At 45.7% G+C, this 137,246-nt stretch overlaps 3 protein-coding genes across 3 annotated transcripts; 2 read left to right on the top strand and 1 right to left on the bottom strand.

Annotated features, from left to right (window-relative positions):
- The first annotated feature begins 4,116 nt into the window (after positions 1 to 4,116).
- Positions 4,117 to 16,871, top strand: adamtsl7 (ADAMTS-like 7). The gene is made up of 12 exons (XM_056280557.1): positions 4,117 to 4,260; positions 4,888 to 5,017; positions 5,251 to 5,426; positions 5,574 to 5,685; positions 6,306 to 6,467; positions 6,880 to 7,009; positions 7,889 to 8,111; positions 13,814 to 13,987; positions 14,164 to 14,337; positions 14,514 to 14,693; positions 15,759 to 15,903; positions 16,026 to 16,871. The coding sequence occupies exons 1-12, from the start codon at positions 4,117 to 4,119 to the stop codon at positions 16,178 to 16,180; spliced, it is 1,905 nt and encodes a 634-aa protein (XP_056136532.1). The 3' UTR covers positions 16,181 to 16,871.
- A 7,972-nt stretch (positions 16,872 to 24,843) lies between these two features.
- ptpn9b (protein tyrosine phosphatase non-receptor type 9b) lies at positions 24,844 to 42,096 on the bottom strand. Its single transcript, XM_056280075.1, has 13 exons — positions 42,052 to 42,096; positions 40,141 to 40,284; positions 39,517 to 39,606; positions 38,759 to 38,883; positions 38,320 to 38,425; positions 38,060 to 38,170; positions 34,537 to 35,423; positions 34,042 to 34,138; positions 33,342 to 33,411; positions 32,947 to 33,025; positions 31,466 to 31,616; positions 28,277 to 28,484; positions 24,844 to 28,081 (listed from the first exon to the last, which is right to left on the bottom strand). Exons 1-13 carry the CDS (start codon positions 42,082 to 42,084, stop codon positions 27,858 to 27,860), a joined length of 2,325 nt encoding a protein of 774 aa, XP_056136050.1. The 5' UTR covers positions 42,085 to 42,096; the 3' UTR covers positions 24,844 to 27,857.
- Positions 42,097 to 44,263: 2,167 nt separating this feature from the next.
- polq (polymerase (DNA directed), theta) lies at positions 44,264 to 97,888 on the top strand. Its single transcript, XM_056280556.1, has 33 exons — positions 44,264 to 44,519; positions 44,680 to 44,879; positions 44,992 to 45,168; positions 45,269 to 45,399; positions 49,437 to 49,593; positions 50,089 to 50,200; positions 50,341 to 50,542; positions 50,660 to 50,801; positions 61,062 to 61,208; positions 61,329 to 61,541; positions 61,837 to 61,979; positions 62,234 to 62,444; positions 69,030 to 69,172; positions 69,470 to 69,663; positions 70,142 to 70,266; positions 71,156 to 71,399; positions 71,998 to 73,714; positions 74,703 to 76,503; positions 77,129 to 77,269; positions 77,960 to 78,162; positions 90,865 to 91,081; positions 91,222 to 91,415; positions 92,215 to 92,343; positions 92,601 to 92,775; positions 93,136 to 93,259; positions 94,082 to 94,185; positions 94,283 to 94,365; positions 94,515 to 94,616; positions 94,734 to 94,845; positions 96,396 to 96,520; positions 96,704 to 96,839; positions 96,979 to 97,085; positions 97,625 to 97,888. The coding sequence occupies exons 1-33, from the start codon at positions 44,290 to 44,292 to the stop codon at positions 97,736 to 97,738; spliced, it is 8,355 nt and encodes a 2,784-aa protein (XP_056136531.1). The 5' UTR covers positions 44,264 to 44,289; the 3' UTR covers positions 97,739 to 97,888.
- The last annotated feature ends 39,358 nt before the right edge of the window (positions 97,889 to 137,246 follow it).

The raw sequence follows: 137,246 nt of genomic DNA, 5'->3' as shown, positions 1-137,246 counted from the left end.
ACAGCTGGAGGAAAGCAGGGAGGAAGGACGAGAAGGAGAAGCAGAGGAGAGGCAGGTCAGAGGAAAATGGAAAGGACAGCGGGGGGAGGGGGGGAGGGGAAGGGAGAAGGAGCGGGCTGTTGAATAAAGTCCTGTCTTTACACTTTCTTTCTCTATTTTGTGTGTTTCATTCTTATTTCCACCTCTTTGTCTTCTGCTCCGTTTGGTCGGAGGAGAACCGCGCGCGCGCGTGTGTGCGCGCGTGCGTGCGCAGACCAAATAAGGGACAGCAGGGAGGATAGCGGGACAAAGCCATTTTGAGCAGCCACACATGTTGATCATCAAGAAAAGTGATGGAAATAATTTAGGGACAGCGAAGCTTCCCGGTTCTTACTGAATTCGATTGCGTCTTCCGGGGCACTTCACTTGTTAAATCTGTGTGGCGTCACAAAGTCGAAAACCCGGCACACCGAGACCAAACTCGTTTTGGGCCGATTTTAAAAAAAATAAATTAGTACTGATTGTGGTGCTTTAAAGGTTGTGTTACGTTCCCCCCAGTGCTTTCCACTGTCCACACACACACCTTGGCCAGCCATGGTTTGTGTGATGGATTGCCAGCTGGTTTCAATAATAGTCCTGCATTCTGTGCTAAATAGCAGAAGTTTGTTTGAATCACAAGGTTTTGTAATAGGTATTTACGAGGAATGATGCACTATAAATAGTTTTGCTGTGTGTATCAGTGAGCGTGCGCACATGTGCATGTCACTCCGTGTATTTGTTTGCAAGTGTGTGCGCGCGTGCGCGCGCGTGCCTGTACGTGTTTATTTGGAACCGCTGGGCCCATTCCATCCTGTCTCCATGATTCATGGTATGCATGCATAATCAGACATGGCAGCTATTAAGCTGTAACACTGGAAAACAGACGTTCCAGTTCTACAACTCCTGTCTTGAGCAGAATTCCCAATATTCCCAAACAGATTTCAGGAGCCGTCAAGAATGCCTGTGTCACGTCTCTGTGACTCGCAGAGATTCGCGGCGGGAGGCAGGCGTCCTGAATTTGGCGGGGTGCCAGATTGGGGGGGGGGAGACATAGAGACGGAGAGAGAGAGAGCGTGAATAGTGTACGTGTGTGTGTGTGTGTGTGTGTGTGTGTGTGTGTGTGTGTGTGTGTGTGAGATTCTGCGCGTGCTGGCGGGTGGCTTGCGGTTGTGTAGTTCCCTGCTCACATGGGTTGTGTGGGTCGTCAGCATTGTGTCTGGCACCAGAGGGCAGGGTGCCAAACATTCAGACAGACACACACACACAGGAAGACGGACAGTCACACACACACACAGAAAGCATATTTTGGTGTCGCCACCTTTCACGCTGCCCGCATTAAGCGTATGGATTTTCACGGCGTTCACAGGATCAAAAAGCTGTCTCTCGCACACATCTTGCATTAACGGTCAGCCAATCGATTCACCACCCACATCCAATCCCTCATACCTCTTTGTCGCCACACAGAGCCGCCACACTTGAGGTGCATGTTTATATATACAGTATATATTCCAATGAACACACAAACTTGCCACAAATTTCAAAATACCCCCAGACGGCACCCGGATGTGGGCCACTTCAGGCAACGATGCGGCACCGGCGGCCTTCTTCTGGCCCTGACAAAATGGATGTGAGCGCCTGAAGCGGCCCACACGTATAATAGCAAATACGGCTCAAACTCAAATGTGGGCCACCTTTGGGAAATATGTGGCACATGCGGCGTTGCTATGGCTTGGTTCTGGACCAGATGAAGTGAAATTTGCTATCTGGGACACCTACTCACACACACACGCGCGCATGCGCGTACACACACCTTATTAAAAAAAAAAAAAAAAAAGGTCAGATTTCCTGTTCCATTACGTGCACACGATACGCGGGGATGAGCGGTATTATTCCTGCTTTATATTCCAAATAAATCACCTGCGTACAACCATGGAAAAACCCTGATGTGCACTGACAACAGTCTCTCATATTTCTATCTCTCATTTTTCAGACTCCCCCGATGAGAAAATTCGCAATGCTATGGAGCCAGCTGTGCTGAACTGTGCGTTTGGAGGGCTCTTACAGTACATAGATCTTTTCTGAGAACAGAAAAAAAAACACCCAGGCAAGAGAAAATACCGCGTCCATGTGTACTCAAATATCTATAAAGATAATTTATGTCCGTAGAAATAACACTATTAGCTCTCTATACGTGAAACCGGGCCAAGCGAGCCGAAGTGCGGTTTGATTCACAGCCAGCGGAGTTCCCGTAAGGTCTGAACTGATCCGATTGTTCCCCGGGATGACGGCTCTGAACAAGTGAGCTGGATCACTAGCATAACGCCGCTTGGACGGTCAGCGGCTGGGAATCAACCGGTGCACCCTGGCTCCACTGGACGCATCATGTTGCCTTGGCGTGCTGCAAGAAAGACGGAGAGAGGGAGATCCAGATAGCACCCGGATGTGGGCCACTTCGGGCAGCGATGCGGCACTGGCGGCCTTCTTCTGGCCCTGGCAAAACGGATGTGAGCGCCTGAAGCCGCCCACACGTATAACAGCAAATATGGCCCAAATGTGCCACATCAAATGTGGGCCTTTTTTTGACAAAGACGCGGTGCCCTTGGCAACACGTCATCTGGATGTGACCCTGAAGTGGCCCCGTGTGGTAAACGGGTGAATGTGGCCCAGATATCACAAAACAAATATGGGCCACATTTGGCAAATATGTGGCACACGTGACACTGCTGTGGCTGGGTTCTGACCCAGATCTGGCAAACGGGAGCGGACCGCCCGAGTGCCATCATTCCAGGCGGTATGTGGGCCGGATGAAAGTGTCAGCGTGAGGTCCGCGGTGGCGTAGCGGTCTAAGCGTCGGCTTGGTGTCGATGCAGTTGCCCACTGGGGACTGGGGTTCGCGCCCCGGTCTCGTCAGATCCGACTATGGCCGGACTCGATGAAGCAGCAATCATTGGCAACGCTGTCTTCGGGAGGGGGGCGGAGTCGGCTTGTGTTCGTCATGTGAATGCGTCTCTGTGTGTGTCGGAAAAACAGTGGTTCGGCTTGGATTCGCCTTGTCACGAAAGTGGGGAGGCGCTTTCCTTCGAGACTGCCGGCCGGAGAGATGCAGTTGGCGAACGCATGCAATACGAGGGTGGGTGTTTGAATTAAAATAGGGATCAATTGGCCACTAAATTGGGAGAAAAAAAAGGGGAAAATCAGAAATAAATAAAAAAAAAAAAAAAGAAAGTGTCAGCGTGGGACGAGTCCGGGCCTCGGCAATGTTGCTATCCGGGGAGGGTCTTCAAAGCCACCGGCGAGCGAACGAGAGTCGGAACCCCCTTCGTGGGACGACACGCGGTGTAGACACACTAGTCGCACGATCATCAACTGTCAAGGTTGTCATTACGCTGCTCCACCTCCCCCCCCCCCCCATACGCGCTGATGCGACAGCTATCTTGAGCCCGTTCCTGTTGTCCCCGTCCCGTGGTCACGCCGGGGCGCCGCTGGCTGCGGCCCCTCCGCTCACACCTTCATGTCGAACAACATGCGGACAAGGATGGACGAGAGGCCGCCGGCGAAGAGGAGCCGCCACCCGGGGAAGGCAGTCAGTCGCCTGCTTCGAGAGAAAGGGTTGCAAAAATGTGGAAGGAATAAAGGGAACGGCTGCCTAACGTGACTTAACATCCCAGTTCGGATGGGGGGGTGGGGGGTGGGGGTGGGGGGCTTGAATTGGGGGCTAGCGTTCGGATGTTACGAGAGCTTCCTGTTACACACGAGAGCGGGGCCTGGCGGACGGACAGGACGCTCTCTCTCGCTCGTAGCCCACAGCTGTCAGAGCGGTTAGGATGAGGTGTTTAACAGGTGCTCCCGCGGGACCATTTTTTAAAAACGCGCTTCCAACAACTGTCAGATACTTTCTCTTGGCACAAATCGTCCTCCCACCCCCCCCACCCCACCCCACCCCCACCCCCAGACCGTTCCCTCGTCTTTTTTCCCACCTCGCAAGCCTCTAACCCCATTTCACAACACACATTCCCCCACAAACACACACGCGCACACACACGTCTCCCCCCCCCCCCCGTCTGTGTGTCAAGAGCTTTCTCCTCCTTCAGTCTCTCCATGGCTGTGTTGTGGCAGCAGCTCCGCTCCCTGTGGCAAGGTCGAGCTCTTGGTCTCCTCCGGCTCACCCTGCCTATCTGTCTCCTTTGGCCGCCGTCTGGCTCCCTTGGCAGGGATACGGATGTCAGCGCCCCCCCTCTGCAGGTAAGATCATCAGATATATAAGTGGCACATGCCAGTTTTTTTTTAGTTTTTTTTTTAGATTATCGTGACACAGCCACGTGGGGGGGGGGAAGGTTTGTTTTGTAATGCAACAGATTATAGTCAGGGCATCGTGTGGCTAAGGGGATTCACATTTGAATGACACTTTGAAATACACGAGTGATGTGTAAATCAACAAAAAAAATGCATTGCTGCTCCTGTGAAATTCAAATTTAACATTGTATTCTTTTCTTCTTTCTTTTTTTTTTTTAATGAAATGAACTATTTGAGACATTGCTGAACAATACAGCGGCAACTTTGACTCACTGTGTATTGCTCAGATTGGCTACAAACTAACCGCAAAGGATCAGAGTGTAACAATAAAACGAATGACCGTGCATCAGTGTTATTTCAAAATGCACATCTGCATATAGGAGGGAGGCAATCGAGGTAAAATCGTTAGCCTGGTTTAATTAGCCGAAGGACGTCTGCACAGAGAAGGAGAGACATGGGAGGAAAAAAAATAGAAAAGGCGGCGAGGGTTATGATCTGGATATTGCGGTACGCTGTGTGTCCGCGTGTGTGTGCATGTGTGCACATAAATCTGTACATGCATCTGTTTGTTGGCAGGGCTTCGAGGTGGTGAAGGGGAATTTCTCCCATCCCTTCCTGAGCGTGGGCTACCATAAGATAGTCGAGATTCCTGCAGGAGCGCACAACATCACAGTGCAGGAGACTGTCAAGAGCAGGAACTACCTAGGTGCACACACACACACACACACATACACACACACACACACCTGCACAACTAATGGCAACAATTCCAGGGTCTCAGGCGTACACGGACACACACAAACAAGAAGAAACACGTCCATTTGGCGACGCATTGTGGATCATTTTGTGCACGAGAGAAATTTGACCCTTGTGGTAGATTTGGGGTTTTTTTCTTTTTTTTTTTTTTTAATAACGGTTGATTACGGGGCTTTTCTGCAGCTCTCCGGACCCCGAGCGGCGCCTCCATCGTCAATGGCAACTGGGCGATCGACAGGCCCGGCACCTTCGCCGCCTTGGGGACCCTGTTCACGTACCGCCGGCCCAACGAGATCCGCTCTCGTAGCGGCGAGTCGATCGCCGCGCCCGGGCCGACGACAGAGGGCCTGCATGTCTATGTGAGTCCCAGAGGTGACGGAAGGCCAGGACCCTCGCCTGGGCCGTTTCTCGTGTGTCGACACTCTCGCGGACGGGCCTCATAATCACCCCCTCTTCTCTCGGGGTCCCCCCCCCCGCCTCATGATCTCTCTCTTTCTGCCCCGCAGCTGATCTACCAGCAGCCAGGTGCCGGGGTGAACTATGAGTACAACATGCCGTTACAAAACGCACACCCCAGTCCTACGCCAGATACACCCACCCCTGATGTACTGTCTCTAGGTGAGTGCACACACACACACACACACACAAACGCACACATAATCGTATGGGAGAGTGACCCAGCCAACCACAGTGTCACTTTCTCATACGAAGGCTCCTGCCCTGCCCCTGGGGAAAATAACACATAGCAGATGCCTGTGTGTGTGTGTGTGTGTGTGTGTGTGTGTGTGTGTGTGTGTGTGTGTGTGTGTGTGTGTGTGTGTGTGTGTCCCAGAACTCCGCGCAGGGCCGCAGAAACTCAATAGCTATCCTCTCAAGAAAAGAGTCCCTTTTGAAAATTTGATTATAATTGAAATAATATTAAATGTCGACCGGTCAGCCAAGCATTGTCCCGGATGCTCGCCGCACATGTGTAGTCAATGATGTGTCGCTTGTCACGGATTCAGTTTCGTTACCTAATATTTGACCTCCCCAATGACAAAAAAATCGCTCGATTTGTGTTACTTTGGGCCGACCAGCCGCGAGATAACGCTGAGACGTCTCGTTAAGTACACCGAGAAGTCGACAACAAAGCAGGCTCCCAGACGACACGTTCTCACTCTGTGACCACGCTTCCCGGGGCCTCCTGCGCCGACAAAACTGACTCCCCTTAATTGAGACCGCTGACTCTGCCCTCCCAGACGAAGACCTGAGCCGCGGCGAAATCACGAGCAACGACATCGCCGGAGAGAGACTCCACCCCAACCAGGTCCCGTCGGATCCGGAGGTGAACTCTGATCCCTTATCTACCTACGCCTGGGCTCGGATGGGAAATACGGCATGCAGCACCACCTGCGGCACCGGTGGGGGAAACACCTACTTAGGAAAGAAGGCATACATACATACGCACGATATCATATTACAACAGCCCGAAATCAAGACCCCACCAAACAACACCCCTTTCATGTAGCACAGATATGACCAAAATATTTACCTAGAAACAGCGGGCTCATTTTGAATTCTGACACGGGGCATGCTACAGAGCCACAGGACTGGGCTTACCGCAAAACAACAGCAAAGTCTAAACAGATGAGCACATGGAAACATGATTGGTACCATCGCTCAAGTTGAAAACATGTTGGATAAAGTGTGACAAACTGGAAATTCTCATGGCGCCCAGTCACAGACGGAAATACACCCTAGCATGCTTGTTTAATTTCACTTGATGTGTGTGTCTGTTGTGTGTGTGTGTGTGTGTGTGCGTGTGCTTGCCAGGTAGACACCAGGTGCTATGGGGGTGTGTAGAGAGGGAGCACCAGACCACTGTACCTGCCGACCTCTGTGACCCGGCCCTCCGACCCCCAAACCAGGAGAAGGACTGCTCTAACCAGTCTTGTCCTGCAAAGTTAGCGACACACACACACACACACAGAACCAAGCTTTTGGTCACACATGTATCAAAATACATACAAAACAGGCTTGAATTGTTTTAGTTTCACGTCTAACTGTGACCCTTTCCATTTTCATCACCCACATTTTTTTCCAGCCGTTGTTCAGTCAACAGTCACAGTCGGTTAGAGTGACGTGCTTTGGTGTGGAATTGGTTTTCACGTCTTGTAGTAAATGCCTAAGCACGTAGTGAAGCATTGCCAACTCGGTACCCAGTGTGACTGATCCGGCGAGTGCTGTCTGGACCGTCTCCGCGTCCCCGCGGAGCGTCTTTACGCGGAATAGATCAACAACAGTTATAGCTGAAAGCCGTAACTCCGGTTATGATGTGAAGGGCTGAAATGTCTGTAGCCTAAATACCAAAAAGTGAGTAGCAGTCAGTACCGGTCAGGAAGCTGTGATGTTGGGCTGTGGTAGTACTTGGGGCATCAAAGATGTTGTCTTGGGTGCGTCGGTACAGAAAATAAACTGAACGGGTCAGCGGTAGCTCGCGTTGGTTCCAGTTTGCCTCCCCAATTGAATTTAACAAGATGTTCATTAGGGAGGGATGTAAAATGACAGCGCCGTACCTCTTCCATGTTCATTTCAAACTCAGATGTTAGAACAGCATTAAGCCCCTGGCCTACGGCCTCCCTTTGGGATTTTTCCCTTGCTTGTAATTTCTGTCGTCGAGAAACCCAAGCTTATCATTACACTGCTGATATAAATGGAAAAGAGCTTCTGCCAAACGCACCAAACTAAACGTAAAAGCCCTCGCGGCTGTTTCTGCGCTCTGAGTTTCTTTTGATTTTGAAAGCCTAAAACTTTCCCTCCTTCCTCCGTGGCTGGCTGAAAGCTGGGACCTGGGGGAGTGGTCGGAGTGCAGCAGGAGGTGTGGTCCCGGGACTCAGCATCGCCAGGTAATCTGCCGCCAGGTCACCCATGTACATGACAACGGAACAGAGACGCTGGCAACGGTGGCAGCGGAGCTCTGTGGGACGTCTGATAGGCCGGTGACCAAGTCTGTCTGTCAGCTGAAGATCTGTAGCCAGTGGCAGATACGCTCTGAATGGAGCCCGGTGAGAAAACACACACACACACACACACACACATACACCATCATCATCATCATCATCATCATCATCATCATCATCAGTGGTCACTCGGGGTCGAGTATGACTTCTAGGTCCTTATGGGTCTTCAAGTGGGTGTAGAGGCTGATACTGGAGTCGCATATTTTGGGGCAATGTGGGCAAAGGTGTGAAGAAGGGGTTGAGGATGTGGTTTGGGCCTTTCTGGTAACTCGCTCCTTTCTGTTTTCAACATCACAATGGAGGTCATGGTTGTGGCGCCCAGCAGCCTCACGGACAGCCAGTCCCCGGGCCTCCCTGTGTTTTGCTGCCCAGGTGTGAAGGTCAAAGCCAAACCTTTTGATGTAGGCCTTAATATCTTCCCATCGCTTCTTTTGTCCTCCTGAGGCACTGCGTCCTGTCACGAGCCGACAGTAAAGGACTTGTTTCAGGAGGCAAGAGTCAGACATGCGGAGGACACGGCCAGTCCATCTCAGCTGATGTTGTGTGACGGTGGCAGTTATAGTAGGCGTCTTGGCCTCCTCGAGGACGCTGAAGTTGGTGCGCTTATCCTCCCAGCTGATCTTAAGGCTCTTCCTGAGGCATCGCTGTTGGTATGCCTCGAGTGCCTTCAAGGTGCCTGCTGTCTGTGGTCCAGGCTTTCTAACCCATACAGCAGCGTGGGCGGCACGACCGCTTTGTACACCCGAATTTCTGCTCTGGTCTGAAGGTCACGGTTTTCAAAAACCCTTTCACTCAATCTTGAGAGGGCCCGGCTGGCACAACTGAGACGATGGTGTATTTCAATGTCAGTGTTGGCTTTGGAGGAGAGAAGCCTGCCAAGAAATGGGGATTGTTCCACGTTTTCGAGTCTGGTGTTGTCTACAGAGATGGATGGGGTCAGTGCAGGCATATTTCTGTTGGGTGGGTAGAGGATATGGGCCTTTTTTATGTTAATGGCCAGGCCAAGCTGCTTGAATGTCTCTGCCTAGGCGTCCAGTATGCTCTGTAGTTCCTCTTCTACGAGGGACACTAAGGCGCTGTCATCGGTGTACTGCAGCTCTATGATGGATGTTGTGGTTGGTTTTACATTTAGCCTTAAATCTTTTAATGTTTAGAAGGTTCCCATCAGTTCTGCACATGATTTTGACTCCCTGAGGCAGATTGGGACCTGTGAGGTGGAGCATGGTGGCAATGAAGAGAGAGAACCAGCTTGGGGCAATGACACAGCCTTGTTTAACTCCTGTGTGGACCTTGAAGGACTCTGTCTCATCGCCATAACTGCTGAGTACTCTAGCTGACATATTATCATGTAGTAGTCATAGTACTCTGATATATTTGTCAGGGCAACCTATCCCCCCCTCCCCCCTTTTTTCTCTCCAATTGTATGCGGCCAATTACCCTACTCTTCTGAGCTGTGCCGGTCGCTGCTCCACCCTCTCTGCCGATCTGGGGAGGGCTGCAGACTACCTCATGTCTCCTATGATACATGTGGAGTCGTCAGCCGCTTCTTTTCACCTGACAGTGAGGAGTTTCGCCAGGGGGACATAACACATGGGAGGCTCACGCTATTCCCCCAATTCCCCTCCCCCCTGAACAGGCACCCCGCCCGACCAGAGGAGGCGCAAGCGCAGCGACCAGGACACACACCCACATCCGGCATTCCCACCAGCAGACACCAATCCGACCAAGCCGGAGGTAACATGGGGATTCGATCCGGCGATTCCCGTGTTGGTAGGCAATGGAATGGACCGCTACGCTGCCCAGACACCCCAGGGCAACCTATTTTTGACAGATCTAGCCAGAGGGCCTGGCGGTTTACAGAATCAAAAGCTTTGGTTAAGTCTATAAAGGCCATGTACAATAGTTGATTCTGTTCCTGGCCTTTTTCCTGGAGTTGGCGAACAGTAAAAATCCTGTCCTTGGTGCCTCTGTTAGGACAAAAACTGCTATGGGATTCTGGCAGAATTTCCTCTGATATTGGGAGGAGTCTGTTGGCCAAAACCCTATCCAGGGCTTTCCCTGTGGTGGAAAGTAAAGAAATGCCCGGTAGTTTCTGAACTCGGCTTTGTCCCCTTTCTTAAAGATAGAGACAATGGGTGCATCCCTAAGTTACACAAGGGACTCCCTCTTTTTCCCATATTTTAAGTAGCAGGGCATGGATATGTCTGAGGAGTGTAGGTCCACCTGCCCTCAGTACTTCTGCTGGTATTTCATCAGGACCAGCAGCCTTGTTGATTTTCATTATCCTGATGGCATCCTGGACTTCTCTTAGACTAGATGGTGCTGCCATGTCCTCCTCTATGAGTTGAACTGTTGACAAGAGGAGGTATCAGTAAGTCTTTCAAGGTTAAACTTTGGGCGGCTCATCTTTTTCTGCACCCTTCTTTTCTGGTGAAGTTGGATGGGCAGGGTAAAGCAGATAAGGTGGTGGTCAGTCCAGCAGTCATCCACACTGATCATCACTCTGGCTGGTGTTAAATACCTCGCATTGGTCTCTTTGATGGACGATAATGTAGTCAATGAGGTGTCAAATGTTAGACCGCGGGTGCCCCCAGGTTGTTTTAATTTTGTTCTTCTGGCGGAAGAGTGTGTTGGCGATGATTACGCTGTGTTCTGAGCATGATGTTAACAACAGGACACCATCAGAGTTTGTGTTTCCAACTCCTTCCTTGCCAGTTATGCCTCTTCACAAGTTGTAATTCCGTCCCACTCTGGCATTGAAATCTCCAAGCAGGATTAGCTTATCCTCCTTGGGGACTTTGGTGAGGACATTGTCCAGGTCGACATAGAAAGTCTCATTTACTTCATCTTGTGAGTCAAGTGTGCACTGATGACGGTGATGCTTTGGTTGTTTACAAGCGTCAGTCGTATTGTCATCAGGAGTTCATTGATGCCCAGAGGAAGCTCAGCAAGGTGGCAAATGAGGCTGTTTTTGATGGTGAACACCACACCATGGATCCTCGGCACATCAGCTGCTTGTCCTTTCCAGAAAGAAGCGGAACCACCCTTCTCCTCTTTCAACTGTCCTTGGTCAGCTAATCAGGTTTCAGAGAGTGCGACAATATCAATCCGAGATCTTCTCAGCTCTTGGGCAATGATGGCGGTACGCTGTCCACGTCGGCTGCTGGATCAATTGACCATGAGGGTTCGTATGTTCCAGGCTCCAAAATATACGAGTTTCTATTTCTGACCGCATGGTAGTGATCCCTCTGGATGCGGTGGTCCAGACGGGAGTTATGAGGCAGACTATGTTTAGGGCACCTTTTCTTGCCCCGTCCCCAGCTGAGGTGAGCAGAGCGGATCCTAAATAGGGCTGCTCAGTTGTGGGCACAGCAGCCAAGAAGCCCCTCTGCCTCAGTCCTGGGGCTTAGCGACTGATCATACACCCACCACCTGTGTGCTAGGTTGTGTCTAGGGGCTGCCAGACTTCACTGTCCTGCCCCCGCCACCTAATCCTTATTGCCACAGGGCTTTGACCCAGGATGTTTATGGGTTGATCCTTGCGGGAGGATGCCTGCGTGTGACAGCTTTTTACATCGAGAGGCTGATGCGCCTGCAGCCACCACACGGTCTTTGGAAGGGAGTGGTCAGAGTCCAATGGCATGGAGAGTCAAGACGATTGCAGACCAAGTCACGTCAAGCCAATTTTATCTGTATAGCCCAATATCACAAATTACAAATTCGCCTCAAGGGGCTTTATAGCAGCACAACTTCCAGTCCTTAGACCCTTGCATCGGATAAGGAACAACTCCTTTAAAAAACCAAAAAAATCCCTTTAACAGGGAGAAAAAATAGAAAGAAACCTCACGGAGAGCAACAGAGGAGGGATCTCTCTCCCAAGAAGGACAACGTGCAATGGATGTTTACAGAATACAACGTTGAAAGAGTGTAACAGAACTATAATGGAATTATAACATATTTGAAGAATATGATGAGGAGGATGCCAAGCAGACGCCAACGGAACAGCTCAGGACCCGAGCCACGCGACCAGCATCACCATGTAAAAAAAAACCCTCTGACCACCCTCTGTTGCAGCCTTCATCCATCTTCACTGTCATTGTGACCTGAAGACATCTTCTGCCGGTTCCGCCGTTGAGGTCTTGGGTCGTGGATTGAAGATCGTGCTTCGTCTGGAACCTCCCCCTTGGCCTTTCCGCTTTGAGTGACCCTACCAGTAGCCAGACGGCATAGCTCTCGGGCTCATTAGTACACACAAGCTTCTTCACCATGACAGCGCGCGCACACACACACACACACACACACACACACACACACACACACACACACACACACACAGACAGAGTTATACATTTATAAATGCCTATTTATAGGATGTACCATTATATCAGTATCAATTGACTTCAATATCGATGCACACGCTATTGCATATGAGCCAAACCATTATGACCACCTGCCTAATATACTGTTGGTCTTCTGTGTGCCACCAAAAAAGTGCTGACCCGCCGAGGAATGGACTCTACAAGAGCCCTAAAAGAGTCCTGTGGTATCTGACACCAAAACATTAGCCGCAGATCCTTTAAGTCCTGTAATTTGTGAGGTGGAGCCGCCATGGATTAGATTTGACGGTCCCGGCACATCCCACAGATGCTCAATTGGATTGAGATCTGGAGGATTTGGAGGCCAGGGCAACACATTGAACACTTCATCATGTTCCTCAAACCATTCCTGAACAACGTGTGCTGTGTGGCAGGGCGCATTTGCCTGCTGAAAGAGGCCACTGCCATCGGGGAATACCACTGACGTGAAGGGGTGTACCTGGTCTGCGACGATGTTTAGGCAGGTGTCACGTGTCACATTTATGTCCACATGAATGGCCGACCCAGGATTTCCCAGCAGGATATTGCCCAGAGCATCACATTGCCTCCACCGGCTTGTCGTCGCCCCACAGTGCATCCTGTTGTCATCTCTTCCCCAGGTACTAAATGGCGTACATGTACACGGCCATCCACGTGATCTAGAAGAAAGCAGGGCTCATCAGACCAGAGGACCTTCTTCCATTTCTCCAAGGTCCAGTTCTGACGCTCGTGTGCTCATTGTAGGCGCTTTTCGATGGTGGGCACATTCCTTCCATACGCATCATTAAATGTCCTGTGACTTGTGCCACAGCAGACCTTCCGGGCGGTTTTGACCAGACGGGATAGCCTTCGTTACCCTCGCGCATCGATGAGCCTCGTCGTGTACTGAAGAAGTTCCAAAACATAACAAGTCTCGGGCGCCCAACACCCTGTCGCCGGTTTACGGTTTGCCCCTCCTCCGTCTGGCCATAACAACATGGCCCTTGTCAGAGTCGCTCAGGTCTTCACTCCTGCCCATTTCTCCTGCATCCGACGCCTTGACTACGAGAACTGATTGTTCGCTAACCAGCTGACCTACCCAGACCCTGACGCGTGCCATTGTTCGGAGATGGTCACCGTTATTCGGTTCACCTGTGAGTGGTCATAATATTTTGGCTCGTCGGTGTATCGTCATAACCCATTGTTATATGCTGTTCAAAGTGTTCTGCCTTTTACCAGTGTGATTTTGAAAAACCTATAGTAGCAATATGGAAGTAGCTGTCTTTGACTTTTATTTCGTACCTGAGAAGTTTAGCTACCGGTCAGTAAATGCTAGAACCCAACCACTCCATAAGGAAAACCATGATCTTTGTCTTTCTTTCTTTCTCCTCTCCCTCGCTACCTCTCCTCTAGTGCTCAGTGCCATGTGGAGTGGGTCAGCGCAGCAGGGAGGTGGTGTGCGTGAGCGACCAGGGGGACGTTGAGGAGGACGAGGAGTGTAACGTGGGCCTGAAGCCAGACACGCTGCAAAACTGTGACATGGGCGCCTGTGCCCGCAGCTGGTTCACCTCCCTCTGGAGCCAGCGGGTAAGACAGAAACGGGACTTGCGAAAACCGTACGCGTTTCGAATGTGATACGATCACGCACATTTGAGCGTGACATAAGTGAGAGGAAAAGGGTTGTGTTGAATCTGACAGCCGTGCAATGGAAAACGTTATGTGTGTGTGTCTGTGTGCGTGTGCGCACGCGTGATGTTACACAGTGTTCTGCAGAGTGTGGTACAGGAAGTCGAACACGGATGGCAGTATGCCTGATGGATCATACGACCAGTCTCCCGTTGGATAGCTGTGAAGGGGAACGCCCATCAGAGGTGACATCCTGTGACTCGGGGCCGTGCCAAAACCGCATAGAGTGGTACACGGGTCCTTGGAGTCAGGTAACCAACACACACACACCGCACACACATACCTCGCAGGGATGGACAGTCATGCCTCCCTCCATGTACACAGCCAACACTACATGAACACGCTTCATGTTTCCACTTGAAACAGCACCTGACATTTGCCTTTGTGTGTTTGTGTGTTTGTGTGTGTGTGTCTCTCCGTAACAAAGTGTTCTGCTGAGTGCGGGAATGGCACACAGACCCGTAATGTGGCCTGTCTTCTCAATGACAACGATGGCGTCAAGGTTGTGGACCAATCAAACTGCTCCCACCTGTCTCAGCCAATCACCTCGCAGCCCTGCCAACTAAAGCTGTGCGGCGTGCAGTGGTACGTCACAGAATGGAGTGCGGTAAGTACCCGAGCCTGTGACGCTCTCCTGCATGGTGTAACGGTGAACCCTCGTCCATGCTGCTAAGTAACCCGTGCTTTTGTACTTTAACTCCTGCTGAGGAAAGTTGAACACTAGTATGGCATGATATTCTGTAGACCAGTGGTTCTCAACCTTTTTGGGGTCCTGGACCCCCTGCGTATTTTTGATCTACCCTGAGGACCCCTCCACCTGATCTTGGGGGAGGGGGGGTTGCAATTTGATAGAAACAGTAGAAACTGCATTTTAAATTGCATTATAGCATTTATTCACTCTTTGGGGCAAAAATAAGAGCTTTCAGTTGTAACTTAGATAGAGTTAACAAAACAGAATTCTTATGCAGTAACTTTCAGATATATGTAACAAAACAGAATATGTATTCAGTAACTTTCAGATATATGTAACAAAACAGAATATGTATTCAGTAACTTTCAGATATATGTAACAACAGAATTTTTATGTAGTAACTTTTAACAATGCAAACGGGAGCGAGATCTCTTATTAAAATACAATAAATTACACTAGTGAAACAGATGTAATTAGAGAAAAAAGTCCTGCTACCCTTTATAGTTTAGGTAGATAAAGGTCTCAGTCACATTTGAGTAAAATAATCCTATTTCTATAAATGTCATAGGATCTTTTTTTTTAAAAGATATTTTATTTTCACGGACCCCTTGCAATTACACCACGGACCACTAGGGGTCCGCGGACCCCCGGTTGAGAAACACTGCTGTAGACGACAGCCCACGTGTGCGTATATTCCTTGCAATAACGCGGCAGGAGAAGAAGACAGCTTCCTGCTTGACGTCATTTGTGCAACAGTGTAAATTACCCCTCCGTTGAAGTATTAGAGGAAGTTTGAAAGCGTGTGCTCCGCCGTGAGACGAGTCGAGGGTAATGTTGGTAAGCGGCTGGTCACCTGTGTGGAGTCGCTTCTCTTTGCCTGTCATTGTGAAACAAATTGACGTGTCACTCAATCAAACCCCCCTCACGACACCCTCTCCTTTTCGATCCCTGCTCCTGCCGACTCTCTCCGCCCCGCCGCAGTGTTCACGCTCCTGCAGCGGCGGCTACCGTGTGCGAGAGGTGCGCTGCCTTTCCGACAACGTCGCCCCGAGCGAGCGGTGCGAGCCCGGCGTGGCTCCGGAGAGCCGAGGCGAATGCAACACCCAGCCCTGCCTGGCGGAGCTTGGTAAGAGAACCGAGACATGCTCCACTATTAGACCCCCCCATGCTCCACTATTAGACCCCCCCCCATGTTTGTTCGTCACTAAAGCACTTCTCCATCGTTCTCGCTGTTCTCCCTCCCACCAGACCCGTCATGCAGGGACCAGTACCACAACTGCGTTGTGGTGGTACAAGCCCGGCTGTGTGTGTACCCCTACTACAGAACCGCCTGCTGCGCCTCCTGCTCCCGCGCCCCGAAAACGTACCCCAGCACCTTCCTCAAGAACAAAATCCGCAGGTGACGCCGAGGCGGCGACGGCTGATCAGCTCCGCCTCTCGATCGCTTCGACTGCGCATGCGCCCGGGGGTTCAAGTTTACGAAGCGCCCCGCCCCCCTAAGAGGTGGAAATGTTGGTGTGCGGACGCTGATCAAGCTGGTCTTGTCGACTCAAAGTCACGCCGTCGGTTAACCATCGTGTGTCGCCTCTCTCCTCAAGCTGTTTTGCGGACACGGCCGGCAGACTCGACACGGCCTTATCTGACTGGGCTGCTGGTTTCTTGTGACAAACACGTGGACAGGAAATGAGCCAAGAGGCTGTTCTCTGTCTGACGCTGACATGCTTTTGAGTTTACGTTACCTATTGTATATGGGTGCTGGGAGGTCTTCGTGTCTGGACAGCTTGTAGTTGTATTTTTTTTTTCCCTGTGAAGCAAATGACTATCCCCCTCCCCCCCCCCTCCCCAAATTAAAGCATACATATGGTGTGATCTCGTTTGCTTGAACTGGTCTGTAATCTAGGCGATTCTGTGTGAGTGAAAGCCATCAGAACTTGTTCACGTGACAAATGTAATTCTCATAGGAACGTTTACCAAATGGGTTTATGTGTAATGAGCCTCCGAACCAGCTGCCTCTATAATCTCTGTCGTCAGCACGTATTCATCGTTGAAAACCAACAAATGACTGTGTGACATTTGACAAAAAAAAAAAAAAGATCAAAAATCAGCTGTGTGAGAGCTCGTTCTTTTCTCTTCCAGGGTTAGAGGCCAGATTCTTAAAAAAACAAAACAAAAATCCTTTCAGTGAGGAAACCACCCAATTCAAAAGGATCGGTTTTAAAGGTATACCCGGTGACTGAACCACTTGGCTTGCTGTTTAAGCTCAGGCCTAATGACAATGTCCTAGGTTTGAGTCTGGCTCAACGCCTTCATTTGAGGCCATCCTGTGTAATCATCCTATCCTACTAGCCAATGTTCACCAACCTATGTATAAAAAAATGCCAAAACAGTCAAATAGCCCCAATTAACGCTCTAGATTGGATGCAATCCATCCATCCATCCATCCATCCATTATCCAAACCGCTTATCCTATGCAGTGTCGCTGGGATGCTGGAGCCTATTCCAATAGTCATTGGGCGGCAGGTGGGGAGACACCCTGGACAGGCCGCCACATCATCATAGGGCCCGCCCACACACACACACACACAAACTCACTGGCCACTTTATTAGGTACACCTTGCTAGTACCGGGTTGGACCCCCTTTTGCCTTCAGAACTGCCTTAATCCTTCGTGGCATAGATTCAACAAGGTACTGGAAACATTCCTCAGAGTGTTTGGTCCATATTGACATGATAGCATCACGCAGTTGCTGCAGATTTGTGGGCTGCACATCCATGATGCGAATCTCCCGGTCCACCACATCCCAAAGGTGCTCTATTGGATTGAGATCTGGTGACTGTGGAGGCCATTTGAGTACAGTGAACTCATTGTCATGTTCAAGAAACCAGTCTGAGATGATTCGAGCTTTATGACATGGCGCGTTATCCTGCTGGAAGTAGCCATCAGAAGATGGGAACACTGTGGTCATAAAGGGATGGACATGGTCAGCAACAATACTCAGGTAGGCTGTGGCGTTGACACGATGCTCAATTGGTACTAAGGGGCCCAAAGTGTGCCAAGAAAATATCCCCCACACCATTACACCACCACCACCAGCCTGAACCATTGATACAAGGCAGGATGGATCCATGCTTTCATGTTGTTGACGCCAAATTCTGACCCTACCATCCGAATGTCGCAGCAGAAATCGAGACTCATCAGACCAGGCAACGTTTTTCCAATCTTCTATTGTCCAATTTTGGTTAGCCTGTGCGAATTGTAGCCTCAGTTTCCTGTTCTTAGCTGACAGGAGTGGCACCCGGTGTGGTCTTCTGCTGCTGTAGCCCATCTGCCTCAGGTTCGACGTGTTGTGCGTTCAGAGATGCTCTTCTGCATACCTCGGTTGTAATGAGTGGTTATTTGAGTTACTGTTGCCTTTCTATCAGCTCGAACCAGTCTGGCCATTCTCCTCTGACCTCTGGCATCAACAAGGCATTTTCGCCCACAGAACTGCTGCTCACCGGATATTTTCTCTTTTTCGGACCATTCTCTGTAAACCCCAGATATGGTTGTGCGTGAAAATCCCAGTAGATCAGCAGTTTCTGAAATACTCAGACCAGCCCGTCTGGCACCAACAACCATGCCACGTTCAAAGTCACTTAAATAACCTTTCTTCCCCATTCTGATGCTCGGTTTGAACTGCAGCAGGTCGTCTTGACCATGTCTACATGCCTAAATGCATTGAGTTGCTGCCATGTGATTGGCTGATTAGAAATTTGCGTTAACGAGCAGTTGGACAGGTGTGCCTAATAAAGTGGCCGGTGAGTGTATATATATATCACATATATATATATAGAGAGAGAGATGTAGAAAAAAACGTTTAATACATAGCAGTGCAAGCTTGTTTCGTGCATTGCGATCAGCTGCTGATGAGTGCGCGACGCACGAAACAAGCTTGTACTGCTATGTATTAAACTTTATATATATATATATATATATATATATATATATATATATATATATATATATATATATATATATATATATATAATATGGAGTTGGTCCCCCTTTTGCAGTTATAACGGCTTCCACTCTTCTGGGAAGGCTTTCTACAAGATTTTGGAGTGTGTCTGTGGGAATTTTTACCCATTCATCCAGACGAACATTTGTGAGGTCAGGCACTGATGCTGGACGAGAAGACCCGGCTCACAATCTCCATTCTAGTTCATCTCAAAGGTGTTCGATGGGGTTGAAGTCGGGGCTCTGTGCGGGCCAGTCAAGTTCTTTCACACCAAACTCACCCAACCATGTCTTAATGGACCTTGCTTTGTGCACTGGGCCACAGTCATGCTGGAACAGAGAAAGGGCCCTCCCCAAACTGTTCCCACAAAGTTGGAAGCATAGAATTGTCCAAAATGTCTTGGTATGCTGAAGCATTAAGATTTCCCTTCACTGGAACTAAGGGGCCTAGCCCAACGCCCGAAAAAAGCCCCATACCATTATCCCTCCTCCACCAAACTTTACAATTGGCACAATGCAGTCAGGCAGGTAACATTCTCCTGGCATCTGCCAAACCCAGACTCATCCATCAGACTGCCAGACAGAGAAGCGTGATTCGTCACTCCACAGTACACGTATGCACTGCTCCAGAGTCCAGTGGCAGCGTGCTTTACACAACTCCATCCGACGTTTGGCATTGTGCTTGGTGACGTAAGGCTTGCATGCAGCTGCTCGGCCATGGAAGCCCATTCCATGGAGCTCCTGGCACACAGTTTTTGTGCTGATGTTAATGCCAGAGGGAGTTTGGACCTCTGCAGTTATTGAGTCAACAGAGTGTTGGCGACTTTTACGCACTATGCGCCTCAGCCAGGCGCGGCGCTAAGGATGGGCTTGCCGGTACTTCAGCTTCCCCTAGTGGTGGCATAGCACCCCCATAGCACCCCCATGAAATCAAATAAAAAGTTACCAAACTAAATGTATTTCTAAGGCTGTTTATCTTTTTCACTTTTTATCCGAAAATCACCTACATTTATTTAATGACATTACGAAATATAGGAAATGCACTTGGGTCTGACGTCACCTGTGTTTTCCCCCTCGAAATTGTCAACTTCCCGCTCGCGCTCAGTGCTGTTTGCTAGTAGTCTTTTTGCCCTTGCCAGCTAAATGGAACGTTTCGTGATCCCAATTAAGCGTGCTCGTAGTTCGAAAGAACCAGTACCAGTAAGCAGTGTGGAGGATACCGACATTCCACCGCTGTGCTGAGGATGTGGCAACAGACAACACCGCGGGGTCAGATGAAGAGTGGTCAGCAGCAAGTGCTGGTCCCACTGGGGAGCGAGCTATTGCCAGTGACAGCATTTCTAATGCTAATACTAACTCTTCTGCTGTTAACCTTGGCAGCAGCTCAGCCTCAAGCAAGGTTTGTGGACCAGAGGATCTTAGCGAATATCCAGTGGAAGGACCACGACACCCTGTGCGCAAGTACCCAGCAACAACCTTTGGTACTCAGAAAAGGAGCTTTAATTGCATATGGTATGAGCAATATAGCTGGCTGGAATATTCAGTGATTAAGGACGCAGCCTTCTCTTTCTCATGCAGACATGTTGCCCCTGCGGGTAGTTATGGATTTCGTTGAGAGGAAGCTTTTACTGTGTTTGGGTTCCAGAATTGGCGTAAAGCACAAGCATCTTTCAAAGCCCACACCATTAAGTGCTGCACATAAGTTTTCCATGGAAGCACGGTGTGAGTTTGAGCAGAGAAAGCAGGATGGAAAATTGAGAAAATGCTCGATAAGGGACATTCAAAGCTGGTTCAAGAAAACCAGGAGTATATGAAGGCGGTGGTGGAGCGCCTGCGATTTCCAGGAGATAGCTCAACGAGGCCACAGAGAGGACGGTCAGGGTGCCAACAGAGGAAACTTTCTCCAGCTCCTAGATGTTATCGCCGTGTTCAACAAAACGACTGCTGAAAAGGTCTCAGACAACCCATCAAACGCAAAATACACCCAGCATGAGATACAAAATGAATTTTTTAGTATTATGGCTGACATGGTGAGGAAATAAATAAGTGATGAGATAAAGGAAGCCGGGCATTTTGCCATAATGGTCGATGAGAGCAAGGACATTAGTAAGAAAGAGCCAATCCCAGTGGTGGTCCGCTATCTGCACAACGAAACTGTGCTTGAGGGGCTTTTACACTTCATGCCAGCTGATGGATTGGATGCAGACGCTCTGCTGTAAAGTATTAAAATGACACTTAGCCAATGCAACACTGACGTAAGTAACTGCATCGGCCAATGCTACGACGGAGCCGCAGTGATGTCGGGATGTAATAACGGGGTACAAGAGAAGTTCAGGAAAGAGGCGCCACGAGCTCTATGTCCACTGCCGCGCCCACCGGTTAAATTTGGCTCTGGCTGATTGTGTGAGTAACGTGCAACCTGCAGCCGAGTTTTTTGAGACAGTGCAACCATTGTACAATTTCTTGTCTGGCTCGGTGGTCCGTGAAATGTTTTTGAAAAAGCAGAAAGAAGTGCAACCACCAGAACAGCGTGTCGAGTTGAAAAAGCTACCCGACACACGCTGGGCCTGTCAATACACCGCGTTGTGCGCGATTAAAAAAAATCGCTCCCAGCCATCCAGGCTACTCTCCAGGACATCATAGGCCAGGCAAATGCTGTTCCTCGCACAGCAAGGCCTTGCACAGCCCTAGCCTCTGTCTAGAGGCTAGGCCTTGCACAGCCCTAGCCTCTGTCTAGAGGCTAGGGCTGTGCAAGGCCTTGCTGTGCAAGGAACAGTTCGTTTTAAACCTCACTTTACTTGAGGGTGTATTCAGGGTGGGCAAGTTTGCCTTGGACCAGTTACAGTCACCCAACCTGGATATCTCGTCTGCAAATGGTCTGGTTCAGTCAGTCATCGCAACGTTTTTGGAAAAACGGCCAGAAGAGTCACGGAACAACATACAAGAGCGTGCTAAAGAGCTGTGTGTTGAGGCTGGCCTAGCACAGCAGAGACCACCGCCACCACCACCAAGGAGAGAGGATCGGCAGCAATCCAGCCATTTACGGGGCTGTGTGGTTGAGGCCCCGAATCCGATACACTGCGCACATTCATCAGATGACCTGCTCACACAGCTTTTCTATCCGGTAATTGACAGGCTGGTCAATGAATTGAGGAGACGCTTCTCCACAGGTGCGGGTCATGTGCTGACAGGGGTCTCAGCCCTCAACCCAAAACCCAAATCTTAGATAAGCAGTGCATCTTGCCAATGGCACAGAACTATGGCATCACAGAAGATCATTGAAATGCTGAGTTACACCAAGTCCGGCGTCTGCTCGAAAGGAAACCCCAGCAAGGACACACCGTTAACACCACTTTGGAACGTCTGTCACTGATGGCACCATACAAGGACGCGTTTATGGACCTGTACAAACTCACATGTATATCTTTGACCCTTACATCTGCATCCAGTGAGCGAACGTTCTCTTGTCTCTGACGCTTGAAGACACTCGTACCAGTAACCTTGGACTTTGGGCTGTGAATATTAGGAGAGCAAGAGTCTTGGATGTCCACCAGATCATCGATACATTTGCCCTCAACCGCAACAACTGACGCATTGTCCTTCTGTGAAACGTCGACTGGTAATTGACTGGTGTTTCCCCGACCCCCCCCCCCCCCACGGCGATGGGTTGAATATTGTGTTGTATATTGTGAATGATTGTGACTGTGTGTTAACTATTTATCATATGGATAGACAGTTGTTTTGGTATCATATGGCATTGATGGTTTTAACCATTTGCTTAATAATTACGTGGATACTGTGTTTGAGTTCCCTGCAGTTTTGTGTTTTGACACAGAGGCCTCTGGCGTTGGGTCTGCGCGTCGCATCGTGCGTGTCGTGTCGTGATTCTGCTATAAATCTAGCCGTGTATCTAAATCTGTGTGGAACGCCACATTTGGCGTTTGTATTGAGTGAATGTCAGCCATTGGCATTATAGCAATTAAAGTTCTGTGATACTGGCAAACTAATATTAAATTAGCGTGCCCACATCTGTTTTTGCGTTTTGTACCTATGTACTAGGGGTTCCCAAACCTTTCCATGCCAAGGCCCCCCAAATAGCATTAGCTTCTAGCCGGGGCCCCCCCTTTTGCAAGATGTCTTTAAAAACCCATTGACAATACTATGGCAAATGTTAAAAAGAAGAAAAAAAAACCTCCTGAGTATATTTCCTTACTTTTGTTAATGCAATAATAATATTTATACTTCAAATTTTAATCCTTCCATCATATTGAATATTTCTGTTTTCCATTATAAGCATTTTTTTGTTATAAAATATATTTGATCATAATATACATAATAATTCAATTTATTTTTCTAAAAATTTTTTTTTTTTAGCATTTTCCCTCATCTTCCCTCCAATTTGCTGAGGCCCCCTTGGCTGCCCCTGGCGGCCCACTGCGGGGCCGCGGCCCCCACCTTGAAAACCACTGTACTAGGCTAGCCTATATTCAATTCAATTCTATTGTCATTAAAAACAATGTGCAGGCACATGTTAAAAATGAAATGAGGGCTGTGGCTTCACCAATCAGTGCAAGACAGACACAGACAAACACAACAAACACAATATAAGATATACACATATATCTCAGAGCTCCCCCAGTCAATGATCAGTTCTCTCGCGCCGCCACTGGCTCAGCACTCGTGACTTTACATGGTCAACAGCAACTCAGCCGCTTCCACTTTTCAATAACACCACTTACAGTTGACCGGGGAATATCTAGCAGGGAAGAAATGTCACAAACTGACTTATTGCAAAGGTGGCGTCCTATGACCGTACCACGCTTGAATTCACTGAGCTCTTCAGAACCACCCATTCTTTCGCACATGTTGGTAAATGCAGACTGCATGGCTAGCTGCTTGATTTTATACACCCGTGGCAATGGGTCTGAATGAAACACCTGAATTCAGTGATTAAGAGGTGTGTCCCAATACTTTTGTCCATACCTATAGTGTATATATACCGATATTATATACAGATATTATATGCCCAATATTGTGTAGGTCCTCCTCGTGCTGCCAAAACAGCTCTGACCCGTCGAGGCATGGACTCCACAAGACCTCTGAAGGTGTCCTCTGGTATCTGGCAACAAGACGTCGCAGCAGATCCGTTAAGTCCTATAAACCGCGAGGTGGGCCTCCACGGTTCGGACTTGTTTTTCCAGCACATCCCGCAGACGCTCGATTCTATTGAGATCTGGGGAACCGGAGATCCAGGCAACACCTTGAGCACTTCATCATGTTCCTCAAACCATTTCTGAACAATGTTTGCAGTGTGGCGGGGTGCATTATCCTGCTGAAAGAGGCCGCTGCCATCAGGGAATACCATTGCCATGAAGGGGTGTACCTGCCCCGCAACAATGTTTAGGTAGGTGGTACGTGTCAAAGTAAGATCCACATGAGTGCCAGGACTCAAGGTTTCCCATCATTTTGAACATTGCCCAGAGCATCACACTGCCTCCGCTAGCTAGCCTTCTTCCCCTAGTGCATCCTGGTGCCATCTCTCCCCCAGGTAAGTGGCGCCCATGCACCTGTCCGTCCACATGACCTACAAGAAAACGTGATTCATCAGACCAGGCCACCTTCTCCCACTGCTCCACGGTCCACTTCTGATGCTCACATGCCCATTGTAGGTGTTTTCGACGGTGAACAGGGGTCATCGTGGATACTCTGACCGGTCTGCGGCTGCACAGCCCCATACGCAGCATGCTGCGATGCACTGTGTCCTGACTGACACCTGTCCATCATAGCCAGTATTGCTAACTTGTTCCACAGTAGCTCGTCTGTGGGATCAGGCCAGATGGGGGGAGACCCACACAATACTGGCCTGTTTTGGCTGATCGGTGTTATATATTTCCCACATTTGTGTGTGTGTGTGTGTGTGTGTGTAAAATTGTCGAATACATCTCAAGTGGTTTTCTGGATGGACGCAGCTGAGCCGGGAACAAGCGCAGCGTGCCAGGAAACCTGAGCGAACGACAAAGTGAAATGTCCAAGTTCACACATCTTATCTACAGAGACCACAGCAGTCGTACATTCGTTCAAGATAGTAATACCAATGCTTTAATGGGACAGCCAAGCTGACAGCATGTAAAAGGCCATTATTCAATCACGAGAACTTAACGGCACGAAAAAGAAACACCAGAGACGAAACACACGGAGCATTCTCAGCTGTTCGTGAAACAACTTAAAACAAAAAAAAGGTAGCACGGTGGGGGGGGGGGGGGGGACCGAGAGTCTTTCACATACATACGCCATTTGTCTCCAGTACTAAAGCTATACACAATCTTTTGACAACATTCCCCCTGGTGCCGGAGAAGTCCGTCCGTCGCTGTGATGGCAAAGGCTGCATCGGTAGGTCCATGCTAGTAGGCTGTTGAGGATGTGTGTGGTGACACAGAGCGGTCGTTAGAGGTGAGCCGGGGCCTTTGGCATAGAGGGTTTCGCAGGGTCCACAGCTGCCATCATCCACGTCTGTCTCGACCAGCTCGCCCGGACACATTCACCCTGTAAACATTCAAGGCTCTCTCTCTCTCTGTCTCGCCATTCGAACGCCATCACTTTCAGGACGGCTCACTCCCCAAACCCCAACCCCCTTCTTCCCCTCCTGGACACCGAGCTGGGGTTTTTGTGACCACAGACGGCAGCAACAAGTCTCTTTTTGTCCTTTTTTTTTTTTTCTCCTTCTTTCGAGTTTTTGCTTTGTCCTTGGCATTGGATTCAAGACAGCAAGACAAGTTATTGTTACGCAAGGTTTTTGTAACAGGCTCTCAAAAACATAATACCTTTTTTTTTTTTTTTGTGTTGTCCTGGATCCAACAGTCACTTTTTTTGTCTTTTCTTTTTTTTTGTACAAGTCAGTTCTGAAAATACTATGGCAAGCAACATTTTTTTCCAACAAATTTCATCGTAAACAGAAAATATATTTTCGCTCCCCCGTCTGATTTGTTTAGCTTATCAAATTAAAGAACGGTTATGTTTTCTTCTGAGCGTCGTACCAACATTCATTGATTCTTAATACTTTAACTTTTACAAAGACATAAATATAATAGGATATACAATAAAGTATACTGTATAAAATACAAAATAACAATGATATAGTTTTTTTTCTAAATGATAAATCACCAGAGGCAAACCCAGAAAACGGATCTTTGACACTAGGCAAAAAACACTAGTAGAATTACCCCCTGAGGTCAAATGATAAAAAGAATTGCCATTTTTCAAACCACACCTTTTTGTCTCCGGATAGCTCACTACTTTTAAGTGCGCTCAAAAGTAGTGCACCCCCATACGCGCCTCTAGGCGATATATGCGTCTTCCCGAGAAGGACGCAGGTCTTCGTATGCAAGTGCACTACTTTGGGTCAAATTTGCCGTGTTATCCAGACTGCGAGACATCATGCTGAGGGAAACCTGAAGGCACAAACATCTGAGGCAGCGTATGTCTCAAGAATAGAGGAAACAAAAAAAAAACAAAAAAAACACACAAACAGTGGTGGTGTTAAGGGAGCAAAACTGAAAAAGTAAAAAAAAAAGAAAAAAAAAAAGCAAGAGTGGAAACACGTTTTAGGTGAGGGTTTACGTCTAAGAACGACAAGGCAGTGAGTCAAGTGAAAAGGGGCTATGTGTAATATTTGGGCATTCCTGAAGCTTAACATTGACTAAGAAACATCAACAGTGGTTGCTGAGTGATCGTGACTCATTGGAACAGAGTACACGAGAGAGACAGACAGACAGACAGACAGACAGACAGACAGACAGACAGACACACACACACCGGGAGCTGACTGATCTTGCGGTTTAACGGCCCCGCTCCCCGTGGATTTGCCCGGCGCCCCGTCCACAGCAAACTGCCGTTCCCCCAAGATGTGTGAAGATGGCAGATACCGGCGGACATACTGGATATCTGCTAAGTTACTCTATTTGCATTTATTGGGTCTTACGCGTTTTCGATTTGTTGTTATTCGTATCTCTTAACAAGCAGAAGTTACACATAGCCCCTTGGAAGATAAGGCCAATTTAAACTGTCCAATCAGAACACTCGAACGGTTAGGATAAATGTTAGACCTGAACAGCAACACGTTTACTTCTTCTTCTTCTTCTTAATTGTTACAAACTCTTGTCTATTTTTTTCATGATCTGGCCCACCATAGAGATACCTCCTCTGAATATTAAGTCAAATATTGAACAAGGCTTTTTTGTTTTTTTTCGAGGCTGTTATGCACAATATATAGATGTATGTTACAAGAATATACACAGGCTTTCGTCTATAATATCTTAGTAAGGAGTACATCCAAGCATTCGGGGTGAGGACTTTGGCTTTAAAAAGGTTAGTCTACATATGCACAAATATGAAAAACACATTGAAAATCTCACCATAGGAAAAAAAAAAAAAAGCACAAGTACACAGAAAATAAGAGAAGATGGAGTAAATGGCTCATGTGCCGAACTAATGTCAGCCACGACTACTTGTTCAGGTATGACCATTTCCTCCCAAATTAAACAAAAATTCAAGTTTTACCTTTTCACACCCCTAAAATCTCATCTGTGTTTACTTGACCGATCACAGCATTTTGTTCAGGGTAGTGATGAGGAACAAAAGGTAGAAAAAGGGAGGAACATAGATTGGGGTTACAGGGGTTCTGTGTAGGCAAAGTTCAAGTTTGTCATTCCTCGTGTGCAAGTCAATATAAAAATGCTACAACTTGTACAATGCTCTTGGCAACAAGACAGGTTCAGGGCGGCTTGGCAGGACATGTCACTGGTTCTGTCAGTGATGCAATGCATAATTTCTCTCCCTGTGATTATTTTTTCCAGCTTGACACCTCTCTCTCTCTCTGTAAGCCCACCAACTGGTGCAAAGGAAGAGCCACTAAGGGAGTCCACTTTATTATATCAAGAGCCAAAACCAAATCCTTATATTAATTCATTCTTCAGGAGACTTGAGTCTCTCTCCTCAGCTGTGCACATCGGTATCCAAGTTTCTGCTCTCACAGCTCCTATTTCGGTCAGCTATTCCAGCAATTTCTCCGTCCCCTCCACCCCTCTGTCACTCGCTGTCGGTTTCCAGGTCTGAGTCAGACCACTGCACTGGACTGAGTTTGCCGTGGCGCTGGGCATACTCAATAACTGCTGTGTAGCAGAAGTAGTACTGATCCCAGGTCTGGATGCTGAAAGCTCGCTGGGTACGCATCCGCCGCACTGTCTGACGTACGTCCACTGTGCCGATGTCCTCCAGCCGGGACAGGCAAATGTCCAGTGTACAGAACGTACCTGTGGGGCAGAGTAGGAGGTGATGAATGCAGAAAACCAGGATGGGAAACCAGGTGGGGACACACACACACACACACACACACACACACACACACTACAACTGGACCAATCTAGATGCAAATTTGCGGTATCATCATGCCCGACAGTATCATGGTAGAAGTGCGTGTGTGTGTGCTTTCATGTGAATACATCTACCTGTGCGGCCAATGCCAGCACTGCAATGTACCACCACCGGAGGTCCTCCGGGAGGTCCTGTCCAACTGGAACCCAGGCTCTGGACCGCCGCCTCTTGCCTCTGCAAGACATGTTCGCGGAAATCCAACATGGCTGATGCACATTTGGGTACACCAAAGTCCGGCCAGCTGACATACAGGTAGTGTGACACCTCCCGCCTCTCCCCGGTCTAAGGGAGGGGTTGTAGAGAAAAAGAGAAGTAGGTCATAAATAACTCCTGTGAACATTAACATGTGCATTAGCTTGTGTTGGCTAGTTTGTAGTTTAAGAGTGAAAATGTCACATGAGCGCTCCTTAGAATACTATAACATTTGGACGTCCAGAAATTTCAGAACCCCGCCTCTGGAGACACTTAATGCTCCAGCCGGCAGAGGACAAAATACTGAGAATCAAGGGATTCCTGTCACAGTGGCAGTTCTACTTATTTTAACCTTTATTTAACTAGGAAAAGACTCACTGTGATTAAAAATCCCTTTTACAAGAGTGTCCTGGCCAAGACCAGCGCAATTGACAGGGTTGCAGATATAGGTAACAATTTGCAAGAAAAATGGAAAATTACAGTATCATAAAATATAAAAAATATTCGTACAATTCGTCAACATCAGGGATCATACAGGGGCAATGTAAATCAGTCAAAACATCTGCAGCCAGATGTGCCTGGGTGCTAGCAGCTCTATTAGGAGAACCAACACGTTTCAGCACATGGCATTTGTCAGGATTAAAAGGAAGCACATACAAAATTTCATATAAACAAAAGTAATATAAAATCCACCATTAAATAAAAGACAATGGAAATCGGCAGCCAATAGACTGCCCGTACAGAAAACATTAGTACATATTCATGTGATATACAGCAAACGGGACAATTCAACTCTGAGTAATGTGCATATGTTTAACATCTGCGCCAATCTTGTGGTTCTTAATCTGGTCCTCATATACCACCAGTACTGCTGGTTTTCTAATTTACCAGGTAGTTCATTACATTCACCTGTTATCCAGTTAGTCCAGCCTCCAACCAGGGAGGTTGCAGACCTGAAACAACTAGTGAACGTAATGAACAATTTGACAGAACAGAACACCAACAGTACTGGTGGTACCCGAGGACAGTACTGAGAATCACTGAAGACATCTTTTAACTTGTCTCTAAGCTCCTCCATCATGTCAGGAAGCCATATCAACAATTCCAGAAGGAAGGTAAAGACAGGGAATACTGTGGTTCCTATAGACTGATGTCACTTTTGATTGTAGACTTAAAACTATACACTTCAACTATCTCTAGATGAGCTGAACATTTTTTACCTGATCTAATCCAAGATTACTGTCTTTTCATTCACTGCCAGTAATGATTACCCAACATCTATTTAAAGCCCGGGGCAAGATTATATCAGTTTACTGGGTGTGGAAAGAAAACTAGCATAAGATATGCAACTCTCCAGCAGCCAAAAGATAAAGGGGATTTGCCCTACCAAATTCACAGCTATATTTTTCATGCAGTGCAAATAATATTTTGTGTAGCTCAGAAACAACACCGAGGTGAAAGGACACAGGGATCAGCAAACATGGACCCCACATACAGAGCCCTGTCGGACAAATGCAGCCATCAGGTAAGAGAGGTGAACTGAACACAATCACAGCCTTTACACTAGAAATATGGTTTATCATAGTGAAAACATATAAACTAGAACTACAGAGAAGGTTCTGAGCTGGTTTGCATTTGATAAAAACTTTAAACCAGGAAAGTTTAGTAAAAGATTCAGGCACTGGACAGATAAAGGTGTAACTGCACTGTGTAAAATGGTTTTGCAGATTTGAGGGGAAAAGATAGTCTTGAAAACTAAGCGTTTTTTTTTATACCTATAATTACAGGACTACCATAAAAGGCTGGTTGAAGCTGTGATGAATGTATATATACAGAATAAAAGCTAGAATAATTCCTTAACTATGCTCTGATAGAAAGTAAACAGGACACAACATTATACGCAACAGAAATGGGAAGCAGAACCAAATAAAAGCAATAAGAGAGGATGAATAATTTAACATATGTAAGACAACACAAAACCACCTCATGAGGGTGGTTAGTTTGGTTGGGGGAAAAACAAAAACAAAAAAAACTTGTTTCTTTATCACACCTAAAATGAAGAGGAAACAAATCTAAATGATAAATGGGCTGCATTTATATATATATATATATATACTAGGCCTAGCACTTTTCTACGCTGCAGAGCACTTGAAAGCGCTTTATGGTTAATGCCTCATATTAACACATATCTAGATGCACCTGCCATGTTGGAGGTCAAGCGAACTTGTTGATGCTGGCCATTCACATGTACTTCTGAGCCACCAAAGATGAATGCTTTCTGTGAAATTACTCACTCAGAGATAAAAAAAAAAAATAGGTCTAGGGATTTTACATCCCCAAAGACTGTAAGATCCTGTACCTTGGTAACTTGTCAAAGGATTTGGTTTTGGGAAGTGACACTGCTTGTAGCAGGTAAAAAAGCTATTACCACAAACTAGTACGAGTATGAACCCATGTCTGAACAATGGGTTAAATCTGTTAACGGAAATATATAATATAGCAGAATTTACCTCTAACTTCAGACTTGAAAATGGCTTACTTCAAACTTAATGGGAAAACTATTCTAAATATTTGATAATACTGTATATACTGTATTGATTTAATGAGCAGATAATACCAACTGTTCCTGATTTACTTTCATTTCTACTTTTCTATTTCATCTTCATTTGAACTTTGTGGCCCGTTTCTTTTTAAACCTGAAAAATACCAATAAATAACCCCCCCACCAATAAGTGACAACCCCCCCCAACAAACACCAAATATGAGTAGACTGCCCAGCCCTACCCAAATACAAGAAATGATGTCCTAAGAGAGCTTATAGACCTCCCCTTCCTCCATTGAATAACCTTTAAAAGCAATTTCCCACAATCTGAAGCTCAATGGAGTCGATCAATCAATCAATCAATCAATCAATGTCAAGTTGCATTTTATATAGCGCTGTGCAAGTCAGTGTAAAATTACAGCAAACAAACACTCTCAAAACCAACAATCAATTTTTGCAAATTTAAGGCCATTTGAACATTTTTTAAAAAGGATTTTCCACACCTTTGCACCCGATGACAATATCTCACCTGTGTGTTGTATAGCTCAAGGTGGGAGAGTCTGAAGTCCTGAAACACCTTTATGTGCACGTTCCTGACCAGGAAGGATCCATGCTGTTCGGTCCTTCCATCATCCGGTGGCCAGTACTGACCACATTTCACACGGCCACGCTCTACCACTCTGGGACACAGAAAAGGAATAGAGCCCTCAGCTGATCCATCACCCTGCCACTCAGTTAACACTCGCTCTATAACTTTCATAAACACAAGCCCCCGCCTGCTACACATGAAGGGTTCTGTGAAATACAGACACTTAGCACGTTTTCACAACTATAGTCAACAGACTATATTGTTCCGAATCAGGGACTAATTTGTTTGTCTTTTTTGGGGGATTTTCCCCCCCTTTTCCTCCCCAGTTGTACTTGGCCAATTACCCTATTTTCCGAGCCGTCCCGGTCGCTGCTCCACCCCCTCTGCCGATCCAGGGAGGTTCTGCAGACTACCACATGCCTCCTCCAATACATGTGGAGTCGCCAGCCGCTTCTTATCACCTCACAGTGAGAAGTTTCACCAGGGGGACGTAGCACTTGGGAGAATCACGCTATTCCCCCCAGTTCCCCCTCCCCCCTGAACAAGCGCCCTGACCGACCAGAGGAGGTGCTAGTGCAGCGACCAGGACACATACCCACATCCGGCTTCCCACCCGCAGACATGGCCAATTGTGTCTGTAGGGACGCCCGACCAAGCCGGAGGTAACATGGGGATTTGAACCGCCGATCCCCGTGTTGGTAGGCAACGTAATAGACCGCTATACTACCCAGACGCCCACTAATTTGTTACAATGTTGCACTCGCACCCTGGTTCGGTTTGTTTTCACACGGCACTACTTAAAAACAGACAAAAATTGTTAAACTAACGCCTTATGCCAGCAAGCTGTTCCTTCATTGGTCAGAATCTTCATGCGGGAATTTCATCACTATCTTCTGAAAAGAAAAACACTGGAACGACACATCCAAAATGGGGCAAACTCACAAGCTCATCATGGCAGTCGTCGCAATTCTCTGGTTCTACCAGTGTTACCAGTACAATTATCACATTCACTTTGAACGTGAATCTAGACTTGGTTTTGAAAATAATGTGTTGATGCATTTCGTGCGAAGATGTGCAGCTTTGAGACACTTCAGTAAGAGAAGGCTCACTTTAAATAATGCATACAGTGACATATTCACCCAAAAATTTCTATTCTGAAAACGCACCAGGTAAGCTTGTTTTGGTCCATTAGGTTGGATTGCATTCTCACTGCAAACAAACCGCTCCAGCGTTCAATAGGAAGCGAGCCGAGACCTCCCTTTCTTGGCAATCTCGGCCCGATTGCTTTGTCCTGCCATCTCAGTGCGATTGCAGTATTCACATATGCCCAAACAAACCGATCTTTGGGGGGGAAACACTCCCAGTTTCGAAACAACTGCTCCAAACGAGCTGGGTTTGAAAGCACCCTTAAAGAGTCTCACCTGGTGGTCATGACGATGATGAGTACCATCTGCTCCCATACCATGCGCCAGAAATCGCCAAAGGTTTTTGGTAAAGGACCTGGGGAAAACATGGACTCTGTTACACCCAAGTCACAAAACACTGTACACTGGAGGAATTAAATCAATTCAAAAGTGGAGTCCGATTAAAGAAAAAAATATTTAACTGAACTGACCCTACAGGATATCCTGATTCAAATCTATAATAACTACAGGATATTCTGATTCTGTACTTTGATACCAGTTGCCTCCAGAAAGGATGGGGGATGGGGTTAATATTTTAGAAAGTAATGAAATTTTAAACATTTTGATTCTATGTACACAAAAAGAATGAGGGGGCATTAAAGAACGCAACAAAACAATGTCTGCCCACTCACCCTGAGTAGCAATGTAGGCATTACTCCGCTTGTACCCGTCCATGAAACTGGCGTTAATATAGTCTGATGTCTACAGAATGGACAGCAAAAGAGAGACGTGACAAACTGCTTGGTGTCATGTACTGCCCCCTAAAGGGATATCAGATTCATTACAACCAGAGGCTGACAACAACATTGATTGTCCATATGAATATTAGCAGTATCCTTCCAAAATAATGTCAGTTTCAGGCAAGAATCCAACTCAATTTAAATGCCAATGCTGACTTGCTACCAATCGTTCTAATAAAAAGGGGGTTATAAAATCTTATTCTGGATCCATATAACAACATGCTATAATCTGCAGATTCACCCAGTACAAATTCTAACTAAATATATTTGTGTAAGGACTGTTTTTTTCTCATTAAATTCGCTAAATTGTCCAAACTTCTTTCTCTATCTGCTCATCTCACTGGCAAATCCAAACCATCTTTATTATGTTCACCTTTCTTTCCAATAACAAAGGCAAAAACATGTGAATGCAGCAGAAGACATTAAAATAAGCTTTTTAAAATCTCTCTATTCTATCTAGGGTGATTTTGGCAGTGCTGTAATTTTCAACTGCAACTGTCAAATTACATTAGCTGGAAAAGAATAGTAAGACACTTGTGTGTAGTGGATACAGAGCTCAGTCAGCATGAGAAGGAAGTAAGTGAATTACTACCTCGTCCTCGTCATCGCAGAGCTGGCAAAGTCGTACTCGTGACTGGTCCAGGCAGAGAACATCACTGTACCTGTTCTTTATTTGATTGGACAGCTTCCTGTAAACACAAGAGGTAAATACAGCTTGACGCAACATAACTGATTCAAATTGCAGGCTGATGTTTTTACTTGCTGAATTATTCATAAACTGCAGGAAATGGAAACACACACACACACAAGTTTGGTTTTTCTATGCTTGGGAGGACCCTCATAGACAGCAATTATTCCTTCCTCCTAACCCTCATTTTAACCAACAAAACTGCATGGCAAACCTTTAACCCAAATCCTAATCCTAAAACAGACCCTTGACATGAAAACCAGCCTGAATGTTACTCAGTTAAAAACTCAAATTGCCTCATAAATACAGACCAAGAACACCCAGGCACACACACCAACACGCATGCGTGCGCACGCACACAAAACAGTACTGCTAGGGCTAAATTGCTCCTGCTCTTACTTGGAGTAGTCAAAGGTGCCTGCTGGTGGCTCCTTGCGGATCTCTTCATACTCCTGGTAAATACCCTTTTTCTTCTTCCTCTTCACATGCTCCACAAGCTCCAGCACTGTCATTCCTCCTTGTTCAGGCATGTGAACAGACACCTCCACACAGGGGTCCTCTTCCTCGGGACCCCATGATGATGACAGGGGCTGGCACTGAGAGGATGGCTGATGAGCGGTCCGTGGCAATGACTTTTGGGGCAATGGGGGTACCCCTTCCTCTTCTTCACCCTCTTCATTTTCCTCCTCTGCATCCTTATTTTGAGATATGTGGGCAGAGTCTGTTGCCTTGTCAACTAGTTTCTCCCCATCCTGATGCCGGGGGGTGTCAGGAGGTGTGTCTGACTGGGGAGGAGGCTGGTGGCTGCGACCATTCAAATTAGCATTGGAGCAACTGCCACTAAAGGTCGTGTTAGCCCCGCTCACTGCTGAGCCATTCCAGTGTTGGTGGTTCCCCTGTAGCTTGTTAGAAGCAGAATGTGGCTTCTGCTGGTATAGACCATGGTCTTGAGTCCTGCCCTCCACTCCACTGCAGTGGTTGTGTGGGTTAGCATTGCTATCATCATAGCAGTTTGAGTTAGCCATGGCTAGCTCAGAAGCTAATGGTGTATTTATATGGGTGTGGGATAAGGTAGCGCCTGCGCTAGTGTTGCTGCACTCCAAGCTATAGGAGCGAAGTAGGCTTCCCACACAGTCATTTGTTTCACCGGGAGTGGGGTTTGTGTCTATGTTCACACAGGACTGAATCCAGGCAACATGGCTATACTGGGATGTCCCACCCAGGTGCTCAGGGAGGGAAGAAACTGGGATGTGATTGGCCAACTCCAGGGCTTTTACTGTGCACACCTGGGAAATGAGGACCAGGGGTGGAGAGTGGAGGACATCAATATCAAGACAAGAATAACACACCACTATAGGAAACACATCCTGGATACATCAGAGATGAAAACAAACAGTATAAAACAAAGACAACATATCACACATTGACCAGAAATATAGAAACCCTGCCCCTGCAGAAGTGCTCCCTTTACATTTGCATGTGTCACTATATAAACAGGTGCATGCAACAGCAACTCCATTTCCACACTTGCTTTGGGTGTTAACAGGTTACCGAGAATGGTCTTAAAGGGTGCTCTATCCAACTCTTAAAAGGGCCCGATCGTTGGTGCCAGGATGGCGGGTGTGAGCACTGTCAAGACCACAGAGTGTCTGGGCTGTTTGAAGGTGGTAATCTCAAAGGTGTAGGGGAAGTGACCCAATTAAGCACACCAAAATCCAAGATTCTAATGTCTTCTGGCTGGTATTTGAATTATTTCCTAATAAACTGGGTTGCAAACAGAATAAATCTAAATTAATCTCTCATCTAAACCTCTCATCTAAACCTTCCAGGAAGATTTCCTTATGAAATCAGAAATTACCCTTTAACCACAAATGTTAAAAGTCTGGACTGGACTTATAAGGCACCTGTGTACCCTTTAAGCCCGAGTGTCCCACATAGGCCCAAACAATTTACAATGGAATTTATACGTCTTACACATCAAGTACTTCATATATAATAGACAGTACTCAACCTCTCTCATTGCTGAATCATCAAAGAACTTTTTTTCCCTGGATGTGCATCAACTTTATCTTTTTGTTTTAGTCTGTCTCAGGGCCTTTCTATTGGCCCCACATTTCTTTGGTAACGCAGCAAGTTTCTGACTCTTTCCAACATAAAAATCACAACAAGCTTTTATCATGTTCATGCAACCTCTATAATACAGTCTCCGACAGGCCATTTTGACCCTGGAATAAAAACAATGTTATTAGTTCACCGCTTTGCTAAACTAAAGGGAAACGCTATAGGATGTTTAATTATGACAAGGGATACAATGAGTTTTTGGCTTGATGGGCTTATCAGGAACAACAGCGGTAAATAGCATATTTTCCTTGATAATTTGTGGTAAAAACATTTAATTTGTTTGAATTAAAAAACATTATTTCTTACATTTATTTTTTGATTGAACTTGTTAAATAGTTTTATGTATAAGTCATATGTCAAAAGACATTACTTGTAATATTACTGTTCATTATAAGCAGACATCCATTATCTGATTATTTATTTTGTGAATTTTAACATCAGAAACAACATCTAAATATAATTTATCTTTAAAAGCATGTAAACCATTTTGGTTTTATGTGGTCTTTAACCTTTTTTCCCTTTTCTTTGAAGCACTGCCTCTAACACCACTGTTCAGGCAGTATTTTAAGCTAGCTAAAGACTGATGAAATTTTTTTTCAACTGATTTTTGCCTCTTAACAGCAAACAAAAAAATAATGTAAGGTGTGAATTGATTCATCAATCCCTTAATTCTATTAGTTTTATCCATACGTACCATATTTGGTCACCAAATGTCTGAAAGAAAGCCTTCTTTTATGGGCTCGGTTAATGGGGTGTTTTGGGACAAGTTCAAAAATTACTGCTGTGCAGTGGCTGATCATAATCATGCATAAATCAAGAATATAACATTTGATTAGCACTAAACAAAGGCAACTTTGCTATAACACATTTATGCTGTTGCTGTGAAAAAGGAATCTGCAACACTTTGTGAGATTTTGTAGAATTTGGAAAAAATAAAAAAAGGAAAAAAAGAGAAAGTCAGCTTACATAGTATAGTACCTGTAATACTTGGGCTTATTTGGGTAATTTCCCCAAACAATGAAAGGAACAGAACACCTCATCAAAAAACGTTTGCTATGTGGGAGGTGGTTCTTGGCAGATGAACGTGGGAGAGACATGGGGTGGCTTGGGCCATAGCAAGTACTCTCTAGTTCACAGTATGGCAATCTTATTGCAAAACAACTGTGGGGTACAACGACCATTTTCAGAACACAATGCATTGCACTTTTGCCAGTATGCAGTGTAACAGCAAAGGACCATGCAGGGGACCGCTCCTGTCCATGGTAAACCACCAAAGGTGGTTTCAGTGGGCTAAGAAACAACAGCAAAGGACTGTTGGTGACTGGAAAAGGTTGCATGGTCTGAAGAATCCCAGTTCCAACAGCACCACCACGATGGTAGGCTCAGTGTTGTGCAAACAACAACTGTACAGGTGGGGGGGAAGTGTAATGGTTTGGGGGGGCATTCAGCTGGCATACACTGGGTCTATTAATACTTGTAGAAATATGTCTCGATGCCACAACATACCATATCATTGTAGCAGACAGGTTCATCCATTTGTGGCCATCATATACCCCCAAATGGATGGGTACTTTCGACAAGATAATGCTCCCTGTCACAGTGCAAGAATCATCCAGGAAAGGAACAAGGAACACCGAGGTGAAATTACATTAATGACCCAGCCACCTTAATCACCTGATATCCATTCCACTGACCACCTTTGGTGGTTAGGGTCCATTGCGGTGCTGAACAGAGGTTTCTATTTTTCTGGTCACTGAGCGAATATTGTAATATTCAGACATGAGCAAAGACACCTGCATACCCTCTCTCTCAGCTTCTCATGCACAAAAAGGCGAAGGACGGCGAAAGGAGCTCGGAACCAAAGAGGCGATGAGACAATGAAAACACATTTTAGGCGAGCCGGGAACGCCCCCTGGGAAAACAAATACACATCCATCACTGGGCCTGTAAAATGACAAGCTACGCGTAGTTTCTCTTAAAAAAGTGAAAGACAAGTCCTCTGACATCAAACAGAATGGTGGACTCAAGGGAAGAAAATAAAAACAGTTTTTTCAACCTTACCTTGAGCAAGTTGAGAATCTTGACACACAGCTCATAGTCAAAGTTTCCGTAGCTGGAGTTGGTCATGTCATAAATGAATATAAGTCCGTCTCTTTGAGTTTGAAGACTAGTGGAGTGAAAGAGAGAAAGCAACACGAGTTAATCAAAAGAATAGCAGCATAAGGGGAGTAGTAGGGTAATTCTGTTGCCACTGTTTTTTCCCAAAAAAATACTATGCCACAGGCTTCAAAGCAGTAGGCCTCAAATCTATCAAAACCCCAAACCTGGTTTTAATACTATTAAAAAAAAAAAAAAAAAGAACACGAAAACAAAAAACATACAGGTGGAAGAGTCAAAAATCAAATTGGAAGGAGGAAGAGAGGATGAGAGATCAAAACAATTAAGGAAAGAATGCTGGCAATAAAAAAAAAAAGGAATGCACAGAAATCCAATGTGTCACCTCTCTATGGCTTTATCCAGCTGATAAATGATAGCCTGCAGCACTGCTTTGTGAGTAGTGATGTCTGGCCGATGGAGACGTGCAGTAAACAGAGCTAGAGCCGCACCTTTTGCATCACGGCCAGGCTGGGAAGGCAGACAATGTTAGGGCATCACATACAACATTAGTTCTAAACTCCGGTCCTTGGAGCCAACATTACTGCTGGTTTTTTATTCTTCCAGATACTCCCTCTATCTAATCAAGGGGTTTTAGACCTGGCTCTACAGATGAACATAATTAACTAATTGGCAGAATAGCAACGCTGTGGGCCCCAAAGACCTGAGACAAGAACCACTGATATACACCATCATGCAAAATGTATGAAAAGAACTATTTTCTTATATCCATTTTATTCCTATTATTCTCCATTTCCAGTCCACTTTATTCCCATCTAACCTGTTTACTCATATTTGTTATATGTTAATTAAAATTTTTGCTATCTTGTGTGGCATACTATAAATTTTTACTGTCAATGCCATTAAGTAAAATACCCCAAATATGCAAACTTTTTTGCCAGATAAATATAACGTTATACTTAGGCAATCTCCATAATTATGCTATGTAGTTTGTTGATAACAGCAGCTGCATTGAGAAAACAGATACTGATACTGATGAAACACACACTGCTACTGTTTGAGTAACAATGTGGGTGTATTCTGCAGAACATAATTTGGGAAAGAGCTTTCAATTACCTTGCCTGTAACAGATAAAAAACTCACCAAGACTGTGAATTTGCCACACAACAGCTCAGAGCGTAGGGGCTCCTCATCAGGATTGATGTTAAAGATGCCCTCTTTGATTCTTGTGTTCTGAATGGATAAATGAAGAGTTGAGAAAGATGAGGGAAGTAATTAACCCATGTCTGTGAACCCATGGTATAACTAGTAAAGCTGTATTGAATAAATGAATAAATACATACATAAAAACTAAGAAATACAAACAAATAGCATGTTGAAGTCTTTTGTTCCAAAATTTGCCGATAATTTTCTTATTATAAAGCAATTACTTAATGCAGTTCAGTCTGATCAAAGTTTGGCAGGCTAAGACTGAAAATAATTTATAGAAAATACACATTTGTGTAATTGTACAGCAGTCAAACTGAATAAAATAACACTGATGTTGATGAGAAACAAATTATCGGCATTTATCTGGTGGTACATTCAGCATATTTTATGCAAACTAACAGAAGGATATTATACATTTGAAGGGGGATGGGTCATTAGTCCAAATGGATCATTTGGATCCAAACATTTTCTGGACAATGGAGGTAAAAAACGCTCATGATTGGCTTGAAGTGGAAGTGGAGTCATTAATCATCAGCATAGTCATCCATGATGCCATACCTTGTATGCCTGGAAAAGGTCGATGGCTCTGGAGACGTCAAACTTACGGGCCATGAGGAACTTAACAGCTGTGGGCTCAGAGACCAGGCCAGCACTGTGGGGCTGCTCCCTACTACGTACTTTATTCAGGAACTCCTCCACGGCCTGGAGAGACAGAATTGGTGAGGTAAATGAACACAAGTAAGGCAGCACAGAGAGAAAGAAGTGGTATTTGGGCAAAGGAGAGGGGTTGTGGAAAAAGATTTATCAAAAGAAGAAAGACAATAAATTGACAAAAGTAACAGGCAAGAGCAGAGAAATAAAAGAAAACTGAAATAGATGAAACACAGCAACGATGGAAGAGAATCTGACAACTATTGCTCACTCTCTGCCAAGTAATATTCATTGTCTGTTTACAGGTTGTCCTCCTAGAAGCAGGCAGCAGTAGACAGGAGCGCACATTTGCCACAAAGCAAAATTCATCGACTTGTGCAACAGTTTTTACTAATAAACCAGCATATTAAAAGGTTAATGATTCAGACACTACACCAGACTGAGTACCCATAAGCATTAACTGAGTTTGACTTAATAAAAGAGTAGCAAGTGTTATGAAAAAAAGATGACAAACTCCCAACAACTGTCTAAACAAACTAATAGGTTCATATCATTCTGGGGATTTTATCGGTGGTTAGGTATAACTTCAGTCACAAAGTATTTTGACTCAAAAGTTCAATTAACAAAAACACCCGACGATCACTCAGCACTTGTTAGCCTGCCTGCAGCAGGGCCATGTGCATTCTATTTATGGGGGGGGGGGGGTCATTGCAATTGTTAATTTTTGTTGTCAATTTTTGTCAACAGTATTTTTACCAGTAATTAAACTGCAGCTCGAACATGGTTGATGGCCCCGATTACAATTATCTTGAGATAGCGTTCTTCCGACTTCAGTTTGGAAAAAATTGATAGCGAGTCAGATAAGATGGTGAAAGTCAGTTGCTTGATTTTTTTTATGCCCTACAGTTATATGGATCTAGGATCGAGACAGAATAACTGGCTCTGTAGTTCAAGTCAATATTTTTGTCAACAAGCCAGTTGGCCTTATTAATCTTGCCAAAGGCTATGCCAATGATAAAATGAAGCCGTTATCAGAAGCTCTGTGACATGTGTCGCTTGCCATCAATGTCAGCCCCTTCCTCTTTACTCTAGAGTTGATGGCACAACAATGCTAGGAACTACGGAACCAGTTCTGTGAATTGTCGGCCGTACATTTGATAACCAGGGCATTACTACCTTGTTGACGAGAGCACTAGCTGTGCATGAATCATGCCCGCACCATTCCATCTCAAAATGTCATAGACTCTAATCGCACACAGTTACATTACCCAACAGAGCAATTATGCATTTCACCATAATTTGGGACGGTGTAGCGGGCAGCTAATCTAGATGCTTAAAGTAACAATAACGGGCTAGCATTGGCTAGTAGCTGGGTAGAGTGCATGTGGTGGCTAGCTACCAAACGCCAATGTTATAAGGCAATAGCCACTCCTATACAAACCACTAAATAACGCTTCGTCAACAATTATCTGCACTGATGTGGCGAGCCGCTGCGGTTGTCTATGCGGTCTAACGTGGCTGTAAATATCCTGGGTAATCAGCGGCTAGAGCGCCCGAAGAAACTATCAATCACTGTAGCAAACGCCATCATGCTAAAACCTAGCTAACGTGCAGGCTAACCGCTGTCAGCTAGCGACACACGGGATTCGGTCAGGACGTGAGGGCGCTGAATGATGGCTGTTTACCACACCGCCGCTCCCAAGAACGACGTCTGTTCCAAACATATGAACACAAATCGACAAGAGGGGGCTCTGCGACTCAGCGTACACGTTAACGTATGACAAGGAGGTGAGACAAAGTCCGTTAACCGATCTTTACCAGCTCCTCCTGGGCAGTCAGGGCTTCCGCCATCTTGAAGCCTCCGCAACGTCGCGACGGGCGCGCCCACTACCCGTTCGCTCGTGCTCACGGGGTGTCGAAGCCCCGCCCCCCACCGCGCTTCCATACTCGACGTTCTCTTGAAATGACGCCTAACGTTAGCGTAAAACGCCCGATTACCCCCCAGCCTGTGTTTACAAACCGGCTGGTTAATTCACCATGTGATCCCTGTTATAGTAAATATGCATTGTAAGAACTTTGCCCTTAATAAACATGTCTTCATTCATACTTTTGCAAATACGCCGTTTAACTTGGAAACGCTTTGCAACGTTTTTTTTTTTTTACTGTCAACTAATTACCGATTCTTCTGTCTCGTTAGCTGGGGGGAACATCGAGGTGAAATCGTTGTTTTGGTGTGACTTGTCTGTTATTCCGCGTTAATAGTAGTAGTGATGGTAGGAAAACTAGTATTAGAAGTAACTGGGCAAAAAAACTTAACATTGAATTCCTCATGAATACGCCTAGGACGACAGCTGTGATTCAAAAGCGCTAGTTATTTGGCGTTCATCCGGGCGACATTTTCTTTTTCACTTGAACATAATTCATTTAAAGCTCGCCGCCATCGGACCAGCGTATGGTTTCAAGGCCAACACTTGTTAGCGAGCTACTAGCACTACTACTTCCGGCCGCTTCCGTTAGGGGTCGCCACAGCGCTAATAGCCCTGGTTTAAAATGATCAGGTAGGAACCTTGGGATTTACTCTTTTGCGACACCGGACTGTTTTTGTGAAACACCGTGGCGGTCCGAGCAGAGCGGGTTCTTTTGCAATTCGCGCTGTTGATGCCAGCCAGAAGTTACGTCGGAATTTTATTTAGCAGACGCTGCTTATGTTAACATGTAGACACCACAGCATTTTTGACACTTAGTTCTGTTTTTTTTTTTTGCTTGCTTTTAATCATCACTTGTTGCCCATGAATTATTACCTCGTAAACTGCTACGACGCTACTTACTATCATCTAGAGACACTGTTGTCAAAACCACTTTACACCAGGTTGTAAGCATGAGCACCAAGGGTCCTCCACCCAGAAAGAAAAGCCACATGGGACAGCACCGAATCGTCAAGAAAAAGAGGCAAGTTAATTAAAGAATCTTAATCATAAACTTTTAGAACTCTATTATGGATGTTGAACTTGCTAGTTGCTTGTAAAATATGGAATAATTTCAGTTTAAGCACCATTTCAGAAGCCTCTATACATTGTTAATAACTGTCACGCATTATCAGTGCTACCTTTTAATAAACTTGTATTTTCTTTTTGTTGCCGAGTACAGCTTTCAGTCCACCAATGAGCCATTAACAACAAGACCCTCTCAACAACATCAGGCTGGGAAAGCAATTAGTATTTCAGACTCAGAAAGCAATACTAGAGATAACCAGAGAGTCACCAATATGGTAAGTTGACTGCTTGATGAACACTGGCTGTGTCCCGAAATCTCTCCCTATTTGCTAAATAGTGTGCTATGTTCATCTTCCTCCATTTGTTTGAATGTCTTAATTCTAAATGTAAAATGTATTCACTATTTAGTGCCCACAATGCAAGTCAAAATATACAACGCATTTACACTACGCTAACAATACCACAATGCAATCCTTTGCCTCTTCTGCTTGTGCACTCTTCACTATCAAATATCATGTGATGGGTAGAGAAGACGCTGCAAAATGATGATTCAGTGGTATCTGAAATCTGTTTATAATTTCCTTTCGAAGACCCTGTTGAGTGTTTATGGAATAGTGAATGAGGGAGTGATACTGGACAAAACTTGCATCTCTTTCTTGTTCTCTAATTTAAAGAATATCTTGAAATCTCTGTCTGTGTTACCTCTGTCTTCTTGAAACACACAAACCATGAATGACCTTGTCCTTTTGTTTTCTTGATTTAGGGTAGAAAACCAGTATTTTATCCAAGAGAATACTCCTTTGCTCATAATAAGGAAATGCTTCAAATGTTAGCGTTTCGGGATTCTGCAAAGTCTGCAGTTGACAAAGGTTCTTCAACAAAATTAAAAGGAGATGCACAGGAAGTTCCAACTTCACCAGCTGCTTTTGCCTCACTACTTTCTGCTGTGCCAGACAGAACGAGGAAAAAGAATGAGTTAACACAGATTGATGACAGAGCAACGCTCAGGCTCGCAAGCCAAGGACCTCACAGAGCATGCAAAACTTGTAGCCCACCTGCACAGATGACAGATGGAAAGATATTATGTCGACTGGCTGTCGATTGTGAGAGACCAGGGGGGAGAGCTGACTGTACAGACCTCGCCCAACAGCTTCTTTTCAGTGAGGATACAGAGGGAGCAGAACATAACCAGAAAGGCCAAGAGAACTGCCGTTCAACACCAGTCTCTATCTGCCCCAATGGCCACTCTCCTCGTGAAATAAATCCCTGTTGGGAAGCAGACACCTCCAGCAGGTGAGTTTTAACTTGCCTGAAAGAACTTCAAGTATCATTCATGAACTCATTTATTCAGACTAACACTTCCAGTCTTTTAATAGTCCAAACACATCTTTTTGAATCTACATTTCCACAGACAGATGCACAGGTTTAACAAAAAGATCTTCCCTCTTACCAGAGACAAATGTGGGCCTGATACGAACACCACTTCACCTTTAGATGTCTCTGGGAACTATATTTTGTTTAGTCCCACTCAACTGGCAGAAGCGAGGAAGAGGGCAGAGCTCCAGCGGTCATCACAGAATCATTCAGTTTCTGTGCTCACTGTCCCTGCTGGCTTAGATCTTAGTACACACACTGACTCTTTCACTCAGAAAGGTGAGTCTTTGTCAAGAGGAAATATATTGGACAATAATTTTTTTAGGCTTAAGAGACTGTCTACCTCTGTTCTTGTATGTGTTAGCATGTATCTTTTTGTGTGCCCTATCAGGCATTGCCATGTGTGCCCCTGTTGAGCAAGCTGAAAAGCTGTTGCTATCCAGCTGGAATTTACCTAAACCAGTCCTGAATCGGTACCAGAAATATGGAGTGACACATATGTTTGAATGGCAGGCTCAGTGCCTCACTGTCGGACAGGTGCTGCTGGGACGTAACCTGGTCTATTCAGGTAAACTTTACAGACTGGGATTCAAGAACTCGATAACAGCTCACAACTCTGAAAATGTATGTTTTGGCTAAGACAATCATTTCCCCCCTTTCATTCTCAGCCCCCACCAGTGCTGGAAAGACTCTGGTGTCAGAGCTACTGATACTGAAACGTGTGTTAGAGACCAAGAGGAAGGCTCTTTTCATCCTGCCATTTGTCTCTGTTGCCAAGGAAAAGATGCACTACCTGCAAGTGAGTAAAAGGTTAAAGAACGTGTGTGTGTGTGTGTATATATATATATATATATATATAAGGTTTTTTTTTCAGAAACCGTCAATGGTGTTGATAAGTGCTCAACAAATGCGGAGCGGAATATCAATATAAATGTAGGAAAAAAAACTTTTAATATATAGCAGTACAAGCTTGTTTTGTGTGTCGCGCACTCATCGGCTGCTAATGTGATTCAACAAAGAAAACACACAGTATGACACAGGTATGACAACCTTCTACATAGCAACGTCACCAAATCGTACAAGAAGGCCACGAAGTCCGCCGAAAGAGACGTCACTATAAAGGACAAAAAAATTGCATCGGACCTGAAATTGGATGGCCGCATTGATGTCACCGCCCGCAAGCAAGCCTTTATACCCATTGGTTGCTGTGCACCGTAACTAGGGGCGTGATGCAAGGCAATGTATTTATTGGCTCTATGTTTTTTCTTTGTTGTTTAACCACATTGACAGCTGATGAGTGTGTGACGCATGAAACAAGCTTGTACTGCTGATGAGTGCGTGACGCACGAAAAAAGCTTGTTCTGCTATGTATTAGTTTTTTTTTTCCTACATCTATCTTAATATTCCACTCATTTGTTGAGCACTTTTATCAACACCATTGACGGTTTCTGGGGTAAAAAATGCTATATATATACAGCTGATGATTGCTTGTGGCATGAAGCAGGCTTGTGCTGTCATAAAGTATTTACTTGACTAACTGGATTATTTTGCTCCTTATTTGCTAAGCACTTTCCCTACCGTTGAGTGTTTCTTTTAACAAAGTTATATATATATATATATATATATATATATTTAACCTGGAAACCATCCAACCACGAATAGTGCTGATAAAAGTGCTCAACAAATGAGGAGCGGAATATTAAGATAGATGTAGGAAAAAAGGCTTAATCACATTGGCAGCTGATGAGTGGCTGATGCATGAAACAAGCTTGTACTGAAATGCATTAAAGTTTTTTTTTTCTTACGTCTATCTTTATATATATATATACACATATAGCGTTTTTTTTTCCAAAACAGTCAATGGTGTTGAGTGCTCGACTAATGAGGAGCGGCATATCAACAAGGATACAGGAAAAAAGATTTTAAAAGATTTTAATGTGTATGCATATATATAAATATAGATAGATGTAGGAAGAAACTTTCATTCATAGCAGAACAAGCCTGTTTGGTGCACCTTTAAACAGGCTTTTTCTGCTATGAATTAAAGTTTTCTACATCTATCTTAATATTCCATTCCTCATTTGTTGAGCACTCTTACTAACACCATTGATGGTTTCCGGAAAAAAAAAACACACACACACGCTTGCTTGCTGGTTGTCCATCGTGCCCGATGATGACCATCTTCTTCTATTTGTGGGTCCTTTGAGGACTCGGATAGCAGAAGATACCTGCGCAGAGATGGTTTTTAAAGTGGCATGGGGGGTGCGCTTCTCCCAACGCCACATGACTTGATTGTATAGGAGATGGTTCCGATGGCAAGGGGGATCCCTAGACGACCGGCACCTCCACACAACTGCAGGGGGCTGCCGGAAATCCAGTTTTTCGGAAACCGCCTCGAAGCGTACCGCCACAGCTTGCTTTTCTGTTGGGGTAAGCTCCCTTAGCCTTATGTCTTCCCGGACTCACCTACAAGGCAGCGGGGCAGTGGTTGATAGGTGCCAGGGCATGTCCACCAGGGTGGGCCTGCACACCATATCTCTGGGGCCCACTGCTGCTCCAAGATCCCCTGCCAAGTTAGCCTGGGGCCGCAAGACCCCAGTTACCACGTGTGGCCACGGGGAGGCCTGGCAGGAGTCTTGGTGAAGGAGAGGCTATGTACTGGCAAGGGAAGGCTTACACGCTAGGATGCGTCCCTATTCGCCACAAAGGCTAGCCAGCGGCAGCAAGCTAAGGGCAGGAAGGACACAAGCGGGTTGGAAGAACACATGCACCTTCCCTCCAACTACACACTGCTGCACTAGACGCATCACAACACCGTGTGTGTATGTACACACACACACACACTGATCAGCCAAAACATTAGAACTACCTCCTTAATATTGTGTAGATCCTCCTCGTGCCGCCGAAACAGCTCTGACTCATCAAGGCATGGCCTCCACAAGACCTCTGAATGTGTTCATTGGTATCTGGCACCAAGACATTAGCAGCAGATCCTGTAAGTTGTGATGTAGGGCCTCCATGGATCTGACTTGTTTTTCCAGCACATCCCACAGATGCTCGATTGGATTGAGATCTTCGGAATTTGAAGGCCAAGGCAACAATTTGAACTCTTTGTGATATTCCTCAGACTATTACTGAACAATTTTTGCAGTTTTTTTTTTTTTTAATTCTCCCCAATTTGTATCTGGCCAATTACCCTGCTCTTTTTTGAGCTGTCCAATTCGCTGCTCCACCTCCTCTCTGCCGATCCGGGGGCGCCCCGACTGACCAGAGGGAGGCGCTAGTGCAACGACCAGGACACATACCCACATCCGACTTCCCACTCGCAGACACGGCCAATTGTGTCTGTAGGGACGCCCGACCAAGCCGAAGGTAACATGGGGATTCGATCCGGCGATGCCGTGTTGGTGCAATGTCCTGCTGAAAGAGGCCACTGCCATCAGGGAATATCGTTTCCATGAAGGGATGTATCTGGTCTGCAACAATGTTTAGGTAGGTGGCACATGTCAAAGTAACATCCACATAAATGCCAGGACCCAAGGTTTCTCAGCAGAACATCACCCAGAGCATCACACGCTCTCCGCCGGCTTGCCTTCTTCCCATAGTGCATGCTGGTGCACACCAAGGTATATACATCTTGGGTGCCATCCCAAGGTGTATATACCGATCAACCAAAACATTAAAACCACTGACAGGTAAGTGAATAACATTGATTATCTCGTTACAATGGCACCTGACATTGGGTGGGATATATTAGGCAGCAAATCAAGTCAGTTATTGTTCTGTTGGAAGCAGGAAAAATGGGCAAGTGTAAGGATCTGAGCGACTTTGACAAGGGCCAAATTGTGATGGCTAGATGACTGCGTCAGAGCATCTCCAAAAATGGCAGGTCTTATGGGGTGTTCCAGGTATGCAGTGGTCAGTACCTACCAACTGGCAACAGGATCATGGGAGCCCAAGGCTCATTGATGCGCATGGGGAGCGAAGGCTAGCCCGTTTGGTCTAATCCCACAGAAGAGCTACTGTAGCTCAAATTGTTGAAAAAGTTAATGCTGGATCGCAACTTGCTGCGTATGGGGCTGTGTAGCCACAGACTGGTCAGAGTGCCAATGATGACTCATGTCCATCATCAAAATTGTCTACAATGGGCATGTGAGCATCAGAACGACCATGGACCAGTGGAAGAAGGTGGCCTGGTCTGATGAATCACGTTTTCACGAGGATACACTGGCACCAGGATACACTATGGGAAGAAGGCCAGCTGGTGGAGGCGGTGTGATGCTCTGGGCAATGTTCTGCTGGGAAAATTTAGGCCCTGGCATTCATATGGATGTTACTTTGACACTTGCCACCTACCTAAACATCGTTGTAAACCAGGAAAATCTGGTTTGCATGGCAATAGTATTCCCTGATGGCAGTGGCCTCTTTCAGCAGGATGATGCGCCCTGCCACAATGAAAAAATTGTTCAGGAATAGTTTGAGGAACATGGCAAAGAGTTCAAAGTGTTGCCCTGGCCTCCAAATTCCACAGATCTCAATCCGATCGAGCAGCTTAGGGATTTGCTGGAAAAACAAGTCCGATCCATGGAAGCTCCACCTTGCAACTTACAGGACATAAAGGATTTGCTGCTAACGTCTTGGTGCCAGAAACCAGAGGACACCTTCAGAGATCTTGTGCAGTCCGTGCTTCAACGGGTCAGAGCTGTTTTGGTGGGACGAGCAGGACCTACACAATATTAAGCAGGTGGTTTTAATGTTTTGGGTGATCTGTGTGTGTGTATGTATGGCAGTTGCATGCATCTGTGTGTGGATAATTTTGCATTGTTGTTCCTGTAGAGTGTGTTTGAAGAGGCAGGAGTTCGAGTAGAAGGATATATGGGCAGCATCATGGCTCCAGGAGGGTTCACTTCTCTGGATGTGGCTGTGTGCACAATAGAGAAGGCTAACTCTCTCATCAATAGGCTCATAGAAGAGGAGACTATAGACCTACTAGGTAATGAGCTAGTGTATTTTGGGTGCAAATGCTTTTGTGATGCATCACTACAGAAATGCTTTTATTACATTTTGTATTCATACATGTCATGTAGCAGATGCTTTTATCCACACAAGACTCAAAAATTGGTAGATATATTTGTATGTCAACTTAGAGCACTAAATGGTAATCATGTCATAGTCCAGTTAGTGAGCAACAGTTTGCAAAAGGTAGACCACTGATGGTAACATAAGTAATAGGAGTTTCAAATGACAAATTAGCTGAACAATACCACTAGTCAGTATCATATCACAGCCAAGGTTGCATGTTATGTCGAGCAGAAACAGTGCAAGTGCATAAGTAAATCAACAACAGAGATATAAGTAATAGTTGTAGCCAATTTAAATTACAACAGTACAACAATTGTCATGTTAATGCCATATCAATTACTGATAATACACATCAGATGTGTGTAGCATACCATATTGCAGTGTATTATGCTTCTTATGGAAACAGGTATTGTGGTGGTGGATGAGCTGCATATGGTTAGAGATTCTGGAAGAGGATATCTTCTGGAGCTGCTTCTTACCAAAATCCGCTATATCGCCCAGAAGCAGAGCAACACAAGGTTGGTGTTATTGGCTGACTGTTTGCCATTCTATTTAGGCTGTCTTTCAGTGTTTGTTTTTCACAGGTATTGGTAAATGGTGGAGTAAGGTAATATATTAATCCTGTTCTGCATGTTGACATATCTTTGTGTTTCCACAGACCACTTTCTGAGGGTGCACAAATAATAGGTATGAGTGCCACTTTGCCTAACCTTTCCCTCCTTGCTGACTGGCTGGATGCAGAGCTCTACCAAACAGACTACAGACCTGTACCCCTGCAGGAATATCTCAAGGTGGGCTGTAACGTCTATGACAACTGCCTTTCTCTGGTTCGGAAGTTCACACCTGCACTTAATATTAAGGTAAAAGTTATGATTGTTGTCAAGAGATCTTTTAACATAACCGTTGAAGTGGTTCCCCATCACGTGATTATTTAATCAGATGTTGTGCTGTGTGTGTGTGTGCTTGTTAATGTAAAGGGAGATGATGACCACATAGTGAGTTTGTGCTATGAGACGGTGAGAGAGGGCCACTCTGTGCTGCTGTTCTGCCCGTCAAAGAACTGGTGCGAGAAACTAGCAGACGGCATCGCTAGAGCATTCTACAACCTCGGACACACTGGTACTTGAAAGAAAATATTTTAAAACCAATTACTGCCCTAATACAAATCCCAGGATTAATGGATGCCATGTATGCTCTTGTCATTCTCATTTTGCCATGTGGTATTTGGTGTAAGAGTCATCTAAGAACCCAGAGAAATTGAAATGTTATGTTAAGTTCTCAGATCACAGCACAAACATCAGCAGAATTTAGCCACCATGAGCAAAATGAATAGGGGTGTGTAATTCAAGATCCAGTTACCATAAGAAATCAAAACACAAGCCAAGCTGTACATAAGCCACTACAAGCTGTGTGGTTTTCCCTATAAAACTAATTGGTTCAGTATATTATTCTTTTATCAATTATGAAATTTCACCTACATTCATATGTTTATTATGTAAGGCTTGGCGATAGTGACAGAAACAAATGATCTTGTGTGAATACCTTGATAATGTGAGGATAACTCTTGGTGCTTTCATAAGAAATTTACGCATACCAACATTTTGACAAATGATCACTAGTAATGTGGATAAGGGGTGTCCAGGTAACATAGCGGTCTATTCCATTGCCTACCAACACAGAGATCACTGGTTCAAATCCCAGCGTTACCTTCGACTTGGTCGGGCGTCCCTACAGTCACAATTGACCTTTCGCAAAGTCCCGCCCCCCTCCCCCCTTAGTTACTGTCCGTCAAGCATTTCAGAACTATCCAGGAAGTAGCCGGAAAACACCAAAACATGAAGGGGGTGGGTAAAAGTAACAGTAATAATACGTTAGCTGTATTAGCTATCAATAATAGCTAGTAGCAAGCTTAGCTTGGAGCAGACAGGTATTTTTGTTGATTTTGGATGGATTAAGCTGGCCATGGGGTCTGCTATACTGCGAAATCTATTGCCGACATTGCGCTTCTTGCGTTCTGGGTTTCGGGAAGGGAAAGAAAATTATACCCCCTCCAAACTTTTCAGATATCTAGTATCTGATTTGCAGATCCCATAGGCACACCGTTTCAGCATTTTGTTGTGTGTTTGAAAGCTTGACGGACCGTTGCTAAGGTAGGATTGGACAAGCACCGTTCTGGGGCGGTACTTTGCGAAAGGTCAATTGGCCGTGTCTGCAGGTGGGAAGCCGGATGTGGGTGTGTCCTGGGCGCTGCACAGGCACCTCTGGTCGATCAGGGTGCCTGTTCGGGGGGGGGGGGGGATAGTGTGATCCTCCTACGCACTACGTCCCCCTGGCGAAACTGCTCACATTCAGGTAAAAAGAAGCGGCTGGCAACTCCACATGTATCAGAGGAGGCATGTGGTAGTCTGCAGCCCTCCCCTGATTGGCAGAGGTGGTGGAGCAGCGACCTGGATGGCTCGGGGTAGGGCTGTATTGTGGATATAATGACTAAGCGAATAGATTTATTGTTCATTTAACTCGGCAAACAGTCCAATAAGTTCAGAGCATTGCACCCCTTTACTGTAATGCAGCCTTTAAAACTAGGGAACAAGAACATTTGAGTTCTACGAGGATATTACCAAAATCCCCGATGACGGGATCACATGATGCGCCGATCTGAGCAGATGTAGAAATTTCGCCTCCCCAAATTTCCTACCAGTGAAAAGCCGCCTAGGGTACACATTACACCTATAATGTCACTAGACAACTTTCTCGCGCATCCCGGATCAAATAAGAAAGATGGACAGAAAAAAGGAGGTAAAGGCAATGCTAATGCTACCTATGCTAGCCAAAACAACGAGCTTGGGCTGGAGGGTGACGCAACGCACACGGACAACAAACAGCTAAGTGCATACCGAGACAAATTGGGGAGAGTGTTACTTTTAATATAGGGAATATGTTGGACAGTAAATTAGCTAACATAAACCAGTTAGCGAACTCTGAGAAATTAGACAACTTGAGAGAATGGGGCCAGTAGAGCAGCGGGTCTCAGACCTGGAGGGTGTGTTGGCTACTACTGCACCCTGGGTGAGGGCTCTGGACGTCTAGTTAAAGAAGGCACTAGATCGCGTAGAAAGTTGTCAATGTCGACGGCAGAACATGAGGATTGTCGGACTGAAAGAAGGTGCGGAAGGCAAAACACCAGTCGAATTCTTTGAAAAGCCAGATGTCCTACATATGCAACAGGACCGAATCAAGACAGAGAGCCCACCGCACGGGACCGCCGAGGAGACTTGCTAAAAATGAGGGCCCGAGAGCTGTCCTGGGTGAGGATGTACAACTACACCGACAAACAGTCCTATATCCATCCATTATCCAAGCCGCTTATCCTGCTCTCGTAGCAAGAAAAAGAGGTACAATAAATAGAGCGTGGAAACGTGTGCCATCAGGATTTCACCCCGGAGGTTGTGAGGAAGGAGTCGGCAAACGCCCACAAAATACTGAGAGAAGCTGGGATAAGGTACTCCTTGTACCCTGCTGTCATTACAATCGTTCACTCCAGTGGGACTAGTTCCTCCTTCTCGAACATGGAAGAAATCAATGACATCAGTAAACTGCCTGCATCAAAATAAACCTCTGGCTTTGAGGTTATGAAGATCAGGACTGCTTCAGGTATGACTTCGGAATCCAGAATGACATGAAACAAGCGCCTTTGCACGTCAGGACTTTTCCTATCTCGCTTTAATCTCACATAATTGTATACTGGTATTCTTATGGTTGCAATCCAGTAAGGGGAATTTGTTTTTGATCCCCTATAGTTGTACTGTTTATATGGTGAAAGTACAACTAGACAAGGTTAGATTTTTCTTGTAGGTTTTTAGTTTTTAATTATTTTTTTTAAATGTATTTCTGATTTTTCCCTTTTTCTCCCAATTTAGTGGCCAATTGATCCCTATTTTAGTTCAAACACCCACCCTCGTACTGCACGCGTTCGCCAACTGCATCTCTGGCCGGCAGTCTCTAAGGAGACGCCTCCCCACTTTCGTGACGAGGCGAATCCAAGCCGAACCACTGGTTTTTCCGAGACACATTCATGTGACGAACACAAGCCGACCCCCCCCCCCCCCTCCCGAAGATAGCGCTGCCAATTATTGCTGCTTCATCGAGTCCGGCCATAGTCAGATCTGACGAGACCGGGGCTCTGTTTAGGTTCTTAATGATTGAGCGTTCTGTTCTTGCTTGGAACATCATAGATGTGAAGAGCCTCCCAATAGCATTTCTTGGCAAGATTAACCTTAAGATGACAGATGTAGGATATATTTTTTGGAAGGACTATGTAGTTTGTGATTCTAAAGTCAAATGACATTACGGTTATCAATAAAGCAATGTCAGACTATTTGGGCTGGTAGGTAACCTAAAAATCAAACTAGAGACCTTACAGCTGCCAAAAGAACAAGGTGGGTGGGGTTTACCAAATATAGAATACTATTTATTGTCCATATATGCCAGAATCATTTCTTCCTGGGCGAATGAGCATTCAGATTCTCGACTTGGAGTCGTGATCTGTAAACCCTTTTCTCCTGTGAACTTATTTGGTAAACACCTGAATGAATTGCCACACATTGCTAAAAACAACCCTTTGATAACTAATGTATTGTGGACATGGAGAAAAAGAAAATATTCAAAAACACTCACCCACTTAATGTTCTAACGACATTGGGAGGTAACCTGGAGTTATCACAGGGAATAGGACCAAAATATACACTTTTGCAAAGAGTGGGCATTACTAGTGTAATGCCCACTCGCGGTGTATTTGGACCCAATTACAGAGAAGAGGCAATCGGCAAATTACCAAGACTCTGCTGGACTTTAGGAAAACAAGATAACAAAAGACTACTGCCAAACAGGGCAGGCAATAATGCAAACCTGAATAAACAAAATACTAAAACCAAGCAAACACTCACACAGAGCAAGGTTCAGGATCAAAGCACTTCCACAGACAAACGTGAAGCCTCTCCCCAAGACTCAGAATGTCTGCAAAACCCATTAAGTAGTCCCCAGCCCAGGTGCACATAACAGGCAAACCAATATGCAGGTCCAGCTTACACTGTGCTAGGGAAATGTCACCTATTGGCTGCTGGTCCTCTGGCCAGTTATCGTGTCAGTACCCCCTTCCCAGGGACATCACCCGACGTGCCCTCCCAGTCCACCAAATACTGGATGCTGCGACACACCCAGCAGGAGTCCAGAATCCTAGTCCTAACTGTGTAGGCAAGCAGCCCATCGATCAGCCGAGGAGGAGGCAGGCTTCATGAGAGACACACGAACACTGAATGGGCATGCATAGAAGCAGGCAATTGCAACTGGATCGACCTGTGCCACCACGGCGAATGGACCCATGAAGCCAGCTTCCGATTCTCCACCCACAGTGGGAGGTCCCTCCCTGGACGACAACCACACCTTATTCCCTGGCTGGAAGGAAACCACTGGCCGCCACTGTCAGTTGCCCTGCTGAGTGCCTGGACCTGGCACATAACAGCGCAGCCCAGGCCATCCTCCAGGTCCACACACACCGCCTCACAAAGTCGGCTGCTGTTGGAACCCCCCACTTCAGCCTCCTGGTCCGGGAGCAGTGGCGGCTGGTACCCCATCTGGCACTCGAATGGCAACATGCCAGTTGAGGAGGACTGCAAGATGTCTCCAGGTCCTCTTTCAATATTGTATTGTGTAAATTGCATAAACAACATCCATTGCGCATTGTCCATCTTGGGAGAGAGATCCCTCCTGTCTTGCTCTCCCTGAGGTTTCTTCCTATTCTTTCCTCCCTGTTAAAAGGGTTTTTTTTTGGGGGGGGGGGTTGTTCCTTATCCGATGAGAGTCTAAGGACAGGATGTTGTGTTGCCATTAAGCCCACTGAGGCAAATTTGTAATATTGGGCTATACAAAAATTTGTGCGCATACTCCACCAACAGCAGCTGCGAGTTCCAGGACGACAGGTTGGAAGCAGCCAGACAGCGCAGCATGGTCGCCAGATCCTGGTTCACCCTCTGCATCTGCCCATTGGACTGAGGGTGGAAGCCTGAAGAGAGGTTGGTAGTGGCTCCGAGGAGGGAGCAGAAGGCCTTCCAAAAACAGGAGACGAACTGAGGACCATGATCTGACACCACATCACAAGGAACACATGCTCCATCATCAAGGCTGCGGTCTCCCGAGTAGATGGGAGCTTGGCCAGAGCAACGAACCGTGCTGCCTTGGAAAACCGATCCACGTTGACCGACTTCCCCTTGGATTGAGGGAGGCTGGTGATGAAGTACACCGACAGGTGGAACCAGGGCTGACGTGGGATAGACAACGGGCAGAGCAGGCCAGGACAACTTCTGCTGGGCACAGGTGGTGCAGGCTGCCTCAAAAGGAGGAAATGTCCCTCCGCATGGTTGGCCACCAAAACCTGTGGCTGACAAACTCCAGAGTTCTCCTCTCCCCTGGATGGCCCACAAGGCGAGATGAATGCCCCCATTTCAAGACTTGTGGCCGGACTGCAGGGGACACATAGGATGGTCCTGAGGGCTGCCCCTAGGCCCTGGATCAGTACGCTGTGCAGCCACCACCTTGGTCTCAATCCCCCACAGGACCGGTGCAATGATGCGGGATGAGCTTGAGCTCAACACTCCTGCCTGTAGGATCAAACTGACGGGACAGTGCGTCGGCTTTGGTGTTTTCACTGCCCAAGCGGCAAGACAATACAAAAATCAAACCTATTAAAGAAAAGAGCCCACCTGGCTTGCCGGGAGTTCAGCCGTTTGGCACTGCGGATGTAGGACAAGTTTTTGTGGTTGGTCCAAACCACAAACGATGCCCCGAGCTCCAACCAGTGCTGCCGTTGTTTCAGAGCCTCCACTACTGCCAGCAGCTCCCAGTCACCAACGTCAATTTCTCTGTGGGGTTGAGACTCGGGAGGAAAAAAAAAAAAGCACACGGATGGCGCTTACCATCCACAGGCACTCCTTGGGACAGGACGGCCCCGATGCCCACCTCCGAGACGAAGGGCAGCGCCAGATCAGCATGGACGGTGATGGGGCTGGATGTGAAGCACTGTTTGAGCCGGGCGAATGCCCGGTCCACCTGGGGGGGGGGTTCAGCGCAACGGGGAGGAGCTCTTCTTGGTGGTCGTTTATCAGGGCCGAAATAGTGCTGAAGCCTCAGATAAACCTGCAGTAGAAGTTGGCAAAGCCCATGAATTGCTTTACCTGCCTCACCGACTTGGGCCACTCCGACACAGCTCGCACCTTCTCTGGATCCATTGACATGCTGGAGGGGGAAGAGGATGGAGCCCAGGAAGGAGATTGGTGGCGTGGACGTCACTTCTGTGGCTTGACGAACAGATGGTACTGCAGCAGCCTCTTCAGGACCCTACAGACATGCTCCTGATGGGTCTGGGAAAACAAGGCTATCGTCCAGATATACAAACATCAACAATGTCCTGCTGAACAGGTTCTTGAGTGCTTGGAAGACAGCTGGGGCATTCACCAAGCTGAAGGGCATCACCAGATACTTAGTGACAGTGATGAATGCCATCTTCCACTCGTCCCCCTCTCGGATCCGGATCAGGTTGTAGGCACTGCGCAGGTCAATTTTGGTGAGGATGGTGGTACCAGCAGAGGGAAGTGGTGGCCAAAAGTGGTGGCCAGCAGAGGGAACCGGTTTTTGATAGCAATTGCATTCAGGGGCGAAGTGTGCCATCCTTCTTCCCCACGTAGAAGAAGGATCCAGCAGCTGCTGGGGAAGTCGATGGCCAGATAAATTCCATCTCCAAAGCCTCCTTAATATACTGCTCCATGGCAGCAGTCTCTGGAGCTGAGGGGGAGTACAGGTGTCCCCGGGGAGGGCTGGTGCCGGCATGGAGCTCAATAGCGCAGTCATAGGAGCAGTGTGGAGGAAGGACGGTTGCTTGCTTCTTACTGAACACCTCCCGGAGGTCAGCATACTTGGAGGGGGACATTGGCTAGGTCTGCACTGACACTGCACACCGGGGTGTCGCCCAAGTTTCCTTGAAGCAGGAAAACTGGCAGAGGGGGCCCCACCCCTCCAGCAGACCTGTGGTCCAATCAAGCTGCGGGTTGTGTAAGGTCAGCCAAGGATACCCCAACACCAGAGGATAGGCAGGTGAGTTGACGAGTTGCAGGGAGATCTCCTCCCGGTGACTCCCCTCCAGGACCAATGTGACAGGGATGGTGCAAAGCCGGGCCCCAGAGGGCAGCCATTGAGGGCTGTCACATTAATGGCCTCCTCCTAGTGTCGAGCAGGGACGCCCCACTTCTGGGCCTGGGCAATGTCTAGCAGGTTACTGGTGGTGCCAAAGTCGACAAAAGGCACTGAGCTGATGTGCCTAAGTAGACATGGAGACTCGACCTGTCAGAATCTCCCCAGCTACTGACGGGTCTTGTCTTTTTGCTGGGGCCCTGGGACAGTGGGCAACAAAGTGGCCAGCCTCCCCGCAGTACAAACAGCAGCCCTCCCTCCTCCGGTGGCCGCACTCCACCTTTGACTGACTGGCCCCGCCAATCTGCATGGGCTTCTCTGCTCCCAGTGGCAGGGAGGCTGCTGCAGGCGCCGGAAAGCAGGCAGTGGCGTAGACACCGAGTTGAGATCCATGGGCATCCCGAGCCGTCTTCTCCCTCCGCTGCTCACGGATGCAATTGTCCACTTGGATGGCGAGTTTAATTACATTACAGTCATTTAGCTGACGCTTTTATCCAAAGCAACTTACAATAAGTGCATTTAACGTAGGAAATCAGGAGAACTACTAGTCATCAGAGGTCATAAGTGCATCTAAAAGCAAAACCAGTGCTAAAGTAAAAGTGCAAGAAAGAGACAAAAGGACTAATACTCAAGCAGCTGGAATAAGACTAGTAGAAACTTGTTAAGCAAGAAAGGTGATACTTACTCTATTCTAGATGAACCAACAATTCAGAATCACTCCATAAGTTAAAATGCACACTTTTAATGAGCTCCTCCAGGTCATCCTGCTGCTCCCTGGTGGCCAGCTCATTTTTAATGTTCTTCGACAGTTGATAAACAGTGAGGAGGGAGGCAGTGTTCCATCCGCTCTCTACTGCCAGCGTGCGGAACTTGGTGTAGTCAGCTACCGTCTCCGCTCCCTGTCGCAGGGTGTATAGTCGCTTGGCTGCCTTCTGCCCCGTCACAGGGTGGTCGAACACTCGGCGCAGCTCCTCAATGAAGATTCGGTAGGACTGGCAGGCGGGTAGATGCTGCTCCCACAAAGCAGTGGCCCATGCCAAGGGAGGCCCAGACAGGAGCTGTATAATAAACGAGACCTTAGCCATCTCATTTGCAAACCTGAGCCCCAGTGGCTAGTTCACATTGGACCAGGAACTGCCGGCAGATACTTCTGGGGGGGGGGGCAGTTTCGGTTCTAGGAGTCAGGAGGAAGTAGAAGGCTGGTCAGTAGAGGCGGTCGGGTTGGGAGTTGCTGACACGGATGGTGTTATCTGGGCAGGCTGTAGCTGCTGGAGAGTGGTGGGGAGACTGGTGATGGCAGCCATCATCAGTGGCTGTTGAGCCTGGACCTGCTGCAGCTGGGAGCGATCTGCTGTCAGCTGCTGAAACATGGGGTTGATCTTTCCAACAGACTTGGAGATGGGAGTGGACGTTTGCCTCCAGCAACTGCAGCTTGGTGTGCTGTTCGCCCAGAACTGCACCTTAGGTTGAAATGGCGGTGCACAACTGCTCCAAGTCTGCTGGGTCCATGTCTGGTCAAGTTTTGCTGTAACTGTATTTGGACCCAATTGCAGAGAAGATGCAAAGGCAGTTGGTAAAGTACCAAGTCTCTTTACTGGACTTTAACAAAAGACTACTGCACAACAGGGCAGGCAATAACACAAACTTGAATAAAGATAAAATACTAAACAAAGCAAACACTCTCACAAAGAGGAGGCAGATGAGGATTCAGGAGCCAAGAGCTTCCACAAACAAACGTCAAGACTCGACAGAGAATGACTCCAAAACAACCCGTTAAATAGTCCCCAGCACAGGTGCACATAACCACAGGCCAACCAATACACAGGTGCAACTCCTACTGGCTGATTGCAGGCCGATAGGGAAATGTCACCTATTGGCTGCTAGTCCTCTGGCCAGTGATCGTGTCAACTAGAGTTTACGATGTCTTTGAGAATGGGAGATTTAAATCTTTTGAATCACTGAAAGCTCAGTACCATATATCAAATAAGGCTTTCTACAAATACTTACAGATCAGACATTATGTGTATAAGAAAGCCAACTCGCTGGAATTTTCAAAGGACTCTCACCTGCGAGAGTTGTTTTTTCTGGACCACAAAGAGCAAAAACACTTAATATCTGAATTTTATTCTGAGATGTTAAGTTTGAACTTGGATAGACTTGCATGGTTAAGAACATCTTGGTGTACATTGCTCAAATGTGTGATGGATAATGATGTGTGGGATGAGATCCTGCGGTTGCCTTCCAGATTTTCAATCAGCAATAGATATTAAAGAATTACAATATAATATCCTACATAATATCTATATATCACTGTATACTTATAGTAAGTATAAAACAGAAATTTCACCAAATTGTCCCAAATGTAAAACTTGTGTAGGCACTAGGCTGCATTGCTTGTGGGAATGCAATAAAATTCAGTTATTCTGGCAATATGTGCAAACAGTACAGCAATAGGTCAACAGGTGTTAGCAAATAAATTTTTATGTCTGCTTGGAAATGTCCCTGACTCTCTTAAACAATACAAGGAAGTGGTTCAATTACTTCTAATGCTGCGAAGAAAGCCATAATGGTGAAGTGGATTGGGGATGACCCTCCTTCTACTTCCATGTGGAAATCTCTGATCTCCGAGGTTGTGACTCTGGAAAAAATAGGACACCATATTGATGGAAGGACTCATTTTTTTTTTTCTGTAGAAATTGAAGAAACTGTTGGAATCTGTGGGAGTTAAATATAATTTGGACTTAAATGGGTACTAACTGGACAAATGATTGAATTGGGGACATTGAGTATGAATCAGATCCATATATACAATAATTATTAAATTTCACTATATTGTTTCTCTTGTGTAAATGCTGTAATACTGTGCCTCATTTTTTTATTAATTGTTGCTCCCCAACCCTTTCTTTTATAGACCAGTCCTGTAACATGTTTTGTTTGTTCCTTTTGTTAAAATAAAAAAACAATTTAAAAATCCCCGATGACATCTCAACTTGTATCATAATGTCTATATTTAAAATATATTGCCCAGCTCTGTTACTACCAGATAATGACCCATTTCAGTATTGCCAGCTTTCTACTATATATAACATGAAAAATCCACAGGAATTATTTTGAGTTTATATTTTGTTCATGTTGTTTTAGAGCGAAAGAGTGAGACAGAGCCACACGCAGTGCATTTGGACCAGGAGGGTCTGGTGGATGTGGTAGCCCAGTTGAGACGTACTCCAGCAGGGCTGGACCCCACCCTGCAACGCACTGTACCCTGGGGGGTGGCCTTCCACCACGCTGGTGAACACCATCACAGTATCTTTTAGTCACAACAAATAATCACCAAATGGTAAAAGTTTTCTTTGTCTTGTGCATTGTTGTTGGTGTAAAATTTACCGCTGTGTCATGATGTCTCTTCAGGCCTGACTTTTGATGAGCGTGACGTGTTGGAGGGAGCATTCCGTCAGGGCATGATCAAGGTGCTGGCTGCGACCTCAACCCTCTCATCAGGAGTTAATCTTCCAGCCCGTAGGGTTATCATTCGTACCCCTGTTTTCAATGGACGCCTGTTGGACCCTCTCACATACAAACAGATGGCTGGACGAGCAGGACGAAAGGGCGTTGACACCACAGGCAAGGAGATAAGAGCGGGAAAGTCAGGACTGAAAATAAGTAGAGTAGACTAGGTTTAGGGTACGAGTGAAAAGGAAACATGGCCAGCTCTCATTTGTAATGTTAATGTGATTACTGGCAGCACCTGTATGATTTAAATGTTCCAAGTTTTCTTTTGTGTAACTTATTCCATGACTAACATCTGAAGATCCAAAGAGAATTGTTCTGCTCCATTCTACTTGACTGAATACATATTAATTTGAGAATATCTTAAAAAGAAATTTTTGTCTGGTCTTCTCCATTCTTTCCCCTACAGGGGAAAGTGTGCTGGTGTGTAAGGAGGCAGAACGTCACAAGGGTATTAATCTCCTTCAGGGTACTCTTCCTTCAATCAGCAGCTGTCTGATGAATAGGGGGGGAGAAGGTGTGACCACTAGCATGCTGCGAGCCATCCTTGAGGTTTGAAGACCCTTTGCCACTAACTTCTACTAATTCATTCATGGTTTTCCTAACCCAAAATTGTACACAATGACATTTTCTTTAAGACTGAGGAGACTATTACTTGTTGCTTTATGAAAAAAAAAAAAAGAGCTGTGTAACGTTTCTTGAAGATATTATTCTGTGGTGAGGTTGGAGTGCTAGCTCAAAGTGCCCAGTGACCTCAGTATGTTTTTCCACTCCAGCCCCAATACACTTAACATCCTGTCTTACAGATCATTGTTGGAGGTGTAGCCAGCACTCCACAGGATGTGAGATTGTATGCTTCATGCACACTATTGGCTGCCAGCATGAAATGTGGCCATGAGCCATCCAAAGCAGGTGTGAGACTGGGGCCTGAAGCAGAAACCTCCACAGGGGGCATTGAGGCCAGTGTGAAGTGGTTGATGGAGAATGAATTTATCAATGTCAAGAAGGAGGGAGAAGGTATTTCAACTCATGTGGTCTTTTTACATTTTCAGCAGTTATTCTTTATCAGATATATATATATATGTGTGTGTATATGTATATGTTTCATGCTGATGGTTGCTTACAGCATGAAACAGGCTTGTACTGTCTCACAGAGAATTTACTTGACTGACTGGATTTTATATATATGTGTATATATATATATATTGTGGCGGACACTAGGTGCTATGCCTCTCACCCAGCAGGACTGTGAGCTGGGGGCGTGGTTTACGTTCCCGGGCTCGCTGGTGCAGGGTTGTTCCTGCCGCAATTTGGTTTTTGGTGTTGAGGAATAAACATCAAACTCGCCTTCGTCTCCTGTGTTTTTCCTCATCCTGCCACATTGGTGACCCCGAATTGAACATGTTTGGAGCAGAAGAGGAGTGCGAATCCACTTCGGCCACGACGCCCCAACTCTCACAGCCGGCCGTTCTCGCCGCAGCTGTGAAGCTCCCAGAGTTCTGGCAGTGTGACCCGGCCTCGTGGTTCCGGCATGTCGAGGCGCTGTTCCACCTGCGCGGAATCTCCGCGGACGACTCCAGATACTATTTGCGCTGGACCAGCAGTCCACACGCCTGGCCATGCAGCTGTTGCGTGCCCCTCCGCAACACGGTAAATACGTCGCCCTCAAACATCTTCTGCTCCGGAGGTACAGCCTATCTGCCGCAGAGAGGGCAGATAGAATCCTTTCCCTATCCGGTTTGGGCGACGGGACGGCTGTGGATCTCATGGACAATATGCTGTCGCTGCTAGGCTCGGACGAAGGCGGATTCCTTTTCCCGCATGTTTTCCTGCGCCAGCTTCCGTCTCCTGTGCGCGCGGCTTTGGCTAACTCCCCGTGTCTGGCTGCTGGTGACTGCCAAGGTTTGGCTGAGGAGGCCGATCGGGTCCTGCTGGCTACCAGACGGTTCTCTGTGCAGAGTGTGGCATCGGAGCCTCTGCAGCCGGCGTCGGAGGACGCGGACCCGGCAGTGGTGGCTGGAGTGACTGCCCGCAGACGGCGCGGGAGCGGCCTCTGTTTCTTCCACCAGCGGTTCGGCGGCAAGGCGAGGCGCTGCGTCCCTCCGTGCACGTTTGAGGCGCCGGGAAACTCCAGGGCCAGCGCTTAGTAGCAGCTGTGGGCGCTGGCGGACGTAGTGAGCTGCTCTTCATTACGGACTCGATGTCAGGAAGACGGTTTCTGGTGGACTCAGGCTCGCAAAAGAGCCTACTCCCTCCTGCTAAGACAGACAGGTCAGCCGAAGGTGGCGGCCCACAGTTGAGTGCAGTTAACGGTTCGTCCATTGCGATGTTTGGCACAAGGTTGGTGACTGTTTTTTTCCACGGGCGCCATTTTGAGTGGGCCTTTGTAGTCGCCGCCATTACTGTTCCTATTATCGGCGCGGATTTTCTGTGTGCTAATGGTCTGCTTGTGGATGTTGCAAACCGCCGTTTAATTGATGCTGTGTCTTTCGCCACTTTTCCGTGTGAGACGGGGAGTCGGGCCGTTAACACACGCTAACTTTTTAGCATTAGGGGATGTTTTTCAGCGTTTGCTGGCAGATTTTCCATCGGTGACTACACCTGCCTTTTCCACCGCGGTTACTAAACACGGGGTAGAACATTTCCTTCCCACTGTGGGACCGCCGGTTTTTGCGTGCGTGTGGCGCATCGACGCGGTAAAACTGGCTACGGCTAAGGAGGAGTTCGCCATCATGGAGCATCTGGGTATAGTGAGGCGCTGCAACGGCCCGTGGGCCTCGCCGCTTCACACGGTGCCCAAGGCGGATGGGTCGTGGTGGCCTTGCGGCTACTTTCGCCGCCTGAACAACGTCACCGCCAATGACCGCTATCCCATCCCACACATACAGGACTTTTCCATACGCCTGGCAAGTACCACTATTTTCTCTAAGGTGGACCTGGTGCACGGCTATCATCAGGTTCCCGTGCGCGCAGAGGACGTGCCCAAGACCGCAGTGATCACCCATTTGGGCTTTTTGAGTTCATGCGCATGCCTTTTGGCTTGAAGGGGGCAGCGCAAACCTTTCAGAGGCTGATGGACTCGGTGTGGCGTGACCTTGCTTTCGTGTTCGTTTATCTCGACGACATATTAGTGGCCAGTCCGTCAGCTGAAGAGCACCTGGCGCACCTGAAACAGGTTTTCCGTCGTCTGGACGAACACGGCCTGATAGTCAACCCGGCCAAGTGTCAGTTTGGACTGCCGGTGATTGACTTCTTGGGTAGCCGCATTTCGCCAGAAGGCGCGGTCCCGTTGCCTTCTAAGGTGCAAGCGGTGGCGGAATTTCCCCGCCCAGTCTCTGTTAAGGCATTGCAGGAATTCTTAGGCATGGTGAATTTCTATAACTGTTTCCTCCCTCGCGCTGCCCACCTCCTTCAGCCACTTTACGAAGCCCTGCGGCTTAAGAAGGCTAACAACCCTGTCGACTGGACTCCCTAACGGGTCCAGGCCTTTGACAGAGCTAAGTGCGCCCTGGCTAACACTGCCCTCCTCGCCCATCCCACACCCACGGCATCCATAGCTTTAACAACCGACGCGTCTGACATAGCCGTGGGGGCTGTGGTTGAACAGCGTGTGGCGAATGCGTGGCAGCCACTCGCATTTTTTAGCCGCAAACTGCGAGATAGCAAGCGCAAGTACAGCGTTTTTGACCAGGAGTAGCTAGCACTGCACCTTGCAACCCGTCATTTCTGCTTCCTGCTGGAGGGTTGCCCATTCATGGCTTATGTGGATCATAAACCTCTGACTTTTGCCATGTCCAAGGTGACTGAGCCGTGGTCTGCTCGTCAGCAGCGCCACCTAGCGGCAATCTCCGAGTTCACAATGGACATTCAGCATGTGGCCGGGAAGTCCAACCCTGTTGCTGATTGTCTGTCGCGTGTGCTTGTGTGTCCTGTGCACCTCGGTGTGGATTTCTCCGCTATGGCTGCCGACCAGCCCAGCGACCCGGACATCCTTGCTCTTAGGTCAATGCGTACCGGCCTGAAGCTAGAGGATGCTGTGATGCAGGAAGACAGTCCTGCCCTCCTCTGCGATGTCCCCGCCCCGTTGTTCCAGTGGCCTGGCGCAGTCGACTTTTCAATTCACTCCCTCTCGCACCCTGGAGTTCGGGCGTCGGTGAAGTCGGTCGGTTCCAAGTTCGTCTGGCCTGGCCTCCGCAAGGACATCAAAGGGTGGGCAGCTGCATGTGTAGCGTGCCAGCGCGCTAAGGTCCACCAGCACACTAAATCGCCCCTCGAACCGTTTCCGATCCCGGCCAGACGTTTCGACCACATGCATGTGGACCTGGTGGGCCCTCTACCTTCTTCACAGGGTTTTACGCACCTGCTCACAATGGTAGATCGGACCACCAGGTGGCCAGAGGCTGTCCCTCTGTCCTCCACAACATCCTCGGATGTTGCACGCACATTTCTTTCCTCCTGGGTTGCCCGTTTTGGCACTCCGTCAGATATCACCTCAGACAGGGGCCCCCAGTTCGTGTCAGCTCTGGTCGGCACTTGCGCGATCCTTGGGTGTGCAGGTACACCGCACTACCGCGTGCCACCCGCAGGCTAACGGCTTGTGTGAACGTTTTCACTGGTCGCTCAAGGCAGCGCTGCACTCTCTGATGGTAACTGGGTGGACCGTTTACTTTGGGTTATGCTCGGGATGCATTCGGCTCCTAAGGAGGACCTCGACGCGTCGCCCACTGAGCTGGTGCTCAGTCAGCCGTTCCGCGTCCCTGGGGAATTTTTGCCTGGGAGTTCCGCTCCTCGACCCCGTCCGGCCATTTATCCTTTTTTGTCCGACAGCACTTGGGTTCCAGGCCCCGTTCACCACTGTTTTCCGCAGTCGTTCGTGCCTGCGGAGCTCATGTCGGCTCGTTTTGTTTTTGTATGGCATGATGCTCACTGCTCGTCCCTCCAACCCCCATACGACGGCCCATTTCGGGTTCTTGAGATGGGTGCTAGGGGTTTTGTGCTGGATATGGGTGGGCATAGGGAGCGTGTTACGCTTGATAGGCTTAAATCGGCGCATAGGGTGGCAGGCGAAGTTGTGTTTCCGGCCCAGGTTCCCCGTCGGGGTCGTCCTCCTTCCAGGACCCCAGCAGTGTTTTCAAGGGTTCAGCATTCTGCTTCTCAGCCAGCATTGGTCTGTGTTTCACCTACTGTTTCGGCTGAGGGACGGCGCAGCCGTTATGGCTGGCTGCTTAAGCCTCCAGTGAGACACTGATTTTCTTTCCAGGAGTCCCTTCTGGGTGTTCGGGGGGGGCTGTGTGGCGGACACTTGGGGCTGTGCCTCTCACCCAGCAGACTGTGAGCTGGGGGCGTGGTTTACGTTCCCGGGCTCGCTGGTGCAGGGTTGTTCCTGCCGCAGTTTGGTTTTTGGAGTTGAGGAATAAACATCAAACTCACCTTCATCTCCTGTGTTTTTCCTCATCCTGCCACATTATATATATATATAAAGATAGATGTAGGAAAAAACTTTAATACATTGCAGTACAAGATTGTTTCGCGTGACGCACAGAACAAGCTTGTACTGCAATGTATTAAAGTTTTTTCCTACATGTATCTTAATATTCCGCTCCTCATTTGTTACATGTGTTACATTTGTTTAGCACTTTTATCAACAACACCATTGATGGTTTCCGGAAGAAAAGAAAAACGCTTATATATATATATATATATATATATATATATATATATATATAAGGCTGTAACATAACAAAATGTGGGGAAAGTGAAGAGGTGTGAATACTTTCCGGATGCACGGTATATATATATATATATATTTGGGTTATGCTCGGGATGCATATATATATATATATATATATATATATATATATATATATATATATATATATATACCGTGCATCCGGAAAGTATTCACACCTCTTCACTTTCCCCACATTTTGTTATGTTACAGCCTTATTCCAAAATGGATTAAATTCCTTTTTTTTTCTCTCATCAATCTACACACAATACCCCATAATGACAAAGTGAAAAAGGTTTTGTAGAAAGTTTTGCAAATTTATTAAAAACAAAAAACTGAAATATTGCATGTACATCAGTATTCACACCCTTTGCTATGACACTCAGAATTGAGCTCAGGTTCATCCTGTTTCCACTGATCATCCTTGAGATGTTTCTACATTTTAATTGGAGTCCACCTGTAGTAAATTGAATTGATTGGACATGATTTGGAAAGGCACACACCTGTCTATATAAGGTCCCACTGTTGACAGTGCATGTCAGAGCAGAAACCAAGCCATGAAGTCAAAGGAATTGTCTGTGGACCTCCGAGACAGGATTGTATCGAGGCACAGATCTGGGGAAGGGTACAAAAAAAAATTCTACAGCTTTGAAGGTCCCGAAGATCACAGTGGTCTCCGTCATTCATAAATGGAAGAAGTTTGGATCCACCAGGACTCTTCCTAGAGCTGGCCGCCCAGCCAAACTGAGCAATCGGGGGAGAATGGCCTTGGTCAGGGAGGTGACCAAGAACCCGATGGTCACTGACAGTGCTCCAGCGTTCCTCTGTGGAGATGGGAGAACCTTCCAGAAGGACAACCATCTCTGCAGCACTCCACCAATCAGGCCTTTATGGTAGAGTGGCCAGACAGAAGCCTTTGCTCAGTAAAAGGCACATGACCGCCCACTTGGAGTTTGCCAGAAAGCACCTAAAGAACTCTCAGACCATGACAAACAAGATTCTCTGGTCTGATGAAACCAAGATTGAACTGTTTGGTCTGAATGCCAAACGTCACGTTTGGAGGAAACCAGGCACCTCTCATCACCTTGCTAATACCATTCCTACAGTGAAGCATGGTGGTGGCAGCATCATGCTGTGGGGATGTTTTTCAGCGGCAGGAACTGGGAGACTAGTCAGGATCGAGGAAAGATGAATGGAGCAAAGTACAGAGAGATCTTTGATGAAAACCTGCTCCAGAGCGCTCAGGACCTCAGACTGGGGTGAAGGTTTACCTTTCAACACGACAACGACCCTAAGCACACAGCCAAGACAACGAAGGAGTGGCTTCGGGACAAGTCTGTGAATGTCCTTGAGTGGCCCAGACTTAAACCCCATTGAACATCTCTGGAAAGACCTGAAAATAGCTGTGCAGCGACGCTCCCCATCTAACCTTACAGAGCTCCAGGAGGATCTGCAGAGAAGAATGGGAGAAATACCCCAAATATAGGTGTGCCAAGCTTGTAGCTTCATACCCAAGAAGACTTGAGGCTGTAATCGCTGCCAAGGGTGCCTCAACCAAGTACTGAGTAAAGGGTGTGAATACTTATGTACATGCAATATTTCAGTTTTTTATTTTTAATAAATTTGCAAAAATTTCTACAAAACCTTTTTCGCTTTGTCATTATGGGGTATTGTATGTAGATTGATGAGAAAAAAAAAGGAATTTAATCCATTTTGGAATAAGGCTGTAACATAACAAAATGTGGGGAAAGTGAAGGGGTGTGAATACTTTCCATATGCACTGTATATAGGTAAAAAGTAGTAGTAGTAGATTAGAAAAAAGATAAGTTTCATTCCACTTTCCCTGTAATTCTCTCTTGTCTCACCATACCTAGAGGAGCAGTACTGCCCTACCCATCTGGGTGCTGCCACCCTTTCCTCCTCCCTCTCCCCCCCTGAAGCATTGGGAATATTTGCTGATCTCCAGCGGGCTATGAAGGGCTTCGTATTGGAGAATGACTTGCATATACTTTACCTGGTACCTACATACATGTGTACACACACACACACAAACACACAGTTTTCATTACTTGCGAGGAGTTCATGTTGACTACATTTGTTCCCTAACCATTGCCAGTCTAACATTAACCCTAATCATTACCAGTTCCTAGTTCTATTTGTAAAACCCTCTCAAGGACCGAACAGTAGTGGCCTCAGTTACTCAATAGATCCATCCTTCAGACATCAGAAAGTCGCACCACTCCTTTTTAAAATGTTAGCAATACATGCACACATTCAGCACAGCTATACAGTTCAACCAGGTTGTCCCCTGCAGATCACACCAGTATACACCGAGTGGACCACAATAGATTGGCACCAGTTCTTCTTTTTGTGGGAGCAGCTGCCATCCTCTATGAAGAGAGTGGCAGAGCTGGTGGGAGTTCAGGAAGGCTTCCTCGTTCGCTCCGTCAGTGGCCAACTTATTACCAAGACTGAGAAGCAGCATAGACAGATGGCTATTCATAAACGGTAAGGGATATAAAAATATTCTATATTTTCTAACATTTATAGGAAGATTTATGCAAAGTATACAATATTTAGTGTTCACAGTATTAAATGCTAGCCAGTGGATTTTTTTTCTTTCCGTTTTAGTTTTAAGGGAGTTGACAATTCTTTAGGTAATACATGATGTAACTCCAGTCCTACAAAGGGAAAGTCCGAGAGAGGGACCTTTAAGATTACGTACTTCAAAATATCCTTGGCTGTTTACATGTGCTTTGTGTTTTTAACTGGCAATATAATAGTGATTACAGTCATACTTTTTCTATTTACCGACTATCTGTAGACTGCACAGTATGTAAAATAAGACTCATAAATAAGGAGTGGAAAAGGAAACATATGCGTACAATCCACTGATGATTTGTGTTATCTTTTGTTGAAAGAACAGATGACTTACTGATGAAAGGACCATTTTGTCATTAAGTTTCTTTTCCCTATCTCCTAATAGGTTTTTCACCACTCTTGTACTCCAGGATCTGGTAAATGAGGAGCCTTTGACGGTGGTAGCCTCCAAATATAACTGCAGTCGTGGGCAGTTACAGTCTTTACAACAGTCTGCCTCTACATATGCAGGTACATGATTGGGTGTATTTGAGTGTGTAGTTTATGTATAAAGGGAGATTTTAACTTCCCTTGGTCAAGATGGCTCACTGTTTCAAGGTAAAATATCTAATGGAGAATTGAACTGCTGGGTAATCTGCGGTACTTTCCAATGAGTTAAGAATATTTGGTAACACTTTAGTATGGGGAACATAAAAAAACTTAATTACTAGTGAATTAGTAATGATCAAGATGTCACTTTAGTATGGGGAACATATTCTAAGTAACAAAAACTTAACTTACAGTAATTTAACACTGTTAACACTTGTAGTTTTGTGTTTTGTTATGTAAGAACAGACCATATTCATTAAGTGTTAGTAAGGGAGAATAACTCTTCTTGTGGTACTACCACCTTATATAGTCCATACTAAGCAAAGCATATTGAGATCGTACTACTAATAAGCAATAATTCTGAGGTTATAGAGGGAAAACTCATAGTTAATGGCTTACTGGTTGTATAATAAGGCCATGCAGAATAAGGCATTAATGAGTACGTAATAATGACCAATTAAGAGCCAATATGTTGCTAATTTGCATGTTAATAAGCACCTAATTAATTGTGACTACGTTCCCCATACTAAAGTGTTACCGAATATTTATATATTTATATTTCAGTATATTTATAAATTTTGAATTGTTGACTATTAAAAAGAAATATTCAAGACCTATAGATGTCTGTGCAGGTGTGGCAGATTTTGAGTACCCGAGTATGATTTCTAGTTGTGCAAGTTTGAAGTAAATTTCAAGGAGTGGTTTAATTTTTTCAATTCATATATGTGAATTCTGTTCACAAATATGGCCAATAAACACCCAACACCAAAAAATAGACCTCAATTTACAAAGTCCCCTTGTCATTTTGTAGGTATGGTGACAGTGTTCTGTAAGCGTCTGGGCTGGAACAACATGGAACTGCTGTTGTCTCAATACCAGACCAGGCTAAGCTTTGGAGTCCAGCGGGAGCTTGTCGACCTAGTCAGGGTGTCTCTCTTAAATGCAACGCGAGCAAGAGTACTCTATGCACAAGGTCTCTGTACTGTGGCTGAACTAGCCAGGGCTACTGTATCTGAGGTGGAGAAGGCCCTGAGGAAAGCTGTCCCCTTCAAGAGGTATATGTTTGTGTGAGAGAGAACAAGTTGGAGGGAAAAGGCGAGATTGATTGCAAGACTGAATGCACCAAGGAATTATAACAATATTCACATGTTCACTTGAGCTTCTGATGCAAACCTTGGTTTTTAATCACCATCAACTTACACAACAAGACATTAGTCCTTCGTATGAAAGATCTCTTCTTGAAATTCTACCCTTTGGCTAGCCTCACAAAGTCACCCCACTAATTTTGCTTTGCTCATTGAATCTCATTGTGAACATAGCTGGGCACACAAGATGCAGGCTGGCTTTGCAAGGCTACCCTTTTCCCCGTTTACAGAGAAAAAGTTATATCAAGTAGAAAGAAAAAGACAAGTGTCATGTGTTTCCACCGCTTTATAATTGCATAACAGGTGACTGTTAACGTTAGTGAACTTAACAGGGTTAAACATGCAAAAAGGTAGAAAGCCCTGACGTCTGACTTTTAAGCACAGTAAAAGGTGACAGGTTAAAATGCCATAACCTTCAATGTATATTTTCAACTGCCAAGCACTGGCCCTTTGTATTACCCCCAGCTTTGGTGTGACAAAAGTCTAATGTGGTACTGTCCTTCCTCAGCTCTAAACGTGCGGTGGATGAGAGTGAGGTGGAAGCAGCTGAGCGACGGAGCCTGAGATGTGTCTGGGTCAATGAAGGTCGCGCCCTGACTGAACGAGAAGCAGCCAGTGAGATAGTGTCTGAAGCCAGGCTTCTCCTCCAGGAAGACCTGGCCCAATTAGGAGTGCAGTGGGACCCAAAGACACTCCCTGATGGGACCTCCTCCAATAACAACTGTGAAGACAATTGTAACAGACGCTCGGATCCCGCTTGTGGGTCATCTAACAACTCACATGAAATGCAAAGACACATCTCTGGAAACCAAAACAATCCTGGCCAGTTCAATAAAAAAGTAGACAGATATATTGAGCAGCTTAAAGGTGGTGTTCGGGAGGAACAGGCTGATAGGGAAACTGGGAATAGAAAAGTAGTCAGTCATCAAGAAGCCAAGAAAGAGCAAGGAAAGAGAGAGCTTGAAGAGAGAGGTGTAAAATTAGATCAGCAGAATCAGCCAAGGAAGGATAGGGGTGGGACGGTAAGAGGTCAGTTCAGTAAAGAGAGGCCAGGGGAGAGGGGGACAGAGGCCAACCTGAAAAATAAGAGAAGTCAAAGGCCGCCCACAGCAAGTGATGATGAATATTCAGATGAGAAAGAAAGGACAGAAAGGATGAAGAGATTAGGACAAGGAGAGAATAAAACCAAACAAATGGATGAGCAGGAAGAGGGGAGGAGAAATGAAAAGATGCTCTCAGCCAGGCAACAGGGCCATGAAGAAATTCCTTCTGTTTTTGAAAGAGGCCTGACACAGGAATTTGCCAAAATACTATCCAGCCAACTGTCTCAACCTCAGACTCTTCCTCAACCCTCATCTTCTCCTATGCTCCCTCCCCGGTTCAGAGTCCCGATATCCCGGGCAGAGGAATTGAACGCTGTTTCCAGCAGGACACTAAATGACACCTCAGGGCCCAGTGCATCCCCCGTGCAGCCAGGCAAGGTTAAACACTCCAGAGTGCTCAGCAAAGTACTCCAATCCATTCAATCTGAGAAAAGTTGGCAAGAAAAGTTAGCAAATGTGCAGACATCAGCACCGTCGCTTCCTGCAGTAGTTGCCGTAACTGCAGCTCCAGCCTCCCACTTGGCCCCTTGGGTGTCTACCACTTCTCCTGCTCCCGCTCAAGCTCTAGGCGCTCTGCCCACCTTACCCGTTACCCAAAACACAGATGCATCACTGCTTTCACTCCCATGTTCTCAACCCCCATCTCCTGTCCCAGCTCCCTCATTCTCTCCCGATGCCAAGCGACAAAGGACAGAAGGACTGGAAGTGGATAAGTTTTCATCTCCCGAACTGTTTATAGGAGAGTGGGACAAAGAGGGAAATAGTCAAGAGGAGGAATGTTTTGATGACAGCTTTGAATTGGACACTCAGACAGAGAGAATCATTGCAGGCAAACACAGAGATGGGAACAATGGGGGTATAGATGAATGGAGGGTGGAAGAGATGAGAGAGGAGGGAATAGGAGAAGCCTATATAGAGCTGCAGGATGGTACATACAGTGAAGGAAACAGGCCAGTATCAGAGGATGAAACGGGAAATCTGACAAAATGTGATGCCACGAAAATTCAACACAGCAAACACAACCACCAGCACACCTGTGTCTCCCCAGACAACACTTGTCCCAGATTCAGCATTTCTCTCACAGACAGCCAGATGGAGCTTATCCTGAACAGCAGCCAAGAGGTATGACCTGCTTGCTACACAACCAAACAAATTGATCAAGAAAAAACATTTTTCATTGAAAATATATTTATGGAGGTTTTAGTCATGTTTAAAATGTAAGAAAAAAATTGCTTATGAGGACCTTACAAAATATAGGTTTCCAAATGACAGCAACTTAACATTGAAACTCGAAACATCGTTTTACACTCTGCAAATCACAGTAACAGTGATAAGGTACAAAATGTTATTTTAAAATCATACAATGAGAAAGCACAGAATTCTTTCCAACAACTTACTTTATGTATTTGTAACGTGCATGGATAAATAGACTCGCTAGCCCTTTGCTAACGGGTCATCCGTGGTCGCTACATATTGGTCTCAGATTTGTAGAAATGTCCCTGGATTTCCTTCACCTTTCTTCGCCAGACAACTAGAGATCTTTCACCCATTTGCTATTTTTGGTACATCTGTTTTTTCCCCACAGCAGCGTTATTGTGCGTTTGGTCTGGAGAAGGCTTAGGAGACAGATCATCTAAATATTACTGCTTGAAAAATTTGGTTTTCTTGAAATATTCCAAGGATACAAAGAAATAACTAAAAGAGTATTATGATGGAAACATTCTATTGTATTAACTTTCTTTTTTCTTCCAATACTTTTGCAAAACTTCTGGATCCCTGTTATCAAAGACATTGAGCAAGGAGGGAGTTATCTAATTTGCATCATCCACTTTCATTTGAGCAGTTTAAACCTTGTTTTGATAGTTTGATATGTTGCATTAAAGTATATTATTTCCCAATCCTCAGGTAATTTCTTCGTTTAAATCATAACATCACTCAAATATTTTACGAACACCAAATACTAATGGTTCATAGTGATTTACTTAAACTATGGTTGCCATAAATATCTTGTTCTTAGTTGATTTATACAATACAGATTGATGTAATTTGTAAACACACAAGGTATTTATTATGTTGTGAGATTTAATAGCCAAGGCTGTCCCTTCCACAGATCTCTCCTAGACCAGGTGGTAATGTCGGTGACGATAAAGAAGATGTTCACGACAACGAGGCTGTAGGTACACCAGAACCCAATCAAGTCACTTCTGAGAGTCCAAACAGGAGCAGTAGTTTCCTGTTTGATAGCCTGTATGACCACTCCCTATTGGATTCTGTGAGCACAGACCAGGATCCTGAACACTCGGACAAAGAGGGTTTGGTTAACCACGACATTAGAGATGAACAACACCCCCAGTTACCTCGGGACAGACATTGCAGTGAGCTACCAGCTAACCAGGCGGAGGAGGAGCAGGAGGCTGTCCAATGGGGCGAGTCCTTCTGTAATCTATCAGAATGGGGTGACTCATTGTTGGTCGATGAGCACTTTCTGGCGAGGCAAAGCTTGCTCAGACAAGCAGAGAGATCGAAAAATGAACAAGATCTCAACAGGGGGGAAGTCCATCAACCCAGAACAGACTATATTCCGACAAACCAACAGGTATCATCTTGCCAACCAAAACCCAGTCACACAGAACCAGCAAGATTCATCCATTCCTCCATCAAGTTGCCAAAGCAATACCACAGGGACAATGATGACCAAGGCAACACAAACAAAGTGAAACTAACCAATGATGCACCAAATAACATTGAAGGAGTAAATGTCAGCTCTGAGAAGGGAAGAAACGGCACAGAGAGAAAAAATGAGATGGAAATAAAGATGGTTAGAGAGGGGGACAGTGAAAAAGAAGTAGGAAAAGCAAGTAAGGAAGCGAGGGGAGAGAAAGACGAAAGAAATCTTATGTTGAATATGGAAAAATATTCACACTTCCAAAACACATGCTGGAGTCCAGTCCAGTGCAGCCCTGGACTACAAGACATCTTTGACCGTTGGCCTAGCATATCTGACCAACCCTCACAAGACATTATTCAGAGCAATTCATTTGCTCACACAAATACGGCTGCTGGAAAGAAAAACCAAATGGATATCAGCGAAACACTTAAGTCTTTGGTGCAAGAGTGTGAAAAGGTGGCACAACGGGTCATACACTCTACTTCTGATGAGGTTTGCTCTAGAGAGAAACAACCTTTAAGACAAGAGACTGGGGGAGACAACAGCCAAGAGACAGAGGGGGAGAGACCAGGTTCTGCTAATGACCTTATTCCTCCTACGCAGGAAACGGCGCCTGTGACCCCTAGAGTCAAACGAACTATTTCTTCTATTCAGTCACTTGTCAGTGCCCAGCCACTCAACCAATCAATTCCAACCACCCTCCCCGCTGGTCAATCAGTGGCATCAAAATGTCCAAAGCCCCGCCCAGAGTCCAGCAACCATCTTAAACCCACTCATTTGTCTTACTCGATTGCTGATATGGAGGAGCCTACATTTGCACTGGATCTTAATGACAAACTCAAGCTGAGGCAGAAACAAAATACTTCACCAAAGTCCAAGTCACACTCAAAACCAAAATCTGACTATATTTCACATTCTGACAAACTCGTGCCACGCGCTGACTTAATTCCCAGTACGGCCCGAGATGACGCCCCTCCATTGTCCCCTCTGCCACAGCCTCTCTCTGATCTAGACTCCTCTCTGACTGATAATGTCTTCACCCTACGGCTATCCCAAAATTCATCCCTCTCGCCCAGAAGCTCTGGGACATTTTCCATTATAGATGTGGCAAGTGACAGGCGTCTCTTCACCACTTTCATTAACGAGTGGAAAACAAAGGAGAGATATTCTCTGGCTCTGGCCTGTGGGAGGCGAGAACAGAGAACATGGCTGGAGGAGAGAATAGGAGAGAAACACAGGAGAGGTACTTTTTTTTCCTTAAGATTTAAGTTTTGCCATGTTGACAATAAAATGTCAACAGTTCAAATAACCATCATCTCTAATGCACCATTAGCTAGGCCTATGTCAAGTCTCCTCATCAAACCATGTGTTGTGTGGGTGTCCGGGTGGCGTGGCGGTCTGTTTCGGTGCCTACCAACACAGGGAACGAACGGCGTTTCAAATCCCCGTGTTACCTCCGGCTTGGTTGGGCGTCCCTACAGACGCAATTGGCCGTGTCTGCAGGTGGGAAGCCGGATGTGGGTATGTGTCCTGTTCGCTGCACTAGCACCTCCTCTGGTCGGTCGGGGTGCCTGTTCGGGGGAGGGAGAACTGGGGGGAATAACGTGATCCTCCCACGGCCATGCGCTACATCCCCCTGGCAGAACTCCTCACTGTCAAGTGAAAAGAAGTGGCTGGCGACTCCACATGTATCAGAGGAGGTATGTGGTAGTCTGCAGCCCTCCCTGGATCGCCAGTGGGGGTGGAGCAGAGATCGGGACGGCTCACAAAAGTGGGGTAATTGGCTGGATACAATTGGGGAGAAAAACGGAAAAATTAAAACAAAAAACAAAAAAAAACAACAAAACAACCATGTGTTGTGTGTGCAGCATCAGCAGCTGGCCAGAGGCTCTCTAGGGATGATGGCTTTCCAGTGAGGGGCAGTGAAGATCTGAACCTGATTGGACTGTCTGTTTGTTGGGAAGCAAGAGATGCGTACTACATATCCCTGCAACATGAACAGAGTACAGGTACACACACATTTTTTTTTATAGTTGTGAGGACCCTCACTGACTCCATTTGTTCCCCAACTCTAACTTTAATCATCCGAACTGCATGCCTAATCTCAACGCTTACTCTAACCTTAAAATAATCCTAATACTTACCCAAATTCTAAAAACCAAATTCTAACCCTGAAATAGAGCCTTGAAGATGTGAGGACTGGCAAAAACGTACTCTCTTATGGCTAAAAACTCAAATTGGTCCTCACAAATGCAGTTGAACAAGAACACACACATACAAATACAACACGTGGATGGATGGCTGGATGGATGGATTTTGTTCCACTTTGTGTGCTAAGCATATGGAAAATATTATCATGATAATCATGTTGAATTTTACACGTTATTTTTGTCTATCACAGTACTTTGTAACATATGCAGAAAAACTATGTTTAAGAGAAAGAAGCTTAGGTTCATCAATTTGTTTGGTAATGTAAAGTATATCAAACCAAAAATAGTTTTCAAATAATACTCCCTCAACTATTCCACACCTAATTTTGTATGAAACGTTAGGCAATGGAATCTTTTTGTCATTAATTTAGACAACAAAATTGTAAGTTGCAGTATGACAATATCCAAATTTCATTTTGATATGATTCCATGGAAAGACAATAAATGATGATATTGAATTATTGCCCAACCTTATCTGTTACCTCACAGGTTTGACCTCAAGTCTGGACCCTCCTCCGCTGGACACTGACTTGCCAGTCAGTGAGAGGCTGGAACAGGTCAAGGCCTGTCTGGGACGGCCAATCGATGGTCAGGCAGGTAGCGTGGTTATTGCATATGACATCATTCAAGTGTACAAGATACTTGTGCTGAGCTGTGGCATCAGCCTGGAAGGAAGCTGCGAGGACCCCAAGGTGAGAACATGGATGCATAGTATGGAAATCGAAAAAAAGACAAATTACAAAACTGTTGATGCCACAAAAGTAAGATGAATCTTGGGTAAAAATATTAATCATCCTAAGGTCTTTGTGTATGATCATTTTGAACATTTGATAACTTTTGGTTTTTGTAAAACATGAAATGCACGAATTCTATTGGATTAAACCTTTTACACTGAGACTGTCACCATGATAATTGCAGTCATGTGTGTGTGTAATTTCAAAGGTGCTATATTTAATTTTACATGAACTCTGACCTGTCATTCAGCAACAACAAACCCATCACAGTAAGAGACATTCAAATAGAAAGATAGCAGATACATAGTATGTTAACTAACATCTGCCATTTTTAAAAATGTTGTTCTGTGTGATCACTGCATTGTTTTCTAAGGGCGGCGAATGCAAGCTAACAAAAACTCACCCAACACAACTCCTGTTTTCTGAATGTGTACATCTGGAGTAGTGGTGGGAATCAGCGCAACTCACGATACCATACTATCACAATACGTTGCCCACGATAACGATGGTATCGCAATACAGCGATTCCGGGAAACTCGATACATCATGCTATCTGTGTAACTGAAGAAGAAAAGACACCCCTAAAAAGGCAAAAAGCAGGAATTATGTATTCACTGAAATTTGGCGTCAGTTTCACAGAATTTGACAACTGAAATGAAACGATGTACAACAAAGTGCATAGAGTCTTACCTTAGTGCCTCTTTAACACACACACACACACACACACACACTCTGACTGCAACTTGTCCATGTCCACGTGTGCAATCGTTCCAATGTGAAATAGCCATAAACTGGTAAAAGGTCAAACTGCCAGAAAGCAGAACAGTTCTGGGGTTAAAATGTTTAAAGGAAGGATACAACTATGCCTCACTAAAATACTTCCAATTTGTGTAAATTAACTTTACAGAAAACTAAAAGAAAACAAATACATTAATGCAAAAAAATAAGTTTCTGTCTCAAAAAATAAACGCATATTAAAAAACACACACCTTTGCTCTCTAAATACAATGCTGGAAAAGCTTTTTCAGTGAAATGTTTTCGACTCGGTATGTGATCTTGGTTCCAGTGTTTGAAGCATTCGGCAAAAACCTTCATTTTCAACTACACTGTATGGGCAAAGGTCCTTGCAAATAAACCCAGCAATAGACTTAGTAATACTAGTAGCCCTCAGGGATGTTAAAGGAAGCTTTTAAACATATATTTATCACAGGCTACCCTGAGAGCAGGATAAGTGGTTTGGATAATGGATGGATGGATGGATGACTTCCAGTTGTGGTTACGTTAGCCGTTTTCTCCACGATGAGATCAGGATGATGACGAACAAGGTGGCTATGCATGTTCGTGGTGTTGCCCCTGTACTTAACCTTCACAAGACAGTTCTTGCGTATCGCGTGGTCTTTATCGATTTTGTTTGTCCCATCAGTATTGTAAAAGCCAAAGTGGGCCTAGACTTTTGACTTGAAAGATGACAGTGCCTCTGATTTGCTTTCTCCTGCTGTCCGCCATTTCCCCCTGTGAGTTTCTTCGTCTTCGCCACAAGTTTACCCTCATTCATTAGATACGCGCCACCATGATGAGTCATGAAGTAGTGACTCTAGTAAGTCAAATTGGTGGGGGAATCTGTTGAGAGCTCCTACATATGTATATAAACATATCAATATTTGGCGCCAGTGTATCGATAACTTATCGCAAGAGGAAGTAATACAATTTATTCCCGTATTGGTATGTTGTCCCACCCCTAATCTAGAGAATAAGAGTTGGGGGCAACCTTTACTTTGCTTCAAGCAGTAGAAAAGCGTTCAGCAAGCCCTGCTGATAATTACTAGACCCTTTTACTGTTTGTAAACAGTGATGACGTAGGTGTGGATGCGCGCACATTTAGGCAACGGAAGTATGGCGGAGTTAGCTAGTTTGTCAAACTATGCAAGGGGATTAATGACAAAAGATCGCGAAAGTTACCTGAATAAATTAATTTTGGCGAACGGCAACCGACTTCCAGATCCGTGTGGTATTACCGAGTGGGTGGAAGACGTTACTAAGTGGCCTAATATCCAGTGGCCAGATATATATACATATTTGGTGGAGAAACCGAGCGTATACACAAGTGAGAAGTTGCGGGCATACAAGTCACTGGATGCTTACAACTATGTTGTCTGTGGTCATGTACGAAATGTAAAATACCATGACATAGACTCTGAGTTTTGTGTCCTGAAATCCGAAGTCTTGCCAAGTCAAAGACAAGGACACAAGACGGCTATGTACGAGGCATGGGTCATCATAAACAAACCCGAGAACTACGTCCTCAGCCAATTGTACCTGCATGGCAGGGTGAGTATTTTTTGTCCTGTTGCTTTTCTGGTTTGCTCAGGGTTAATGATATCAGCCTAGTTGTTGTGCAAACATGAAATCTGCTCCTATTTTACTGTAATTTTCTCCCCTCATCACGTCAAAATGTGCCTTTCCCTGTAACTCAGATAAACGGGGTATGAAATTCACATTATCATGAACTACACACAGTGTTGCTGATTCAGAGTTCCAGCTGTGGATGTTATTAATTTGCAGTGAAAAATGCGAAATTATATAGTAGAATTTACAGTCTTCTCAGCCACAGCCTAATTTTGACTGAGATTAAGTGTTAATTGCAAGCCCTGGTCATCAAATTAAGCGAATTCTACTGGAGTGTTCCTGCTCGAAGTCAGGGGGTTCATTTGCATATTACTCACGATGCAACTGAAGTATCAATGTTTTGGTTATGTTGTGGGATATTGAACATGTTAAAAACGGGCATATCTGTTACAAATAGCGGGGATGTGGTAGAAGGTAATGGGGACGTTATGAGAGAAGTTGTATTAGACAACATGCTATTTCCCACCATGAGTGTAAAGAGTAGGCAAATAGATAAGGTCGCTTCTGTGGCCAAGAAAAGAAGATAAGCTGAGACCAATACGAACTTGTGTCTGTTATGACTAGTTTGGCTTGCGGTCATTAAAAGCTTGCTTGTTAACTCTGAAAGGTTGGCTGAGAAGTCCATTATTTGACCACATTGGTGTCAGAAGTGGGATGGACTTCTCTAGACAGCAAACGTTGGCCGAAGGGCGTAACTGAAAGTTGGCCGGTGAGCGTATGGAAATCGCTGCTCTCGAAAAGGAGATCAGAGGTCTGCTCTCTCTGCCAGATGGGAGCAGCGCAGTGCGGCCTCAGGAAGGGGAGACCTGTGCCCACCCCTGAGTGCGGTAGACGCGCTGGGTAGTGTCCGAGGGGCGGAGTCCCAAGGAAATGGAAAATTTCTTCTGTTTCAGAGCGAGCCCAATGGGGAGTCCCCGCCGCGTCCTTTCCCGACCGTGCGACGAAAAACAGCCAGCTCTTCCAAGCCATGGGGAAGCCACCAGAAGCAAGTTGGACATGATCTGTGGGGAGAGAGCCACCAGCGGCGGCCATCAGGAGCAAGTTGGGCACGATTGGAGAGTGTGTCACCAGGGGGAAACATCAGCAGCAAGCTCGACACGATCTACAGATAGGGAACTTCAACCCAAGTTACTCACTGCCCCATCTGCCACTACTGTAGAGTTGAACACACCTTGCAGATATGGTTCCAGTACAAGACTCACCAACTGTACCGACCCTTGGCCAAGCCCAAACACTCCCTCAGTGAAGCTGGGGCGCTACGATGGGAGCTCCAGCTGGGAGGGATTCCTTGCTCAGTTCAACCTGATTGCTAGGGTGATGAGATGGACAGAAAACCAGCAAGTAGTCAACCTAGTAGCAGCCCTGGAGGGAGAAGTAAGGCAGGCACTCCTAGACTTGGCAGCTGGAGAGATATCACTGGGGGCGCTAACCACTGCCCTGGGTCGCCGGTTTGGCAACACCCAATCGCTGATTAGCCTCCGGGATCAACTCCATTCAAGACAGAGACACGGCCGGGAGAAGTTGGGTACCCTGGTGGCTGACATTCAACACCTGGTGAGCCGTGCATATCCTGATATGCGCCAATCTGCCATCCAATGCCTGGCCCTGGATTCCTTCCTACGGGCTTTACAGCCACCAGGCGCAGCTGGCAAAGCCACTCACCATTGAAGAGGCGCTGCATAGGGCAGAGGAGGTGGGGGCCATTGTGGTGGAAAAAGGAGCGGCCCCAACACTGCACCATGATGTGTGGGCACTGCAGGAAAGTGAGGAGGAGCCACGCACATCCGTCCAGGCAGCAAGATGAGCAGAGCCATTTCTGTGCTGGGGCTGTGGGAAACCAGGGCACCAAAGAAAGGAGTGTCAGAAGACAAACAGACGCTTCTACCAACGAGTACGGAGGCCTGTCACCCAAGTAGCCGCCTCTTCTGAACCGGGAAACGACCAAGGGTCGGCCTAGAGGGGGACTGACCCGCCCACACAACCTCCCCCCGCGGAGTAACAGTCCCAGAGTCGTTGGACGGATTGGCACTGGCTTCAGCCTCTATGTCTCCTGTCAGCTGAATGGCAAAACCTGCATTGCCCTGGTCGACACCGGATCCACCATCAGCTTGGTGAGGCCAGGGGTCCTAGCAGAAGAAGTACAGTGGATGCAGACAGAAGTAAAGATGGAGACAGTTACAGGTCAGTGTGCTAGAATGGAGGGGAGAAGTAAACGGACCCTTAAGATGGGAGAAATGGAGGTACAGCAAGAATTTTGGCTAGCAAACATACGAGAGGGCTGTAACCTTGGACTGGATGCTTTGAGAGCCATTGGTGCGGTGGTACGGGCGGCCGGTCCACAGCTGGAGGTTGGCAACCAAGTGCTGGATGCCATTACTGTACGCAGCAATCCGGGGGGCAATAAAGGTGGACCACGAATCTTGTGCTTGGCTTCAGGGCCATGGGAAGGTACATCACCATAAACTGCCTCTGCACTGGAAGAACTGGCCCAAAAGTGCATGGAGGGGAGCAGGTACGGAACCTGCTGATAGAGAACAGACACCTCTTTGCTTCGAGTGATCTGGAGTGTGGCTGCACCAATCTTGTACAGCACCACATTGACACTGGGTTCACAGATCTGCCCTCCCTGGCCACGAATGGAAACAGCGGTGACGTCAAAAGGTGGGGGCTCAGACCCAGCGGATGCAGAGCCGCCCCCGTCATCCATCAGCAACCCGCGGCAAGGAGCAGCTCGGGATGGGAGAGATGCTCGGCGGAAGAACCCCTCATGGTGGATGGACCCATCCACATGGGATTTGGCTTAGGCCAACGGGACGTTGGTCTTTCAAGGAAGGGAGCAGTGTGGCGAATTCTACTGGAGTGTTCCTGCTCGAAGTCAGGGGGTTCATTTGCATATTACCCATGATGCAACTGAAGTGTCAATGTTTTGGTTATGTTGTGGGATATTGAACTTGTTAAAACGGGCATATCTGTTGCAGATAGTGGGGATGTGGTGGAAGGTAATGGGGACGTTATGAGAGAAGTTGTATTAGACAACATGCTATTTCCCGCCATGAGTGTAAAGAGCAGACAAATAGATAAGGTCACTTCTGAGGCCAAGAAAAGATAAGCTGAGACCAATACGAACTTGTGTCTGTTATGACTAGCTTGGCTTGCGGTCATTAAACGCTTGCTTGTTAACTCTGAAAGGTTGGCTGAGAAGTCCGTTATTTGACCACGTCACAATATATTGGATAAGTCGATATGTTTTCTTCTGTCTTTTTCACATTTAAGACTTGGGTCATGCTGCAGCCATGCAGCAGCAATTTTATTTAAAGTTGAGCTCTGTGTTAGGATGGGGAGGACAGAGAAAGCAGCAGTTACACCTGAAGCATGTGTGTGGAATAGGGATGGGAATCTCTATCCCCAGGCTGATGCGATACGTATCTCGATACACAGCCAACGACCCGATACATTAACGATACACATGAAGCAGCTACCGATTCGGTACGATACGATTCATCTTCCTTCTGCGATGCATCACGATTCAACACAATCCAATAACAGTGCATATCGGTGCAAAATCAACTTCATTTTATTGTTCCATTTAGAACATAGTAGTAGCAGCCTACAAAGCAGTAGACTTCTCACCATCAACAATTAGGCTAACTAACAGATGAACACTCAGGCGCACTTAAAGTAGGCTAACTCAGCAGTGGTGTGTTTGTCAATATAAAAAAAAGTCTTTCACAAACTGGCACATTACACAGTAGTGGAGCTCAGCCTACAAAACAGTTCGGGGATTTGTTTCTCGGTGAAAAGCTTTCTACTTGGAATATGGTACCTCGCTTCCAAGATGCGCATCAGGTGTTGGAAGCCCTCGTTCTCCGTCACACTGTAAGGCTGGATATTTTTACAGATAAAGAAGGCGATGGCTTCAGTTAATTTCTGGGCGCGTGTTGAGTTTGGAAAAAAGTAGTGGTACTTGGCTGTTGACCCGTGTTGCTATCACTGGAGCTAGCATGAGGTGAATCAGAGGGCGAGCTAGCTATCGGGGAGTCCTCAGCCAAGCCATGTCGCCGTTTCAGGTGAGAAGTCAGGTTTGTCATGCTGCCTGTGTATTTTATAGCAAGACGGCATCTTTTGCAAATTGCTTGGCTCTTGTTGAGGTTTCCATCTCTTTTAAATAATCCGAAGTGACGCCAAACACGGGACTTGTAGGTATGGCTAGGTAAAAAGTGTATCTGTTCGTCTGCCTTCTCTGCCATGTTGCTTGTATGAAGTAGGCCGGCTGTTGTGGCGTTAATATTGAGTGACTAGTGACGCCTAGTGGCGAGTAGGTGAATCCGCCTCCAATTGTTTTTTTCTCCGCAGCAAATAGTCCGCTCGTTTGAGAAACTGCTGAGAGAATTATGAAAATAATCATTTAAAAAAATATATATATTATAAGAAATCGGATTTTACCGATGCAAAGCTTTTACAAGGCGATGCATCACGGTTTCAGCCCAATTTCTATCCGATGCACACCGCTCCAACCGATCCACTGCATCGTAGACCCTTGGATCGATAAACCAATGCAAATCGGCTAATCGTCACAAGCCTAGTGTGGAAAGACCTAAGCAGAAAAGATGTCAAACCGGCTACACTTGGGGAAATCGGCTTACATAAACCAAACAGGCTAGGCAGGTAGCTCCCAGCAGGTTCCAAAACTTCTAGGAGGAACAGTGTCAAATCAGGAGGCATGTAATAGTTGACAGAGGCTAGATAAGTTTCCTTTTGTCATTGTGCATTTAATTCATTTTCAAAAGTTCTCCAGAAAAGTGCTTCAGCAAAGCCAAAATATTACACATAGGAACTTTAGAATACTGGGAATAAAAACAGGGAATTAGTCAAGTCAAGTCAAATTTATATATAGAGCACATCTAAAAACAACCCACGTTGGCCAAAGTGCTGTACAGACTAGATCAGGTAGCTAAAACACAAATACAAAAAACCTCGACATAGACAGCAAGGCACATAGCTCATACGCACGAATAAACAACACATGGACATAGGCACAAGCCAGAAATCGGCCACATCAGGAGGATTCAAATGCTAGTTTTGAGCCAGGATTTAAGTTGATGGAGGTAGCAGATCTTATAGGAAGGGGAATGCTTGCTGTTCCACAGTCTAAGGGCTGCAACCGCAAAGTCGAGGTCACTCCTGAGATTAAGTTTAGACCATAGAACAGCCAGGAGCCATTTAGGGCTTTTTAAACAAACAGGAGAACCTGAAAATCCATTCTGAACCACAAAGGCAGCCAGTGCAGAGAAGCCAGTGTAGGGGGTTATATATGGTCTTTCTTCCGGGTACCTGTAAGGAGCCTGGCTATGGCGTTCTGGACCAGTTGCAGGTGGGAAAGGGATGACTGACTAATCCCAATATACATGGAGTTGCAGTAGTTCAAGCGGGAGGATATCAAAGTGTGGATGACTTTTTCGAGATCTTTGAGAGAATGGCTTGATTTTGGCAATAGCACAAAATTGGAAAAAACTTGCTTTCACTACCGCATTAACACCAGAACAACCGGGAATTCACTCCTACCTAAGACAACCATGGGCCGTCAAAATGACTGCCTATTTTTAAACTCTATAGTCTGTAAAGATAAATACACAATTGAGATATTAATGCATTGTATATGTTAGTATGTCTGTTAAGAAACGACTGACACCAAAATTACCATTTTAAAAACTATAATACTATTAAAAAATTTAAACTTCAGAGAGACATGGTTGAACTTGAATAGCAAAATTGAAAAAGTGAAACTATTACCTGAAAAACACATATTGCTAATCTAACAAATGTAACAACGCCTATAAAATGTGAAATGTAAAAAAGAACTGAAAATAACTATTGAAACAGTCCCAAACAACGACCGGAACTTAAAAACTACTACAACGACCGTGGGCCATCAAAATGGCCGCCCATGGTTTTTAAACTCTATATTCTGTCACGATAGATACCCAGCTGAGATATTAATGCATTGCATATGCACTCAAAGAAATATTAAGCCCATAAGTTACAGCTTATGTATTTCAATTACATGTAAATAATTTTTCATACTATTTTTCAAACAATTTAAAAGCACCGCTATCCAGCACCTGTAGATACTGCAATGCCTCGGTGGCAATCATGGTGCGTCTGAAACGGCGTCTGTAACCAGACCCGCTGACAATAATCAAAAATCAAGTTTAGACTATTTCTCTGCACCGGAGAATGCTAGTGTGTTTCTAGGACAGAGCAACTAACTTCACGAAGAAAATGATGCGACCCACACATCATAAATAGTGACATGATGCGCACGATCACGCACAAATTACGAGCTATCTTTTTGACGGCTCATGGTAATTTTAGGTAAATCTTATAACTTTCTTTTGTGCAATTGCTCTAAAACTAATTTTAATGTAAATATATGCGATTTAAGAGCATTCAGGGAGCAGCAGGTCTGTATCGTGTTTTGTTTTTTTTCCAGTTATTAAACTTTCAAAATCCAAAACGATCAAAATGACTGGTTGTTAAACTTGAAGGCAGACTCAGATATCACACCAAGGTTTTTGACATGAGGTTTGACAAGGTTGGACAGGTTGCCAAGACTGTTGGTAAAAACTAACAGAGTCAGGGGGGCCAAATAGGACAACTTCAGATTTGCCTTAATTCAGCTTTAGGAAGTTTTGTGCAATCCAGCACTTTATGTCCTCAAGGCAGTTCAAGAAGCTGACTAGATTGGACTCGATCATTTGGTTTCAGGGGGAGATAAAGCTGAATGTCATCAGCATAACAGGGGAAGGACATGTTGTATTTTTGAATGATTTGACCGAGGGTAAGCATGTATATAGAGGAAAGAATGGGACCTAGGATAGAACCCGGTGGGACCCCGCAGGAGAGACTAGCTGGGGGAGAGGAAAATTGCCTGTGTTAATGAAGAAGCTTCTATTTTTGAGGTAGGATGTGAACCATTTCAAGGCAGAGCCATCAACACCAACCCCATACTGGGGATGGTCTAATAAAATGTCATGATCCACAATATTGAATGCCGTGCTGAGGTCAAGAAGAATTAGAATGGCACAGTCACCATAGTCGGCAGAGAGCAGCAGATCATTGTACACTTTCAGCAAGGCAGACTCTGTGCTATGATAAGCCTTAAAACCTGACTGAAATCTTTCCGAGATGTTGTTTGGTGTAGGTAGGACAGTAGTTGATTGAGAATAACCTTTTTGAGAAGCTTTGACAGCAATGGAAATTTAAAAATAGGTCTGAGGGTCCACAGTGGTGTAGCGGTCTAAGCATCGGCTTTGTGTCGATGCAGTTGCCTACAGGGGGCCGGGGTTCGTGCCCCGGTCCCGTCAGAACCGACTATGGCTGGATTCAATGAAGCAGCAATAATTGGCAACGCTGTCTTCGGGAGGGGGGTGGAGTCGGCTTGTGTTCATCACATTAATGCATCTGTGTGTGTCGTAAAAAGCAGTCTCCTGTGAGACTGCCGGCCAGGGAGAAGCAGTTGGTGAACGCATACAGTACAAGGGTGGGTGGTATCGATTGGCCACTAAATTGGTAGAAAAAGGGAAAAATCAGAAATAATAATAAAAAAAAGGTCTGTAGTTCCTAGGTAAGGTAGGGTTTAAGTTGGGGTTTTTTCAGGAGGGGCTGGACCACTGCATGCTTGAAACAGGTTGGAACGGTACCAGTGGACAGAGAGCTGTTGATAATGGAAAGGATGCTGGGTCTGGCTATGTCAATGACATCCTTCAGGAGGGCAGTAGGGACAATGTCATGAGGGCAGGTTATAGGTTTCATGATAGAAACAATCTTTGTAAGGGTGGGTAGCATGATATCAATCAATCAATCAATCAAGATTTTATTTGTATAGCACTTTTCATACAAACAAATGTAACACAAAGTGCTTCACACAATAAAATCAATAAAATCTCCCCGCCCTCACAAAAAAAAGTACAGACAAATTTAAAACTGAATTAGTAAAATAAACAAAAGTGCCATAAACACTGGTTAATTAAAAGTAACAACAGAGCAGAATATATAAAAATAGCAAAATATATAAAACACACACACTATGAATTTAGCTGTAGGCTGTTTTGAAAAGTAAGGTTTTGAACCTGCTTCTAAATGTGTCTAGTGTGGGGGGGCCTCTCTCCGGTGCTCAGGCAAGGCGTTCCATCTACTTGGGGCATAAATAGAAAATGCAGCTTCTCCTGCTCTAGACCTAGCACGAGGGATGGTTAAAAGACCACTGCCATTGGACCTGAGAGTTCTTGCTGGTTTGTAAGGAATTAACATGTCTTTTATATAGTGTGGTGCAAGGCCATTTAGCGTTTTGTATAAAATTAAAAGAATTTTGAAATCAATTCTAGTTTTGATGGGGAGCCAATGCAGAAAGTGATAAGTTGGAAGCAGTCCAATTTAGAAGAGGGGTGGGTGGGGGGAATTTTCATTCATATATCCTCAACTTTGCGAATGAACATTTTTAAAAATGCTTCACATTTAGCAAGGGACACATCTAAGCTTTTATGTGGAGCTGGGGTAGATGACCGAATTTATAGTACTGAATAAGACCTTGGGATTATGAGAGTTGTTGGTCAGAAAAGTGTTTTGCTCTTGGAGCATTAACTGCTTCTTTATATTTGTGAAGATTGTTTCTCAAAATTCCAAAGGAAATTTTAAGCTTATGATTATTCCACTTTCGTTTAGATATTCTGCGCTCCCACCTCAGGGCTCTGTTGGTGTCATTAAGCCAAGGCAGACCTTTAGGCTTAGCCCCCCCCCCCCATTTTTCTCCCCACTTGTATTTGGCCAATCAATTACCCTACTCTTCTGAACTGTCCTGGTCGCTGCTCCACCCCCTCTGCTGATCCAGGAAGGCTGCAGACTACCACATGTCTCCTCCAATACACGTGGAGTCACCAGCCGCTTCTTTTCACCTGATAGTGAGGAGTTTCGCCACAGGGATGAAGCGCATGGGAGGATCACGCTATACGCCCCCCCCCCCCCCACGAGCAGGCGCCCCGACTGACCAGAGGAGGCGGTAGTGCAGCGACCAGGACACACACCCACATCCGGCTTCCCACCCGCAGAGACAGACAATTTTGTATATAGGGACACCTGACCAAGCTGGAGGTAACACGGATTCGATCCGGCGATCCCCGTGTTGGTAGGCAATGGAATAGACTGCTATGCTATCCGGACGCCAGCTTAGGCTTTTTCAATTTAAGGGGAGCAACAGTATTCAGAATAGAAAAGCAGGTGGTATTAAATAAGGAAGTCAGTTCCTTAGTACTGAAATGGGGAGGGAAGCCTCAACAGTGCAGGTATTGCGATCAGCGATGAGAGCCTCAGAGAACTTATTGGCAGTCTTAAGAGTTAATGTAGTAAGCCGCTCCAATGGCCGAGCGGAATAAACCGCCGTTCTTGCAATCCGCTCGTCATGTGGCTGGGAGGTTCGTATCCCAGACTCGCTGTAACCGGTCACGGCCAGAGCGTCCACGGGGTAAGGCATTCATTAGGCCACCCTTACCCGAGGGATAGTGGGTGTAGATCGGTGGTGTTCGGGGACTCGTCATTCTCCAGCGACCCCTCTGGCCCATCCGGGCGCCTGCAGCCAAGCAACCGAACGCATTCTCCCTACGTCTCCTTTGCGGCCTGAAGGGAATGCAATCCATGCGAGGAGTGTAAAACAGCGAGAGCAGCCGACACGAGTTTGAAGGAAGCTGGTGTTACGACTATCTCCTTCCCGTGGAAACGTGAGCCAGGGGAGTTATTCGACAAGAATTCCGGCCATATGCCATTGGGTTAATCGGGTGGGATAAGGGGAAAAACTAGAAATAAAAAAAGTGTTAATGTAGTGAGAGCAACGTACAGGGAGAAAAGGTTTAGTAGAAGAGAAAGGCAGAGATGTATCAAATATGACGGCACTATGATCCAACAGAGAAGCATCAATTATAACCACATTGCATATCAGAAAACCAAATGATAAGACTAGGTCGAGTGTATGGCCTAGCTTGTGAGTGGGACCAGTGGTAAATAGAGCAAGATCAGAAGACTCAGTCAAATGTACAAAAGGCTAAGTCGGACAGCAGAGTTGTTACTTGGAAAAGGTAAACAATTACCATGCTACGTTGAGGATACAAACTTACTTTCCAGACTCACCTTTTACACATATTCAGCTTCTTTCTGTAACTGGACCAGCAGCAGTTCAACTGTCTATGTTGTGAATTCGTGCCATAGGTAGCATGCTGGCTGGTGGACCCTGGCAGCGAGGAGAGAACCATGGCCAACATGGTGGCCATCTACTGCCCTGAAGAACTGCCTCTAGTGGACAGCTTGGGAGGACCGAAATACACACACACTCATTGTCCTCGTGTTAGTGCAGCCACCGAGAGCGTGCTAGTACACACTACCATGAGCCATCTCACTGCCCTGCTGGAGAAAGATTCAATGCTTGGTAAAGAAAACATTCGAATATGTACACTTGTGGCCTTTGCAATAAATAACAAACGTTATTATTATTATTATTTCAGTGACGTATTAATTGTGGGTGATCTTGTCTTGCTTTTCACTGTCTTACCACCTTAAATGTGTCAGATTTATTCAGGCAGGTGGAGATGCCCTCTCAGATATGTTTGGCTCTGCTGGAGTTGAATGGAGTGGGCTTCAGTGTGGAAGAATGTGAGAGACAGAAACATGTGATGCAAGCTAAACTCGCCACCCTGGAAGCTGACGCTTACAGCCTGGCCGGACACACCTTCTCACTCACCAGCATTGATGACATAGCACAGGTCTGACAGCTCTCTTCTCTCACCTAACTCACTGACTGCAGTAGATAGCAGAGGTGTGGACTCAAGCACCATGATTCAGACTCACAAATTTGATGACTTTAGACTTGACAAAACTGAAAAAGACTTGCAACTCAACTTTAGCGTTAACACCGATGACTCATGACTTCACTTGAGCCTTTTGACTTGAAAGGCTTCATACCTTCTCCAAGCCCAAAAGATGAAATGCTTTTTAAAAGTGTGCAGCCGATCAACTCTTAATTTCCATAATTTCAGAGTCACTTTGACTCAGCCTGAAATAAAAATTCTAAGTCATTTACTATTTGCATAAATTTCGTATATTAATGATTACTTTGTTGTTGCAGTTTTGAAATGCATTAAATTCGATGAACAGTGCATAATGACTTGCTTAGGACTTGGGACTTGTCAGTCTTCGACTAGGGACTTACATGTTTTGATTTGGGACTTGAGTACCAAGACTTGAGACTTACTTGTGACTTGGAAAACAGTGACTTGGTCCCACCTAGATAGTGATATTAAGGCTTTCAGCAGACGTTATTTTTCAAGGCAGCTTAGTAATTTGCAACTATGAAGCATCCTTATCAATTCAATTATTCCCGGTAGCCTAATAAAGAGCATGCATAAGAGACCATGACACAGTGCTAAGATCTAGAGAAGGGAGTTTGTTGTGAGAAGGCATAGCCTGAAAAAATGTGATGTCACATATCTTAAACCTGTTTGTGTGCGTATGTGTGTGCTATATGCATATGTGTGTATGGATGTTAATGTGTGCACCTCACAGGTGCTGTTCCTGGAGCTCCATCTGCCTCCTAATGGTTATATGGGCGGATTAAAATATAAGAAGACCTTGGGCTCTACCAGGAGAGGAGGTGGAAGAGTACGCCTTGGCAAGCAGTTTAGTACTACCAAGGTAGATGCTTTTCTTCTGTTCATCAAAGCACTCAACCCTTAATCAGTGAATACATGCGCTGGAGTTGTGTTACCTACCACAAACCCAAAACCAAATGTGAACAATCACTGATTGAAGATTGGAAACTTTAATTTCCCATAATGTCTCCAACCATTGAATTGTTATGTGCTATTGGAGTTGGTAGGCCTTGAGCAGCATGCTATCTAAAAGAAACAACATTGGTCAAGGTAAAAGCTAAACTGAAATGATGTCATCAGGATGTTCTGGAGAAACTTCGTCCTCTGCACCTGTTGCCGGGGATCATTCTGGAGTGGCGGCGGATCACAAATGCCATGACCAAAGTGGTGTTTCCCCTGCAGAGAGAGAAACACCACCATTCATTACTGGGCATGGACAGAATATATCCTATTGCCCAGACTCACACAGCCACAGGTATGAAAAGAGATTAAGTTTAGGTATCTCCCCAGAAGGAGTTAAGGAAAGGAGAAGAAACAAGTGCCATATCAAGGGCAAGACTGGTGTACCGGAAAGGAAACCACTTCCTAAAATCTTTTGTATCCCTTGTAAAAAAACAACCATACAACTTTGGATCACACAGTTGCTTCACACACATACAAACAACAGGTACATATTCGTATCAGATATTATTCTGATATTACGTTGCATACTTTCTGGAGAAACATCTTAGAAATCACTGCATTTTTCGTTTCATTTTATACTGTACCTCGTATCAAGTTTTTATCTCATCTACCTGTTCAGCAGTCAACCTGCAAGTTTTATTGCTTTGTGCAGGCCGAGTGAGTTTCACAGAACCTAACATCCAGAATGTTCCCAAAGACTTTGATATTAACATGGCCATGGTGGTGGGGGAGAGCCCACCCTCACAAGATGGCGGCCCTACTGCTACAAAGTCAGGGTAAGTTGACAGAACTTATTAGATGGGAGGCTCCTTCAGAACTTTTTCCTACAGGCTATGATATAATTGAATCCTAAAATTTTCAGACACCGTTCAGCCTGTGACACAAATTAGACATTTCATTCTATACTTTCTAAATAAAGAGATTGGAAGTCCCTTCAGTACAAAATATCTGCAATTAATAATGCCTTGAACTAGAGCAAAAATAATCAAGTGTGTAAAGAGTGTTTCACACTCTTTCTTGCTCCCTAAAGCATGATACCTCTTGTCTTATAAGGACTTTCAAGGCCCACGACCCATTTTGCATTCTGACCAATAGCGTCAAAAACGTGTTTACATTCATGTAAATGTTTATTTATTGGGATAATGAAGTATTCTGGTTTTTGAGTTGCAGAACAGTAGCAACAGACTCAGTTTGCAACAACCTTGTTAATGACACAGGTTAATATGCTGACGTTAGCTAGTATATTGAGATGTGTATATGCATCTGACATGAATAAATCAAATATTAATTTAATTGCAGCATGTTTAAATACACTGACGTTTCTTTTGAAAATGTATAGCTATATGTAAATGTTGGAAATACTTTCTCACTCTCATTTAAATTTTTCTAATAGGTCTATAGATGGAACTTACAATAAACCACATACCAGTCGACATTGATAGACTAAATAAAACATCATTTAACAAGTGTCAGTTACCAAGGCAAAATAAGATTTATCATTTGACAGTCCACTGTCCAAATAAGGCTTACAAACTGCTACTGGGACAGCTAATGAGGAAATGATAATGCTGTTATCCCTTTCTCTTTTCCTGTTAAAGCAAGAGGAGAAGACAGACTGTGACGCCTACAGTTCCAGTGAGGAGTCCACAAAAAGGACCAGCCTTCTCTGTCAGCATGCGACACGCCTTCATACCCTTTTCAGGTTATTCATTTGCATATGTCTGTGCATGTGTGCCTCAAACTGTTCTGCATTTGCCTTGACCCTTCTTTTTCAGACATTATTCGTCTCTATCCTGCAGGTGGGATGATGTTAGCAGCTGATTACTCACAACTGGAGCTGAGAGTCTTAGCTCATCTGTCCAAGGATCGACGCCTCTTGCGGGTTAGAAGCTTAAAATGAAATGTGGAAACTGTCAACCATTACTTTGTCAAGCTCAATGTGAAACATTATAGCCTGGAAATGCTGTATAAATGATGTAATTATTACAAAATCAGCCTGATAAGCTGTTAAAAATGCTGTGTGTGTGTCAGGTGTTAAATGGAGGAGCAGATGTCTTTCGCTGTATCGCTGCCGAGTGGAAGAACATCGACATAGAGTCTGTAAATGACAGCCTCAGACAACAAGCCAAACAGGTGTTGCTAGACTTGAATGAGACAGTATCACTGAGACGTGCATTTTCTTTGATAAACTTATTATTCTGTATAATGTGCACCCAATAAATCAAGACATTTGTTTCAATGTTTGTGCAGATTTGCTATGGTATCATCTATGGGATGGGAGCCAAGTCTTTGGGGGAGCAAATGGGCGTGGATGAGAACGAGGCGTCCTGCTATATCGAAAGTTTTAAGGCCAGATACACAGGTACACACTGCTAGCATTTGTACCTACCTATATCCTCCAGTGTTTTTAAAGATGGCATTAATGCCCAACTGCTTAATGGACTGGCATCTTGGTATACTCTAAAGCAGTGATACTTGATCATGTGCCATAGAGGTGCATGTGTATATAGGTTGTCTTTCCAATCCAACAGTACACCAGCTCACAGAAAGTTGAATCAGTTCATCTGGACACAATGTTTATTGAGAGAAACGTTTCATCACTCATCTAAGTGACCTCTTCCACCTCAACTGACTGCAGGTATCCCCACCCTCATAAGCAATACAGTACTTTGTAAAGCACTTTTAGTTGCCATTGTGTATGAAAATGTGCTATACAAAAAAACGTGCATTGCCTTGATCCACATTAGCATCACATTTGACCAGTCCAGGTGGCCTAACTTTACTACTCACCCACTTTAGTTTGTTTTCAAAATGAGAGAATTTGAGGAGGAGGATGCCCTTACTCTGGCTCAAATAGAGGCAGGAGTCCGGTGCAAATGGAGCTGATCCTGGGGCGTCCGGGTAGCGTAGTGCTTTATTCCGTTGCGTAACAACACAGGGATCGTCAGTTCAAATCTCTGTATTACCTCCAGCTTGGTCGGGCTGGCTGTGTCTGTGGGTGGGAAGCCGGATGTAGGTAAGTGTCCTGGTTGCTGCACTAGCACCTCCTCTGGTCGATCGGGGCACAGGGAACTGGGGGGAATAGCGTGATCCTCCCATGCGCTACATCCCCCTGGTGAAACGCCTCACTGTCAGGTGAAGAAGCGGCTGGCGACTCCACATGTACCGAAGGAGGCATGTGGGAGTCTGCAGCCCTTCCTGGATCAACAGGGAGGGCTGCAGACTCCCCACTCTTCCGATACAATTTGGGAGAAAGGGGGGCGGGTGGAGCTGGTCCTGGCTGAAGCTGGACTCCAAGTGATGTCAAGGGAAAATAATGTGTTCCCTCCCACTATCGCAGTTTTTAAGAAAATAGAGAAATAGAGCTCGTATAGAAAAATGTAGCATTCATCATGGGAAGGGGCCTGGGCATGGCGCATTGATCATTTTCTTCGTTTTCAGGCATAAAAAAAATGTCCTATTTTGGGCCATCACCACTTTGAACCCCTGTGATTAATTCTCATCTGTATGGTTGAAAGTGTGTTAGCCAGTGAAGTGTGGGGTTGGAATGTAAACCTGCATTTTCAAGGCCCTCCATGGCACATGATTGAATAACACTGCCCTAAAGTATACACTGACTCTCTGGTCACTAGTGGTTAAGATGCTATCAGACACCATACACCAGAAACCTAATACATTAGATATTCTAAAATTTTCCTTTTATGACATTTTTTTTCTTATTCATTTAAAAAATGCCAAATGGTGGGACATTTCATATTGTAAATTACATCAGCCTCCCAAAAAAGCGGTTCCTTGTCAGATAAACTATAAATGCTGAAGATAACTGAGTTGGGGCTTAGTCAGCATCAGTCATTTTAACTTGTTTTGCTGCTCTGAAACACAACACCTTCCTGGCCTGTCCTATGTTTGTAGGGATCCACACTTTTCTTCGAGAGACTGTGAAGAGCTGTGTGAAGAACGGCTATGTTCGGACTCTTCTGGGCCGCAGGAGATACCTGCCAGGGATCACACACACCAATACATTTGCCAGAGCACAGGTAAGTGTCCATCATTACACAGTAGCTTACAATTATTGTTGCTGTCAATCATTTCAAACAACAAAAAGATTGCAAACTGGAAATTCTTTTTCCGCTAGCACCTGAGAATTTATAAATGATGTTTGTGGTGTTTAACCTTTCCATTCTGTGATCGGTTTCCATTTATCCAACTCTTCTACTCAGGCAGAACGCCAGGCAGTGAACACGACTGTCCAGGGTTCAGCGGCAGACATAGTTAAAACCGCCACCGTCAATATCCAGAAGCGACTGCGGGATACCTACCCGACTGCTCCTCTTACACACCAGCACAGACAAGCAGGTGAAACATGCACATCCACAACACATGTTGTCCATTATTCATTACTACTAGAACTTATGGTATCCCACTCTGTATCACTTCAACACATGCTGCATGGATTCTTAATGATTGATGATTTCCTTTGGCATTCACCAAATAGTCAGTAATCGAGCCAAGGTTGCGAGGGCTCGGCCGAGAGGAGCCTACTTTGTCCTACAGTTGCATGATGAGCTGATCTATGAAACGACAGAGGAAGACCTCATACAGGTATGAGATATTATCCCTAAAGCCTTGTAGCTCCTCTGCTTCAATCTGTTAATGCCACACTTGCTGCTGAAATGTTGTTGGCTCCATTTGCAATGTTGGTCATATTTAGAAATGTTTGCATATAGCATAGAAATTTGAGATTTAACCGATGGCTTGAATGGAAAATCTACCTTGAAACACCCTAAACCTTTAGATCTATGATTGTACAGTCAAAGACATTCAAATTGTCAAGTGCAGTTAGACTATGGTGTCTTAGGTCATTGAGCTACAATTTCTGGAGTTGTTCTATTGACAGTCAGTGAAAACTAGAAATGAATCAAACAGAGATTTACACATCCACCAAATGTCTTCAGACTTTGGGATGACGGCTGGCTGGATAAAGGTGAAAATCCTACACAACCTACCCCGTGATGAATTTACTCAAAGCTATGAAACGTGTATTCCCTACACACTTGTCTTTTGCTAGTCGAAGAACAAAGGTCAATGTGCGACTAAAAGAAAGAATCTCCATCTCTAACTTGAATCTTTCTACCTGTCAGGTTGCTCACATAGTGAAAAGAGAAATGGAGACAGCGATGAAATTGTCCGTCAAACTCGAGGCCAAAGTCAAAGTGGGGCCCAGCTGGGGCGACCTGGAGGACTTGGACATATGATCCACGGAGTGCCCGTGTTGAAATGATCGGTTGGACATTTCTGTAATGCACAGTTTTGAAAATGCTTGAGAGCAGAAAATGATTTTAAGTTTTACAACTAAGCTGAAGTGTGAATTTGCTGTTGAAAATACTCTTTATTTTTATGAACTAATAAACGATAAAATGAGTGTGAGGGCAATTTACTGTATGTTGCTTACTTTTAATCGTTGACCGCAGATCGGCTGTACTATCTTTACATTGTCTGAATGGATGCTGGGGGCTCATGTTTAGCTGGACAAAGGTGGTGTTAAAAGTGACTCTTCTTTGTAAATATGGTAAGGGCCTGATAACAGAAGGAGGTGTGAAAGCCATTTGAGTGTCATGGGAGGCGGACCTGGAGGGTCCTGGCAGAAGACAGGATGAGGGAGAGACTTGTAAGTATGCACCATTGTGGTGGAAGCTACCTCCTCTCCATGAAAAAAGAGACTCTGGGTACATATTGTGATCGAAACAATGGGCATTGGCCTACTGATACAACCCCAGCTCGAGGGAAGTTACAAAAGAAGGGAGACAAGTCGAGGGTTGCAATAACAATCAAAATATTTGATAATACAAAAAAACGATGAATAAAGTTAAAAAAAACAATGTGCTGGTCGGAGAGAGGAAGTGGTGGGATCCGGAAGTCTCAGGAAGCTCCCTCAGAGCGCGGGAACAACAAAGTGCAAAACCCACCAAACTGAAACAGACAAAGCCAGCAGGCAGGGAGAGGAGGCCGTAACACCCCCCCCCCCACACACACACACACACATCGGACCATAAAGGACCCAAAACTAACAGGCACAACAACAAAACAAGCAAGACACAAACAAATCAAACCAACTAAAAAAAAATAAAAAATACTGGCCTGACCTGGGACAACCTCCTCCGATCACCTCCCCTGACGGACCGCCACCCCTCAGCAACCAAGGGCCCTAGGAAGCAAATTTAAGAGGGGCGAGATTGCCAGAGGACGGAGACAGAGGAGGCAGGGAGACAGAAGGACGGTATAAACAACAAAGATACTAACCGCGCCCTGACCCAACTCGGAGCAGGGGCACGGGAAGGAGCAACCGCCACTACGCTGTGCAGCCCCCTAATGTGACGCACGTCCAAGCGGTACCCCTGCAAAAACAGGCATCACCGCATGACCCTCTGATTTGGACACAGCATGGACCTCAGGAACACAAGAGGGTTGTGGTCTGTATAAACCACTAACGGAACGACCCCTGACTCATAAACCTCAAAGTGGATCAGCGCCCGGATCAGCGCAAGCGCCTCCTTCTCGATCAGCGAGTAGTTTAGCTGGTAGGTGTTGAACTTTTTAGAGAAAAAAACTTAACGGGTCGATCCACCCCCGAACCCTCTGCCTGCAGCAGCACAGCACCAGCCCCAACGTTGCTGGCGTCCACCTGGAGTGAAAACGGAACATCGAGTCTAGGCGCAGCTAGAACTGGACTCGAGGTCAAAAGCTGTTTAACATTCTCTAATGCCAGCTGACATGATCGATCCCACTCAAATTTGGCCTTAGCCTTAAGCAACCTAGTCAGGGGAGCCACAACCGTGGAAAGGTTCCGACAGAATCCACGGTAGTAATGCACCAACCCTAGAAAGCGTTGAAGCTCTGTCTTGTTCGACGGGACAGGGTACAGATCGATAGCGGCCACTTGTGCACGCACTGGACGCACCTGACCCTGTCCAACCACCTTAACCGAGATACGTCACGTTGGCCTGCGCAAACGCACACTTTGTGAGGTTAAGAGGGAGACGTGCCTCGGCCATACGATCAAACAGCTCCCCCAGCCGGGAGAGATGCTGCTCCCAAGTGTCACTAAAGACAAACCACATCGCCCAGGTAAACGGCGCAGTCCTCCAACCCGGCAGCAGCTCGATTCATCAAGCGCTGAGAGGCGGCCGGGCTGGGGGGGCGCTCCTCCATCCAAAACCCATTACCGAGTCCGAACACAGCCCTGACGGCGGGATAAAGGCGGCCATCTCTCTAGCACACGCTGACAGAGGAACCCGCCGGTATCCCTTCAAGAGGTCAAATTTGCTGCCGAACGCAGCAGCAGATCCGACCTGATCTACACAATCCTCCATGTGCGCAATGCAAGAATCGCTGCTCGCAGAAAAGACAAAGGCGTCTACAAACCCCTGCAACGTTGCTGTACCAGCAAGAGGCGAGTCCCTGCAGTGCCATGGACGTGGCATATTTCACTGAATTGACCTTTCGCAAAGTACCGCCCCAGAACGGTGCTTGTCCAATCCTACCTTAGCAACGGTCCGTCAAGCTTTCAAACACACAACAAAATGCTGAAACGGTGCCTATGGGATCTGCAAATCGGATACTAGATAGCTGAAAAGTTTGGAGGGGGTGTAATTTTCTTTTCCTTCCTGAAACCCAGAACGCAAGAGGCGCAATATCGGCAATGGATTTGGCAGTATAGAAGACCCCATGGCCAGCTTAATCCATCCAAAATCAACAAAATACCTGTCTGCTCCAAGCTAAGCTTGCTACTAGCTATTATTGATAGCTAATACAGCTAACGTATTATTACTGTTACTTTTGCCCACACAATGCGCCGATTTCTTCCTTCATGTTTTGGTGTTTTCCGGCTACTTCCTGGATAGTTCTGAAATGCTTGACGGGCATAGCAACAGTAACTAAGGGGGGCGGGACTTTGCGAAAGGTCAATTGTTAGACAAGGTCAAACGAGAGACATGAGGAAGGACTTCTGCCAGTCGGGCTAAACAACGCGCACCGCAATAAGCAGGCATCGTTACCATTCCACTGAATAGGGCCTAAAGGATCAAAAATAGAATGAAAATATTCAGATATCTTTAAAAAGCTATAATAATAACGTCCTTCCCCACTGCCCCAGCTCTGACTGAACGTTTTTGCTATGAGGCCGCTTGAAGTGATGAAATAGGCTAGGCCTCCTAATAGACCTTTACACATAGGCTACATAACATGGCCATTGTTGACAGTTCCTATACCCAACCATTTTTATTCACATCTGTGTTGTAGGCCACATAATCAATACAGTAATGAAACATGTAAGAATTTCTGTAGGCTTAGGGCCTCTATTTAAGTGGTGATCAGTACAAGTCAGATTGCACTCTGGTGTAGCCTACAGGTGCATCTCAAAAAATGAAGAATATCGTGGAAAAGTCCACTGTTTTTGATTCAAAAAGTGCAACTGCCATACTATATCCTTGATTCATCGCACACAAAGTGAAACATCTCAAGCCGTTATTTGTGTCATTTGGATGATTGCAGCTTACAGCTCATGAAAGCCCAAAATTTTTTTTAGGATACTGGCTGTTTGATTTTCATGAGCTGTGCACCATAATCATCAACATTACAACAGAAAAGGGATTGAAATATTTCACTTTGTTTTTTTGAATCTAGAAAATATGAAACTTTCACTTTTTGGAGTAAATTATAGAAAAAAAAAAAAACAACTTTTCCACGATGCTGTACTTCTTTGAGATGCACCTGTAGCCTATACTGTCTGACTGGATTTGAAAATTACATTGGAAGTGTCATTGGCATTTGTATTTAGATAATAATAATAATAATAATAAAAACTATTGCATTGTAAGAGCTGTTTAAAGGTTGCGGAATAAAAGTATTGCTTTAGCTAAAAAAACATCATATGACTGAATGAATTATTGTAAAAGTCTTGCAGGCCCCAGATGAATGCTTTGTTTACATTTGGGTGAATGTTCTGTTTAACTCTGTGTGTTTATTTATTCATGGAAAAACATGTCCTGTCTTTTCCCAGAGAGGCAACATGTACATGCAGCTAAACCCGGCAGTGCCCATTTTTCAGGTCTACAGTGACCCAGAGCCAGAGGCATGCCTGAAGGGGGATTTCAGGCTCACTCGGCAGTCAATGGCACTGCTGCAGAGGCTCATCCACAACCCAAGGGACCATGGCTGGGGACAGGTGCTATATTCTTTTGCCTGCTTGTGCAGCACTTTGGCCAACGCAAGTTGTTTTTATATATGCTTTATGAATAAATTTGATTTGGTCATTTCTGATTTTTGCCCTTTTCTCCCAATTTAGAGGCCAATCGCTCCCTATTCTAGTTCACCAACTGCGTCTCTCTGGCTGGCAGTCTCGAAGGAGACGCCTCGCCACTTTCGTGACAAGCCGAACCACTGCTTTTTCCGACACACCCAGAGACTCATTCATGTGATGAACACAAGCCGACTCCGCCCCCCTCCCGAAGACAGCGCTGCCAACTATTGCTGCTTCATCGAATCATACATTTGATTGACAGGAGTTGGAGGTCCTAATTTTCATCTACAGCCTGGCACATGGGCTATCCCTCTCAGTGGTGTCCCATGCATTTGGGGTCCCTAGGTCCACTGTCCACCAGGTGATCCACAAGACAGCCGACTGGATATTTTTGTAGGATACCCAGGATCTGTGCATGATGCCAGAGTCCTGAATAATAGCCCCATCTAAGGTCAGGCCCTCTATCCACCAGCCAGGTTCTTCCTTCTTGCAGATGGTGGATACCCATGCCTGACACGATCACTGGCCAGAGGATCAGCAGCCAACAGGTGGGACATCTCCCTATCGGCCTGCGATTAGGTGCACCTGTGCTGGAGACTATTTGACCGGGTGCTTTGCAGATACACGTCGTCGAGTCTTGGAGAAGCTTAGCGTCGGTCTGCGGAAGCCCCTGTCTCCTGAACCCTCGTTTGCCTCCTCTGTGTGAGAGTGTTTCCTGTGTTTAGTATTTGATGTTTATTCTGATTTGCATTTTTGCCTGCCCTGTTTGGCAGTTGTTTTTTTTTTTTCTGATTTGGTTATTGTGTGTTTGCTGAAGTCCAGTAAAGCGACTTGGTACTTACCAACTACCTCTGCCTCTTCTCTGCGATTGGGTCCAAACACAAGGCGTTACAGCAAGACTCGACCAGACATGGACCCAGCAGAGTTGGAGTAGTTGCGCGTCGCCGTTACCACCCAAGGTGCAGCTCTGGGCAAAAAGCACACCGAGCTGCAGTCGCCGAAGGCGAGCGTCTCCTCCATCACCAGTTTTTGTTTTGGAGAGATCCTCCACATGTTTCAGCAGTGGACAGCGGATCACTCCCAGCTGCAGCAGGTCCAGACTCCACAGCGGCAGATGATGGCCGCCATCACCAGCCTCACCACCGCTCTCCAGTAGCAACAGACTGCCCAGACAGCACCACCAGCGTCAGCAACACCCAACCCGACCGCCTCTACTGACCAGCCTTCCACTCTATCCCGACTCCCAGAACCGAACCTGCCCCCCCCCCCTGAAAAGTATTCTGGGACCCCCGAGACCTGCCGCCAGTTCCTGGTCCAATATGAACTAGCCATTGCGGCTCAGCCCTCCAAGTTTGTAAACGAGACGGCTAAGGTCTCGTTTATTATACTGCTCCTGTCTGGGCCTACCCTGGCATGGGCCACTGCTTTGTGGGAGCAGCGTGCGCCCGACTGCCAGTCCAACCGAACCTTTATGGAGGAGCTGCGCCAAGTTTTTGACCACCCTGTGACGGGACAGGAGGCCTCCAAGCGACTATACGCCCTGCGACAAGGAAGGGAGACAGTAGCGGACTACACCGTCAAGTTCCGCACGCTGGCAGTAGAGAGCGGATGGAACACTGCCTCCCTCCTCACCGTTTATCAGCGTGGGCTGTCGGAGGACATAAAAGATGAGCTGACCGCCAGGGAGCAGCAGGACGACCTGGAGGAGCTCATTAAACTCGCCATCCGAGTGGACAATCGCATCCGGGAGCAGCAGAGGGAGAAGAGGGTTCGGGGCACCCATGGATCCCAGCTCGGTGCCTATGCCACTCAGCCCACTGGCCGCTTTCCAGCACCTGCAGCCGCCTCCCCTCCGCTGGGAGTAGAGGAGCCCATGCATATTGACAGGGCCAGTCTGTCAAGGGCAGAGCGCGTCCACCGGATGAGGGAGGGCTGCTGTTTGTACTGCGGAGGCTGGCCACTTCGTCGCCCACTGTCCCAAGGCTCCAGTAAAAAGACCAGACCCGTTAGGAGCTGGGGAGATTCTGACGGGTCGAGTCTCTATACCTCCTTCTCCTAAGCCCCGTATGTTGTTGTCTGCCACTGTTTCCTGGGGCTCTCGGGCACATCAGCTCAGTGCCTTTGTCGCTTCCGGCGCCGCCGGGAACCTGCTAGACATTGCCCGGGCTCAGGAGTGGGGCGTCACTACCCGACACTTGGAGGAGGACATTAACGTGACAGCCCTCGATGGTCGCCCTCTGGGGTCCAGAAAGGTCTGGCTTTGCACCATCCCTGTCACATTGGTCCTGGAGGGGAGATCTCCCTGCACCTCGTCGACTCACCCGCCTATCCTCTGGTGCTGGGGTATCCTTGGCTGACCTTACACAACCCACAGCTGGATTGGACCGCGGGTCGGCTGGAGGGGTGGAGCCATCTCTGCCAGTTTTCCTGCTTCAAGGATCCTCAGAAGACACACCGGGGCGCAGTGGAAACTGAGCCCGCTGACCTAGCCAATGTTCCCCCTGAGTATGCTGACCTGGTGTTCAGCAAAAAGCGGGCAACTGTCCTTCCTCCACACTGCTCCTGTGACTGCGCTATTGAGCTCCGTGCCGGCACCAGCTCTCCCCAGGGACACCTGTACTCCCTCTCGGCTCCAGAGACTGCTGCCATGGAGGGGTATATTAAGGAGGCCTTGGAGATGTAATTTATCCGGCCATCGACTTCCCCAGCAGCTGCTGGATATTTCTTCGTGGGGAAGAAGGATGGCACACTTTGCCCCTGAATGCCATCACCGTCAAGAATCGGTACCCTCTCCTTCTGCTGGCCACCGCTTTTGAACACCTTCGAGGGGCCACTATCTTCACCAAAATTTACCTGTGCAGTGCCTACAACCTGATCCGGATCCGAGAGGAAGACGGCATTCATCACTCCCACAGGCCACTACGAGTATCTGGTGATGCCCTTCGGCTTGGCGAACACCCCAGCCGTCTTCCAGGCGCCCATCAACGATCTTCTGCTGGACAGGTTCGTGTATGTATATCTTGCCAATATTCTTGTTTTCCCAGACCCGTCAGGAGCACGTCCAGCATGTACGCAGGGTCCTGTAGAGCAGTGGTTCTCAACCTTTTTGGGGTCCTGGACCCCCTGCGTATTTTTGATCTACCCTGAGGAGCCCTCCACCTGATCTTGGGGGAGGGGGGTTGCAATTTGATAGAAACAGTAGAAACTGCATTTTAAATTGCATTATAGCATTTATTCACTCTTTGGGGCAAAAATAAGAGCTTTCAGTTGTAACTTAGATATAGTTAACAAAACAGAATTCTTATGCAGTAACTTTCAGATATATGTAACAAAACAGAATATGTATTCAGTAACTTTCAGATATATGTAACAACAGAATTTTTATGCAGTAACTTTTAACAATGCAAACAGGAGCGAGATCTCTTATTAAAATACAATACCTCGTCAAATCACAGTATACACTTCCACTGCAATATCACTGTGAGGATTCAGATGCACACAAGGCAGATTCCACTGCAAAGCACTAGTAAAGCACGCCAACACGGCAGAAGATGCCACGGCAATCCCCTTTTAACGTCATGCAGCACACAGGAGGAACTCCGCCTCAACTCTCCCTTCTCACACCCCTTTCTGCTCCGCCACCCCTTACTGGACCATTAATTAAAATTACACATAACAAATTACAATTGCTAGTACTTAGGAAAAGTTAAACTCAACTAGCGGAGCCGATGAGATCCCCCCCCCAAAGGGGTCTAAGCTGGAGGCGCCGTCCAATGCCCCGGGGAAGCAGCTGAGGGACGGAGCCTTCTATCAGCGAGCGGCGGCGGGCCGAACGCTGGTCCTGGCCGGGAAGCAGTAGCAGCTGGCTCACTTCCACTAATTTCCCCACCTCGCTACCTCCAGGAGACGGCAGGCCTCCCCTCCTCACACTAGAACTTCTCCCCTACCTCACTGTCTTCGCCACCGGCGACACTATAAGTCAACGGCCCCCACCCCCCAGGAAAATGAGCAACACTGCCGTTTACTTTTGGCTGGGCAACGTGCCCTGTGGCATCCACCAGGCCCCACTCCCGGATAGAGACTGAACAGGTCCTCGGCTCGCTCTTTTGTCAGCTTCCCCAAGTCCCCGACAACTCTCCTAATTAACTCCAGGTGAGCTTGACCAGTCCATCACCTCTAGCTGCCCCTCCCCACACAGCAAAGTAACCTCCATATCGACCAACCCCACATCTCATTACAGTACTTACCAACTGCTTCTTCTCTGCGATTGGGTCCAAACACACGGCGTTACAATGCCTAGAAACACCAATAGGCATCATCAACCTCTACACGCTTCCTCTGCGAGGACGGAGCCAGGAGAGATACAACCGTCACCATTCAAGGGCCCGTTCAGTGGTTGAACATGTGTTTGGGATGACGATGGCGAGATGGAGGGCCATATTCTTCAAGGCAATGGAGGTCAGTCCAGCCTTTGCCCCAGATATCATTGCTTTTTGTGCATTCTAACACAATCTGTGCCTCAAGACCAATGATATCGTAGCGCTGGAAGACTTCAACCCTGATGGAGATGCCCAGGTTACTCACCATGATGCACCAGGCGGCCGGGAAAAACTGGGAATCACATCAGAGAGTGGATGGCTGAAATTCTGTCTGCACCTGCCCATCCTCCCTGAGCATCTTCGGCAGCACGACTACGGGAATGAAGCTCCCCTCCCTCCAGAGCACCTGCAGGAGCATGATTACCTTTAAACAGTTTAATGTTGTGCTTCGAATAAAATAAAATAAAATTTATGAAACACAATCTTGTCACGTATTTTATTTGTGTGCGATAAGCAAAACTGAGGTCTGCTGGACAAATCCAAGTATTCCACAAAGGAAGCAATTAATCTGAACAAAAAATGGTAATTTCCAACATGACTGCTTTCAAAACATATTCAAACAACATAAATGTCACATCTTATCAACCATTCTTTCAAATGCATTCAACAATCTCAGATTGTTGGGTAAGCTCAATGTGGCACTGATCACCTTTTTGGGACTCTTTTTGGAGGAACTCCAATATTTCTCCTTTCTCCTCCTCTTGGCAGCTGGTGGTAGGGTGGCAGGTGAAGGTGTGAGGTCACTATCCACATCTGTGGGGTGGGATGTAGATTTGGGTGGTGTGGAGTACAAAATGTTCTCCATATGCACTCCGTATGTACTCTGTAGTTTTCCACTTCTCTGTGCTTATGAAACTTCTCACACACTGCAGACACACATGGCCACTATATCATGAGGGCCTCCCCAGCCTGGGACAGCAACGATAAGAGTAAACCTACAGACACAGAACATGATTAACGCAGATGTTTACATACGTTCCTTTGGCACAGAACATGTTTAACGTAGATGTTTTCCTGCATTCCTTTGTAAAACTACACCTTAGTTAATGCAGGAAACATAGGGTATGACGCGACGGACTGTTCTATAAAAAACCACTACCTCCAGTTCAGGGCAGAGCATATCCTCACAGACTAACCTCTGTGTAGTCTTATGTCTCTCCATCTGCAGATGCATTAAAGACTCTCTGTTTGCTCCAATATTTGTTCGATGATTATTCTTCCCAGAGGTTGCTGGGGCAAGGGCCCATTTAAGGATAAAGGAAAAATCCACAACAGTGGTCCTCCTGGGCGGAGGGAGGTTCTGGGGGATGGGGAGTTAGAGGGGCTAGGGTGGAGAGTGGAAGCAGGACTGCCCTCTGGATTGGCGTCAGAGAGAATGGTGGGGCTCGCCAATGCAGAGGCAATTAGAACGGGGGGGGGGGGTTATAGAGGGCTTTGACCCCAGTGCCTCATGCATGTCAGTGAAGTAGGGCCAGGACTTTGGGGTGTCCTCCCCCTGGGTCAGTTCCTCCTCCCGTCGCAGGCTTTTTCAGTTCCTGTGGATAATGACGTGCAGTATGTTAGCTCCCAGCAGCAATACAACAAACATTTAAACAGAGACAAAGTAATACATCTTATATCTCTTCGGAAGGTTTTCCCACTTTTTTGATGCTCGTTTGTGGGATACACCATGGAGCCCCATCTCTTTGATCACAAACCTGTAGGACAACACACAACATTAGCGGGGGGGGGGGGGGTGTTTGTCTTTGGTGTGAGTGGGCTACCCAGCCCTCTTAGGGGAGCCTGGGATAACATGATCCACAATTAGCTTATATTTCCTATGAAGAGTTCATTTGCAAAAACTGATAAATGCCATTCTTATAATGAACAAAACCTTGTTTGAGACTCCCTGGAGTGCACACAGAAAAAAGATGTAGGTGATTTATGGGAAGAAATTGTTTACATTATGGTTTGTAATAAAAAATATGAATCAATATAACTAAATAGCTTAAAGGAATAGGCTATATAATGAGTAATGATCAAACTTAACTCCCATGCCTCTTTGGCAGCATTTCTTTTCTTTGTGACTAGGCTTGCATTTTCATGACGCAGCCTGATCAGCTGCCTTGTCTGTTCCACTGTCCCTGTAAATAATGGAATACATGATGTAAATCTGATGTAGCCCTAGGCCTATTTTGATTTATTTTTACGTCGGCTATGCATGAATGCAGGCTGTGAGTTGGCTACAAGTCAAGCGATCTAGGGCTAAAGTGATGTTTTTCTATTTTTGGTTTTATCTTTTGACACCACATTCAGTGATTTTGTTTGAGGCTGTGAAACCACAGTGCGAGGAAAACATAAGTTTGAGCACTGTAGCCGATCTAAAACAAGTGACAGTGTAGGAAGACGGAACTTACATGTGGTTTCTTCCGGCATCGCGTTCGCAGGTGCACTTCCATACTCTTTTTATCTGAGTTTGCACCGATGCAGACTCACTAATTTAGGGGTTTGACAGTCCACAAGCACTCCAAGCGCACTCCACGCTAATTGGTTTGGGATGGCCCTTAACATGGCGAACCTCAGCGTGAGCGCGCAAACGGAGGGGGAGTGGATAGGGCGAGTGGATAGGGGGGTGGTTTGAGATTGGACCCAACAGGATCGTGGATCCAACTTCACTTTCAGTGTATTCCAGGAAGTGACGCACGAGCTGGGAGTTAAACAAATTATGTCATCTGCCTATCATCCTCAGTCCCAAGGTGCAATCTAGAGGTGCCCTCAGACTTAAAAGTTTATGATTAAGACCTATTGTGTTGATTGCTCAAATGACTGAGATGTAGCTATGCCATTTTTATTGTTTGCTGTCAGAGACTCAGTGAATGAGGCTACAGGTTTTAGTAGCCCTTTTGAGCTGGTTTATGGACATCAAGTGAGAGGGCCAAGGAAGATGGTGAAAGAACAGCTGTTGCAGTCAGCTTTGCAGAAGGGTGCTCCTAGTGGGGTTTTGCAGTATGTAGCATCCTTCAAGGACCGGCTGCATGCAGCTTGTGACTTGGCCAGGAGTAACTTGGAAGCAGCTAAGGGAAAGATGAAGGCTCATTAAGACAAAAAGGCAGTGAAGCGTACCTTCAAAGCAGGAGACCAGGTTCTAGTGTTGTTGCCCATGGGTGGAGGTAAGCCGGGGGTGAAATTCTATGGTCCATATAAGGTTATCAAGACAGTGGGTGATTGCAATTATGTTGTCGAGACACCTGACTGGAGATAGAAATCACTATGTCACATCAATCTCTTGAAACCTTATTATACTCGGGACACTCCATCCGCTGTGTATCACATCTCAGGTTACTGTGGAAGAGGAGGAGAGTGAGGATGATGGGGTTGGGTCAGTTGAACCAGTTACAGCTAGGCGTAAGAATTCCAATGCCCTGGCCAATCTCAGAGACTCACCGAGTCATCTCACCACAGAGCGGAAAGAGGATGTATTACATCTAGTGGATCAGTATAGTCCTCTGTTTAGAGATACCTCTGGCTTAACAAATTTAATAACTCATGATGTAGACACTGGTGCGAGGCAACACCCATTAAACAACACCCATACCGGATTAACCCACAAAAATGGGCTCAGGTGAAACCAGTGTTGCTCTACATGGAAGAAATTGGTGTGATCGAGCAAGGCTCAAGTGAATGGAGTTCTCCTTTAGTCCCTGTTTTCAAGCCCGATTTAACTGTGCGTCCTTGCATTGATTACCGAAAGGTAAATAATGCAACTAAAACAGATGCATACCCTATACCCAGGCTGGAGGACTGTATTGATAAGATCGGCAATGCACAGTATGTGTCAAAATTTGACTTGTTAAAGGGCTACTGGCAAGTCCCGTTGACAAGAAAGGACAAAAGATGTGTCCGCATTTGTGACGCAGGAGAGTTTGTATCGCTGTCAGGTTCTCCCGTTTGGCATGAAAAACACGCCGGTAGCCTCCAGACTGCAGAACATGGTCACATATCTGGATGATGTGGTTTGCTATAGCACTTCGTGGTCTGATCACATGAGAGCTGTTTTGAGTGTCTTGCCCAACTGTGAGATTGGAAAAGGGCAGGTCACATATATGGGGCACCAGGTGGGTCAAGGTTCAGTGAGACAAAGGACTGCCAAGGTGCAAGCCAATTTAGACCCGCCTGTTCCGAAAACAAAACGCCAGCTAATGCGCCTTTTGGGCATGTGTGGTTTTTATAGGCGGTTTGTTTCCAACTTCGCAGCTGTGACAACGCCACTCACAAACCAGTTGAAGAAGGGAGTTAAGTTTAGCTGGTCAGTGGATTGTCAGACAGTGCTGGAAATGGTTAAAGCTATTCTAGCTAGTGAACCGGTGCTGGTTGCTCTGAACTTCTCTGTCCAATTCAAGCTTGCTTGTGATGTTGGAGTGGGGGCGGTGCTGCTACAGACTGATGGGTAAGGGATAGACAGGCCTGTTGCATATTTCTCTAAGAAACTGAATTGCCATCAGAAGCGATATTCCACCATTGAGATGGAGGCAGTGGCTCTTGTCCTAGCAGTCCGACACTTTGAGGGGTACGTCTCTAGTGCTGGAGCTGATCTGGTAGTCCTCACTGATCACAACCCACTAATGTTCCTGTCAAAGTTCAAAACATCCAGTCAGAGAGTGTTCCGTTGGAGTTTAATTTTACAACCATATAGCCTGATGGTAGTGCATCTGTCAGGCAGAGAAAATGTTAATGCAGACACCCTGTCAAGGGTTTGAAAATATGGTTTGGGTATTTTTGAAAAGTTTGGGAATTGATAGTAATGCACTTGAATAAGTGGAGAAAACAGATTAGATTATAATTGTAGTCTTGTTAAGAAATGAGAAAATAAAAAAAAACATGGTTTTTTGTAAGGGGGTGTATTAGAAGTGATGGGGGTTATAGCTGCCTTTTTCCTACTTACTTGGACTGGTTTTCATTGAGAAATGATTGGAGGCATGGTAAAGCAGTGTGGAGGATTCAAAACCTGAAAACATGGACTCTAGGGCAGTGTGTGGTTAATGGAAAAGGCAAAACACGAACTAATTCTTTTCCAAGTATTTACTGAACATTGTACAATTACAAATTAAACAGGTTCCAGCTGGAAGGTCCGTCTAGACAGATTCAACGAAGCTTTGTCTGATCACGGTAGTGTCCAGACATCTAGCACATTCCAGTGGTCCGACTCAGTGTATATTGTAGTGCACATTTAGTGCATGTGAGTGTATGTACATGTGCATGAGTGTGCATGTGAATCCTGGTACAGGAATGTGTAACCTGTGTGTGTGTGTGTATGTATGTATGTATGTATGTATGTATGTATGTATGTATGTACGTACGTATGTCTATGTACACTCACTGGCCACTTTATTAGGTACACCTTGCTAGTACCGGGTTGGACCCCCTTTTGCCTTCAGAACTGCCTTAATCCTTCGTGGCATAGATTCAACAAGGTACTGGAAACATTCCTCAGAGAGTTTGGTCCATATTGACATGATAGCATCACGCAGTTGCTGCAGATTTGTCGGCTGCACATTCATGATGCGAATCTCCCGGTCCACCACATCCCAAAGGTGCTCTATTGGATTGAGATCTGGTGACTGTGGAGGCCATTTGAGTACAGTGAACTCATTGTCATGTTCAAGAAGCCAGTCTGAGATGATTCGAGCTTTATGACATGGCGCGTTATCCTGCTGGAAGTAGCCATCAGAAGATGGGAACACTGTGGTCATAAAGGGATGGACATGGTCAGCAACAATACTCAGGTAGGCTGTGGCGTTGACACGATGCTCAATTGGTACTAAGGGGCCCAAAGTGTGCCAAGAAAATATCCCCCACACCATTACACCACCACCACCAGCCTGAACCGTTGATACAAGGCAGGATGGATCCATGCTTTCATGTTGTTGACGCCAAATTCTGACCCTACCATCCAAAATCGCAGCAGAAATCGAGACTCATCAGACCAGGCAACGTTTTTCCAATCTTCTATTGTCCAATTTTGGTGAGCCTGTGCGAATTGTAGCCTCAGTTTCCTGTTCTTAGCTGACAGGAGTGGCACCCGGTGTGGTCTTCTGCTGCTGTAGCCCATCTGCCTCAAGGTTCGACGTGTTGTGCGTTCAGAGATGCTCTTCTGCATACCTCGGTTGTAATGAGTGGTGATTTGAGTTACTGTTGCCTTTCTATCAGCTCGAACCAGTCTGGCCATTCTCCTCTGACCTCTGGCATCAACAAGGCATTTTCGCCCACAGAACTGCCGCTCATTGGATATTTTCTCTTTTTCGGACCATTCTCTGTAAACCCTAGAGATGGTTGTGCGTGAAAATCCCAGTAGATCAGCAGTTTCTGAAATACTCAGACCAGCCCGTCTGGCACCAACAACCATGCCACGTTCAAAGTCTCTTAAATCACCTTTCTTCCCCATTCTGATGCTCGGTTTGAACTACAGCAGATCGTCTTGACCATGTCTACATGCCTAAATGCATTGAGTTGCCACCATGTGATTGGCTGATTAGAAATTTGCGTTGAGCAGTTGGACAGGTGTGCCTAATAAAGTGGCCGGTGAGTGTATGTGTAGAGAGAAGATTAGAACTGAGTTAAGGTCAAAATTATTAGCCCCCTTTATGAAATCAAACAAAACCCTTAACTTTTTCATGGAAATGACCATAACCAAAAGTGTTTACAGTTTAATTGCTTCCAAAACAACAAAGACACAATCTCCACTAAGCTTGATTAAGATATTTTACTGATGTGCTGAATTGAAACAAGAAAAAACAAAAATGTCAAGGCCAAAATTATTAGCCCTCTGACAATAGTCAGCAGTGTAACCTTTCTGACTCACAACTGACAACAACCTCTTATGGTGGTTCCTAACCGGGTTGGCACATGTCTCTTGAGGGATCTTAGCCCATTCTTCCATGGCAAATTGTTCCAGCTCATCCAAATTGAGTGGTTTTCCAGCATGGAGATTAACCTTGAGCTCCCGCCACAGATTCTCAATAGGGTTGAGATCTGGGCTCTGAGAGGGCCACTCCAAGACCTTGATTTTGGTGTCCTTCAAAAAGTTTTGGACCGCTGCTCTGGTGGCCGAGCGGAATAAACTGCCGTTCTTGTAATCCGCTCGTCATGTGGCTGGGAGGTTCGTCTCCCAGACTCACCGTAACCGGTCACGGCCAGAGCGTCCACGGGGTAAGGCATTCATTAGGCCACCCTTACCCTTGGGATAGTGGGTGTAGATCGGTGTAGTGTTCGGGGACTCGTCGTTCTCCAGCGACCCCTCTGGCCCACCCGGGCGCCTGCAGCCAAGCAACTGAAAGCATTCTCCCTACGCCTCCTTCGCGGCTTGAAGGTGATATAATCCATGCGAAGCTTCAGCGTGTAAAGTAGCGAGCAGCCGACACGAGTTTGAAGGAAGCTGGTGTTACGCCTATCTCCTTCCTGTGGAAACGTGAGCCAGGGGAGTTATTCGACAAAAGTTCTGGCCATATGCCATTGGGTTAATCGGGTGGGATAAGGGGAAAAACTAGAAATAAATAAATTTTTTAAAAAAAGTTTTGGACCACCTTGGATGTATGCTTCGGGTCACTGTCTTGCTGGAAGACCCAGCAGCGACCTAAAGCTAGACTGGCAGCAGATTTTTTTTTACATTATCCTTTAAAATGTAAACAATCTTCTTTCTTCATGGTCCCATGCACCTGAACAAGGTTCCCTGTGTTTGAAGCAGCAAAACAGCCCCACAGCCCCATGCTCCCACCACCATGTTTAACTGTGGCAACTGTGTTTTTAGGGTTGAAGGCCTCTCCTTTGCTTCACCAAACAAAAGCAACATCTATGTGCCCAAACAGCTCAAGTTTAGTCTCATAAGACCAAAGGACAGCCTTCCAAAACTCATGCCCATGTTTCAAATGTTCACGGGCAAACTTCAGTCTGGCTTTGATGTGCTGCTGGAGCAATGGAGTTTTTCTTGGACGATGACCTCGAAGCCCACCACGATGAAGAGCCCTCATGACAGTTGTCCTTGAAACATCAAGTCCAGAAGAGCCAGTTCAGCAACAATCATCTTGGCAGAGATCCGGGGATTTTTTGTTGACATCTCTGACTATTTTCCTCTCCAAAGTTTTTGAAATTTTGTACTTTCAGCCATGCCCAGGTTTGTTTCTAACAGAATTTGTCTCCTTGTGCTTTGCAATGATGCAACGTACAGCTGTTCTAGACACTGAAACACTTGGAAAAGGCAGTATAGCCTTCTTCCTTAAGATGCGCATCTTCTTTCTGAGTTCCAGACTGATTTCTTTACTTTTTGGCATGATGAAATTACTTCTTACCAAGAATTTAAGAGTAGTCCCTCTCAATCAAGTGTTCCAAGTGCCACTGACCCTGTTCATTGGAGTCCCTTAAGTAACGTTCAATGCTGATTGATTGCCAGGTATGGTTTGAAAGCAAAAAAAATCACATGGGGTCTAATAATTTTGACTACATTTGGTATAAAGCAAACTTGAAGATTTATTTTACATTCCAAAATGTACCAAATAGGGCCTTAACATTGATGAATGTTTTACTATGTAAAGTTTTATGAATGATGCAAACATTGGCCAGAATTTTAGGGAAACGTTCCATAGTTCCTTGGGGGCTAATAATTTTGACCTTAACTGTATATATGTATCATACAATACATTAAATGAAGCCTATAAATCCTCATCATTCTCCCCTTCGAGACTTAACAGTATCAGAATTAACCTTAAATCACAACATACAAAATAGTATAAAATTAAGTATGTTGTCATTAAGTACTGTAGCTTTAAATTTACTTGCATGCATAAACCAACATTCTTCAAACATGTAAATAAAACTATAATGTAAATAAAAGGTAATTTTTTTCTTTACCCTTTTGTCAACTCCATGACAACTAAAAATTCTGAAGAACATTGGGTAGGAGATAAAGGTAACAATGCATCAGTGCTACATGCATAAATCTAATTAACAGTGATTAAGACCATAAATGATAAACACGACCACAGATAGGGGTGAAAACCTGGATTTTAACATTACTTTTTTGTAATTTTTCCAGACTAGGAAAAAAAATTCCCCTATGGGCCTCTATCATACCAACCATTCCATTTGGAGTGACCGCTTTCATTTAGTATCAGTCTGTTTCATCAAGTTAATACAAATCATAAAATGAGGTATAACAATCACAGTAGCATATCATGCCTAAACATAAAGTCTCTTCAGTCATGTAGGGCTGGTAAACAAAGGTGTCCATCCAGTGTTCATCAGCCTTCCATTCCCCCAAGAATCTTACCTATTTGTGTTAGAAATTAACTTACCTAGGGGAAACTTACTGTAGAGTTGGTCACTGGAGTATCTACCAACGCATATACTCCAGAGACAATGACCATTTCGCCTGTTGTTGCAATGGAGTTTAACTATGTGTAATCCAACTAAGTGTATAACTCTACCAGTACCCTATATCAGCATGCATTAACAATGAGTACTAACAGTGTGAAATCTTCAGCTGCTTCCGGGAGCATAAGCCGTTGTCCACATCTCAAGGTCGTCGTTGTTGCGAGCCAGTCCATTGTTATGTTCTCCTTAACCTCAGAAGTCATGGGCGGGCAGATTTCTCATCATAGTCAACGTCAAACATATAGTCTTCTAAACTGTAGTCTTCCTCACCTCTCTCAACTTGGTCTTCTACTGCCAGTAGTGGCATAGTAACCCCTGCTCCGTCAGGTATTATAACACCAACTGATTTCAGTAACACCACCTTCACACAGGTTAACATTACAGTACAGCATCAAAACATCAATCCTAATATCACAACAATTGGCACCAACACCTAGGTAGGTAGGTCTTTATTTCAAACAGAGAGGAGCAGGAAGAAGTTTCTACTTATAATATCCTGCCCCCCTCTCTGATGCTCAATCTATACAATCTTGTTAATAAACCTGTTTTTTTGTTTTACACAAAGTATGCCTTACTCATATACAAGTAATGATGAAAATTAAAAATGGAATAAAAATAGTGGGAAAAAAATGAAATTGTGTGTGCGTGCATGTGCAAGCAAAGGAATTAAAGCAATAAAAATACAGAAAACAGGCGAAAAAGCCCAGGTAATAAAAGCAATAATAATGGTGTCCCATTAGAAAAATGGTGACAGCAATAAAATACTGGGGGGGGGGGGTCTCCCAACAATAAAAACAATGAGGAAGAACAATAATAGCATCCACCAAGGTATCATTGTCATGAGAGAAGCAAGGCCTCCTCCTCATCCTTACACCTCTTTAAAACCATTTTTTGGTACGTTTTTTTTAAAAATGATTTTAAACTTGTTTTTTCCTCGAGTTCTTGATCCAAACCATTCCACAGACTAACTCCACAGTAAGAAATACACATACTTTTGCAAGTGGTGCGAATACTTTATAAAATTTCAATATCAAATTATACCCACCCTCTCTATCTGAGAACAGTTGTATGTTGCCAGGAAGTAGGTTATTTCTTGCTTTGTACAACATTTGTGCAGTCTTGTATTCTACAAGGTCCATGAACTTCATGGCCCTTGAATTTAAAAACAGTTGGTTGGTGTGTTCCCGATTATCCTACATTGTTCACTATCCTTATAGCTCTTTTTTGCAGTACACATAGCGGTTGTAGGTTGCTTATGTAAGTATTTCCCCATACCTCCAATCCATAATTCAAATATGGCAGTACAAGTGAACAATACCTGGACTATCATAGCTCCCCATGGTCCCAACTTGTCATGTAACCAGGCATTCGTGGACCATCCTGCACCCTCGGATGCGGCTCTGATCCGTTTCAGTGCTATAATTACATTAGTCATGTTGTCAGAAGAATCTGGTCTCAATGTGTAACAAGCATCACCAGAAGATAGTCAAGAGCCATCTCATGTTTCAGTGATGTCAGTCTATGGCTCCTGACAGTGTTAAGACAAATATTCAAATCCCTTAATAGTTTTGTTAGCAAAACCCTGTAAAGTATATGTGGCATTATCAATATGATCAGCCAGAAAAGTTACTCCATACCATGGAAATATTCCAATGCCCCACTTTTCTGCCAAAAATATCCTCCAATGATTTGCCTCAAGATTATGGAATTGAGTCATTTCTCTCTTAGATCTACGTCCATGTGTACAATTAACTACAGTCTGATTAGACTCTAAAGACTCCTGCATCTGACATATGGTCACAATCTAGGGTTCTCCCTATTTTTTCTCCCTCTTACAGTTTTTTTTTTTTTAAGGGAGTTGTTCCTTATCCGATGAGAGGGTCTAAGGACAGGATGCTGTGTTGCTGTTAAACCAACTGAGGCACATTTGTAATATTGGGCTATACAAATAAAATCGACTTGACCTGACAACCTAAGGGAAGCTTCAACGTTGCCATGTAACACCACCCAGTCCACCTATATGGAAGGGATATGTATTGCCACAATTCCACCAAGTATCCTTAAAATTGACCAAAGACAAATTCCCAGGCACAGTCTGATTAGTTACTTGTATGCTCACAATTTGCCTGCGATTAGGATAATTAAATATGACTGGATATTTCGCATTTCTCTTTCCCTTGGGAGTGACATCAAATTGCATCATATAATTGTCACTATCAGATATTCCCACAAATAATTTGTCTACCCTAAATGTACCATTAGAACAAAAACAACCTTGCACTCTCAAAGGTTTCACATCAATTGATCCAGGTATTATCATATTTCCCCCAAATTGGTCAGATAAATCTATACATGGCTCGCCAATCAACCATCTACACATAGCTCTAGGTTCCAACAAATTAATAGATTTAAAAACCCAAGCTTCACATGGAGCCTGTTGCTTATAAACAGAGGTGTATATAAGTGGTGCGCAGGTGCGCACTTAAAATATTCAACGAGCACCAGATTCAAGTGTTTTATCGCACATTTGCATACCAAACATGTTGCAGTGCAGAGTATGAGCCACTGCTTTTAGCCAATGCTATAGTATGAGCCACTAATTTCTCCAAAATGTCAAAGAAGCAAGCGACATTGAGCAATTTCTTTGGTGTTCCTCCACCTCCACCAACGAAACGCCATAGTGAACCAGAACCAAAGTCAAAGCGTACGTTTTCAGAGAAATGGCTGCAGGACATCGGCTGGCTTCAAACAGATGACACCCGCACCGAGATGTGGTGTAAACTATGTCGGGAAAATCCCACATTAGCGGATAGAAACTGCCACTTTTATATGGGGACGAAAAACTTCAGCCATCCAGCTTTTGATAAGCATGCAAACAGCAGAGAACACCAGAAAGTAGTGGAAGCTATTGCTTAGCGGGCACAGCCAGGACAAGAGACCCAGCGGCCCGCTCAACAGGTGGCAAGACAGACTGACGGAAGAACAACATCAGGCACTGACAAACATGTTCTTGTTGGCCTTTCACAAAGCGAAACATGCACGTCCTATGCGTTCATACGAGGAGGATATTCTGCTTCTCAAGAGGTTAGGAGTTAACGTCGGGACTGCTTATCATTCACGAGAAGGGGGATCCCGCATCACGGAGAGCATCACTCAGACAATAAGTTCAGAGTTAAGTGAAAAACTGAAAGCAGCTGAATTTTGGGGTGTACTTTTCGATGGATCCGAAGATATAACAAAAACCAAGCAGGAAATTGTGTACATTGTTTCTGTGTCCAGCAACGGAGAATACAGCTCAGACTTCCTTGGATTAATTAATCTGGGGGCCAACCGAACAGCACAGGACATAGTGGATGGACTTGTGCAACTGTTCAATGATTGTGGCTTAGCGGAGTGAAAGACAAAGTTGGTGTCGGTATGCAGTGATGGAGCAGCTGTCAATGTTGGAGTTTACAACAGGGTCGTTCCCAAATTACGTCAGATGGTGGCTATCAGGGATTCCCTTGTGCATATTCTGTGCACCGCCCACACGCTGGAGAACTGCGCTAAATCAGCTGATCGTGCGGTCCCATACTGTGAGTCATTTAATAAATCTATCATCACTTTGCTAAGCTTTTACTTAAAGAAAGGGGGTGCAAAACGAATTGCACAACTACAAGATATGTGAGAAGAGAGACACTGATTTTGTCAAACTAGGTAAGTTCCACAACATCAGATGGTCTGCATGGAGACAAGAGACTCTTGTTTAAAATATGGAGAATGTTACCAGCCATTCAGATCCAAGTGGCAACAAGTGATGACAGTAGCCTAAAACATATCTGCACAGAGCGTTTTCGTTGTTTCCTAGCCAACATGCCTGATGTTTGGAACATTTTACAGTTCACCTCCCTCAGGTTCCAGAAACAGGGCTGCCAACTCTCACGCATTGACCGTGAGACTCACGCAATTGACACTTTTCAAACGCTCTCACGCCACACCCTCAATATCTCACGGTGAAGCAAGTTCTTCTTTTTGGGTTTATTTTTAAAGTGTAAGGTTTAAGTTCAAAGCGGAATAGACCTGACCTGTTGAGCACCAGGAAAGGCAACCGTGATCGATTAGTTATGCTTGCCGCTGACGCTGATCGCATCATTCTTCACAGAGCTCCCTGAGAAGTTGTCCGCCCCCCCTTCAGGTATGTATGTTTTGAGTACTTCTGCTCTTAAACTTTAAATGATGTTTGCTAATTCGTTTTGTGTGTGTTTTAACTCTTTCCCCGCCATTGGCGACCTTAGACGTAATTCATGACACAACGCTTCCCCACCATTGACGAGTTTTGACGCGTATGGCTGTTTTCACTGTTTTATGGTGGGGGGGGGGGCAGCACTCTTGCGCATCATCTGATAAAGTTTGGTCACTCAAAGAGGAAGAACACCTCCGGTTATCCAGCTGAGAAGTAAACGGATGTCGTATAAACCACCTGTATACACAGCCCTTAAGGTGCATGTAGCATTAAACATGCTGGCCGGTGCCCCGCTGCAGATCCGCGGGACACAGCGCTACAGCGCCCGCGAGGACCACCGCGCGCGTACCCCCCGCGACTCTGAGCCCTTCAGCGGCCGGTGGAGCGAGAGCTGCAGGCGGGCACAGACCGCTCAACCCCTCGGTGAATACACACACACACACACACACACAGCTGCTAATGCTAATTGCACTGATGACGGTGGTGCTAACATTACACATGTAATGAAAGTCAAGAAAAATACAAACAAACGTTTTCTCTGCTTATAAAAAAACAACAAATTAACCTAGAACAAAACGGGTTTTGTGTCTAAAACTAGAAGGTCTTTTCTTTCTTGTGACGTATTCCATGTTAACATATTCGTACAATTAAATATTCTGGGGGCATTGAAAGATCAGTGAATTTTGTCAAAAATGCCGGCGCTGGCTGGCAACTTTAAAAAAAATGCTGGCGGGGAAAGAGTTAAGAACATTTTAGCTAGATAAATAGATCAAATTAAAACATACTTGGACCTGAGATAGTAACCCGTTTAGAGACAAAGCATAGTGTGTGTGAAGCAATGAGAATATACTGTATATTCCCACTAAGTTATAGCATGTTGTAACTGGTACATTAGTCTAGATCAGCGTTTCTCAAACTGTATGCCGCGGCACCCTGGTATGCCGTCTGACAGCGTCAGGGGTGCCGTGAAAAAATTTGCAAATCTAACATTTTTCATATCAATTATCAAAAATTAAAATACTAATTTATTTTACAAAATGTTACTGAATAAATGAATGGATGAATAAATAAATGGATAAATAAATTCATTTCAGATAAATAAATAGCCTACGTACTCATGAGAAACTGTCTCGCGTGCCCATTTCCCCTCCCACGTTACATACGGGTCAGTGCAGTGCGCGGTCACGTAAGGTCAGGGCATCGTTGTTATCATTTTACACGTCCTGACATTTTGATGCCGCTAAAACCCAAAACCAAGCCATGGATCGTTTCCTAAAAAGAAAAGTCCCACCAGAAGCTCCAACAGATGGGGATACTTCAACAGACACTGACAGTGAACCGGAGCCTTCTTCTAGCAACAACCGGCTTTTATCCTCCAGTTCGGAGTCGTCTGCACCCGTCGTACCACCGGGAGATGCTAATGTTAGTAAGGGCAAGGCTACTAGCAAGGGCAAGGCTAAAAAGACAAAGACAAAGATTTTGCGATACCACGACAGCTACGTTGCACTTGGCTTCATTAGTACCGATGATGCATGCCCTCTCCCGCTCTGCCTCGTATGTGGAAAGACACTGGCAAACCAAACTATGGTTCTCAACAAACTCAAACGACATCTGAAGCAAAAACACCCACACCTTAAAAACAAGGGGAAGGAGTACTTTGTTCGCCTTAAAACCCAGCAATCGCGGCAAGAGAAAGTCATGTGTAAAGCTGCCAAAGTATCCGAGAAGGCTCTGGAGGCCAGCTACCTCGTAGCAGAAATAGTAGCGAAAGCCAAGAAGCCCCACACAATCGCAGAGTCCGTCATAATACCTGCTTGCACGGCAATCGTTACCAAAATGCTTGGCCCACAAGCTGCCAAAGAAGTAGCCAAGGTCCCGCTGTCAGACTGCACAATGGCGAGGCGAATCAATAGCATGTCTGCCGATATTGAAGATGTCGTTTTGGATAAAATCAAGGCCAGTGGACATTTCTCCTTACAACTCGACAGTCAACTGATGTGAGCGGGCATGCTCAGCTTTTAGCAAATTTTCGCTTTGTTGATGGGGGCTGTATTAGAGAGAACTTTTTATTTTGCAAACTGCTCCCCAACAACACTACAGGAGAAGAAATCTTCCGTGTGACAACTGAGTATCTTGACAAGGGTGGTTTGAGCTGGAAGAACTGTATCAGTATTTGCACCGACGGCGCGGCTGCAATGACGGGCAGTGCCAAAGGTTTCATTACCAGGGCCAAAGCGCAAAACCCTGATATACGAACAACCCACTGCTTCCTTCACCGAGAGGCACTTGTTGCTAAGACGCTACCAAAAGAACTTTCCGACGTACTGAACAAAGCAGTGGACATGGTTAATTACATCAAGGCGCGCCCGTTAAAGAGCCGCCTTTTTTCCATTCTTTGCGAGGAAATGGGAGCAGAGCATCAAAGCTTGTTGTTACACACGGCTGTCCGCTGGCTTTCACGGGGTAAAGTTTTGACCCGAGTGTACGAGTTAAGAGAAGAATTGAGGGCCTTCGTGATAGACGAGAAACCTGCATTTGCAGAGCTACTCGCAGACGAGCAGTGGTGCGCAAAACTCGCGTATATGGCTGACATATTTAAGCACATAAACGAGCTGAATATCAAAATGCAAGGTAGACAAGAAACCCTCCTCTCCTCATCTGACAAACTACGCGGCTTCAGGTCCAAGCTCACACTCTGGCGTTCCTTTGTAGACCAGGGCAGGCTGGATATGTTTCCCCTGTGCAATATGCATACAAACAACACCACATTGTCAGGCGTAATAGCCCAGCATCTGACCACTCTTGACGAGCGATTCAATCACTATTTTCCCTCTGAGTCATATGCTGAGTTTGACTGGGTCCGTGATCCTTGGAGTGCGCGTGCAATGGAAAGTGCAAAGGACTGCTCACTTCCAATACAGGAACAACTGATGGAGATCAGGGAAGATCGCACTTTGAAAATGAGATTTTGTGATGTGGAACTGGACAGCTTTTGGATATCAGTGGGAAACGAGTACCCATTGGCTTCAAGATGCGCTGTTGCTATTCTACTACCCTTCTCCACAACCTATCTATGTGAACTGAGTTTTTCAAGCCTGACGTACATCAAGAACAGGTACAGGGAGCGACTAAGGACTGTGGACCAGGATCTACGTGTCTGCCTCTCATCCATCCCTGCCAGGATAGGGCAGCTTTGTGCGTCTTCCCAGGCCCATGTCTCTCATTGATGGTGAGTCACGGCCCCTCTCGGCCTCTCTCTCTCCCCTATGCACTCCTGGCTCTCAGTTGTGGCATATTTGTGCGTGAGTGTGTGTTCATGTGCACATGTAGGCCTATCTCACTTTTTAAATGCGGGTTGTGTGTGGGTGTGTCTCTGTGTGTGTCTCTGTGTGTGTGTGTGTGTGTGTGTGTACACAGAGGCTGGATGGAAGAGTACAGATGGGAGTGTTCCTGCCATTTCTTTGTGTGAAGTTCCTGTCACTTCATTATGCTGGGAAGGGGGATGGCAGTTTGAAGGACTTATTTTGACACTATTTTTTATTCTGGAGGGATGTTATCTCTTTACCCACCTTATTATCTGTCTGCCTATCTGTTCATTGATACACGCCGTCCCCTAAAAATAAAAAAGGATATTTGCACTAATAGAGGGATGCGGTGTCGTTTTTAGCTATATTTTTACACTGGGGTGCCTTGAGATTTTAGGCACTTAAAAAGGGTGCCTTGGCTGAAAAATGTTTGAGAAACACTGGTCTAGATTAATAAACCAACATGACCATTTCAATCCTCAGAGGCTTCAAGGATGCCCCATAAAGATCTGGCAGGGCCAGCAGCAGGAGAAAAGAGGAGCCTATTGTTCTATTTTTCAAAAGATCCGCCACCCAAGAAAAGAGCCAGACAGACAGAAGAAGAACAGTCTGTAGAGAGAGAACAGCGACAGACAGAACAGCGACAGACAGAACAGCATCAGACAGAACAGCGACAGACAGAACAGCATCAGACAGAACAGCGACAGACAGAACAGCATCAGACAGGACAGCGACAAGACAGGACAGCGACAGACAGAACAGCGACAGACAGAACAGCGACAGACAGAACAGCGACAGACAGAAAATCATCAAGAACAGCAGCGGCGGAAGAGTAGAGCCTTATGTGGAGCTGCAACATACAGGTGCACCTTTAAGAATGAGTGGACCACAACATCGCCATTCATCATGAAAGGAAGCCTCAGCACACATTACCGGTGCTCTGTGTGTCGTGCTGAAAACACATGTTGCCACCAGGGTGCTACAGATGTTGAGCAACACATCAAGAGCAAGAGCCATCAGGAAAAGCAACGGGCCCTTCAGTCCACAGCTACCTTAGACAGGTTTTCAGTGTCTGCTCCCTCTGTTGGGGGGATGTCAGATCAAGAGGCTAAGGTAGTTTTCTTAGTTCTATGTACGTCTTAATTGCTCATTGTGTTCACCTGTGCCCTGTTGACTGGTGTAAATTTAAACTCAACTGTGTTTTTTGGGGAGTACTAATAACGTTTTTTTTCTTACAGACAAGGAGGGCTGAGGTCAAAATGGCAGCAACATTAGTGCATCACAATGTGCCACTTACTGTTGCTGACCACTTGGGGCCTCTTCTGAAGGAGTGCTTCAAGGATTCAAAAACAGCCCAGGACTACAGGTGTGGCAGAACCAAAACTGCATGTATAGTCAACGAAGCGCTGGCACCACATTTCATGAATGAGTTGGTTGGTCAAATGAGGGAAGGACCATACAGCCTCATCATAGATGGATCCAATGACACGGGTATTTCCCATTGAATTGAACATGATGTTTTTCTCCACCACAATAATCTGGCACGAGTTAGTTTTTAAACATGTATATAAGAAGATGGGAGGCTTTATTTGCTTATGCTGTCATTGCAGGAGTAGAGAAGATGAACCCCCTGACTGTCCGGATTTAAACTAAAAATAAGGTTGTGCACCGCTTCCTGGGGATGCGCACCACAAGCGGGCCAAGGTGTGGGACAGCAGAAGTGGTCTTCACTAAGATAAACACCACCTTGGAAGAAAAGGCTATCCCATGGGAAAACTGTGTCGGTCTCTCTGTGGATAATGCTGCTGTGAACACAGGTTCACATAACTCCATCGCATCCAGAATGCTGAAAAAACAGCCCAGCATTTATGTCCATGGTTGCCCATGTCATGTGGTCCACAACACGGCTAAATGGGCGGGGGCCGGTTTTTTGGACGTGAGTATAGGCCTAATTGTACGTTACATGTGACTTTATATTTGTGTACTGATTAAATGCATTAACTGAATGTTTATGGTCCGATTCATATATTGCAGGTGTCCAAATTTGATCTGGAGGACCTGATAGTTGATGTCGGCTACTGGTTCAAGGGTAGCACAAACCGGAAGGGATACTTGACAGGTATGCGACTCTTGACAGTACCACTTATAATATTGAAGTGCTGTGCTTTTGAATACATATGATTTATTATTAAACATCTGCGACTGAATTTTGTGAGCTCCATGAAGCAGAGTATATGGAGATCCTCCTGCATGTCTCTGTTCGTTGGTTAAGCCTTGAGTGCTGTGTGACCCGCATTCTGAGGCTATATGACCCTCTGGCCAGCTACTTCAAATCTGCTGGTATGGTTCCTCATACCATTTTCATTATACAGCTACTACAAATAGCACAGGATCGTTAACTGTATACTTGTGATATTGACAACCTTGTTTATTCATCTTTTATTTAAGATGAAAATCAGGCGAGGTTTAGGAGACTTCGGGAGGCATTCTCTGACCCCATGACGGAGGTATACTTACTGTTCTTCCAGGCCACCATGCCATCATTCACCTCATACAACCTCCTGCTCCAGAGAGAACAGCCATCAATATTCTTATTACATGATGAGGTATAATGGGAGGGTGGGATGTGCTTCTGCTGTGTGTTTTTTTCTGATTAGTGTGTTTTGCTGCTATCTGCTAGGAGCTTGTAAAACATGTTTCACTCACTGTTTTACACTTGTACTGTAAATGTCTGTGTTGTAGATGATAAACTTCATTCGCAAGCTGTGTGCAAAGTTCATGGTGCCTTCAGTGCTGCAGCGCCACAAACAGCCTCACAAAATTAATTTTCAAGAAAAGGCAAACCATTTACCAGGTCAGTGTTTGATCATTAGCTATCATCCACTATCATTATTGTTAATACTTCTAATTTTACAAGTGATGAGACCAGACCACAGGGGAACCCCATATCATGCTTTGCCTTTTCTCATCTCATGAGGAGAAAAACCTGGTAATGTTCTAGTAGGAAGCTCAGTGTTAAAGGAAGTTATTGATCCTTATCTTCCATTAATGCTGAGCTTCTGGTTAGCCCAAAACCATTACACTTCATGCCCAGTGTGTCGTGCTGATATTATATGATCAGTATGACACCGCATTTCTATTAAACTGATTTGTTGTATCTTCGACAGGAAGAAAGCTGAACATTGGCTACACCACCAGAGCTAAGCTCAACAGGCTGCTGAATGATGGAGGCATCACACCACAGCAGATGGAGAAATTCCATGAGGCTGCCTTGGCATTTCTGATCCATGCTGTGGACTACGCTTTGAAGAAGCTGCCCCTACAAGAGCCACTGCTTAAGCATGCTAAGTTCGTGGATGTTCAGCAGAGGTTGGAATGTGGCGTAGAAGATGCCCTTTACTTTGTTGAGAGGTTTGGATTTTTTTCTTCGATTTTCTGTTTGTTATCTGAGATTAAATACCCTGATTTCTATTCTAAGGTACTTTAACACTAGGGAAATTTGATACTAAGACACATTAACACCAGAATTTTGCCTCTAAGCACATGAGCCATTCCTAAGTGGCTTCTTTTTAAAATGCTTACTCCTTTGGGTTGATGACCATATAGCAAAAACAAATAACTTGTAATTTTGCTCTCTTGAATTAGGTTCTCCCACCTGCTCCCCTACCATGGACCACAGGAGCATGACCTACTGAGCGACGAGTTCCTGGAATACCAGACAATGCCAATGCCACCCCTGTAGGACGGAGAGGAAATTGAGATGGAGAGCTTCTGGGCTGAAATGGCAACCCGAAAACATAAGGTAAGAATTATTCTTGCACACAGTGGAAATAAGCTCTCAAGTGTCAGTTTTATTCCATTTTAACAGATTAATTTGGTCTATTATGTCAAAATCATGCATCTATATGCTGCTTTAAAATTGTGTATTTAATGCATCATACAGATGCATGCATTTTGTCTTGATAGACAAAATTAATTATGCATCAACCTAGAAGAAAACAAAAAACATTTGAGTTTATTTCCACTGTGTCCTTGGTTCGTTCTTCACAGGTGACAGGGGTAAGCCTGTTCCAGAGGCTTACCACTATTGCTAAGCTGGTCTTGGTGCTGCCCCACTCCAATGCAGATGCAGAGTGTTTTCTGTGGTGGGACTAAACAAGACCAAGACCAGGAACCCTGCTTCAAGTGGGAGCCCACCCAAGCAATAATCAAGGCCTCAAAGAAGGCCACTAGCCAGTATAACAGGGCACACAGCTCTTAAAGCAACACTATGAAGTCCAACACACAAAAGTCCTGCTTCGGAGAGTTTGCTGGTGTCATTGGCTTGTCAACAAATGCACATGTAACCGTGACACATTTTGTGACAGTTCTTGATTGTAAATGTTCTTGTTCTGAATAAACGTTTTTGCTGTGATGCTGAATGGGATAACAAAAATTTGTGTGTATGTGGCAAAATTTTAGTCGGCCCCACCAAATCTCACTCCAAGATTTTTTGAAAAGTTGGCAGCCCTGCTAACTAGCTATCTTCCACCCGGTAACGTTGCTAGCTAGTTGCTGACGTTGCTGGCAAGTTGTTTGAATGCTGCTAGGCAAGCTAACTATCGGTAGCGTCGGTCCGCGGTGGTGTAGCGGTCTAAGCATCGGCTCTGTGTCGATGCAGTTGCCCACTGGGGACCGGGGTTCGCGCCCCGGTCTCGTCAGATCCGACTATGGCCGGACTCGACGAAGCAGCAATCATTGGCAACGCTGTCTTCGGGAGGGGGCGGAGTCGGCTTGTGTTCGTCACGTGAATGCGTCTCTGTGTGTGTCGGAAAAACAGTGGTTCGGCTTGGAGTCGCCTTGTCACGAAAGTGGGGAGGTGGTCTCCTTCGAGACTGCCGGCCGGAGAGATGCAGTTGGCGAACGCATGCAATACGAGGGTGGGTGTTTGAATTAAAATAGGGATCGATTGGCCACTAAATTGGGAGAAAAAAGGGAAAAATCAGAAATAAATTAAAAAAAAAAAAAAACTATCGGTAGCGTCCGGTAACGTTACCGGTAGCTAGCTAGTTATGTTTGTCCAACCTTAGCTCTGGCCATGCAATATTTTCATTCAAATAACTAACTAGCTAGCAAACGTTAGCTACCGGTAGCTATTATTAGCTAACAATGCTAACGTCGGGACTACTGGACCAGTGGTTAGCTAGGTAGCTACCATTCAAACAACTAATCGCGATAGCTAGCTAGCTAACGCTGGCTAACTTTGGCTAATGGTTAGCTAACATCTGCTAGTTGTTTGAATGAAAACATTAGCTAACGTAAATCAAACTACAGCATTGTAAACTCCCGCCCCCAAACCATGCGAGCTAGCAATGCAAGCAAGGTGGCTATATTTCAGTGTTCAATTACTGTAGTTTTTCCGCTGTGAATGTTAATATGAAGTGCGTTATCTGCTAGCTAAGTTTGCTGATTTGTTTGAATGAAAACACTGCATTTCTAGAGCCAGACAAACATTAGCTAGCTAGCTAAATCAAACTAGAGCATGATAAACTCCCGTCCCCCACTAATGTTAGCATGCTAGCTATCAATGCAAGCAAGGTGGCTCTGAATTTCATTGTTCAATTTCTGTAGTTTTTTCCCCCTGCGAATGGCAAAATGAGCTGCTTTGTGCCTCTTTTTTAACTTTGTTTTATTGCAGAACATCTAACGTTAGAAGAATGGACAAAAAGAGAGGAGCAAACTCAAAGCTGAGAAAGCTGACCGAATTCTTTAAAAGGTAAGGAAGGATATAGCAAGATAGCAAGCCTAAGTTAGGCTTGTGAATTCAGAATTGTTGCTGTTTCAATGTATTTATTGCTGCTTATTGAGCTTTGGGTGTCTGATTAAAATTGGTCATGGTCCATGGATAGGTAGTTTGATAAAACAGATTATTTTTATACACTAGAATTGAGTCACCAGAGACAGAGAGGGAAGCAACAGAGACCAACACAGAACAAGGGGCCACCGAGACTAACACAGAACCAAAGGGCCACAGAGACTAACACAGAACAAAGGGCCACAGAGACTAACACAGAACAAAGGGCCACAGAGACTAACACAGAAAGAGCGGCCACAGAGACCAACAGAGAGAGGGGGGCCACAGCAACAGCGGCCACAGAGACCAACAGAAAGAGGGGGGCCACAGCAACAGCGGCCACAGAGACCAACAGAAAGAGGGGAGCCACAGCAACAGCGGCCACAGAGACCAACAGAAAGAGGGGGGCCACAGCAACAGCGGCCACAGAGACCAACAGAAAGAGGGGGGCCACAGCAACAGCGGCCACAGAGACCAACAGAAAGAGGGGAGCCACAGCAACAGCGGCCACAGAGACACACAGAAAGAGGGGGGCCACAGCAACAGCGGCCACAGAGACCAACAGAAAGAGGGGGGCCACAGCAACAAACACAAACAACAGAAAACGAAAATGCACAGCAACAGGGAGTCAGTCCAAGAGAAACAGGAGTAGCACAGCAACAGAGCGGACCAGCACAGAGAGAGGTAGTGATAAACCGATTATCATACCGATAATTGACCATTTCAACATTAACATTAACAAAGTAAAGCTGTCAGTTGAAATGTTCTGTGTGCCCTTTACTATGTGCCAATGTTTATTTTGAAGATTCAAATAGCTTTTTCTTAAGAAACGAAATTAGAAAATTTCAAAATGTTTATCATGCTAATGGTGGTTCTACTAGATTAGTGCATCAGGCAGCCTTTTTCATTTTGCTTCTGTATGGGAAGGATTTGCGTCATTTCAACCCATTAACATTTCTCATTTTTGACGTCCCTAGAGGGAGGAAATTCAGCCATGCGAGACCGCCATAGATGAGACCAGCACAGATGAGGGGACCACAGAGGGAGGTAACACAGCGACAGAAGGCCGCAGCGAAAAAGGAGTTCTCCCGGACTGTTGGACTGCTTCTTAGTATGACTATTTCAAAAAACCTTCCCATTCCTAATTCATCGTAACAAGACAGTTGGGTGCCAAATATGTATTGCTGCAGGAGCACCTGGAGCGCACAGAACCTCAACACTAAGATACACATTCTCTTCTCAGTGGCAAAACTGTAAAGTTGGCCCTTATGGTAACACCAAGGAAAAACGCATGAGGTCTTTGAGGAAGAAAATATTTGAAGTGTTTCACATAGCCATAAGCTTGCAACTGAGATTGTAAAAAAACAAAGTGAAAGCGTTTTGGAGTCCAACTTACATAAAGGACAAGAGGACTATCTAGCCACCACTAAGACTGTCTTCAATACAGCATATCATATTGCGAAACATAATAGACCATACACAGATCACCCAGGACTTATAGACCTACAGAAGATAAATGGTCTGAATGTAGGTAGGGTACTTCACACAAATATTTCCTGTACAGAGTACATTTTATATCCACGGAAATGAGGCAGGCATTACTAGCAAGCATCAAATCTACTCAACCAAAGCTCACTATTCTAGTGGATGAGAGCACCTCTTTAGGCAAAAAGTCCTGTCTTATTGTGGAGACAGTAGGTAGTGGGCTGGGAAGGAAGGGTGGAGACAGTACGTAGTGGGCTGGGATGGATGGAAGGGTGGAGACAGTCGGTAGTGGGCTAGGATGGATGGAAGGGAGGAGACAGTAGGTAGTGGGCTGGGATGGATGGAAGGGTGGAGACAGTAGGTAGGGGCTGGGAAGGAAGGGTGGAGATAGTAAGTAGGGGCTGGGATGGATGGAAGGGTGGAGACAGTAGGTAGGGGCTGGGATGGATGGAAGGGTGGAGACAGTAGGTAGGGGCTGGGATGGATGGAAGGGAGGAGACAGTAGGTAGGGGCTGGGATGGATGGAAGGGTGGAGACAGTAGGTAGGGGCTGGGATGGATGGAAGGGTGGAGACAGTAGGTAGGGGCTGGGAAGGAAGGGTGGAGACAGTAGGTAGGGGCTGGGATGGATGGAAGGGTGGAGACAGGTAGGGGCTGGGATGGAAGGGTGGAGACAGGTAGGAAGTATATATTAAAAAAAAAACATCAGATTTTGAGTTGTTATTTTCATATTTTCAGCCAACTTAAAATTGTAATTTTAGTTATATTAAACTACAATTTCAATTTAAGATTGCTACAAAAAGTAATTTGAATGAAACCATAGTATTAGGTTAGAAATGAGCAGTATTTTACTTTTGGCTTATGCAAATTATTGAGTTGGAAAAACTGATAACTTTAAGTTGACATTTTATTTAATTTTAAGTTGGATTAATGCAAAATGTTGATTTGAGACAAATTAAATTATTAAGTAAATGTGACTTAATCAATTGTGTTAATCTAACTTATTAACTTAATTTCAAAGAACTTAATTCATTTAGGTGTTACCAAATGAAACAATTCAATTAAGTTGGTCCAACTATTTTCTTTTTTCAGTATAGTACATTTTATATCCACGGAAATGAGGCAGGCATTACTAGCAAGCATCAAATCTACTCAACCAAAGCTCACTATTCTAGTGGATGAGAGCACCTCTTTAGGCAAAAAGTCCTGTCTTATTGTGTACCTCAGAACATCGGTGAAAGACTCAGAGCCACTGACTTTTTTCTTAGATCTTGTGGAGCTTGACTCAACAAATGCTGAGGGGATCACTGACGCATTACTTAAATGTCTGCGGAAATATGGCCTTGATGATGAGTTTCTTAAAAGCTGTTTAGTGGGATTCTGCTCAGATGGTGCCTCTGTAATGCTAGGTAGGAAGGCAGGAGCATTCGCTAAATTGAAATCCCTGTTTCCAGATCTCATAGGCTGGCACTGTTTAAACCATAGGTTAGAGTTGTCAGTTGGAGATGCAGTTAAGTGCTGCACAGAAACTAACCACTTCACCAGCTTTTTAGATAAATTATACTGTCTATACCATACGTCACCAAAAAACCTGAGAGAACTTGATGCAGCCTCTGAAGTTGGTGTCCATTTGAGGAGGATCGGGCGGGTGCCGGGGGTAAGGTGGGTGGCATCATCTTACAGAACAGTACATGCTATTTAGACAATGTATAGTGCACTGTATAATCACCTCACTGCTGCAAGTAAAGATGAGAAGAGAAGCTCCAGTGAAAGATGTATGTATGAAGGTCTAGCGGCAAAGCTGAGCTCAGTTGCTTTTGTTAAGAACCTAGGCCTCATGATGGATGCTCTTGAAGAGCTGTCTGAGTTGTCTGAAACTCTGCAGTCCAGAGATATCAGAATGTCACAGTCAATCAACCTGATACAAAGACAAGTCTTTATATTTACTAAAATGAAAGAGAATCCAGGTGTTGGTCCACACTACAAAGCAGCATGTGAAGCTTCTGAGACTGCTCCCTTTAAGGGGGTTCCACTAATAGAAGACAGCAGGCAAAAGGTAATTGATCCTAAAAGATTCTATGAAGCCCTTTGCTCCAGCATGGAGACTAGAATGGTAACCAAGGAGGAGGCAGCACTCTTCGAAAAAGTGAATGTACTGGATAAACTCACATGGCCAGAGCCTCTGCCAATACTGTATGGCGAAGAGGAAATCCAAAAACTCTGCAGTCATTTTAAGATAGGGGTGTCAGGAGTTAAACAGAGCTATAGGGATTTTAAGGAAAATCCTAACATGCCTATGCAGAAAGGCCTACTAAAACTTACACATGCAATTAATACCATTGCTGTGAGTACCGCAGATTGTGAAAGAGGTTTTTCTGAAATGAATAATGTTGTGACACCTTTGCGCACAAAACTTAAAGTTGAAAACACCTCAGCACTTATGTTTATTAAAATGGTTGGGCCTCCTCTTGAGTCTTGGAACCCCATGAGATATGTTAAAAAGTGGGTCCTGACTAGAAGATCTGCTGATCACCTGGCATGTATGCAGAGATGTCCCCCCCCCCCCCCACAGGTTTCAACATACAAGCCCATCTGGGATCTTTTGAAATGAGAGTTGTAAAACATTTGATTTTTTTTTAAAATGTTTTTATTTTAATTTAATGATTATTTACTGAGGTGTAGAAAGATGGATGTAGGGAAAGATATATGAATGGATATAGGAGCCGTATATAAAGATACACTTTCTCTACAAATAGAAGTAAGCGTAAGATACACTTTCTAAAGGAGACAGTAGGTGGGGGGCTGGGGAGGAAGGGTGGAGACAGTAGGTAGTGGGCTGGGAAGGAAGGGTGGAGACAGTAGGTAGTGAACTGGGATGGATGGAAGGGTGGAGACAGTAGGTAGTGGGCTGGGATGGATGGAAGGGAGGAGACAGTAGGTAGTGGGCTGGGATGGATGGAAGGGAGGAGACAGTAGGTAGGGGCTGGGATGGATGGAAGGGTGGAGACAGTAGGTAGGGGCTGGGATGGATGGAAGGGTGGAGACAGGTAGGGGCTGGGATGGAAGGGTGGAGACAGGTAGGAAGGGGCTGTTTTGTTTCAGCATTCAATTTTTATTGCTGAAAAACTGGTTTGTTTTGTATTATGATTGGAATTGAAACATTAAATGTTGTGATGACTATTGGTAAATTCATGAAGTCTGTTCAGTGGCACTTTCAACTAATACAAAAGACTGATTAAAATGCATTTCAATTTTTAAATTGAACATGTAGCCAGTGATTTATTGAGCATGTAGTGTGTGTGTGTGTGTGCATGTGCTCGTAGGGTTAATTTCCTGATTTGAGACGCAGTATTGAGGCCGACTATCACTCCCGCACTTTTGCCCACCTCTCTAATACAGAGATTCCCCACTTACCAAATCCCACTTTAACCCCTGACTGTAATACACCTAGACATAAGTAGGTTAAGACAGACTGACTTCCACCTAGCTTTGTAACGCTGGCTACCTCTGAGGCAGCCTGTTGAATTTCAGATAACTATGGCACCTTACTCACAGGCAGTGTTGCGAAGTAGATAATTTATAATCAGGATAGCACAAAAAAAAATATCAAATATACTTGATCGGTGCAATGATTTAACATCATGTGTGGTCATGGGAATACCTATATGTCACAACCCCTTTCTCTTGACGCCTGCTCACTCCTCCTCCTCCTTCACTCTGGCACACCAGTCCATGGTTTCAATCAACACACTTGCTGGCCATCAAGCAATCACCCTCACCTTTAAGAAGCCTCCAATGTGGACCAGTCTTCGCTGGAACGTAGGCATTCATGGGTTGTTGCCTAAAGGTTATTGCACGTCCAGTCCTAGCCTGCATTCTCTGGTGTTCATAGTTTTTGCATTTTTGCCTGCCTGTCTGATTTTTTTGCTCTCTGCTCTCCGGGACTTCAGCCTGCCAGTCTCCCTGCCACTGAGCCAACTCCTGCTCTACTCCTGGGATCTGCCATTTCTATAGAGACTTGATTTCTTCCTTACCTGGTTGTCCCGTCTGCTTTTGGGTCTTTCCAGATACGTGACACTATAAGGGACTTGGACTGACGAATTAGATGAGGAGTTGACTTCTAGGTTGCTTTGCAATACTGGTTGCTAATACACTGCTCAAAAAAATAAAGGGAACACATAAGCAATGCAATGTAGCTCCAAGTCAATCACACTTTTGAGATATCAACCTGTCCAGTTAGGAAGCAACACTGATTTGTGAATCAATTTCACCTGTTGGTAAATTGTCTAATTTCCACCAGGTGGAAATCAGACAATTTGCAAGACAACCCCTATAAAAGGAATGGATTTGCAGGTGGTGGCCACAGACCATTTGCCTGTCCTCATCTTTTCTGGCCGATCTTCGGTTAGTTTTTCATTTTGCTAGTGCCCTCACCACTAGAGGTGGCATGAGGCGGTATCTGCAACCTACAGAAGTTGCTCAGGTAGTGCAGCTCATCCAGGATGGCACATCAATGCGTGCTGTGGCAAGAAGATTTGATGTGTCTCCCAGCACAGTGTCCAGAGCATGGAGGAGGTACCAGGAGACAGGCCAGTACACCAGGAGACGTGGAGGGGGCCGCAGGAGGACAACAACCCCGCAGCAGGACCGCTATCTGGTCCTTTGTGCAAGGAGGAATAGGAGGAGCACTGCCGGAGCCCTACAAAACGACCTTCAACAGGCCACTAATGTGCAGGTTTCTGCTCAAACAGTGAGAAACAGAATGCATGAGGATGGTATGAGGGCCCGACGTCCACAATTGGGGCCTGTGCTCACAGCCCAACACCGTGCAGCCCGATTGACCTTTGCCAGAGAACATCTTGGTTGGCAGATTCGCCATTGGCGCCCTGTGCTCCTCACAGATGAGAGCAGGTTCACACTGAACACATGTGACAGACGTGAGAGAGTCTGGAGACGCTGTGGAGAATGTTCTGCTGCCTGCAACATCCTCCGGCATGACCAGTTTGGCGGTGGGTCCGTGATGGTCTGGGGAGGCATATTCTTGGAGGGCCGCACAGACCTCTACGTGCTAGCCAGAGGTACCATGACTGCCATTAGGTACCGGGATGAGATCCTCAGACCCATTGTCAGACCATATGCTGGTGCAGTGGGCCCTGGGTTCCTGCTCATGCATGACAATGCTCGTCCTCATGTGGCCAGTGTGTCAGCAGTTCCTGTATGTCGAGGGCATTGATGCTATGGACTGGCCTGCACGTTCCCCAGACCTGAATCCAATCGAGCACCTCTGGGACATCATGTCTTGTACCATCCGCCAACGCGATGTCGCACCACAGACTGTCCAGGAGTTGACCGATGCCCTGATCCAGGTCTGGGAGGAGATCCCTCAGGAGACCATCCGTCGTCTCATCAGGAGCATGCCCAGACGTTGTAGGGAGTGCATACAGGCACTTGGAGGCCACACACACTACTGAGCCTCATTTTGAATCATCTTGAAGAATTTCCACAGAAGTTGGATCAGCCTATGTTCTCATTTTCCACTTTGATTTTGAGTATGATTCTGAATCCAGACCTTAATGGGCTAATGATTTTGATTTCCATTGATCATTCTTAGGTTATTTTGCTCTAAACCAGGGGTCGGGAACCTTTTTGACTGGGAGAGCCATAAAAGCCAAATATTTCTAAATATATTTCATTGAGAGCCATATAGTATTTTTAACGTATAATAAATTAAATATGTCTTACTTTTAATGCGACTTCTGGTGCTGCATGGTTTTGCTGATGGCCTTGTAGTCTGGTTCATACGTGGTGAGGTTGAGCTTCATGCAGGCGTTGAGGCTTCCATCAGTTAAACGTGAGCGTAGGTTGGTCTTAATGTTCCTCATATGCGAGAAAGACTGTTCACATGCATATGTAGAGCCAAACATGGTCAATACGGCAATACTCACACGCTGCATTGTGTGGTATGTCACAGGAAGCTTGTTCCAAGTTTTAAGAATCAGCTGGTCTTCAGGTTGAAGATTTTTAATTTCTGTCCACTTGTGTTCCCTCGCCAGCTCTGCTCGCTGTCGCGCAAGACTTTCCAACTCTCCATTAAGTGACTTGAACTTACTCATCCACATGTCTGATGCCTTCAGGTCAGCAACTTCCAGCTCAAAGTCTCCGATAGAGACCCCGGGGATGCATGTCAGGTCGATTTTGTCCACTGCACACTCATGTGGATGAGTGATGAACTTGAAAAGACCAGTGCGCGCACGAAATTCTCCAAAACGTGCTTTGAATGACTGCAGGAGATTGAACGTAGAGCCAGCTAGCTGCTGGAGATCCAGATGTTGAGTGGAGTCACTTGCTAAGCATGCATCTCTAAATTGTTGCAGTCTTTCAAAGTGCAGAAGACGACCTGTTTCAATGTCCCTGAGAAAGACTTCCAGCTTGCTTTCAAATGCAAACACTGCTTGTTGAAGGGATGAGATTGTATTTCCAATACCTTGCATTTTCACATTGAGCTGGTTCAGATGGCCAGTTATGTCCACGAGATAGTGAAACTGCAGGAGCCAGCCAGTGTTGTCTAGCTCAGGATGCTTGACGCCTTTCATTTCAAGAAAAGTCCGGATTTCACTCAGGCAAGCTGCAAAACGGCTGAGCACCTTCCCCCTTGACAACCAACGCACGTTGCTGTGTAAAAGCAGACCGGGATAATGATTCCCAACTTCTTCTAACAGAGCTTTAAACTGGCGATCATTTAAAGCTCGGGCAACAATAAAGTTGACCACTCGAATGACCAGAGACATCACCTCGCCAAGCTCCTGGCCACACGTCTGAGCGCAAAGCGCCTCCTGGTGC

Source organism: Lampris incognitus, chromosome 5 (assembly GCF_029633865.1).
Source record: "Lampris incognitus isolate fLamInc1 chromosome 5, fLamInc1.hap2, whole genome shotgun sequence".
Taxonomy (NCBI): Eukaryota; Metazoa; Chordata; class Actinopteri; order Lampriformes; family Lampridae; genus Lampris; species Lampris incognitus.
This window is presented reverse-complemented; position numbering and strand designations above follow the sequence as displayed.

Coding starts and splice junctions, on each gene's coding strand:
- adamtsl7 (XM_056280557.1), top strand. CDS start 4,117: ATGGCTGTGTTGTGGCAGCAGCTCCGCTCCCTGTGGCAAGGTCGAGCT. Junction 5,427..5,573: donor CAGAGGGCCTGCATGTCTAT/GTGAGTCCCAGA, acceptor TCTGCCCCGCAG/CTGATCTACCAGCAGCCAGG. Junction 6,468..6,879: donor CAGCACCACCTGCGGCACCG/GTGGGGGAAACA, acceptor TGTGCTTGCCAG/GTAGACACCAGGTGCTATGG.
- ptpn9b (XM_056280075.1), bottom strand. CDS start 42,084: ATGGCGGAAGCCCTGACTGCCCAGGAGGAGCTG. Junction 34,139..34,536: donor GGCACCTTTGACTACTCCAA/GTAAGAGCAGGA, acceptor TTGTGTTTACAG/GAAGCTGTCCAATCAAATAA. Junction 33,412..34,041: donor TCTGCGATGACGAGGACGAG/GTAGTAATTCAC, acceptor TCCATTCTGTAG/ACATCAGACTATATTAACGC.
- polq (XM_056280556.1), top strand. CDS start 44,290: ATGACAGATGGAAAGATATTATGTCGACTGGCTGTCGATTGTGAGAGA. Junction 44,880..44,991: donor TGACTCTTTCACTCAGAAAG/GTGAGTCTTTGT, acceptor GTGCCCTATCAG/GCATTGCCATGTGTGCCCCT. Junction 91,416..92,214: donor GCATTGATGACATAGCACAG/GTCTGACAGCTC, acceptor TGCACCTCACAG/GTGCTGTTCCTGGAGCTCCA.